Source organism: Acartia tonsa, chromosome 14 (assembly GCF_053477335.1).
Source record: "Acartia tonsa isolate MP-2025a chromosome 14, ASM5347733v1, whole genome shotgun sequence".
In the NCBI taxonomy this organism is placed as follows: domain Eukaryota; kingdom Metazoa; phylum Arthropoda; class Copepoda; order Calanoida; family Acartiidae; genus Acartia; species Acartia tonsa.
This window is the reverse complement of record NC_137273.1, coordinates 21,881,855-22,026,033: the sequence shown is the minus strand read 5'-3', so window position 1 is coordinate 22,026,033 and position 144,179 is coordinate 21,881,855. Positions and strand designations below refer to the sequence as shown.

The 144,179-nt window shown below is 32.9% G+C and overlaps 3 protein-coding genes across 10 annotated transcripts; 2 read left to right on the top strand and 1 right to left on the bottom strand.

Moving 5' to 3' along the window:
• Positions 1 to 34,339: 34,339 nt before the first annotated feature.
• Positions 34,340 to 112,074, top strand: RhoGAPp190 (Rho GTPase-activating protein 190). Of its 8 annotated transcripts, none has more exons than XM_080148204.1 (59): positions 34,340 to 34,445; positions 34,894 to 34,975; positions 35,942 to 36,089; positions 36,754 to 36,811; positions 37,181 to 37,276; positions 37,793 to 37,858; positions 38,319 to 38,397; positions 39,258 to 39,334; positions 40,127 to 40,207; positions 40,607 to 40,691; positions 41,110 to 41,184; positions 41,500 to 41,611; positions 45,289 to 45,371; positions 45,526 to 45,622; positions 46,098 to 46,163; positions 46,595 to 46,667; positions 50,093 to 50,145; positions 53,560 to 53,649; positions 54,610 to 54,679; positions 55,044 to 55,141; positions 55,379 to 55,438; positions 56,418 to 56,489; positions 59,162 to 59,302; positions 59,939 to 60,000; positions 60,592 to 60,691; positions 61,055 to 61,119; positions 65,308 to 65,444; positions 65,946 to 66,021; positions 66,449 to 66,555; positions 69,292 to 69,392; positions 71,228 to 71,306; positions 71,822 to 71,889; positions 72,581 to 72,649; positions 72,792 to 72,894; positions 75,740 to 75,829; positions 76,376 to 76,529; positions 76,919 to 77,075; positions 77,508 to 77,569; positions 77,885 to 78,040; positions 78,615 to 78,710; positions 80,017 to 80,089; positions 80,581 to 80,660; positions 82,685 to 82,926; positions 83,343 to 83,444; positions 84,260 to 84,413; positions 84,613 to 84,728; positions 85,084 to 85,264; positions 86,059 to 86,397; positions 86,954 to 86,995; positions 87,105 to 87,539; positions 101,997 to 102,288; positions 104,161 to 104,224; positions 104,667 to 104,750; positions 105,283 to 105,417; positions 105,585 to 105,682; positions 106,327 to 106,426; positions 106,949 to 107,007; positions 107,302 to 107,464; positions 108,899 to 112,074. In XM_080148204.1, the coding sequence occupies exons 1-58, from the start codon at positions 34,437 to 34,439 to the stop codon at positions 107,336 to 107,338; spliced, it is 6,186 nt and encodes a 2,061-aa protein (XP_080004330.1). In that variant the 5' UTR covers positions 34,340 to 34,436; the 3' UTR covers positions 107,339 to 107,464; positions 108,899 to 112,074. The 8 variants fall into 8 exon arrangements, with proteins under 8 accessions (XP_080004330.1, XP_080004331.1, XP_080004327.1 ...); XM_080148205.1 differs by having other exon boundaries at positions 54,595 to 54,679; positions 65,338 to 65,444; XM_080148201.1 differs by having other exon boundaries at positions 54,595 to 54,679.
• Positions 112,075 to 124,499: 12,425 nt separating this feature from the next.
• On the bottom strand, positions 124,500 to 127,963 carry LOC145306198 (uncharacterized). Its single transcript, XM_080148211.1, has 10 exons — positions 127,883 to 127,963; positions 127,448 to 127,486; positions 126,198 to 126,284; positions 125,949 to 126,020; positions 125,778 to 125,867; positions 125,586 to 125,672; positions 125,344 to 125,473; positions 124,973 to 125,026; positions 124,796 to 124,904; positions 124,500 to 124,598 (listed from the first exon to the last, which is right to left on the bottom strand). The coding sequence occupies exons 1-9, from the start codon at positions 127,904 to 127,906 to the stop codon at positions 124,816 to 124,818; spliced, it is 672 nt and encodes a 223-aa protein (XP_080004337.1). The 5' UTR covers positions 127,907 to 127,963; the 3' UTR covers positions 124,500 to 124,598; positions 124,796 to 124,815.
• A 7,016-nt stretch (positions 127,964 to 134,979) lies between these two features.
• On the top strand, positions 134,980 to 142,387 carry LOC145305536 (uncharacterized). Its single transcript, XM_080147177.1, has 3 exons — positions 134,980 to 135,093; positions 138,793 to 139,179; positions 139,625 to 142,387. Exons 2-3 carry the CDS (start codon positions 138,840 to 138,842, stop codon positions 140,101 to 140,103), a joined length of 819 nt encoding a protein of 272 aa, XP_080003303.1. The 5' UTR covers positions 134,980 to 135,093; positions 138,793 to 138,839; the 3' UTR covers positions 140,104 to 142,387.
• The last annotated feature ends 1,792 nt before the right edge of the window (positions 142,388 to 144,179 follow it).

The following is a 144,179-nucleotide window of genomic DNA, read 5'->3' as shown; positions in this document are numbered from 1 at the left end:
TCCTAAAGCATTAACAGCCGTTAATAAGTTGAAAAGGTGGAATACCACTCTGTTAACTCTAATACCAAAGCTAACAATGTCTTTCTTGAGAGGAGAAGACAATTTGGCAGATTTCTTAACAAGGGCATATAAGGCTACTTTACCAAGCCTTAAAAAAGTAGCCCTACCTAAATTTGTTAAATCTGGGTTTGAAGATAACTTACCCCAATATAAAGTTTGGACTATTGAAGAATGGACACAGTTCATTATTGATAACCCCGACTATTTGGGTTATGATGAACAACCCCCACAGCCAAAACAACAAAAACCCAAAATCACCATAAATTCACTTGCCGCAGAACATAGAGTTATAGGCAAAGTACTAAGACCTTTGGAAATCCTAAAAGAAAGGATCAGCATAGAAAATATAATTGCAAACCAAAAAGAGGAATACTCTGATATTTACACACGTTGTCTAACCTCTAAATCAAATACCTACACTTATAAAAGACAGAACTACGAACTTAAAGACACGATTCTGTTTACAAAAATAAAAGGAGATTTAAAAGTTTATCTCCCAACCAAACTACTACCAGTATTAGTATGCTATACTCATCTTTTGTTAGTACATAGTGGAGAAATTAAAATGCTTTTGAATATGCAAAATTTCTTCCACCCTAATCTTAAGAAATATGTTAGAAATTACACTAGATCTTGTTTAAATTGTCAACTTCAAAATTCATCTACAAAACTAGAACAAGTAGGAACTTATAGTACAATTTCAAGACCTTTTGAATGTGTAAGTATTGACTACATACAATCCTTACCCCCTTATCGTAGTTATAATCATATCCTCACTATAGTCTGCCAACTAACAGGAATGATTCTTGCATATCCCATGAAATCACTCACATCCCGTGAATTTATAGACAAATTCATGTTTTATTTCTATCCTAATTTCTCCCCCAGACAAATATTGTGTGACAATGCAAAATCATTTTTAGAAAAGCAAAATTTGATATTCTTTGCTTCTATTGGCATCCGAGTTTTGTATTCTACTGCGTACTTTTCACCCTCTAAAGGATTGGTGGAAGCTAGCAACAAAGTAATAAAATGGCCAATCATTAAAATTCTAGCGCAAGACTCAACGACCTCATGGTTATATCTACTACCGTTAATAGTCCGACAATATAATTGCACTAAAATACCAAAAACTGGATTTTCACCCATGGAATTATTATTCGGGACACGTAGCTCCCTGTCTAAATTGTTCTTTGGAGCAATAAAACCGGATGAATATCACCCTGAAATAACACGCACAGAAGCTTATGTGCAAGACCTCTCAGACGGTATACAAGAAAACCTGGACATTTCAGCAAAAGCTATTGAAAAGGGAAGAGAGGCAAGACTAAAGTATATTAACAAAACCCGCATACACAAACAATTTGATATAGGAGATCTTGTCTTGGTTAGAAATAACACTATTACACCTGGTGTTAACCCCAATCTTAGACCTATCTATCATATTTCACCCTATAGAGTTTTAGATGTAAGCCCTAACAGTTGCACGCTTGAAAGAATTTCTGACAAGAAGACTGAAATATTTAAATACTCTTTCAACGAAATCAAAAAGTTCAAGCCAATTGACGAACATTTTAACACCCTCCCAGAGGAAATAAGGGATATTATCACAAAGCCTTATAATAAACTCACAAATCAAGAGATAGCCACATTAGTTAAAAATGACACACTTCCGCTTATATTTCCGGTTAATTCAAAAGATCCACAACCAGGAATACGCGCACACTCACCCTTAGAAACACGAAAAGAAGCGTCACAAAATAAGAAACCATTAGATTCTGATTCGGACATAGAGGACTCAAGTGCTGACGAGGACATGACACTCGATTCCGTATTTATTACCGGAGGTCGACGACTTAGGAAAATAAATGATAGACATGTCAGATTTCGGAATGGCACAAGTTCACAACCATAATTTACATTTCCATTTACCCTGTAAACTTGTGAACAATATGATAATATGTTATTCTAATCTGATAACTAAGTTATCATATTCATGTAAATTTTCCCACTCAAGGTTATATATTCAGTGGTAAAATATACATCTTTTCTCTTCAGCGGGGAGACCAACTATATGCAATATACGTCGACTAAAGAGTCGATCCCTTCAAAAACACTTACATAAAAAAAAAATTTGCATATAGAGAGTTTTGAATCTGTATAGGCAAACAGAGTCAAACGATTGATACAGATTGTACAAAAATGCGAATGTTACAAATGTTAAATACGCACCCTAAAATATACACAAAAACTATTTAAAACCATTTAATACAAATTGTACAAAGTGTACAAACATAGCAGTACTAATAGGCAACCTATATATATACGCCTTGAATTATGATGAGTTGATTAGTTATTAGAAACTATAACCACTCTACATACAAAAAAATATGTCAAAAACTTTAATTATAACTTCGGACAGGAAACGCCCACTCAGAATTTTAGTAGTAGTAAACAATAACGATAACTTAAATTTTACCCTGAAATTGAGTCAGTTTACTATAACATATCCACAAGTGAGGAAATCACCAACCTTGTGAAGTACTACAGTTATCACATAACACGTAAGTCTTAACAGAATATCTTACAAAAGTTATAAAATGCAAACTAGATTCCGAAAGCCTATGCCTAGATCACAACGAATTCTACATGAGACCTTCGCAAACCTAGTAGAATATTGTTATAACTTGCTTACGATGATTAAAGAAATGTTAGCGTTTAAAATTAGTTGTGGAATCAGCCAACCTAGTCGTATTGTACGATACTTGCATTGTCGTATACTTAGAAACACTTATAGAGACGCATACAACCGTTTGGTTATACGGTATAGACAGCAAGAGTATAGAAACCGACAGACTATAACAGACGAATTACGGGCAGTAGCACGCCAAATAGAGAATCTGAGAGACACAGTCCTTCTTATTTCTGGACATTGTACTCTCCCCACTATCCACGAAGAGTAAACTAGATCACAACTGATTCTTATAATCTGATTTCTAAACAAAGACGTACGGACGTATCCTAACGATATAAAAGTTTTGCATATGATAAAACCTCTTGTACATATGTGTATTGATGTAAAATACTTATATTCTCATATATCTCTATGTAATTATTGAAAACGATAGGAAATTAATCGCATAAATCATAGTAGAGATATCAAAAAGAACATAACAAGAAAGTTTGTTATTAATACAAGTTATCATAAACCAAGTGAATGTAAGCTAAACTAAGCACCTTGCAAAAATAAACTTTAATTATGTATCTAACTAAATTAAGGAACAGACAATAATACTTATAGAGTAGCTACGTAAACGGGAGTTGTACACAACAAATACTAAATCAGTAAATAACAGTGTATATGCTACTTAAAATTGCTATATTTATTTAAACAAAAGTAAATAATCTTTAGAAAGGTATAAAAATTTTTGACAAATATTTTTCTTTGGTGAAAACTTAAATTTAAATCAATTTTGAAAACAGAACATAAATTTTTATTTTTACAGTATTGGAAAAACATTATGATAGTAAGAAGTTTTCTGACAATTTAACATCTTAATTAATATAATTTGGTCATAAGCTGTATATTGGCACATAATAAAACTTCGAGATTGCTAATACGATTAATCAAACGTTAAATGTTGAATTTGCGCATATAAAAAGCACATAGCCTAACAGCAAGCCAACGTGAGCCAAAAATTTAGCTCTACTTGTTGGAATTAAGACTTAGTTTTAAATCTAAAGGGACATAAGAACATTTTACCTTGAGACTTTAAACTTTATGACTATTGTATTGAAATTTAAAAGGGAAACGCCTTTTATTCTAATCCTTACTAATTAAATAAAACTTCCTTAATGAGATCATCCAATCAATGATATTACTTTAATTACTTGAGTTACAAACAGTCTTTACATGAGTTTTCTTAAAAATACTTGAATAAGCGTATGTAAATGATTTTGTCTAAACGTCAGTCTTTCGGTCTACTTAGATATTGGTTACAAGAAAAAAAAAATATATATGCTATTTACAAGTCCTCTCTATATCACAGCACAATTTAAATTCACGATTAATGCACAGGGATGGATATAAATGAAATTTAGAGAAAAGGTACTGAGTTGCGAGTTCGATTAAATATCTATATATACATGACCCTTACAAGCTAACAAGAATGAATAAACTGCGACATAAGGCTGTAATTACAGTTGTTAATATACTATTGAGAAAGAAAAAGGATTAGTCCGCTTACGAAGAAAGTAATTAAGAATTGAATGAAGTTTTAAATTATGGGCATAAAGAAAATACAACCTTATAATCATTTCCTTACATACTAAATATCCTTACAGACTAAACATATATATACATAATATAATGGCAGAAGTGTAAATTAATGTTTGGCTTTGTACAGTATAAAAAAGTCATAACGTCTAATAACAAAAGTCTTTACTTCATAGTGATTACTATTTTGACTAGTTACATAAGAATAGAAAATCTGTAAATTTAGTCACATGTTGTCTAAAACTGGTCATTGTCTTAAAATTTGTATGTCATATTTTCAACCAAGCTAACAGCGCCACTTTACGGCGTACGTTTAGGGAACATGGGACCCCGACGTCGAGGGACTCCCTCGACGCCGGAATCCTCTGTCCTGTTGTTATCTGAGGAATGCGTAGCTGAATTGAAGCTACTCTCCGCTGATGTTATCTCTTCCAAGATAGCAGGCGTTGGAGTACGCATGGAGCGGCGCAAACGTTCTAAACTGAGGACCCGCAGTGGAGTGGGGTACTCGATCTCATCAGTCACCGCATTAAATCTAATTGGCGGGAGATCGGGGTCCTCGATATCGTCAACCAGTGGGACTAAACTGGCCGCATCCTAAAATTAAGAAAAGGGACATTATTAGACAATCATGTTAATAAATGTTCACAAGAAAATTTATCAACGTTAATCCATATATGTTTATGAGTCAATTTTTACTAATACTTTATCTAGAATCTTGCTATTAACTATTAGGAAGAAATTACACCATAGTTAAAGTAAAGTTATTGTCTAAAAGCATAGCTATCTGAGCTAAACAGCCTAGTCTAAGTTACGTAATTTTTGCAACGAAGAAATATTATAAGAGCTTATCAAACTTACCACAGACAAATCAGCTGCAGAAGGAGATTCAATGCGACTTAAGCACATAATAGAGCTCAAGGAAGAGCTGTCGCTGGATCCCTCAGCTGTCCTCTCAGAGCTGACTCGATTACACCTCCCCATATTGGTGTAAAACTGTGCCAGGGGGATGGAGTTGGTCGCCTAAAATATAATAGATCTTATTAGTTTAATCGCAACGCCAACAACGAGTCTAGGAAAATCAGGAAATGAGAATGCCTAAAATCCTGTAAAGCTATATGATTAGGTAGCAATTCAACCCACTTTATACTAGAATCAAAATCTTAGATCGGTTCAAAAATGCTTATGCAACCATACATTTTAAGATTAATATTCTACCAATAAAAGAATTTTAGTTGCAAATACCTCTAGATACGTGTACAAATATACAGCCTCTTTCTGAAAATTAATAGAAAACTAAAGCATGGATACTTACATGTAAACGCTCTGTTTGATCAACAATCAACGGACGGAAGCCAGGACTTCCCGTCGAGGCTTCCAAGCCCACAGGCACATTTCTTCCAGTAATCCGATCCTCAGTGGCAGACAAACAGTGTACGGCAAACAGGCCAATTCTGGACCTTACTTCTGCTGGAGTCGATGGACTAGCAGAGGGAGCCTAAAACAAAAGGAAAACATTAAAGTCTTGATCTAACATTTAAACCCCCAATGAGAAACGTACGGCACGAGCAAACTCTTAACCTTCCCAGAGGGATATAATATTAGGTTGCTACTTAAGATTTTAGTAAATGTTAACTGGTATCTCAACTTAATTGCGGTAACCGAGCAGATTTCTCTGGCGACATAAAACGACGACAAACGGTGAGCGATATATATGGAAGAGCCGAAAGTCAACGTTGAGGAAGTGAGAATAGGACAGAACAACCCTGCAACAACATGATGCTTTATTAGACAAAACGGGTGGCTAGAAAAAAAAATTATACAAAAAAAAAGAATATACAACAGAAGACAACTCACCTGTGTATCCGACAGAATATCATCAATCTCAGAGGACGCGGCTTCATACATGGTGTCCGACGGCTCCGCAGTTGGCGACATAGCCCCAGATCTAGTCCTGTTGGTCCTGTTACCGCAGTGAAGAAGCTCAATGGTCCTGACGCCTATGTTTCGGAGGCGCGTACATACATCTCTTATCCAGCGAGCCAGCGACCTGTCTGAGGTGTTGTCAATACGTGTAAGAGTCTCAAGCCCTACAGCGCCGAAGAAGACCACTATAAGAGCACATGAAAACAAGCCTAAACCCAACAACATGTTAATTAAGCCATCCATGTTGAATGTGTCCAGACTCGTCTTCTGGTCTCTCCCCAACTCGGCAGACCCAGAATCACCTCCGGCAACATCGTCACCAATGTCACCGCAGGAGTTCTGCATCACCGAATTGAGGAGAGACCAGATGATTTGTATCGTTCTACTAAGCATCAGTGAGAGATGCTCGTTGCCGAACATCTCCCCTTGATCCCTTTCGGACTCTACAGTACTTGTACTCCCATAGTCATCGACATCAGCAAGGCTTGGCATCCCAGACTGGTCGCTGTACACTGAACTCGAGTCGTCTAAGGAGTTTTCAAGAAACGAGGAATTGGCAAGAGTGGCCGCAGCCGCCCTCATTGATTCCTCGAATCTTTCCTTAATATTCTGATGCGCGTCCAGGCTGTCAGGCACATACATTATGAGCAAATGTAAATTTAAAAATAGAGGACTAGTGATTCTGAAAGGCAATATAGTAACGTTAATTTTATGAAAAAGACTGTACACACGAATGTTTTTTTTGTATTTTAAGCAACTATGGTTGAACCTCCTAACCATTAAAACTTTGATTTATCATCTAAAAGTAAAATTCTTTAAGTTAAAGAATATGTAATTAATCTTACATGATTCAACGCTTAAAAATAGCTATCGTTAAGCTATTTAAACATTAAAACTTTGTTTTATTAGATTCAATTAAGTTAAAGAATATGTAATTAATTTTACATGATTCAATGCTTAAAAATAGCTATCGCTGAGCTATCAAAAACATATTCATTATGATGTATTGAGCAATAAAAAAAAACTTATATACTAGCTAAATCTGAGTATCTTCACTGATGTTTTAAAAAACACTTTCGATAAAGCTAGCTAAATATAATTTTTGTAAGCGACCATTTTTTTTATAATATGGTTGAGTTACTCGTAACGTAAATAATCTATCAATTAGCGTCATTATAATTGAATTAAGTAAAAAGAAAATCTTATTTTAAAACCTATAGTAAAATTGTTTTAGAAGATTTGAATCAGGACTCAATAAGTTTTGATTATAAAAAGGGAACGCTGTAATCAAAAGTTAAAACGAATAGAATGATGGAACATATCTGTGTCAATATAAGTTTTGTTTACGATGAACGAATTTAACTTTTGCAGACGGAAAACGTAAACAAAACAAGGTACGTCAATTTACCTGATGACTCAGATATGTCCTATCAAAACTACAAATATTATATAGAATAAAATTGTCATATATTGAAGATGTACCCATATTGCTTCTAACCCACTTTCGTTTAAAAACACAGTGATAAAGGCCTTATCGACGAAGAAAAAAAAAAAAAAGATTCTTGAGTCTTAAATAGCGGCTAACGAATGCAATAATGGGCATATCAACAATCTATAACCTAAAAACATTCATATAAAACAAACGGGTTACTATATTTTATCACTTTTATATAAATTCTCTTGGAATTTAGCGGTAAAATTAAACACTCGAACGCAAGCTCCGCTCGCAAAGACAATTATTATATAAATGAGCATAATTACTGGGCCGCCAGCTTTTTATAACCTCGCTCAAATCCAACCCCTATCACTTTTGACCGCCCAAACATAAACAAAGGGTTGACAACTTATTGTTACGTAAAATTTAATTACGGACGTCGAACGATATATTTTATAGATATTAAGTCAAAAAGGTACACTTGATAGCGACGTAATGTAAGATATTAGTCTTTAAAATGTTTAAAATTTATTCATGTTAAAAATAACATAAATACAGCTAATACCAACAATGGTATAAACCATATGTACATATACAAAATATACAAACAAAGGGTTACCAACTATTGTTAGTAAAATCTTATATTTTTACATACATACGAGTAATGTAACCAAAGAAAATAATACGATATGTAAATACTAATTGTACTTATACATTTTTATATAAAATATTGTTTATATTCAGGAAACAGTTATATTTAACAGAAATAAAGATAACTAACCAATCCATTATAGGTCTATCTGTAACGAAAGAACTTCTAGAATATCCCAGGGATAAAAGGATTAATAAAAGATTATTAAAACTTCTTTTGTTTAGATTACCATAGCCAGGATACCCCAAGGAACCGGTTGGAGCACGCGCACTAACTCTTTTTAGGATCTACCATGGACCAGCCTGGAGATAACCTAGATGATCATGGAGTATTGGAGCCCTACCACCACCCTACCTTGGACGGATTGCGGTTGTGTTCCTGTCAACACCTTGACACTATAGACGAGAACAACAACATCATCACCACACCAGAGTACGATGGATTCTCAGAGAACCTATCCATCACCATCAGGAATTTCTTGTTAAATACAGCCCTGACTACCAGAGAAGATAGTAGAGTGGAGACCGATAGTGACACTAGCTCCAGCAGCACACTGTCCCTCTCTACCAATGACCTCAACCAACTCTACTATGACCTGGAAAATCACTCAATCACCTTGGACGAGAATGGAAACGAGGTAGCACAAGTGGACGCCCTTGGCTACATATCTACCTCACCCCCAACCTCAACCTACACTTCGAACGAGAGCACTTCACCACCTAGTTCATCATCAGAAGAAGCTGAACTATCCAGAACAACCAACGCAAAAACATTTATTGATGTGACAATGTTAGATAAAACTAAACCCCTCAAGAAAAGAATGTATTCTATTTGGGAGGTTTGTCATCTTGTATACCCAGCTATGAAAATACGCAAATCATACTTTCTTAATGGAAAGCGTATTTAACTTAGCTTGGAATACATTTATAGTTTATTATATATGCCTATATACTGGGACTACTAAACTTTTTCTTTTTCTCTTTTTTCTTTTTTAACAACTTACCCCCATTGGAGATGCGATCCTCAATTTTCAAATTCTTTGAACGTACATATGAGACTTTTACAGAAATGCTTCGCATCCACAACTATCTATCTATGCTTGATATAGAATCAACACTTTATAGATCATATTATGAACCTTTGATTGACACGTGCCCTGCAATTAACTAGTAGCACTCAGGGGCAAGACACAATTACTTTAGCTAGGCCCAAGGCATTATTTGTATCAATTTATGCATTCATAGGCCTGTCTCTACCTATATGACACCAAATACGGGTAACGACAGCCTATTCATGGTAATCTGTATGTGATTTGCTAATAGTATATGTTTATTAAAGATATTATGTTTATAGTTAATGTAATCATATAAACAACCAGTACATATATGTATGCCTACAACCATGCCTGATTTACGTCACATATTAACACACAGATATTTAATTGCACAGACAAACACTAAAATCCTGGTCCAGAGCTAATGTTATAGCATGTACCTCTTGAATTTATTCAGTTATTTACTAACTCTCCTACCATCAACTTCTCTTTCTGGCTTTAAAAGGTAATGACTTAGTTGTTTGGCATGCATTGTAGTTTAAATTTAGGCCCCTTAGTACTTAGCATGAATTGAGCTCAGGCCTTATGTTAGAACTCTAACACTTAGCACAATTCACTGCTTGGGACTTAGGGCACATTTCTGTCCTACTCTACTTATAATTTTAACACTTACCCTGTAAATATTTCCATACTTAACTTATGCACTTGTGATATAAATACACTTTATAAAAACATTTTCCTTCCTTAATACTTAATATACTTATATGATTCTGATCGAATATCAAAACCAACCATTTATTCTTAGGTTAAAGCAACATAATACTTCGCGTGGGTCTTTTGTTGAGCTTCCACCAGCTCAACCAAATTCGTATTATACTTGTGGGAATAGAGGGTTAAGCATTCTAAACAAGCGAACCGACGATGAGAATGTCTATGTGTATTGCATTAAAATTAGGTTTTAGTAGTACTCATAGAAGAGCGGTCTCCATACCTAATTATGGACAAACGCCCTATTCGCACACACAAGCTTAACCATAATAAGGCTGTCAGAATCTATCATTAATTTTAGGCATAGGGAGGGGGTCGGCAGACCCCTTCCCCAGGACTCGGGGGAGGGCCCTCGGCCCTTCCCCGAACCCAGGTCAGGGTTGCCATAGGCATGGCTCACGGTTGCCGAATACCACATTAGGACTATCAGACAATGATTGAGCAATAAAAGGATTAATATGAGGAGACCATGCTTCACAGTACAAGAGCTACTAAGTTGATACAATTTATAAACAATGTGCTTATCCCCGTATCCCTGCTAATTATGAATTGTTTATTTTGGTGCACTACGCGCGCGCGCGTAATTCTGTATTAGACCGCAGCTACTCTTCATTTATGTAATTAAAGATATCCTATTTAACCCGCGACTGTAGCAAAACAAAGAGCACATCCGCTAGTTTTTGTTGTTGTTGAGGTGATGGGTTGGGATCTAAACAAAAACCATGCCGTAATTAAAGACGGTAATAATTATACTGCTGTCAGATGTACGACAATATTAGTAATAGTAGGGGGGAATGCTTTGGTCAGAAACAAGCGTAGCTCATAACCACTACACTCACAATTAGAACTTTCAGACAAAGCTCATGCAATCAAAGTTTTGGTTGTCTTCAATAGTTGGGCTGTTTCGGTCTACTCACGCTTTTCCTCAACAGTTTAGCGGATTTAAAACCAACACGCATCAAGCGGTCAATGGATCCTATAAATATACACATTTGCTGAATCAAAACTGGTTTTACCTAAAATGTATCTGCTCCTTCTTCGTGTCTATAGTATTTTAAAGATTTTTAATTAAAATATGTGATTATTTGACTTTAAAATAACCTTTAATCAAAAATCATCTTATAGTTTAAAGATTGTAAATATAATTTTGTCATATTTGTTGAGGCTTTAAAAAAATATTTTTATAGACAATTCAACACTGCATATTTAGGATGTATAACAGTGGTTATTTTATGCATTATTAGTGATATAAAAAGTCATGTAAAAGCACTAATCCTATATGATTAGATACTTAGCCGTTTATTACACAAAAGTCTATCTTTTCTGTTCTAAACCATTTTAAATTTTATATGGATAAAATTTTGATATAATGAAACAGTAAGTGGGATAATATATGACACGAAAGGTTCATTTAAAAACATTACTTTAAAAGATATACTTGAATACACTTCATTTACCATTTTATTACTTTATAGTTACTAGGTAAAGTAAATGTTTTTTAATTTTAATTGCATTAAAGTTGACAAAAATTTGATAATGATCATCTGATATGTTTTGTAAGTAAACAGTATGTATTTTATCTGTAGCTTAAGATTTCGATAGCTGATTTAGTTCTACACGCTAGGAAAGCTTCGCGTACATAGGATCCAGGATGGGTTTAGGCTATTTGATTTTTAGATTTAAGTCTTAAGTCTGTTATGCCTTACGCCAGAAAACAGACCAACTAGATGCTAGGGGCACAATCGCTATTTTTTTATATAGAGATATATATAGTATATTTTAATTTAACATCAAATTAATGTCTGGTGTATTAAAGATTATTTAGCAATTGAAAACAATTTTTATTTAATTTTGTATCTTATTTAAGACATGGCAAAACCTTTTTTTAAATTTGATCATAATCTACATAGGTCAAAGATTTTGGTCGTTGTGAATCTATAATTGTAATTTAAAAAAACAAGACTTTTTCTGATGTTTGATTTTAATAGTAAAGCTTTTCTTTGTTAAGGGTTGGTCTGTCTGTCCGCAACGGATAGCTCTTATCATTAATTTAGGCCTTTTATAATTATCCTATTGATTTCATACTTGGTTGGTTATTCCTTTGGTAGTAAGGTACGATTTAGAAAGCATAGCAATTCGACAAAAAGTTTTAAACCTTTTTGTAATAAATACTACAACAAGGTACAACGTTATAAATAAGGCACATATATAATAAAGTCCTAAAAATGTAGGAATGTCCTTAAACAGTATGTTGTATTTTGCAACAAATTTACTTAATAGTAAAACTATTTAATGAATAATGAACTATTCAGTTTTTAACTAATTAGACTATACTTATTAATAACTTTCCTTTGATATAATAAATTAAATGCCTAATTTCTTCAACAATCTAATGTTTATGTGTTTGATAACTTATACTATTGTGTCTTTCTTACAAAATTCGAGTGTTAAATTGCTTATTGTTTAAAAACTGTTTAAATACAAGTTAATGTTTAAGGACATAATTACATTTTTAGGACTTAATAAAGAGATGCGTCGCTTATAACATTGTACTTTGTTGTCCTAGGAATCAGTATCCCAAAATTCAGTTCAATTGGATAATTTTATCACATAAAAATATGTTGTTTTAAAATTTTTAAAAATGAACAGTTTAAATTTGGCGTTCGGAAATTCTGGTAACGATTTTAGAGTAACTACACTTTCTAAGTTGTACCTAAATACTACAGGAATAACCTTGCAAAGTTTGAAATCGATAGGTAAATTCTAAATTAACGGAAAAAAGCTAACCGTTCCACTAAAAAAGCTAACATTTCCACCTTCAAATCTAACTTTTACTGACGGACAGACAGACGTACCGACCCTAATTATAGAAAAGCTTCGCTTTTAATAACAGTAAATATGTTGTAAATCAATACTGTCAGTATTTTTAAAAGCGAAGCTTTTCTATAATTAGGGTCGGTCCGTCCGTACGTCCTTCACAAACGGATAGCTTTTTTCGTTAATTTAGGCATGTTAGATATGTCATATCGATTTCAAACTTTTCATGGTGATTCCTTTAGTAATTAGGTACGATTTAGAAAGCATAGCAACTCTATAATCATTACAAGAATGTCCGTACATCCATTTTAAACATATTGATTTTTTACTTTTTCAACAACAAAGTTTTATGTGATCTAATCATCCGATTGATCTGATTTTTGGTATGCTGATTCCTGGGACAACAAAGTATAATGTTAAAAGCGAAGCAACTCTATAATAAAGTTCTAAAAATGTAAGCATGTCCATAAACATTATCCTGAATCAAGCAGTTTTCAACAAATTTACTTACAATTTTGCTTCGACTCTTATACATTTATATTCTGATTATTTAGTTCTGACACTATATAAGTGTTAATGTCCGTTTGTCCTACCGTTTCAGCGCTTCGCTTTTATGGATGTTGTCATAATTGTAATAATATGTTGATTTTTCATTACTGTTTTTACTTTCTAAGTTTAAGATTCCAAGGTAAATTGAAGAAAAAAAGCATTAATTAAAACCAGAAGGTACCCCCGTCGACAATTTCATGAGTTATAATCAATGATGTGTCTACTAGATATTTAAAATATTAACTATTCTAAACCCTAAACGTATCATATTTCGAGAAAATTTGGAAGGGAATTTAGAGATATGAAAATATTGAAATTGGGGAATATTAATTTACGTGTGCAAGAATTCTATTTCAAAAATAGGATATTTATTCCCCTCTCCCTTCGTTCAAAAATACATCCCTATTTCTATTTTTCTAAATATTCAAATTTCTTAATATTTATTTACGAAGTACTTCGTAAATAAATAGAAGATTTTGAAAAATAATAAATTTTTACGTTTTATATTTCTATTTCGAAATAAATCACGCAATCTTAAATTAAGTATGTTCGTTAAACAATTCCGAAATAAAATTTACTAAATATGACTTTTAGGTTCTTTTTAGATAGATAGATAAACCCATAGATAGATAGAATCGAATAAAAAGAAATAGCCTGAAACCTGTCCATACAACAATACTTAGCTTCCCTAACAATTTAATATTGAGTAGTTAAGCAATTAAGAGAGAGAGAGAGAAAGAGAGAATATGAGAGAGAACGAGAGAGAGAGAGAGAAAGAGAGAGTCAGAGAAAGAGAGAAAGAGAGAGAATGAGAGAAAGAGAGAGAAAGAAAGAGAGAGAGAGAGAGAAAGAGAGAGAGAGAGAGAGAGAGAGAGAGAGAGAGAGAGAGAATAACATAAAGAGAGAAAGAGAGAGAGAGAGAGAGAGAGAGAGAGAATAAGAGAAAGATAGATTCAGAGAGAGAGAGAGTAAGAGAGAGAGTAAGAGAGAGAGAGAGAAAGAGACAGACAGAGAGAGATAGAGAGAGAGTCAGAGAGAAAGAGACAGACAGAGAGAGAGAGAGATAATAAGAGAAAGAGAGAGTCAGAGAGAGAGAGAGAGAGATAGAGAGAGAGAGTTAGCATAACTTTTGACGGAGAAACTCACTCACACTAAACTATATTAACCAATAGAAAATTTCAGCGGTAAACAAATTAACCAATGAGAGATGAGCATTCATATAGGCGCTAAATAAAACTTTGGGGACTTTCAAAGAATAATGATTGGTTAGTTCAATAAGTGTCCTAACGTTTCAACTACTAATTGTAATCTATAGAAGGGGTAATTTTGTGTATCATCTTTGGGGTTGTACATCAATATATCTGCCATTATCTTATCCCTTTAGAGCCCTCGTTAAATTATAACAATTTGTTATGAAAAAATCTTTAAATATCATTTAATGTTATATTTTTTTTAGCAAAGCTACTCTAGAAATAACTTAGTGCGTCTGTCCATCTGTATGGCTAAGGGGAAACATAAATTTCCTGACTACTATTTAAAATGGAAAGCTAAAATTTTTGGTGAAAACTTGTAAGACCTATGCACATCAAGGCTACATACATCTTCCCTTATTATATTATACCAGGGAGGGAGACGACATTGGGCTGTTTATTACACTTGTCCACAAAGTTTTTTTGTCGAACAACTTTGGGGACTTTTGAAGAATAATGGTTGGTTAGTTCAATAAGTGTCTTAACGTTTCAACCACCAATTGTAATCTACAGAAGGGGTAATTTTGTGTATCATCTTTGGGGTTGTACATCAATATATCTGCCATTGTCATATCCCTTTAGATCTCATACATGCTCCATTATTACATTATACTGTTTAAATTTCTTTCTTGAAAACCTTTTTTTAGACAAGATTTTTTTCTAATTCTGTCTGCACGGTCATCAGTTTGTAATTTGGATGGGTTAGAATTGTTCTATTGTTTTCAAACTTTGCATGATGATTCCAATAACAGTTAGGTACGATTTAGAAAGCATAGCAACTCTATGAAAATCCGAATGTCCATTTAAAATAGGGTGATTTTTAACGTTTTTTTTGCAACATTTTTTTGTGTGATATTCATCTGAATTTTGGAATATTGATTCCTATGACAACAATGTTCAAAATCTCTATTAAAATAATTATGTATTATATAAATCCTGGGCAGGCTTTTAACCTCTCCTGGTTTGATTGTAGAGAGGGGGGGGGAGGGTAGTTTAACCCCAATTTTTAAAAATCAAGTACAGATTAACTCATAACCATTAAATAAAAATAAATGGGCGGAGACAATAGTCTATGACCGTATTCTAATAGAGATTAATACCTGACCGTTTCGTTTTTTAGGAAATAAATGGGCGGAGATTAATGTCCGTTTTAATATGGGGCGGGGATTAACACACATTCCAATGACCGTTAAGATACACTCATGACCGTTTTAACCACGGCAATTTCAAATAAATATTTGGCAGGGAGGAAGTGGACATTGGGCTGTTTATTACACTAGTCTCTAGGGTTTTAAATTTCTTATTCGTTGGCTTAACAACTTTGGGAATTTTGATTGGTTCATTTAGTTGTGTCAAAACGTTTCAACCACTAACTGTGATCTACATTAGGGATGTGTGTTAATTTAAAGGCCATCGTCATATTCCTTCTGATCCCTGATTTATATAAATAGATTTATCACTGAAAGTGTATTAATGATAAACCCCCATGTCTGTTTGTTAATTTCTTTAGGTCCTTATTCATATTTATAGAAATGATAAGTAAAGGAGGATGGGGGGGTGTATTTGTGCTTAACAGGTACTTTGTGTGAAAGCACCCATCAATTTCCCTAACTAAGAAACATCATTTTAAAGATATTTCAGTTATTAATTTATAGTCCCAGACTTTTATACTTTTAGGTTAGGAAGGGATCTAAAAGGATAAGACAATGGCTGTTAAATTCATGTACATCCCAACCAATTAAAATTCAGGAAAAGTCCCCAAAGTTGTTAAGCCAACAAATAAGAAAATGCTTTTTATAAAACTTTGGGGACATGTGATATAAATAGCCCATTGTTCCCTTTCTCTAATATTTACTTTCAATTTTAGGATTTGATTATAATACTTTACCTTGTTGTACTAAGAATCATTATTTAAAAAATCAGATGAATAAGATAATTATGTCATACAAAATTGTTTTGTCAAAGTGTCAAGAAAATCAGCATGTTTTAAATGGATATACGGACTTTCTGGTAACGATTATAGTGTTGCTATGCTTTCTAAATTGTACCTAACTGTCATAGGAATCATCATGCACAGTTTGAAATCATTAGGACAATTCTAACATGCCTAAATTAACGAAAAGAACCAACAAAAGAGAAAGAGAGAGAAAGAAAGAGAAAAAGAGATAAAATGAATATAAAAGATAAAGAAAGAAAACACTTGATTATACAGATGCTTCGCTTATAATATTGAACATTGTTTGAATTTTTGAAAAGGAACCAGCATGTTTTTAAATGGATGTGATTCTGGTAATGATTATAGAGTTGCTACACTTCATAAATTATACCTAACTATTATTGGAATCATCATGTAAAGTTTAAAATCGATAGTATAATTGTAACATGTCTATTTTAGTTATCATTTCACAAATAAAAAATTTGGCAAAAAGTAAAATCATCATGTTCTATAGGAAGAATTATTAGGGGGGGGGGGGGGATGTATGAAGTGAGAGAGAGTGAGTGTTTATTTAACTCCTCCCCCCCCCCCCCCAAGAAATGCTAAGATTGCATTCCTAAGATACAGGGATAGAGCAATAATTCAGACCAGAAAATTGTAGACTGATCATTAATGATATTGTCTTCCTATTGAAAACTTCGGATCATGTAACTTGTAGATGCAGCGCTGCACTTACAAGTAACATGTTGTTAAGCCATCAAATAAGAAAATATTATAAAACTTTTGGGATTAGTGTAATAAACATCCCATTGTCCCCTATCTCTTTGAACTTTGAAAAGTATATTTGATGAAAATCTTCGTAAAAAAATCCGACATAAATCTTTAATAGTAACCTTTTTATAGACGAATGTTAGGAGTTATACATTATAGAATTGTAGAATAGCTTTGCTATTAAAAAGTTAAGTAGTATGTAGTTGAAATATTGAGAAGATAAATAATATCAATGGTCAGGTTTTAAGCTAGTTTCTCTATAAAATATAAGATATCCCTAGGAACATGGGACGAAGCTACTAGTAAGTTAGAAAGTTTCCCCTCCTTCCCCTAACAAATTTTAGTTACAAGAAACTGCTGCTCTATAACTAGGTTAGGTCAGTCTAAAAGTCAAAATATCTTGCAATCAATATTAAGAAAAATCAGGGTTCTTAAGAGATAAGACAATGGCCAATAAATTGATGTATATCCTCAACAATGATACACAAAATTACCTTCTATGAATATGTCACTCTCTAGATTAAATAACTTAAACTACAATACACAAATAATCTTGTTGTATGTATTTCTATCAATGATTTTGGATCTAGTCAACCTTGTTTTTATTATTGCATGAAAGGATGGGGGAGGGGAGGGGAGGTCATGTTATAATTATCAAATTACAATATGACGTCTATTTGGGGGGGGGGGGGGAATGACATGTATACACGGGTCATTTAATGTGATTTAGATGTACACATGTACATTTAAATTATGCTTATTTTGATATTCCGACCATAAACACCAAAAATAGAAAGACAGAAGGACATTTCAAAATATAGAGTAGCTTCGAAAGTTTGGAAAGTCAACTCCTAAGTCTAACCCAGAAGAATGAAGGGATAATAAATAAAAGTAAAAGTTTTCCTCCCCCACAATCTACAATACAAAGTAGAATGATGTCTGTCTGTCTGTCCCTTAAGATCTTTGTAACTGCTGGATTCTACTCTTCAGGGAATATACCTACTGGTCCTGTGGTGGTTATAGGCTATTTGTATTGTGTGGGGGGGGGGGGGGGGACACCATCAACAACCCCCAAAACCTATGTGATATTTTGTTAGCAGAACTAATCAGGGCAAGTTCCAACCTTCTCCCAATCACACCTAACACATGTTTTTGTAGTTTTACAATATACATATACTAGCGGTTACGCCCCTAGAAGCCTCTAGGGGTACTTAAGGTAGAAGGGGAAAAAGTCGACCTCATCCCATTTTAATATTAAGTTTTGAAAGAGTAAAAAAATAATATTTTGGGGGGGAAGTTTAAAACCTTCCCAGGACCTGTAAGAAGCTTTACTGTAAAAGAGAACAATACCGGTTCAGCGGTTAGCGAGATCCTTCGGGACAGACAAAAACGCTTACTACTTTATATAATAGGATAATTAAAAATACTGCTCCCCCCCCCCTCCAATTATTTATCATTACTTTTTACACTATCTACTTTGAGAAAATTACAAGGATAACAACATCCATAAAAGCGAAGCTCTAAAATGGAATGACTGATATTAACTTTTGTAGAGTGTCAGAACAAATTAAGCATAATATTTTTGGATTATTTTTGACAAAATTATACGTTATTTTTTTTGTAAAACTGTTAAATACAGAATAATGTTAAAAGGACAGACCTACCGACCCTAAGTATAGAAAAGCCCTGCTTTATAAAAAGTAAGGTTGGACCCCTTGCTCATATCAAAACCTCAACTTCCTGTTGTTGTATTAGTAAAGAAATATGGGAGGGATATTAAATTAATCTAATGATTTTATAAGTTTAAATTTTTAAAAGCGAAGCTTTTCTATAATTAGGGTTGAACCGTACGTCCGTCCGTCCGTACGTCTGAGATGGATAGCTTTTTTCATTAATCAAAATCAGAAATCAAAATACCAAAAATCAGATCAATCAGATGATTAGATCACATAAAAATTTGTTGTTAAAAAAGTAAAAAAAATCAACATGGTTAAAATGGACGTACGGACATTTTGGTAATGATTATAGAGTTGCTACGCTTTCTAAATCGTACCTAACTACTAAAGTTATCACCATGATTATTTTTCCATGCTTCTTAGTTAGTTTAATATAATTTCTTGTATTCATTCGAATCCGGTGGATAGGAACCGGTTCTCATCCATACGAAAAAACTATGTCTAGCATCGTATTATATCCAGTTTTCTACGAATATAGAAATGTACAATCATAAGATTAAAACTAGCCCCGAGTTTTAATCTTATAATTGTACATTCTATAACCGCGGAAAGCCGTTTATAATACGATACGAGAAATAACTATTATTGTTCATTTTCTTTAAAGACAAAATTATTTTCATATAATTTAATATAATGTTAAACATCAGTTGATTTTTAAAAGCGAAGCTTTTCTATAATTAGAATCGGTCCATTTGTCCGAGACAGATAGCTTTTTCCGTTAATTTAGGCATGTTAGAATTGTCCTATATATTTCTTGCATGGTGATTTCTGTAGTAGTTAGTTAAGATTGAGAAACTCTATAATCATTACCAGAATGTAAGTACGTCCATTTCAAACATGTTAATTCTTCTACTTTTTAACAACAAATGTGATTTAATTATACGATTGATCTGATTTTTGGTATAATGATTCCTGGGACAACAAAGTACAATATTATAAGAGAAACAACACTATAATGAGGTCCTCCTAAAAATCTGAGTATGTCTATAAACATTATCCTGTATCAAACAGTTTTTCAACAAATTTAATTACAATTTTGCTTTTACTCTTATACATTTATACTCTGATTATTCAGTTCTGACACTATATCAGTGTTAATGTCCGTTTGTCCTACACTTTCAGTGCTTCGCTTTTGTGGATGTTGTCATCCTTGTTTCTATATATAATTTTGTTTGTCCATAAAGCCCATAACAGATTAATTTTTAGGGTGATAGACACGTCCTTCTTGTTTCAAGCCTTTTATAATGACTCATATAACATTTCAGCTTTTTAATTTGAATTTAGGTTGCAATTACGCAGCAGTCTAAGTAATGATTTCTCCCTTCCCCTTCCCTTCCCTACCCCATCCCCTCCCCTCCTAATGAATTATCGAACTAACCACCAAGGGAGTTCACTGTTAGCAATCTAAATAGACCACTATTTCTCCCTTGTCATAATATCCACGTATATATCCTTTTCTACAATAGGCAAATGTAGATTACAATTGGTGTTTAAAACATTTTGACACTAAATTAAATGAATCAACCAATCAAAATTCAATTTATTGTTTAGGTCTTGGGATGTTTTGAAGCAATTTTCTGATTTCCCTAGCTTCAAAATACAAATGAGAAAGATTTCTAGTTTCTACAATAAGAAGAGGCGCTAACATTTAGAAAAATTAGAACTAATACAAGAATGACAACATATATCAAAGCGAACCTCTGTAATGGTAGGACAAATAAACTTTATAATTACTTGTAAGTTGTAGAGTGTTAGAACTGAGGGCAGAATATAAATAGATATAAGGACATATAAGATTTTTAGGACTTGATTAGGGAGATGCTTCGCTTATAACATTACTAATATTATGCATGGTTAAAAACTTAAACATTTTAATAGATATTGAAAACAGAAATATACTTTTAATTTTTCATGACTCTATACATGTTTTTTTTATTATCTTTGTCTTAAGATGTATTATGTGTTAAACTTATAATTATTAAACTTTAAAAATTGTAATTTACAGAAGGGGTTGTGTATGATCATTGGGGATGTGAATCAATTTATCTGCCATTGTCTTATCCCTTTAGATCTCATATAAAGAATACAGGACTACAGCCCCTCCAACCCCTTCCCCCCCCATCTAAGGTAATATGATATGAGTTGTCCATCTGAAGTCTATTATTAGGTTTGTTTGTTTTTTTTTTGGGGGGGGGGAGGGGGGAGGCTTATGTTCATCATAGCTTAGACATTTTAAAGGCGAGGCTTTTCTATAATTAGGGTTGGTCCTTCCATCCGTCACAAATGGATAGCTTTTTTTGTTAATTTAGGCATGTTTGAGATATCAAGCAGTTTTTTAACAAATTGACTTACAATTTTGCTTCGACTCTTCTGACACTATACAAGTGTTAATATCCGTTTGTCCTACTGTATCAGTGCTTCGCTTTTATGGATCTTGTAATCCTTTCTAAAATTTTCCATGACTGAGTATATACATGTCATACATTTCCCCCCCCCCCCCCCCATAAAATGGGATTATCATCATCATAAATAATTAATGGGGGGTGGGGGGAAAGAAAGGAAGGGGTTGAACATAGGAATAGTGTGATCAACAGCTCATTGTCCCCTCCCTCCCTGGATATTAATTTTTCCGCCTCCCTTTTTATGTTTTAGGTTATGTCAGTCTAAAAGTCAAAATATCTTGCAATAAAAATTAAAAGTAAGAAAAATCAGGGATCTTAAGAGATAAGACAATAGCCAATAAATTGATGTACATCCCCAACAATGATACAAAATATGGTTCTGATATCACAAAAACCAATCAACCAATATTATTTTTTTTATAATTCATTCTATAAAAATAAAAAACTCATCAATATTTAATTTTTAAAAAAAAATTGTATAAAAAGTAAAAAAAAACACTGAGAAAATATTAGGTGTAGAGGTTTCGTGTTCTTTCTAGACAGCCATATTGGCTATTTTTCCAAATTTTGACGGAACGAAAAAATTTATTGGAAAATATCAGTAAATATTAACTTTCAGGATCGTAAAAATTTAGAAAAGATTTTAATATTTATGTTTCATGTCCAAATTCAACCCTTTCCCTAATTATTATAAACGACTTTGGACAGTTCGAAAATAGGGGGAATATTTGAGAAATATTGACATGTGAGTTTCAAATTTCCATCGTCAAAGATATATTGAATAGATTTCAAGTAGACATATGTCTGGTTATAATTAATCTACAAAAAAAGTTTTAAAACAACTACTGCTTTCATGTGTTAGAGATAATATACATTTTACATCAAAGGCTATTTTAAAGTCAAATTAGCACACATTTTAAGTCTAATTCTTAAAAATTCTATAATCCGGAAGAAGGAGCAGATACAATTTAGCTAAAACCAGTTTTGATTTTGCAAATATGTCTATTTATAGGATCCATTGACCGCTTGTTGCGTGTTGGTCAAAAATCCGCTAAACTGTTGAGGAAAAGTGTGTACTATAAAAGGTCACGAGATGTATTAATCAGTATGTTTTAATTCTCAACGGAAAAATCGGGAATAGTCCTTTTCGGAACATCGCCTCATAAGGGGCGATTCGTCGTATTTTTAAAATGGCTTTTATAGGTTATTTTAGGTTAGGTTAGGTTATATTGGGTTAGGTGATTGCCCCACAGGGTTAGGTAATTGGACCCGCAGGGTTAGAGCCCCCCACAGGGGCTAGAAATAGGAGAAAAGCTACTGTGAAAAATACGAAGAATCAACCCATAAGGTACGATGTTACGAAAGAGACTATATCCAAAAAATCTTTTAAAAAAACAGTTTTCATATTTGGCTGTACATGTTCTTGTTTCATACAAATAAAACAGATACACAACAATGGATTTATTTTTACTTGGATCTTAAACCAAACTATTATGTACTCTAATAAAGTAAAACTTGTAGCTGGCTAAAATAAATTCCCCCCTTCCACCCCCTTTACTCCATCCCCTCCACTCCTACTGGATCAACGAACTGACCAATATAATATGTCTGTGTTAGCAACCTAAATTTTTCCCCTGTCATAATATCCACGTATATTTTTCTACATCCATTTACATAGCTAGACAATTGTAGGAGCTTAAAACAACGTCCAACAAGGATGACCATCTTCAGATTAGCGAAGAACAAATGTTGACAAATTATAAAAATTTTCATTGTATTAATACAAGTTGTAACAAAAAATGCCGTCAACTTTTTGCCGGTAATATTAAATCATTATTTGTTACCCACAATCATGGTGAAATGGTTATCTTTTAAACTATCCTTTTAAAATAGAAAGTTTTTTTTTGTCTGAAGTTATAGATATCGGAAAATACTGGTTCAAATGAAAGTACTTTTTCGTCATTCACCGAAGCAGTAAATTTATGCTAGATTTAAAACAGTAAAAAACCACAAAATAAAAGCTCCTAAAAGCAGTTCAGTATTACTGCTATTGTTATAAAATAATTACATATGCTATCACTATGTTTATCTTTAACAACAGCTGAGAAAATCTATAAAAAATTGGATCTACTGCAGTTCACGGTAAAATATTGCTGGTAAGCAATATTTCCAAAAATCTATGAATTTTCAAGGCTGCTAGCTGCCAAACGGCTGAACGTACAGATCATGCCCGCACACTGTTTTAAGCGGCATAAGAAGGCCTACAAATAATCTGGAATAGCCATAAATCAATAATGCATAATTATCTCGCAGTGCAGAGAAATGCGCGAAAAAGACCTATTTTACGCGGTTTTTTCTTCAGTGAAGCTTTCCCTGTGTATAATTGGATCTTGGCTATTCCAGATTATTTGTAGGCCTTCTTTTGCCGCTTAAAATGGTGTGCCGGGTATGATCTGTACGTTCAGCCGTTTGGCAGCTAGCAGCCTTTAAAATTCATAGATTTTCGGAAATATTGCTTACCTGCAATATTTTACCATGAACTGCAGTAGATTAAAAAAATCTAATCATACACGCACGGATTATTTAACTATACAGTAGCTACGATTCTAAAACAATAACAAAGAAAATAAACATATAATTATTTATCTTTATGGGAAATATTTTGGTTTATTCGTTACAAACAAAAATAGAAAAAAAAGGCAGATATCTTAATCTAGGGATAAGACAATGGACGACAAATTCATACCAAATATAGATCCTAAATGATAATAAACAAAATTTCACCTTGTGTGGAATAAAAATTGGATAAAAGTATCCAAAGGTTTTGAGAAAACAAATAAAAAATAATGTGTTTAAAAATGTTTTGGGTACCAGTGGAACACAGTAATAGTGTCTGACTGATTATGACGTAACAAAAAAAATTAGCCAATGAGAGGCTGTTATTGACCAATGGTAAAATTTATAGTGGTCTCTCATTGGCTAATTTTTTTTTGTTACGTCATAATCAGTCAGACACTATTACTGTGTTCGTACCAGTGCAATTTTACAGCCTAATGTCCTCTCCTTCTTTTCTATTATTAGGGTCGGTCCGTACGTCCGTCCGTCCGTCCGTCGCAGACAGATAGCTCTTTTCGTTAATTTAAATAGGTTTTTTTTGCATAATGTTTCCTGTAGTAGTTAGTTACGATTTAGAAAGCGTAGCAACTCTATAACCGTTACCAGAATGTCCGTACGTCCATTTTAAACTTGTTGATTTTTTAAACTTTTTTAACAACAAATTTTTATGTGATCTAATCATCCGATTGATCTGATTTTTTGGTATATTGATTCCTGGGATAATAAAGTATGATGTTATAAGCGAAGCAACTCTATAATCAAGTCATAAAAATGTAAGTATGTCCGTAAATATTATCCTGTATCAAGCAGTTTTTCAACAAATTTTCTTACAATTTTGCTTCGACTCTTATACATTTACATTCTGATTATCAGTTCTGACACTATACAATTGTTATATCTGTTTGTCCTACCGTTTCATTGCTTCGCTTTTATGGATGTTGTCATCCTTGTTTATTAATAAATGCCAAGGTTTTGCAGCTATTGTCAATAAATCGCATAACAAGACCTTTTTGTTGAAGCTTTCTTTAGTAGCAAATCTTTCTATAATTCACTTTGTCTGTCAGTCCATCTCCCCGTACGCTATATGTGGAAATGAGATTTACTCAGCTGCTATTAAAGCTAGATGTTTCTTGTCAACATTCCCGTCATTATGGGACATATATCTATAACATACAATCAGTCCGACTGCTTTAAAGCAGCTTTTTAGCCATTTTATATTTTACTGGTCCAATTTTCAACATTTTCATGGGTAAAAAAAGATAAAAATGAAATATTCCGTCGTTCTAGACATTTAGTATCATATAGTGGATTTGCTACAAAAAGAGCAATATTATTATTATATTAAAAGCGGAGCTTCTCTATAAGTAAGGTTGGTTTGATCATCTGTAAAAGATATCTCTTATCGTTAATTTGGGAATGTTAGAATTGTCCTACTGATTCAAAACTTGGCATAATGATTTCTGTAACAGTTGGGTACAATTTAAAAAGCGTAGCAATTCTGCAATTATTATCCGTCTAAAAATTTATTTAAAACATCGATTTTTTAAAACTTTTTATCACAATTTTTTATGATTTAAGTATCCATATTATCTGATCTATGGAATAATGATTTCCAGGATTAAGTTTTATGTTAACAGCAGAGCATCTCTATGCCTATGATAGTTTTTCTGTCTGATTTGTTGGCTTTGCTTTTATGGATGCTGTCATCCTTGTTTTATATATAAGTTAAATGCCATTATAATTGACTTGTCAAGTGGAGTTAATATCTCTAAATTTCTCAGAAACTTTTTATTGGCCTTTTAATAACAATAGCTATATACCTACAGAAATAAATTTTGAATATTTTATTGGAATATTTATATTTAGTAAGTTAACAACTGTGGTTTAAATATCAATAAAATATTATCTTAAGATAAAATGCTAAAAAAAGCTTTTATCTCGATTATGGTGACTTTAGCAATCATAAAGGATTGTAATATATTGCCAAAATATTTGAATATATTTCTTCATTTTTTGGTGGGTACCGTGGCATTTGCTTCAGATGTTCTTGTCTATAAGTTCTACGGCCATTTGCCAGATTTCAAGAAAAGCGTGTTGACCTACACAGTAAGGCTGTTGGTTGTTGCCAGTGGTATTGCGGTGATCTGGTATAACCTGGCAGCCATCATCCTGCAATTTTCAACATACCTAAGCAAGTGGATGGCTGAGTATCCAAACATATTCTGTACTCTGCTGAGGGCTGAAACAGTGTGTGAGGTTATAATTGTGGCAACAATAATGATCCAGCTGTGCAAAGCTTGCATTGTATTCAACTCCATGTACTTCCTCAGCATGGATCATGAAAGAGTGTTTAAAGTTATTCTCATCCTTGTTCTGATCATTTTTGTAACCCACAATTCTTTGGCCCTTATCCTTGCTGGAACTTTATGCCCTGCACCTAAACTGAGCAGAATCCTGAACCTGAATAAAATTGAGGTTGATGAAGAAATGAAAAAGGCAGCTCCGCCCCTCTTCTTTGTCTACTTGTTTGTCGCCTTTTTGGCTACAATGATACTCAAACTTGTGAAGAAGTTTAGAAATAGGAAAGAGAGAAAATACCCTATTGTTCCTAAGAACTTGACAACTGTTTCTGGAATACCTAGGAATAACACTATCCATCCCCTGAACACCAATCCAACAGCTAGGGCTGCTGAAAGGAGTGGGCAAAGTCAACCTGGTTCCAATGCTGAGAGAGAAACTGCTGCTACTGAACAGAATATTTCAACAACACAGAATACAGGTGACATTTTGCATCCAAAATGTTGGTATTACTCCCCAAACCCCAAACTCCTAAAATAGGGGGCATGATTTTACCCTTTGAGGTGAATTCCCCCCCCCCCCCTCATATCTAGATTTTTCAGTTTGGCTTCAAAACTGATTAATATAGCATTGTAATACAGATAATTTTCAGGAATATAAAAATAAAAGTTAAGAAATTTATATCAGTTTTGATAGCTCAGTCTTTCATTTTTAATTTTAAAATCCGCGGAAAGCTGTCTATACTACAATACGATAACTATTATTAATTTCAGGAAACAGAAATGAAAACATCAAAATGAACCTGACAGTGCTTGCTTTCTTGTTGATAACAGTTGCATCCATCTTCTTCATGCAGTCTGATGATGCAACTCTTCTTCTATTTACAGGGCTGTATATTCTGCATGGGATCCCCTTGTGCGGGGGGGGGGGGTATGAAAAATATGTGGTATAGTCCCTTTCGTGACATCACCTCTTAAGGGACGTTTCGTCGTATCTACAAAGTATCTTTTCTCCTATTCTAGCCACTGATGGGGGGCTCTAACCCTGCAAGAGAATCATTCAACCTATCCTTACCTAAAATAACCTTTTAAAAGCTACTGTGAAAATAAGACACCCCTTAAGAGGCGATGCCACAAAAGGAACTATATCCAAAATATGTGTGTGGGGTAAGGGAAAAATAAAGAAATGGGGAAATATTTGAAAAATCTGCAACAAGCTACTTGATCCCTCCCATCTACATACGCAAAAATACCTTAGAATGATGGAAAATTTTATTTTAACTAGGGGGAAAGAATGATAATATTTTTTGTAGCAGGGAAAAAATGAATCTTGTGCAGAATATACACCGTTGTCTCTTTTTAGTGGAGTCATCTGTATCTCTAGCCATTCATATCTTGCCAATAACAAGGCTCCTAAGACTGGACGACACTGTGCATTATGCTAAAAGAAAGCTTATTCAACTCTTTAGGCAATATTAAAATGTATTTGGTAAGAGCCAAGAAGGAAGGTATTATCGGACCGTAAATTACAATGGTACTCAAAGTTTTATAAGCCCATTAGCTTATTATACCAATTAGTGAACAAACTTTTCAACTATAAATTTAATCTACAGAAGGGATGATTTTGTTTATCGCCAGTAGAGATGTACATCAATTTATTGTCCATTGTCTTACCCCTTACAATTCCTGAGTAAAAGCTACACAGAAATGTCTCCAATAAAAAAGTAATTGTTAACTTGTTAAGTGTATAGTATTTTTAGTACTAGCGACTTCGCCCCTAGCCTCTAGGGACTTTGCCCCAAGAGGTGATAAAAAAAAATTTGGGCAAAATACGTAAAGGACCAAGGAAATCCCCTACAAAAAAATTGGGGGGAGGGATTTTTTGTTTTTTGGGGGGTTAGGTGTGTCCCACCCCCCAAGAAAATAGCCTAAAACCAACACAGGACCAGTGGGGATATTCCCTGAAGAGTAGAATCCGATTGGTTCAGTGGTTACTGAGATCTTAAGGGACAGACGGACGGACAGACAGACAGACAGACATCGTTCTACTTTGTATTATAGATTACAATGTTATAAACCAAAAATTGTCACAATAGATGTAATTTCCATCTTTTATCTGTTGTTTTTGAAGCGAATCTACTCTACGTCTTTAATACTATGACAAAAGTGTTATTTAAGATAGACTAAATGTATGTATTTGCTAATTTATGGTGAAGAAAGAAACCCCTTACCAAAGTTCTAGTATACAACATACTTGATACGTCAGTCTGTCGGTCAACCAACAAAATTTTTATTAAATTATATATAAGGTTTCGTGATTTTTGATATTATTAATTTCTTTTCTATCTCACCCCCCCCCCTACCCTCACTCTTTTCTTATGATCACTGAACATCTGCACTGTTTATGTTCGTTTATCCATCCATTATTTATTGTGATTGGCTATAATTACTTATGGATGTTGTCATCTATATATACATATATAGTTCTGAAATCTATTATGATTATAAGTTACAAAATTCTTGAAGTAAAAAATTATACCATTATCAGTATGTAATATGTAATATAGTGTAAAGTATAGCCGTGTATTTTGTAATTTGTCTAATTAATATTTGACATTTGTATAATAAATGTTTTAAAAATATATTTACAGTAAAACTTCAGTCGCCAATGCAGTTTTTTTCTGTGCATAATATAATAATGTTCTATAGATTTAAAGAGTAGCTAGCTACGCTCTTAAAAAATGATTTTTAAACAAGAACACAAACGTTCATGCATAAGGAAGCCAGCAATATAAACGCAGGTCATATACACGGTTTTTATTGGGTCCAATATTAAGACGAAAGAAAGAGGGGTGTCGGGAGTGTTTAACTCTCCCTTCCCCCCATAAAAAAAAAATCATCTCGAAGGTACCCCGTCAGGGGGGGTATTAGTCCCCCTCCCACAATCTATGAATAATTATGATGTTTATAAAGTATTTGTTGAACCCAAAAATGTATTTTATAAAAGTAAAGAGAAGCTGACGCAAAAGTTAAACAAATAAAGAAAGAGTCAACTTTTATTGACTTTATAATAAAATAATCTCACACACTTGCTTGGGGGGGGGGGAGGGGGGAATTCCCCCACCTCCCAAAATTCAAATTATCCCCTTCCCCCCATTAGATGTAATAAAGTTGCGAACTTTTCCCTTTTATGGTAGTATACCCGCGTCTCCTTTCTCCAATTTTCGCGGATTTCGTCGACTCACTCCTTTCTCACACCCTTTCTCCTCACACGCCAGAGAGGAGTTTTTAAATAGCTTAAAATAAGAATACACGGCCCCCCCAAAAAAAGAGTATGGGGGGCCCCCATACTCTCTTTCATTCCCTACTCCCCCACCTCTCTTTATAAAGGCAGACGATAGGGAAATGGAAGAGAGAGGTGGGGACAAGGAGAAAAGGATATGAACAGGGAGAAAAGAGAAGGCAGGCGCGCTGTTTCATTGAATAGTTGCCAACTAAAAATGAAAATAAGTAGGCATTTTTCTAATATTTTTTTTAAAATCTACTTTCTAATTCTTCTGGCTTTCTTTTTCTATTATATTTTACAAGTAATATTTTTATACCACATTCTTTTACATTATTGGAAAAATATACTTTTTTTACTCTTAGTTGGCAACTGTTGTATGCTTTCCCCTTTTCTCCCTGTTCATTTCCTTTGCTCCTTTTCCCCACGTCCCTCCTCGATTTCCCTATCGTCTGCCTTTAAAAAGAGAGGTGGGAGAGAGAGGGAGTGAAAAGGAGTATGGGGGAGGGGGCGTGTATTCTCGAAATAAACTATTTAAAAACTCCTCTCAGAGAGGAGTTTTTAAATAGCTTAAAATGATAATACACTGCCCCCCCAAAAAAAGAGTATGGGGCCCCCCATACTCTTTTTTACTCCCCTCAACCCCCCATCTCTTTTTAGAGGCAGAGAATAGGGAAACGGAGAAGGGAGGTGGAGACAAGGAGCAAGGGATTTGAACAGCGAGAAAAGGGATAGTCAAACATGCCGTCTTATATTCTTGCCAAGCAGGCAGGCGTGTCGGGCCAGTTTCTTGCGACGGGCAGGCAAGCGTGCTGGGACACATTATATGTTGATTGGGAAAGAGAAAAGGGAGATGAACGCAAGGAGCAAGCGATATACACAGGGAGAAAAGGGGAAGGTGTCATTAATACAAGTAATGGTTGCCAACTAAAAATAAAAATAAGATTTCTAATATTTTTTATAATCCTTCTAGTTTCTTTTACTATTATATCTTACGAGTAATATTTTAATACCACATCCTTTTACATTATTAGAAAAATGTAATTTCTAGTTGGCAACTAATGAATGCTTACCCCTTTTCTCCCTATTCATATCCCTTGCTCCTTGTTCACACCTCCCTCTTCGATTTCCCTGTCGTCTGCCTTTAAAAGAGAGGTGGGGGAGTGGGGAGTAAAAAAGAGTATGGGGGGGCCCCCATACTCTTTTTTGAGGGAGGCCGTGTATTCTCATTTTAAGCTATTTAAAAACTCCTCTCTGGACTTTCCCTCTTTTCCCACCTGCTAAAATTTCCCCAACCACAGTAAAATATTTTTTTTAATATTAGAGATTTAAATATTTTGTTCATTAACTAATTTATATATGTAAGATTTATTTTTTAAACTATGCTTATATATGAAATATATATTTCAAAAATATATATATTGTTATAAAATCTCTTATATTTTTCAACTGTGACTCCCCGTATGTATAGATTTCTTCACCCCCATGCCCACAAATTTCTTTCTGTATTCCCCTTTCTATTTGATAGAGTTTAACTTAAAGTCAAGAAAATAAAACATTATGATAACCTGTTTTACCCCATCCCTTATCCTCTACCCCACTTTTGCTTTCATTACAAAATTCTTCCATCCTAACTTAACAACGCTACTCAATACTGTGGCTCACCAAATTTACACATAAGGTGACGTTAACATGGGAAATACATATAATTAATTATGAAAATAATATATCCAAGTGCGTCTGTCGATAAAAAGAGAAAGACACAATAAATCATTTAGCTCTTTATTTTTAATTTTTTAAGTTTAAAAATATTGTACTCGGCTATTCCTTGGCCGATTTAGGCTTTTAATCATATCCTGGCCGAGACAAATTTAGACCGTTGACTAATCAAAAATCGGTTCAGTTAGAGGGATACCCAACGTCTCAATTTATTGCTACCAAAAGTCTTATAACTACGTTGCAATTATATAAAAACCCGTAAATTGAGTTTAATCAAAGGAGTATACTACATATTTCAATCACGCCCTCATCCCGTGATACAGCGTGGAATTAATTTGTCATCGACCTTCTATTTGATTTACCCCACTACTTATTTTCTTCCTTCCCTTTTCACCCCTTTCCCCAGCCCAGCAGTGGCGAACAGCTGATCACATTAGTTCAACGGTGCCAGATGTACACATTTTGTGCGTAATGTACACATTTTTGACCTGATTTTTGACAAATGTACACATTGGGCAAAACCGATGAGGATGTACGCATTTTCAACATTTTTTTAAAAATGTACACGTGTACACACAAAAATTGAAATTTTCCTTCCAAAAATGGACTTTTTACCCCCAAAAATTGGCTTCCTTTCTCGATTTTCTGGTTATAAACATTGAAGTTTAACTGAATATTTATATTTTTTGTAGTAACTTATAAAATTACAACTAAAAGTGTGAGGTTGACCCCCCTTCTCCCTTAAGAGCTCCTAGATGCCACTAGTGTAATTCCTATTAGGATAGTATAGCAAATCCCCCTCGTACCCCATCCCCTTCTGCCCATTCCCCCCTCCCTTTTCCCCCTTCCCCCCCCAAAATGTACACATTGGAGGTCCAATGTACACCTTATTTGTACACTTTGATCTGAAAAATATCTGGCAACTATGCATTAGTTCGAGGATTTTTACACAACAAAAATAATATAATCCAAACAATTCATTATTTATTTTCGCGGATTTTTATTATTACAGTGAATTATAATGCAAAAATAGGACATTTTTTATGAATGAATTTATTGCTTTTCCATACAATATAATTATCTTATATATTTAAGTTATTTCAATTGGACAAAATTTGTGATTTAAGATTATTTGATGACAATATTGTGAAGTGACGCACCCTTTCAATTTTTTAAAGCGCAGCTTCATGATTTGTTTATATAGTGAAAATTTACATTTTATTATTAAAATCGTTACTTTTATTACTTTTATATGAACATATCTACAATTTAGAAAATATTGAAACGAAAAATTAGATTTATTAATTTAAACCTCAAATTTTTTCTGCATAATGGTCAGAACTTTAATTGTATTGCATATTTTATAGATTTAAAGTTAATATGACCAACTTAAAATATCATAGTCTTGGGTACTGCTTTCGGCTGCAAAAAATCTTTTGCGATGTCAGATAACGCTTTAATAGAATATTATCTTGCACATTATGAAAGAATTCTTTCTAAGAAGAAATAATTTTAACAAATGTAGTTTCTCTTTATTTTTAAGTTTTATAAAAATTGAGTTAACTTTATAAGGATTATTTAAAGTAGGTAAATTCTTTAAAAATATTAACGTATACACATAGTGTACCTCTTTGAATGGATTCTCAACCCAAATATTGCAGATCGACAACCAACTCTTAGATTGCATATCTTGTCTTGAAGTCCTAACTGTGCGTGCGCGCATGGTATATATTTTTAATAAGTTGCACCATTTCTTGGGCCAAGGCATTAATATATACCCCGACTTAATGTTGTACTTCTGCATGACATATCAGCAGTAGGTATATGTTTTGACGTCTTTGGGTATGTTAGGCAACCTACAGTCGTGTGTTTCAATAAACCTTAACCCTTAACAGTCGGGCCCCTTGCCGCACCTTAATCAGTCGGGGGGAGGGGGGCGTTCAACGCCCCCCCTCATTATCTCAGTTCCTATTAGAGCTAGAGGGCTAAAATTTTTTGTGCAAGTCCCCTGTGTTATGGTGAATTTCCGACCTTAAGTAAGTCAAGGTCAATTTCCGCTTCCTTCACCCTTTTATTTAACAACCTTTGTTTTTAGGTCCTTTTTTACTTAAAAATTTTAAACGGCTGTAATTTTTTTATTTTTAAAGCTAGAAGAAAATTTTTTTTTGCAGAAAATGTTTATTTTATTTAAATTTTATATTTGAAATATCAAAACATAAGTTTCAGCGGCCGCAGCTGTACTTGGCAGCTGCCAGCCGCCGCAGTCGGCGGTCGGCGGGAAAACGGCGGCGAATCTTTAGGAAATTTTAATACATTATGTAGACATGTAAGAAAAGCTTTAGTTTAAAATTTGAAGATTCTAAGTCAAAAATTGCGGCCACAGGAGCATTTTAAAGATTTCTGGAGACCTGGAGGATCAGGACCTGCAGGATCATACCTGGAACCTGAAATTGACTTGAACACCTGTATTTAGTATGAGGATGTACTACTAGAGGATATTTTAGTATTTTGGTAAGATAAAATGCTTTGTTTAAATCAAAAACAAATTTTTGTTCTTTACCTGGATGACCCTGCCAGGTTTGCTGGCATCCTGTGCCCGCCAGGATGGAGATATTCAAAAAATTCCAACTCTCAGTTATGTGTCATACCCATACTTAAAAAGTCAAGCAGTTTGGGCTCTTTATCTTTTACACACAGAAAATGAGATAGAAAAAACCGGATGGGGGGGCGTTCAACGCCCCCCCCCCCCGACCGTTAAGGGTTAAGTAAGAAAATTTTCATAGCGAAGCTATTCTACATTATTGTTTTGTAGAAAATATGTAGCACCTGAAGAGATCAGAGATATAAATACCTACTTTACTAGGTGAGAAAATGTTCTATTGGCTATAAATGATTAAGGTTGGATTTTTAATTATTTTTTTTTGTTGTAAATATGTTTTGTGTGTTCTTTTAAAGATTGGGGTGAGAGGGTGGGAGGTGAAAATGCCTCTTTTAAATAATTAACGCAAAGATTCCCGTAAAAATGTGACAGAACTGATTTTATATGGAAAAAGTCTGATATCTAATAGGTACAATTTTGAACTGCGAAGACTAAAATATGGAAGCATAAATATTACTGCCGACAAAAACCGAGATCTTTATCTCCATACCTACTTTAAAAAGTGACGGAAAATGGTATTTTTCGGTGGTTTTTTTTTTTTTAATTATGGGGGAGTGGGATTTGTTTCAAGAAAGTCTCAGTTTCATTTTTATTTTACTGATATGGTCCTCCAAACTAATCTACCAATTTTTAAAATGAGAAGATAATATTTTCCTATATTATTCAATACCTATTATTTGTGTATAGGCAATGGATGGGGGAAGGGGCAAACTGGAGTCCTGGAGTTTGACCCTTGGCGCTGGAGGGAGGGGTGTCATCAAGGCCGCAGGTAATTTTTAACCTCTTTCTTTCCTGTGCTACTCTTTGGATTAAAACAAGGATGACAGCATCCATAAGTAGCGAAGCTCAGAAATTATGAATGTATATTATGAATATATTTACCATATACCAGTGTCATCCTATATATTTGATGAAATAGGGAAATGACGAAAACTTCAAATTAACGCAACCTTTGTTTTACGAAAAATTAAAAATCTAGGAATCGATCTAGCACCACAATATATAAACAAATCTTAATGAAACTTTATGGAAATATGTAGACTATTAGCATATTCAATCCCTGATAATTTCAGCCGTAAATTTTGAATAGGAATTGAGAAAACAATAGAAAACCTAAAAATCTAGGAATCGATCTAGCACCCCTATTAATAAAAAAATCGTAATAAAACTTAAGGAAAATATGTAAAATGTAAATTTAAGCAATCCCTGAAAATTTCAGCCCATTATCTTAAAAAGGAGTTGAGAAAATCAGAAAAACATGAAAATGTAGGAATCGATCTAGCACCCCAAATGACAGACGGTTGGACAAAACAATGTATAGATTAGATGGGAATATGTTATAAGAATCTTCACTAAAAATTTCAGCTGTCTATCTTTTATAGGAGCCGAGAAAATCACGTTTCCCCCACTTTGTCTCAGACGGACGGACAGACGGGCGGACATTTCGAATTATAGAGTAGCTTCGCTACTAAAAAAACTTAATGTAGGCCTATTAATGTAAGCCTCTAGAATCCTCTAGTTCACCTAAAGAACGATGAGAGGGAACTACCTTACACTTTCATTTTTAGCATTAGAAAAAAGTAATCTTTTTTTTTGGGGGGGGGGTGTATTTTTCTTTTGGCTATTTTCTTATAAACATTTTGAGAAACTTTGAAGTAAAGAGGAACCATATGACATATCGGTCCAGCGGTGCGGCTAGCAAGATCTTTTAATAAAAAAGGATACCAATTTTTAGGCGGATTGACCCTCCGACGCGGCGGGGAGAATTCCGGAAACGGCGGCCCCGGGGCCGCGAAACTTGTCACCATTTCCGTGGTCGGATTGTCGGGCGGTGAGAAGGAGAAAGGGTCCATGGGCATTGGCAAGTCTTGTCTCTGTAACAGGTACTGTAACAAGTGTAGAAGTTAATTAAGTATCGTTATAATGTTACAGCGGCTTTGCCTCTTTAATCTAGTGGCTCTGCATTGAAAGGGGCAGAGAGATGATAGAAAAAACGCTTAAAAGCATTCCAAGAGTTATATCTGAAAATAAAATAGCCTAAAACCATTATGACACCTATGTGTAGTTACCTAAATGGGAGAACCCAAACGGTTCAGTAGTTATTTAGATCTTAAGCCCCAGACAAAAAAACCTTATTACTTTACGTATATACAACGAGATTTTAAGCTTCTGACGGACATACAGACATCGTTCTACTTTGTGTTATATGGATAATAGGATTTTATATTTCGTTATTTATTAGGTACCTATCTCATATTAACTAGGTACATGAATTGCTTAAATTTGAAAATTGTGAAATAGGCAGATTGTTTTAAAATGTCTTCTACCTACTACTATTTAAAAAATTAAAAGATATTTTGAAAAAAAATCTCCTTTAATAGTTTGAAAAATCCTCTAATTGTTTTGTGAAAATCATTAGTATTGCGAAAGCATGAAACTTAAGGATAAGTAAAATAAAAATACGTTGCTACCTATACTAGGTATATATAATATGTACTAATAGTGCAGTATTAATCTGTCTATTTATCCATCTATTTATATATCTAGATTTGTATGTCAAGTAGCAGATGATTATAATGTTGACCATATCTCAGTTCTAAGCCAGGTATGATAATAGTTATTTATCGCCTCATATTATAGACAGCTTTCCGCGGATATTAAAATGAAAAATTTCAAAATAAAACCAGTTTCTAACAGCCTCGGTGTGCGAAGGCATCATATTTTTTAGACAGCTTTTCGCGTTTATTAAAATGCAAAATTATATGATTAAAACCAGTTTTGTTAGCCTCGATGATCAAACGTTTTAAACCAATGAATAGAAGAACTTTTTCAAAATGTTTGGGTACCAGTACATTTTGTTATACCTAGTCTATTTGTCCCACCCACTCTTACTGATAATTTTAAGACGTTGGATTCCAAAAATTATTTTTTTAATAAATAAAAACCTTTGCATGAAACTTTCTTTTTTTTTCAGTCCGATTTTTCTGGCCGAGTTGTGAATAACGACCATTTTCTGTATTGGGGTGCTGTCAACAAACAGACTGAAGATGGCATGGAGTTTAATATACAGGTAGGCTGACACATAACAGACAACCCTTTGATTGCGCGATCATATTGCCACTGATTATAAGTTGCGCCTATTCAAAGGCTATTTGTTTACTGTATGCTTATCATCCAATTAGTGTAACTTGTAACTGATTATGAGTAGTACTAGTAGGTATTATTTTAGCATTTGTAAATAGACTTACTGCTGTCCGTCCAGACATGATAACAGCAAGTCGAGACCTACCTACCATTTATATTAAACAATACGGGAAAATTTTGTACTTTTTGTTATCAGCTAGGGGGGGGGGGGATAGTCTATAAACAGATTAAATAGATTTTTTAAGTAGAATGCTAATTAGCTTGGTATACAATGAAAGTGGCTGTTAATTGGCCAAGACATTTCCCTTACAGTTTTTTTATATTTTTGTTTCGATTTAAGTTATGATACAATTTTATCTTCGAATCCATCTCAATAGGACCCTTTTATAGATAGACATACAGACATCCGATTGTTTAGTTGCTAATAATATTATTTGTTAAGGTGGTTGAACAGACCGAGTTTATTGACGACGCTTCTTTTAAACCTTTTGTTGCCAGTGGCAAACAGGTGAGTGGGTGTGTGTGTGTGAGTGTGGCAAACTGGTTAGTTTATATAGAAAGGCTTAAATGTACATTTGTTTGATACGAGTATTTTCGTTTGTTTCTTTATTACTTTGTGTTAGGTTAGGGCATGTAATGCATATTTGGCATTGAAAAGCCCCTCAGGGTTTTGCCCCCCCCCCCCCCCCCGTAGATGAAAGCACCATAGAGTTGGTAAATACGATTCTTATTATAGTAAACCCAGATTTCTCAAAAATTGCTTTCAATCATGTCTATCATAGATTTCGAAAAGACGCCTACCTAGCTTAATCCCCCCCCCCCCTTATAGATGCCTAAAAACTGATTAGGTATATATAGTAGTAGATATATTTTATTACTCTTTAGTAGTGTAGGTAGATACTTACAACTAGGCTAAGGAGTACAAATGTCACGTGACTCAATGACTATATCTTGTTTATTTATTTCAGGAGCCCTATGTACGGAGATGTGCTTCCACAAAACTAGTTTCTGCTGAAAAATTAATGTATATTTGTAAAAATCAATTAGGTATGTTTTGTTATTCTTGTAAGTAAGTGGGGGGGGGGGGGGGGGTTTAATGCAACCATCTCGTAATCAGTGAGCAAATGGCACTTAGAATTCGAATTTTGATCTGGAATTTTGTATCAGTAATCCTTAGTAGGTCTATTTTCCCTAAATTGAACAAAAAGTTGGAAAAGTTACAGCTAACGGCTGGCGGCTCAGCACTTTAGCCACTTTTAAAACTATTTTCAAGGGAAATCATCACGGAACCTATCCCTACATAATACTCTATGCTGCTCCAAAACGTTTTCAAACGGTTCTAGCCGCTAGTTGCTGGTACTAGAAATCTAAAAATGTTTTTTTTGTATCATTGATTTCACATGATTTAAAGCAAAAATATGTTTCAAAAAATTGATTCCTACATAATTTATGGCAGATTTGCCCTAAAAATAGCCAAAAAATGGCTAAACGGCTGAGCCGTTAGCCGTTACTTTTTCTACTTTTTGTTCGATTTAGGGAAAATAGACCTACCAAGGATTACTCATGCAAAATTTCAGATCGAAATTCGAATTGTAAGTGCCATTTGCTCACTGATTACGAGATGGTTGCATTAAACCCCCCCCCCCCCCTTATTTAGGTTTAAATGAAGTGATTTTTAAACATCCTAGAGAGTAGCCTAAAACTATCCCAAGATTTGAATATAATAACAAATTACCTCAAAAGCAGCACAAAATCTATGTAAAGGTTACCTAAACTAGAGAACCCAATCGGTTCAAAATTAACTTATTGAGATCTTAAGCTAAATGATGTGTTGGCGAATTTGTAATTTCAACAAAAAAAATCCATTTATGAAGCTGCTCTTAAATTATCATTTTCTGTATATTTAGGTCTAGAACAAGAATTTACAGAACAGCTGATGCCAGAAGGAAGAGTCAGCATTGACGCTTTTATTTGCGTATTTGATGTAAGTTTAGCTTTGACGCTTTTATTTGCGTATTTGATGTTACTTTTACATTGACGCTTTTATTTGCGTATTTGATGTTAGTGTATCCTATATCCTTTCATAAACCAATGAACCAATATGGCTCTCCTTTACTTTTAAGCTTCAAATAGGTCCTGGAAAGGTTTTTAACTATTTTTAAGAATGGTAAAAGGGCACCTATAATCAAAAAGACGAAATTGCCCCTAGAAAAATTTACATCTAAAGATTATTTCTACAATATTCTACTCAATAATTCTATCTCTCTAGCTACATCAATTCATCTAAAGGTATCTATTATCTATGTTCCTAACAAAACACTTGAGAAACAAGTAAAAACTATAACAGTATTCTACTCTATCTATCTATCTATACATATTAAGATATATAAGTTTTCCGGAATTTTAATGTTAGGGGGAGATTTGAAATCTGCATCAAATTTTAAGGATTTTTTATAAAATTCGTTTTTTGTATAATTCTTTATCTAAAAGCGGAAATGCATTTTAAGTTAATTAATTTTGACCAATAGGATAGGTGGATTTTAAACTACCTGTGCTCTAATTGGTTGAATGATGTACGCCATCCAATCAGAGCGCAGATTTTTTAAATCCACCAATCACAGATGCCAAAATTAATTAACTTAAATTGCATTTCCGCTTTTAGATAAAGAATTATAGAAAAAACGAATTTTATAAAAAAAAAATCCTCAATTTGATGCAGATTTCAAAATTCCAGAAAACTTATATATCTTAATACATATTATCTATCTATGTATAGGTAAGCTTGGTTCCTAACAGAACACTGGAGAAACAAGTAGAAACTACAGCTCAGATACTTAATTGTCTTATCAAAACCAAGGAACACATTACACTTTGAAAATTCACTAATTCTAGTTTTAAGCCTTTTTTGAGAAAGGTTCACTTCTTCCATCAAATTTTTTTTTATGTTTTCTCGTCAGTTCTTTGGCCTTGAGGACTTCTGAAATGATAGTTTCAAAAAAAGCTTGTCTGTTCGTAAGGTTTTAATAACACTAATGTTTTCTATCTACAAATTAGCCTAGGTCAATTGCAATCCCTTAGTTTTTGGGGAAGGGATCAAATGTACAATGGTTAGTTATACAGGTTAAATATAGATGTCTTGAAATAGACACATTTTTACAATACATTCATTTCAAAAGGAGCATAGCTGCTCATACTATATGTCTGTCCGCTACAGTACGTCATCTAGATTATAATAAAATGTGTAAACTTGAATTAGAAACCTGTTGTTCTCGTCACAACGAAAAACGAAGAGGCCAATGAAATATTTGTCAGGGAGGCAGAAAGACTGGTCAATAGAAAAGGTAATTTTGGAAGAATATTTGGAACCATATGAAGATAAACTAGTTTCTTCAATTATATTTTATTTGCAACATACCTATGTTTGCAACTAAGCATCGGTTTTAATTATAATTCACTGTTATAATTCAAAAATATCCCAAAACCCATCCTAGGTCTTAAAGATAAAAGTAGCCTAAAACAACCCAGGGACTTACGTAAAGATTCACTTAAATAAGGAACAGAAAAGGTTCAGTATTTAAATTGAAATCTTAAGTCAGACAAAAAAAATTTATTACTTAGAGTGTAATAATTTGGACTTTCTCAAATTCCTTACATGAACAACCTTAAAATTAACTTTGATAGGCACCTAAATATTTCTGATCATGCGTTTTGAAACATTTTTAGATTTTTTGTCTACCTAAATATTATTTTTATCTTCAGAATTCCGTGGGATGATACCCATAGTAGAGACCTCTTCACATGAGAATATCAATGTGGAAAATGCTTTTTTTCTAGGTAATTTATATTCAGCATTTTAATAGACAGCTATAGATTTAAAATAGGGTTAAAATCTTTTTTTGTGTTAACGCCCGGCAGTATTGATGCCTAAACCCTGCGGGGCCAATACCTAACCTAACCTGACCTAAAGTAAAGCACAATTACACAAAAACTATCCTTCTCTCCTATTTTCAATTTAAAAAGGGGGGGGTGCGGTTTTCTCTGCTCGACTAGGCACTTTGGAGAAAACCTCTATTTTTCTGTTTCTAACATAATTCAACCATATACCTACATACATATTTTGTAATTAATATAATATTTGAATTATTTTAGCGAGCACTCTGATTGACCGGAATCGAGCTGGCCGGATCCGGGTGATGTCCTACCAGGACGCCAGCAGGATGCGCCGGGAGGTCCTGGAGTCGACACAGGAACAGTTTGCCAGGTATATTCAGGGAGGGAGGAAATATTGGGCTGCTACACTAGTTTCCAAAGTATTATAATAACGTTTTCTTATTCGTTGGCTCAATAACTTTGCGGATTATTGTTGTATTTTGATTGGTTTGTTCATTAAGTTGAGTGTCCAAACGTTTTAACCACTAATTTTAATCTACAGAAGGAGAATTATTGTGTATTATCAATGGGATATAAATCAATTTAGTAGCTATTGTCTTATCCCTTTCAGGGTTGTCATTTTGGGCGGGCGCTTTTGGGCGGGCAGTTTTGGGCGGGCGGTTTTAGGCCGCCCAATATAAGGTCCTTTTGGGCAGTTTGGGGCACCCCCCATTTAGGGGGAGAGAAAAAGGGGAGGGGGTTAAAAAAGAGGGGGGGCGGGCCTATTTTTTGGGTGATATCCTTATACTAAAGTAACAGGATGTGTGTCTGTTTGTTTGTTTGTGTGTGTGTTTGTACCGAAGAATCTCGCTAACCGCTGAACCGATCGGGTTCTCCTTAACAGGGTAGCTTCTTATAGGTTCTGGGAAGGTTTATAACTATTTTGGGGGAGGGTACCACCACCCTCCTAAGAGAAATCGCCCCTAGAAAAAAATTACACTCCCCCAAAAACTTTTAAAAATTTTTGTTTAAACTAAAAATAAAAATGGGGGGGAGGAAACCCACCCCCTCCCACCAAAAAAAAAAAAATATTCCCCCCCCCCAATTTTTTTTACTTTTTCTTTTTAAATCTAGTATAATAATTGGATTATCAAATTTGACTCTCCCCTCCTCAAGTGCCCCTAGAGGCCTCTAGGACCGTAGCTGCTAGTCTATAATACAAAGTAGCTTGATGTCTGTCCGTCTGTCTGTCCGTCCGTCCCTTAAGATCTCGGTAACCACTGAACCGATCGGATTCTACTCTTCAGGGAATATACCTACTGGTCCTGTGGTGGTTTTAGGCTATTTTCTTAGGGGGTGGGACACCCCTAACCCCCCCCAAAAATAAAAAAACTCACCCCCCAAAAATTTTTTTTTTTACATTTTTTGTAAAATCTCAGTAACTGCTGATCAAATTGGGCTCTACCCTTCTGGGAATATACCTACTGGTCTTCTGGTGGGTTTGAGCTATTTTCTTGGGGGGTGGGACACCCTAACCTCCCAAAAAATAAAAAAATCCCCACTTCCAAAATTTTAAATTTTTAAAATTTTTGTAAACAAAAACCAGTAATTGGGGTGGGGGAACCCAAATGCAACATGGGGCAAGACATGAATCCCCCCCCCCAAAAAAAAATTTAAATATTTTTTTTTATTTTAATTTTTGTGTATGCGAACAACCTAGGTTTAATTTTTACCAATTGAAATTTTTGTGTATACGGCAAACAACCTGGGTTTAATGTGTACAAATTAAAATTTTTGTGCATAAAACGCACAACCTGGGTTTAATTTTACCACAGAGTAATTTAACAAAGAATAATTTTTTTGAATATTTCTATTTAGGAGGGTTGACTTCCCATTACTTCATAGGGCGAAGCCCCTAGAGGCTAGGGGCGAAGCCGCTAGTTAACTATATAAATTAGTAAGCTTTTTTTGTATCTAGAGAAGGATTTCGCTAACTGCTGAACCGATATGGTTCTACTTTCCAGTGGAGCCTTTATAGGTCCTGAGATGGTTTTAGGCTATTTTATTTCTAATAATAAGTCTAGGTATGGTTTTAGGCTATTTTATATCCTTTTTATATGCTTTTTACGACATTTGCCCAAAAAGGGTGCCCAAAACCACTTTTGGGCGCCCAAAACCCGCCTAAAACCCTTTTGGGCATTTGGGCCGCCCAATATAAAAAAAAGTGCCCAATTCGACAACCCTGATCCCTTTAGATCCCTGTATTGTAGTGCGGTATTCTTAGTTGCCAGCGAAGCTACTCTATAATTAGAAGTGGTGATGGATAAAAATGTGAATCTTTAAACTGCTAAAGATTATGGCTGAAAATTTTGGCAAATATTCCTTGTACCAATGAGCTTCCTTTACACAACTTACTAGTCCGTCGGTTTGACGGTCACACAAAGACATAAAAATATGTATCTTACTAATATTCATAGGTTTCGTGATTTTTGAAAAATATTTTTTATGCTACTGACCAAAACATTAAATTTGTAACTCACTTTGTCTGTTTGTCCATCCTTGTTTTTTTTTGCTTCGCTATTAATTGATGTTGTCATCCTGTTACTTATATAAAGGAAGATAGAATGATAAATTAACTTTATATGCATCCAACACAAACCCATGTTAAATGTTTTGCACTTTAGTAAGATTGCAAATATAGCAAGAAACTTGGATTTATCTATTTTCAATTAAAAATAGTATCCTAAAGTAATTGGAAGTATGTCAGTTAGTGTAATTAATTTAATTTTAAAAGCCATAATATGTTGATAAGGTATTGTGAAAAAAGAGTTATATTAATAATCGAGACTCTTGGTGTTGCTTCATCAGTTTAAAACTGCGTTTTTAGAAGCAAGACTACTTTAAAATTCACTTAATCAATTCGTCAGTCAGTCCGTTAAGCTATAGGAAAAAATGTGATTTTCTCGTCTGCTATTCAAGAGACAGCAAAATTTCCCGTGAAGATTTTTGTGACATCGCATCATCTATTCTATTCATTGCTTTGTTAGTTTATCTATCCCATGATTTTCTTGTGCTTCGCTACTTAAGAATGTTGTCATCCTTGTTTAGAAAAGCTTTTCTTTGGATCATTTATCCTACCCATGCATATAAATCCTGTAATACAGACCAATTTAGCTAGAATCTCTAAACTTTGATTGGATTCGTCAATTATGCAACATACAGGCATCTCATGGATCTAGAAAGTGATAAAAAATTTTAAAAAAAGTCTAGGTCCCCAATACTTATATTAGACCAATAGGATTACACCGTAGGAACAATCTTACTACATTTTTGGTCAAAAAGTGTACACATTTTGGTATGAAAGTTCAGTTTTTTTTATTCATATTTAAAGTCAGCTTTTAATAGTTGAATTTCTTAGGGAAAAGATTTCGTTTAATAAATTCGTCACTTGTTGAAAATTAGGTACCTATGTCACTTAATACAAAAACTTAGAAATTCCTTTTAATTTTGACGGATTTTTTATTCGAAATGTGACATTCCCTTTTCCCTAGAGATTTTTTTTAGAAATGTAAGAATTTTCTATTCTTAGACATTGAGGCTCTATGTTAGTTTACAAGCGAAGCTTTTTTCTATGATTAGGGTTGGTCCCTCCATCATAGGATTAATGGTTAGTTCGGATGTTTAATTTAGATTTGTTAGAATCGTTCATTCAATTTTAAATATTAGACACTTCTAAATCAGAGAGACATCGTTCTATCGATTTCAAATATAGCCATTTCTAAAATGGAAGGACCGTAAGCCCACGTTAATAACATTTGTTGATTTATACCTATACCTAAACTTTTTTTATTTAATAATTTTATTCAATTGAATCTCTCCTATGATGATAAATTAAATTTTCACCTCTGTTGTATTAAATAATCAAAATTTTGTGAATGTACCCAAAGTTTTGAGCCAACAGATGATATGGCATGGTAATAAACTTTGCGTACCAAAATAATTCTTAGTACAAAGGACTCTGGTTATTTTATGCCTGCTTTAAATATAACTTGCATTGTTTTTTTCCAGACTTGTACGTAACGAGGTGACGGACTACGGTGCTTCCTGGACAGTGGTTGTGAAGAAGCTCTCCAGCTGTCCAGAATTCCAGGAATGGATATACAATATGTGGATATTGGGACAGGACAATTTTTGTCGGCAATTTAGGTTGCTGATATAGGCCTACGATATTGGTCAAAACTATCCTATGGTCAGGGGAGGGGAAATTCTCTCAATATCCACTTATTTTATATTCATTATTCCAGGCCTTTGTCGACCATTTTGGCGGGGCGGCCGCGCAGCGGATATTCCGCCGTCACGTCAAGAAACTCAAGGATAATTATCTCAGTGAACGCGTTGCCCGGTAATTTTGTAATTTTTTTATTCTGATTAGGAACCGCTAGGGAGCGGGAGGTAGGTTAAGGGTTGTATTGAGGTATCTTAAAGCTGAAGTCTTTGGAAGTTAAATTGAGTTTTATCCACAGTGAAATGAAAAAGTTTTTGAGCCAATTTTTGCAAATGCCCTTTTTTGCCACTATACTTATAGGTACCTAATAATTTCGGTCATATCACTTAAATTCCCTCGTCGAGCACAGCAACCTCCTTCCTTTTTTTTTGAAATAAATTGAAAATAATGGGGCAGATTTAGTTTTGGATTTGTTTATTACTTTAGGTTAGGTAAGGCTGGGTAACATTAGGTGATGGGTAGGACGCCTTAGGTATTGGCCCCGCAGGGGTTTGGCATAGGTAAAAAATTTACTTTCAAGTTGGAGAAAGCACCAATTTTTTTTGCTAATGTCAAAAATGTATTTTCTGTAATATTTATTCTTTTTCCCCAGATATTTGGACCTTTTACCTGAAGCCTTACAGGAGCTCTTCCCTGACTTGGCTGCACTTCATGACGAGTAAGTATCTTCTTGCTATCTTTCTTGCTATCTTTCTTGCTATCTTTCTTGCTATCTTTCTAGCTATCTTCTTGCTATCTTTCTATCTAAATATCTATCTATATCTTCCCTGACTTGGCTGTTCTTTATGACGAGTAAGCAAACCAATAGATATCTTCTTTTTATCTTTCTATCCGTATAATTTTCTGGATACCTAGATATTGTTCTTTTATACATAAGTTTTGTTTTCATTCTTAATAATATGTAAGCTAAGTTTAAAGTTAATAAACTAAACCATTACTTTCTTAATATTGGGTGGAATTATTTAGGTTATAAGTGTGTTAGCGCACTTGCGTGTGTGTGAGTGGGTGTTTGTTTGAGTGTGTGTTTATGTGTGTTTATTACGTAAAAGTACATTACAGACCACCCAATCAAATACATTTTTGTTACAGGGACTGGATATCAGTGCAGGAGAAAATACGGGAGCACCCGGAATTTGACAGATGGTTCGTCGAATATCCAGAGGTAAAAACTAGTTGTCCTAGCAGATTAAAACTTTACATTATTTGCTTTGGTTTTATAGACAAAATCACAGTTATGATACCAACTAGCGGCTGCGCCAATGGCATCTAGAGAAGGAAGGGTAAAATAGCCTAAATCTATCCCAAGTTTCAAATTAAAAAATAATAAAGCCCAAACAATACCTGGGCCTATATGAGAAACAATAGGTAATAATTGTCTCTATTAAAAAAATTTTTTGTTTGAACATTGTTTTCTTAAATATATTAGAACTGTTAAAAAGTATAGGTATATTTTTATTGAATTACAATTTATTAGTATCTGTTACTGTGTTATTGCTATATAATTTTTTAATAAAAGGATGACAATCTTCATAAAAGCGAAGCTCATAAATTAGACGGTAGGTAGGAACTTGTAAAGTGTCAGAACGTATTAAGAACCTAGAATATAATTGATAATTTTAAACAAAATTTTTTGCAAAATTCTGCTTATGGACACCTACATTTTATCATACCTTGTTGTCATAGTAATCAATGTTCCAATAATCACATAATTAGGATAATTATTTCATACAAAAATAGTTAAAATCAGCATGTTTTACATGGATTCCTTTCTGGTAACGATGATAGAGTTGCTACGATTTATAAATTGTACCCAACTGTTTCAGAAATCAACAAACATGCAAAGTTTGAAATCAATCAGACAATTCGAACATGCCTCAATTAACGATAAGAGCTATCCCTAACGAACAGACAGACTAACTTCAATTATAGAGAAGCTCCGCTTTTAAAAATTGTTATCTTTATTGATAAGAGAATTCAATTGGCATAATGTTGTAATTGGCTCTTATCTTTATAATCAAGTAATTTGATACTTTTTAATACAAGTTAACTTAAGTTTCCAACGCTAGATGTTGTTTATAAAATATGCCTTTCTTAATTCATTTGGTTAGTTTTAGCTAGAATTAGATAGTATTTTAGATTCTTTTTTTGCTGTGATATTTGAGTCTAAATTTAGATACGAACATGATCATTTAATACTAGGTTATTTAAGACAATCTTTATTAAAAAATGATTAATATGTATAAAGTTTATTATGAATTAAGAATTGTAATAGTATCTTGACTACACCTTTGTGTCCATTCTTACTTATTTATTTTACCCATGAAAGGTAGGGTATCTCAATTTAGCAGGGAGGGAGGGTGCATTGAGCTGTTTATTACAATAGTCCCCAAAGTTTTATAATAACGTTTTCTTATTCGTTGGCTTAACAACTTTGGGGACTTTTATTGAATTGTGATCAGTTGGTTCATTAAGTTCAGTATCCAAACGTTTAAACCACTTAAATTGTAATTTACAGAAGTGGTAATTTTGAGTATCATCATTGGGAATGTACATAAATTTATCGGCCATTTTCTTATCCCTTTAGATCCCTGAAATTTAAGAATTCTAGTAAGGAACAAATTTTCTCCTCTGGGATTAGGGGGGAGGGGGCTGAACGTGAAGGGGGTAAAAAAGGGTTATCTCAAAAACCGCTTATCTCAAAAACGCCCATCTCATCCCATTGATTAAGTTTAGAAAAGTATCAGTGTCTATTCTTTTCCACCAATAATTTTAGTGTACATGATGATAGTTTTGTTTCTCACAATTATAAACTAAAACAGTATCATATTGAAAATTTCAGTTATATCACAATACATTTGTTTGTTAAAATTTTAAAATCATCAAAATAAACACATTCATACAGTAAAACTGATAACAACATATTTGTGAAGCGAAGCTCTTCTACGATTATATTCGGTCCTTACGTCCTCCGTAACATATAGCTCATATCGTTGAATTAGGCATGTTAGAATTGTCCCATCGATTTCAATAAACGTAGCTTTTCTATAATTGAGGTCGGTCCGTCCGTCAGTCCGTAAAGGGTAGCTCTTTTCGTTAATTTCGGCATGTTAGAATTGTCCTATTGATTTCAAACTTTGCATGGTGATTTCTGTAATAGTTAGGTAGGATTTAGAAAGCGTAGCAACTCTTTAATCATTACCAGAATGTCTGTACGTCCATATTAAACATGTTGATTTTTTAACTTTTTTATAACAGCAAATTTTTTATTTGATATGATAATTCGATTGATCTGATTTTTGCATACTGATGACTCGGACAACAAAGTACAACGTTATAAGCGGAGCCTCTCTATAGTCAAGTCCTAAAAATGTAAGTATGTACTTAAACATTCCCTGTATTTAAGCAGTTTTTCAACAAAATTACCTAAAATTTTGTTACGAATTTATGCATTTATATTCTGATTATTCAATTCTAACACTCTACAAGTGATATTGTTCGTTTGTTCTACCATTTCAGAGCTTATCTTTTATGGATGTTGTCATCCTTGTTTACTGATCCTTTATAAGATTTTGTTTTATGCTTTGCTTTTATGGATGTTGTCATCCTTCTTTACTGATCATTTATAAGATTTTGTTTTATGCTTTGCTTTTATGGATGTTGTCATCTTGTTTACAACTTAAGTCACAATATAAATGAATTTGTTTATTTAAAGCCACATGAAAAGATAAGAAATCTATAAATAGATAAGCGATTCTCGTCAATTTTAGTTTAAAATTTCTCCGCGACGCGTCTCTCAAAAAAATGGCCTTGAATTCGTAAGGATGTTTGTTAACAAAAATTGCCTTTTGGTTATTTTTACATTGACATATTTTACAGCTAATATATATTAATTTTTTGAAGTTTCCAATTAAGCTACTTTTTGCAATAGAAAGAAATATCTAAAAATAGTAAAATATTTATTTATTTGTGGTTTATGAATAAGTTAGCTCTATCTAGTAGTAGCTGAACTACATTCACAGACCTAACCATATTTTTAGTAGTAAAGCTACGCTATATTTAATTCTTGTCTGTGTGTGCATCTATAAGTCTATCTTCAATCCTTGCATTAGAGGGTGGGGGGGGGGGGGGGGTGATTTTCTGGGCTACTATATTTAAAAGAGACTACTAATTCTTTTTTGTTAAGATACCCCTTACCAAAGATCATCTGAGTGCACATCAATCTTCCTGGGGTTGATTAACACCCCCCCGCCCCCCACTGTACTTGACTGGTTCCTAATGTAAGAACAGCTGTTGAGATTTTCTGGCTATAAATATCTGCAAAATATTAAATACGTAGATATAGTGACATGGGAATTTTTCTCGTCAATTTAGGTTGATAATACAGTCCTCAGACATTGGTCAATACGTTCTTCCATGGTCAGGGGGGGGAAGGGTAAAGTCAAGAGTGGGGGGTGGGTTATGGGTGTTATCTTTATATTAGCCAACTGGGAGAAACCTTTTATCAGGGTATGCGAGAATCCACGTATTCTATAGGTATATCCTTTAGTGGTTTTTGAGTAAAGAGACAAAATTTTATTTTTATTTCAGGACACAACCTGGATGGAGGCAAACCTGTTTGATGGAGACTCTTCTGAAGACAGGTATGATATAACAGATTTTATCACCAAGCTTTTTTCGAATGGGTTAAAGGACGGGTTCAAAGGTTTGAGTTGGGTAATCTAATGTATTTTTTTTATTATTTGAGGGAGGTAACAGGGGTGTATATTCTGCACAAGATTCATTTTTTTTCCCTTTTGCAAATTTTTTTATTTTTTTCCCCTCCTAGTTTTTTCCAGCAAGGAAGGAAATAAAATGGAAAATATTTTCAAAACTCTTTATTTTACTCATATTATCCCCCCTCCCAAATATTTTTTTAGTTTTTTTCAACAAAAAGGTGAGAAAAATGGAGAAAAAAAATGCTTATGCTTTCAGTTCTCCTAATTTTGACATTTTTCCCCCCCAACCACATATTTTTTTTACCCCCCCCCCCCCCCCTCAGCAGGGTCAAATTTGAAAATATACATCCAAGGGAGGTAAAATGAGATTTTTTAAAGTTTGAGAGAGGTAACACCCTTTAACCCCCCGGCCCCCCCCCCCCTATTTTAGACGTATATGGAGCAGATACCTCTTACCCCTTCTGCATACAGAATACAGAAACTAAGCCCCTTACTAAGAGAAGGAACATTGCTCTTTAAATTGTCTAATTACCTACCTAAAGTTTTTAAACATTTTCTCAGAGTCGTTGGGTCAAAAAATGCCTAAAGCACTGATTCATCTTTTTAATTTTGAAAAAAAAGTAGGGAAACGGAGGTTTTTTCTTATGCCTAATTACTAGGCCTTCGGGGACTCTAACCCTGCAGGGCTTAACTTCCGGGGCTACGTATCCAATATAACTTAACATATCACAGGTCTCCTTAGCAAAACCTTAGATTAAAAAAAATCTCCAAAGAAACGGACAACAGGGCCTTCAAATAGGGTACAGTGGTGGTCAGAATCCGTTGGAGATTAAATCTTAGCTGCTCCTTCTTGCCAGATATTGTAATTTGAAGTTTTGTGGTAAAAATGCCTAAAATTACAAGAATTCCAAGGATATATGCATAAGTGAACACCTTAATTCATCAAATAAAAAGGGAGAGTTTAACATTTGAGGAGTTTAGATATCTCTTAATATGTAAACTACAAACTCCATCCCCATTTAGAACAATTTTTACTACTATAAGTGATGTTTTTAACTTCAATAAGAGTAAAAAATAAGGTACTATAAGCTTAAGAGGTTTGTCCAATTTACAACTTTATCCTAAAGGCTGTTACCCTAAAACTAGTAGAAAAAACTGCTCCCCCCCCCCCCATACTCTCACAACCTACAAACTTTAGGGTGAAGGGGGGGGGGTAGCATAGTAATATTATTATGTGTTTCTCAAAAACTAATTGAAGTATAGTGGGAAAAATTTTTATGTAAGGATTTGTTGAAATTATGTTGACCACTTTCTCTAACCCTTCCCCTCGTCCAAACCTAATTTGGGGGGGGGGTGACAGAAGATCATTCCAATGTGTTTAAAAAACTATTAAAGATATATATAGGCTTTTGGATTTATATTGTAGTAGGACCCAAAGCACTTTTACATATATTTCTGACCTCTTCCCCTCCCCTCATAAATCAAAAACATAACATTTTGTAAAGAGAGAAAGGTGGGGGATGGGTTGCCGTTGAAAGGGTACTGCTATATTGTGTTATTAAGAAACCACTAGAATTATAGCAGCAAAGCAAACCTTTAAGATATGCTTTGGTAGGTCAAAGTAACTTTTACAAGTTTTGCTGAAACTTCCATCCAGGCCCCCTTTCCCTCCCTATTGCTTTAAAATCTCCCCTCCCCCTTTCTCCAAATAAGTAATAGAAGGGAGTATAGCAATACCCTTGTGATTTACTTTGAGATTACTCAAGATATAGAGGGCTTTTGGATTTAAACTTTAGTAGGTCCATTATTACTTCATACTCGAACAAATATTGCTGACTTTACCCCAACCTCAACCAACCCCATCCAGAAAAATTAAATTGCTGCACAATTTCCTCCACCCCCATAAAAAATATTGGAATATTGCTTGCCCTCTCCCTCTCTCTCCAGCTACCCTCCAAACAACCTTACCACCTGTGTTTTACTCAGAACCACTATAGCAATAAGGAGCAAACTTTGGAATAAAGCTTTTAGATTTCCAATTTGCTTTGGGGAAGTAGAAATGGGTTGACAATATTTCTTTTATAAGTCCAATAGGTTGAAGGAGATTATGCAGCAAAATAATTGTACTAGATTGGGAGGGTTGTAGTTGGAATAGATGTTTATAAAAGTAAATACAGGCCTATGTAAGTTAAAATATTAACCCTGAATATCTCCAGAGGTTTCTAGTCATACAATATTATTTACCTTTGCTACTAGCCACTATTTTCAGCAGATGGAGGAGGGGGGGGGGGGGGTATTCAGCAATATTTGTAAAAGTAACTAATATCCTAAAAAAGCTTGAATCCAAAGTTAGCTTAATGTAATTCAGTGATTTCAAAGTAACACAAGAGTATTTTCCACATCCACTGCCCCCCCTCCTAATAATTTGTGGTCTAAGAAGGGGGGAGGGGGTTTGTTGCAGCAATATTTGTAAGATATTTTGATGCCTACTAAAGTTTAAATACTAAAGCTTATGTATTTCTTTAGTGATATCTAAAGAACTCTTCTGCCCCTTCACCCCCTTCCAATTAGATTTTATTAGGAGGGGGGGGGGGGGAATCATCAATATTTCCAGAAACTTTGGGCCTAAGAATCATACATGTAATTTTTTCTCACAATACTTCAAGTAGTTGAGTAAAACATAATACTATTACTTTGCCCAACCCCTCCCCCCTAAAATTTATGGGTTGCAAGGGGGGGTTGAAGGAAGGGGGGGGGGGTGAGAGTATTTTAAAAATTAACTTTAGCTATATGTAAACTTAAACTGAGGTTTTCTCTAATGGTTATAAGGTAACAGCTTCTAGCTTAAAGTTGTAAACTGGACAATGTACTTTTTTCATTGAATAATTTCTTTAAAGTATTAAAATTTTCTAAATGGAGAGGGACTGTGTAGTTTACATATGCAGAGACATATAAACTCCTCAAATGTTAAACTCATCCTTTTTATTTGATGAATTAAGGTGTTCACTTATGCATATATCCTTGGAATTCTTGTAATTTTACCACAAAACTTCAAATTGCAATATCTGGCAAGAAGGAGCAGCTAAGATTTAATCTCCAACGGATTCTGACCACCACTGTACCCTATTTGAAGGCCCTGTTGTCCGTTTCTTTGGAGATTTTTTTTAATCTAAGGTTTTGTTAAGGAGACCTGTGATATCTGAGTTAGACTACAAACACATGAAAAACTAACCACCCAATCATATTTTCAATTCATTACTGTGCTCGATTAGGCACTATGATGTTAACCGCCGAGTCAAAAGGTCCTTTCTTATAAGAGATGTAATTTTTATTTTTAAGGATACCTTTCGACGTGCTTGATTCCACGGAAGCAGAAACTGTGTATAAAAATCTCCTAAACCAATTACACCACAACCAAAAAAGACTCAGGTGACTTTTAATTGCAAAATAAATAAAAATAGCCTAAAACCGCCCCAAGAGAACTGGAGAACTCTATAGATACATTGACATGCGAGATCTTATGGAACAAACCAAAGCCGTTACTACTTTATATAATAGGATTCCATACGATTTTTGTTTGCTCGTTAAAATCTATAAACAAATATTATGGAAGCTTAGCATTGCTCCTGGGATGGTATTAGGATATTTCTTTTCTGGATCAGCCTTGTGTATAGTAAAATGCCTTGTCCTAAATACTAGGGGCGAAGTCATTTTTGTTAAAACAAAAGTGGGATTTACAGCATAAAGTCCTAAATTTAATGAAATGTGTTTATTATTCATAAATAAAAGTCTAAAGCATTATTTAAAATTTTGTTGACACTACCAATTAAGCTGTTCTATTATATTCTTAATTAATACCTAAATGCTTTTATATTTATTTTAGCATGCCAAAGAGGTAAGTTCACTTTATTATTATTTGCAATGCATGTATCAAATTCAAATAGCAGGGTGGTAGGGGATATTAAACTATAAATTACTCTGCACTGGTACCCAAAGTTTTAGTGGGCTTAAAAAGCTTTGGGATTATTTATTGAATTTGATTGTTTTTCCCCACAAACTAGTAGTGTCAAAACTTTAAAACCAATAATTTTAATCTACAAGGGGTAATTTGTTTTTTCATTATTTGGGAAGTATATCAATTTATTTTCCATTGTCTTATCCCTTAAGAACCCTGATTAAATGTTAAATTCATCAATGTTAAACAAGGCACTCTGCGCCGGCGGGCGTAAATCAATTTCAATTGTGAGTACCTTATTGTATGTTCTTTAGCTTAGAAGATTCACTGTAAGGGGAGATACTATCGGTCAAGCGGTTAGCGAGGTCTTAAGCTACAAAAGACACACATCCTGTTACTTTTACAAGTTGTTCATTTAGGAATGTTTATTGCAGATTGCGTCAAGATTTTAAGAAGTTATTAGAGGATACTGGCTGTGTTACTCCGGGCAAAGCATTAGATGAGGTATAAAATATTAAAATGCATCTAATAATTTTTCATTTTATTATCCGCGGAATGATGTCTATAAAAAAACGAGGTTTTCTTTATAATTCAGTAGATAGACATGAAATAGAAATATTGTTGGGAATAGTCATGGCAAGGGTCATGTACACTGCATAGGGGAAACTTTGTTTATTTTAATAAAAAGGATGATTTTTAAAATTCAGGTATAGTAGGTATATGTTTATTTGCCTTCAACCTCGCAGCAATATAAAATTTTTCCCTATTGGGGTTTTAAAATCACTTAAATTATACATATTTAATTGTCATATCCTGAAAAATTAAAAGAATAGAGGGGGCACCCGTTTCATGTTCAATTTGTGTTTAGGTTCGAGTATTATTTCTTGGGCGAGAATGCTTTGAGGCTTTGTCAGAGGAAGAAATTCAAAATGTTTATGACATCCATCAGAAGCATTTAATTCAAAGGTACAATTTTTGACATGCCACGCGTGTTCTAATAAAGCGTTGTTTCCCTCTGTCTGTCTCTTGGTTGTAACGCAGGATTTTAAATTCAGCACTAAACTATACATTACACAACCCCAATTTTGTACCTTTACATTAAAGGTTTGAAATGAAGCAAAAATCATAAGATCACGTTTTATGTTTTTCCTTCAGGTTTGTCAATATAAACAAATGTAATATCTAATTTTCTATTTGTTTTAGGTCAAAAAGAAATTTCCAAGAGCTTTTACTGGAGAAAGCAGATATTTTTTATCAATTCAGGTAAAAATTTGAAAATTTGCCATTAAGAATTTAACATATTAAAAAAAGGGGTATGTAAAAGATTTAGTAGATGGGGTGGAGTGGGGGGGGGGGGGCGGGTTATTCTAGAACCTATAGACGTATTTTTATATTTAAGATTTAATAGTTATTTGTTAAATATGTTAATCCTGAGGATATTAACTAATCATAATCTTTACCTACATTTTTATATCTGGTCTTTCTATCTATCTATTTCATTTAGATTTAGTCCTTTATGACGGTTGGCCTGTTCATATTCATACCTATCTTCCTTTCACATTTTCTATCTTCTTAAGTAACTACCTACCTAAGTATTCTCACTATATATTACCTATTTCTATTTTTCTATCTAACCTATGCTTCTTTCTGTCTTACTACTTTTTTTCTATCAATCTATCTTTTATCTAGCCCTGCAAATCTAAATTTCCATTCCCATATAAACAACCCCTTAAATAGTGGATGTAAATATTCATTTATTTCCCGGAGGTAACCATTTATTTCCCCGAGGTAGTCATTTTTAGAAGATTTTCAAATTCTTTTGGAAGATTTTTGAATTTTTATTAATTATTAAAAGAAACTTGATATCAGGGATAAAAATGATCATAGCCGGGAAATAAATGAAAATTAAAAACCAAAATTAAACCACATTTTAGCATAAAAAAATGAGTTTTTTGTTTAAATGAGAATGATATTCCTGTCCAGTTTTTTGTTTAGGAATATATATTTCTCGTGAATAAATGATGACCTATCGGTCCATCATTTATTCCCTCGGGTAAGAAATATTCATATTCATTCCTAAACAAAAAACTGGACAGGAATACCCCATTTACAATAATGTCTTTCTATCTAACTATCTATCTATTTTATATTTAATTCTTCAGGAAGGTTACACCTATTGATGTATCTATCTATCTATCTTACTATCTATCTATCTATCTTAGTATCTATCTATCTATTTTAGATCTAGTCCTGCAGGAACAGTTACTCATGATGATATTTTGGACATCACAGAAGCTTTATCTGAAGATGGAAGGTAAAAAATTAAGAATATTTATTTATCGCTTCGTATTATGGTAGACAGTTTTCCGCGGATATTAAATTGAAAAATAAATTCGGGACTAGAAAAACTGCCATTTATTTTATGATTTTCATTTTAACATTCGTAGAAAATTGTCTGTAATACGATGCTATACATGATAATTCAGTATGTCTGAGAACTGATTCTAATCCAGCGGATATTAAACTGTTTTTAACCTATTTTTAAAACGTATATAAAAAATATACTATGACACCAGTAGAATGAGACTGCAGAGCCTAAATTTGAATTAAGTCCCCAATAAACTTTTTTGGGGGGATTTAAATATTAATTTTTACTGTTGCCGTGATCATTTTGACTGAAGCAAAAGGTCTTTTTTTATTTGGGTAAAATTCGTAGCTTTTAGAGTGTTTTGCTTCATAAATATTGTATTCTGGTATAGAGTAAAATTAGGCCTTATGATTTTACTATAAAAATTCACTATAAAGTTAATTCTTTATAATATATCAACGAATTAACATTAACATGTTTGTGTTCTCTCACTTATTTTAAAAACATAAAAAAATGGCTGTAAAGGGTTAAATGACAACAAATGTTTATGCAATACAACAAATTTATTTTTGTCACATATACAAATGTGTTATAAAATAAGATTATTCAAACTTATCTTTTAAAATAATTTTAAAAAGTATGTATCTTTTATGTGTATGGTTTTCATTCTTTTCATTTTAATTAAATAAAAAATATTTAGGGTCAAGCGGGGCATTAACCGGTAAGGGGCATTACCGGTAATTTTTTACCCACCTTCAGAAAATGACATTTATCTCCATGTTCTAATCGACTGACAGAAAAAAACATAAAACCAAATTTGTTCCTTATTAAATTGCCTACAAAAAAGTATAAAATGAAATTTTTGTGAGGTGAATTTTAAGGGTACTTTTTGGGTCTCAAAGTTGGACGAAAATTTTTTTTTTCCAAAATTTTTTTCACCTAGGTGTATAAAGATCGACCTAAACAAAAATTGGTAAGACCTAGAACTGATCCGTAAAAACCTTTTGAACTAAGAATTGCCCGCTCTTTCCAAATCCGTTGAGAGCTTAAATGTAGAGTTGATATTTTTTTCAAAAATGACCAAAGTTCGCGCGGGGTATTTTTCGGTAACGTCGAAAAAAAATTCAAATTCAATTTTTAAGATCAATTTTCAGGTTTTCTTTGGTAAAATCTAAAATTCAATATGGGCTTTTTAAGAATTAGGCCAAAAAGTGAATAGAACAGGTTTTTTTATATAAAAAAATTTAAATTTTTTTTTTTAAGAAAATTTTTGTGGAAAAAAAATCGAAATTTCTCGTCTTTTAAAAAAAATAATTTTTGACATAGAAGGAATAGTCCGATCTTTATGAAAATTTTTGTGGATAATCCCTATAACCTATACTAATTATGATTATTTATGTTTGACTGGCCGTTTGGCCGTTTTTCATCGATTTTTTTTAGGTTAAAAAGACGTTACCCACAATGCCCCACCGTGGGGCATTTATCGGTAATTTCTTTGAGTCCAATTATGACAAACTTCTAAAAGTCCTAGGATAACGTCCTATTAGGACCTGATAGTCCTTTCCGTAAGCTTTCTAATGGTCTTGGTCCCATTTAAAAATATTAATATTTACCCCATTTTTTTTCAAAAAACCGAAAAAATTACCGGTAATGCCCCGCTTCACCCTAACTACATTGGAAATAAGTCACTTTGTGAAAACACTCTTTTTTTGAATTGTAAAGAATTATATAAAACAAGGCTTCTTATTAGTTAGATTTCAGAATTATTTGTTTTATTGTAAATGTTAGATTTTTCAATGAAATCAATTGTTTTGGAAAAAAAAATATTTCCAATGAACAGAGTAATGTTTTTTTTATTGTATCAATATAAAGTGAATATTATATAAAAATGTTCTGTAAGCCACAATATTACCCGAAGTAAAAAAAGAGCTTTTGCTCCGGTCAAAATGATTACAGCAACACTAAAAATTAATTTTTAAATCCCCCAAAAAAAGTTTATTGGGGGCTTAATTCAAATTTGGGCTCTGCAGTCTGATTCTATAGGTGTCCTAGTATATTTTTGACCCCCCATTCAAAAATAGGTTAAAAACAGTTTAAACGGTTTTGGAGCCTTACTAGAAACATCTTTTTTACACAAAGCTTTTATATGTTTTCACAAATCAGAAATTTGTAATTACCACTTCCTTTACCCACGTCACCCATCTTAGTTTTTGGGATTATATATTTTCGTTTAAACAAATAAAACAATTGGTTGACTATTTAGCGGAACATAGGCAGGTAGACCAAACCGCACAGTCAAGAGTCTGATAAGATTGGTGAACAAATATAGATCCAACATATTATAACGCTTATATAGATAATTCTTTACTTTTATATAGACACAAAAGGGTTTAGTTTTTAAGTATAAAATGAATAGGTACCTAGGTAACTTAGATAACTATTTGTTTACGTTTCCTAATTTTTGTCGGATTTATGCTGTTTTGCCTATCATTTTAATTAGTTCCTCTTTTCCAATTGCACTGCATAACCTCTCAAAATTAGACTTTACATTAGGTATGTTATTATCTGGCCATGGCACACTGATGGAATTTTCTTGTAAACAGTTTTATATTTTTCAGGTATAAAGCCTTGGACAGACTGGAGGCCGACAGGAAACTGTTGCTGTTCCAACATCTTGGCTTTATCCACTGTCCTCTCAGGGAACATTGTCCTGCTTATCCTGACTGTACTGATAGTATGGTAGAACATCTAGTATCTAGGTAGGGTTTAATTGGTGTAACACCTGCCATAGAAGTAATATTTGGTAAATGAAAATAAACATTGAATATATACCATTGTAACAACACTGATTGTATAGTAAAACATCTAGAAACTAAGCAGGTAATGTGTGTAGATCCTGCCTTACACATATTGTAAGGTAGAACATCTAGTTTCTATGTAGGTTTAATTGGTGTAACACCTGCCGTAAATATAAATAAAACTCTCCCGTACATAGAAAATTTTTAGCAATACTGGTAATATGATAGAACATTTAGTATCTAGGTAGGGTTATTAGTTTAACACCTGCCATAAGGTATAAATAAACAACTTCCTTAAGAAAATATACCTTTATAACAACTCTGATAGTATTGTCGAATATCTAGTTATTAGGTAGGTTGAATTGGTGTAACACCTGCTATGATACTTATTTATCGTATTTTCGTAATACTAATCACTAATGATTATAAAATATATTGATCACATGGCAAAATGTTAAAATTTCTCTTTCCCCTTCGGAGACGATTAAGGTAGAAAATTAATTACAATATTTTCATGTGACCATTTTATTGACAAAATAATTTGGAAATCTATTCCCGCATGTGAAAATGTGACTTAAAATTTAGTCTTTTTTTTAGACGTGCCAGAAATTCAGCCTGGGGAGAAGGAGATTCAAACAAATTAAATATTATTTTATTGGGTAAGAGTTTTATCTTCTTTATAATGCTAGAACAATTTACCTAGATAGTTTCTTATGACTGATTTCAAGAAATTCTCCTAAAAAAATAGAATTTAACGACTAGGTATGACATTTTCAACAGTACGTTCTTTTTACCTTTTTGATCAGATTATTATTTGGTATACTTGTCCTATTTTTATTACTTGATTTTTAAATATTGATTACTGATTATTTGGCTTACGAAATTTTCGTTCAAACTTCTAACAAATGTTCATTATTAGATGCATTTTTAATCTAAAATTGTTAATGCTCGTAAAATTTCTGACCATCTGCTTGTTAAGCTTCTGTTTAAATGGATGTTGTCATCCTTGTTATAATGAGTAATCAAGGAATTGTATGTAGAATATACCTGGATATTATGACAGGGGAAAAATTGTCATCAATTTAGATTGCTATTTCCCCTGTCATTTATAGATCAGTTGAGGGGATGAGGTAAAGAGGTTTGAAGGGAGGCATAGTAATTAAATTTAATTTAGCCTGTTGCGTGTTTCACTTTACTAGAACATGTAAATCTAGTGTTAGATCTAAGTAATAATATAACCATTATCTAAGGATGTGAAGATCTTTCTGGAATATTGTCGACACAATTGTACACCATCCTTCCCAGCAGTCAACTACAGCATCAAGGACAATTGTTTAACATGGAATTCAGGAAAGAGTTGACACATGTTTTAGATAATTTTTTTTGTGATTTCTCTCAGTGCCTAGCGATCACAGATACCTCCTTTTTTTCATGAAAGATTTGGTAGGGGGGGGGGGGGATATTGTCAGTGTTTAAAAATTTATTTGAGGGAAAGTACCTGTTAAATGGAAATTAGTTTCAATAAGAAAATGGATGATAATTTTTGATAAATTGATGTATATACCCAATGCCGATAAACATTATAACTATGACTGAAACTTGATAAAAGGGTACTAACTCAAAAAGGCAGAAGTTTTTATGAAAACTTATCTTGCTAATTGGAATATTTGATGATGTAAATTTAATTCATATTTATCAACTCTAAATTACCAGAAGAATATCTGGAGATGTAGCACAGCCTGGCAATGCATTTAAAACACAAAATTTTAATCCACAAGGTAACTGCATTTTTTATCAATAACACTATCAATTTATATATCAGGAGCGGCTATGCCCTTAGAGGGTGTGAGAAGACCCTTCCACACTTTCAATGTTAGTTTTCAAACGAAAAAGTTTTACAAAGAATTCGGGTTCATTATTTTTTGAGTCGATAACTCTTGGGAGGGGGCTTGTAACCTCCCTAAAATTAGTTATAAGCCTTCTTAGGACTTTCTTAAGAAAAGCTATACTATATGAAATGAAAACCATATCTCTTGAACGGTTAGTGGGATCCTTCGTTACACAAAGAAAAACAGACATACACATAGAAATGTTTTCAGCATAAAACGCATAAGGGGGGGGGGCACATCTGACACTTTTGCGTAAACAGGGATTATAGGCTTTGTCTTAGGAGTTATAGGATAGGTTATTTGGGGAAAAAGTTTAGTTTTTGGGTGTATTTTCCTTATATTTAAAAAAAATTTTGATAGGTCTCCAGGTTCAGGTGCTGCAGGCTGGAAGGTCACTTCTGGACAGGTATAAATGAAAAAAAAATTTTGTTTGAAGAGTTAGAGATCAACTTATTAAACCAAATATGCATCTTTTGGGATGTTATGAGCATATATGAAGAAAAAATAAAAATCAGCCTCCAGGTTCAGGTCCTGCAGGCCTCCAGGTGAATTCTGGACAGGTAAAAACTGAAAATTTTAAATTTTATAGTTAGAACAAAACTTATTTTACAAAAGTTGCTACTTTATGGATGGTATGAACTAATTTGAAGAAAAATTTGGAATCGGGCTCCAGGTACAGGTACTGCAGGCCTCCAGGTAAATTCTGGACAGGTAAAAACTGAAATTTTTTACTTTTGAAGTTAGAACAAAACTTATTTAACAAAAGTTGCTACTTTATGGATGGTATTAACATATTTGAAGAAAAATTTGAAATCGGGCTCCAGGATCATGTACTGCAAGCTTCCAGGTAAATTCTGGACAGGTAGAAATTGAAAAATTTTAATTTTATAGTTAGAACAAAACTTATTTTACAAAAGTTGCTACTTTATGGATGGTATTAACATATTTCAAGAAAAATTTGAAATCGGGCTCCAGGATCATGTACTGCAGGCCTCCAGGTAAGTTCTGGACAGGTAAAAATTGAAAAATTTTAATTTTATAGTTTGAACAAAACTTATTTTACAAAAGTTGCTACTTTATGGATGGTATGAACTAATTTGAAGAAAAATTTGCAATCGGGCTCCAGGTACAGGTACTGCAGGCCTCCAGGTAAATTCTGGACAGGTAAAAACTGAAATTTTTTACTTTTGAAGTTAGAACAAAACTTATTTAACAAAAGTTGCTACTTTATGGATGGTATTAACATATTTGAAGAAAAATTTGAAATCGGGCTCCAGGATCAGGTACTGCAGGCCTCCAGGTGGATCCTGGACAGGTAAAAACTAAAAATTTTTACTTTTATAGTTGGAACAAAACTTATTTAGCAAAAGTTGCTACTTTATGGATAGTATTAACTCATTTGAAGATAAATTTGAAATCGGGCTCCAGGTTCAGGTACTGCAGGCCTCCAGGTGGATCCTGGACAGGTAAAAACTAAAAATTTTTACTTTTATAGTTGGAACAAAACTTATTTAGCAAAAGTTGCTACTTTATGGATAGTATTAACTCATTTGAAGATAAATTTGAAATCGGGCTCCAGGTTCAGGTACTGCAGGCCTCCAGGTGGATCCTGGACAGGTAAAAACTAAAAATTTTTACTTTTTAAGTTAGAGCATAACTTCTTTAGCAAAAGTTGCTACATTATGGATAGTATTAACTCATTTAAAGAAAAATCTGAAATCGGGCTCCAGCTTCAGGTGCTGCAGGCCTCCAGGTGGATCCTGGATAGGTAAAAACTAAAAATTTTCACTTTTAAAGTTAGAGCATAACTTATTTAACAAAAGTTGCTACTTTTTGGATAGTATTGACCAATTTGAAGATAAATTTGAAATTGGGCTCCAGGATCAGGTACTGCAGGTCTCCAGGGGAATTCTGAACATGTAAAAATTAAAATATTTAACTAAAGAGTTAGAACTATATCTATTTAACTAATACAAAGAAAAATTTGAAATCGGGCTCAAGGTTCAAGTCAAATCCAACCATTTTGTCACATTTTGAATTATATCTGCAAAAAAATATTAAGCATTGACTAGAATATTTATAAAAAACGTACTGTCAACAGGTCAGTCACTAAAGGAAGCCTGCAGGAAATACACTGCTCTAACTGCGGTAAAATCCAACCAAAATCCAACACAATACCCTCAATTTGATACAAAAAAGTTATTGAAGCTGCAGGCTTCAAATTTGGGGTATTAAGCCTTATTGTGGCAGTCTTTTAGCAATTAGAGCGGCATATTTCATGCAGGCTTTCTTCAACTATAAAGTATAAAAAAAGAGATATGAAAGAAGAGAGTTAAAAAAGTGTATTCCAAACTAAAATCTTTATTTGATGCCATAGAAGCTTAAGAATCTTTACTATATAATTTTAAACAAGCTTGTTAAAAAAATTTTTGTTTTAACCTGTCCACCTGGAGGCCTGCAGGACCTGAACCTGGAGCCCGATTTCAAATATGTTAATACCATCCATAAAGAAGCAACTTTTGTTCAATAAGTTTTGTTCTAACTTCAAAAGTAAAAAATTTTACCTGTCCAGAATTTACCTGGAGGCCTGCAGTACCTGAACCTGGAGCCCGATTTCAAATTTTTCTTCAAATTGGTTAATACAATCCAAAAAAGTAGCAACTTTTGTTCAATAAGTTTTGTTCTAACTTCAATAGTAAAAATTTCAGTTTTTACCTGTCCAGAATTTACCTGGAGGCCTGCAGTACCTGTTCCTGGAGCCCGATTTCAAATTTATCTTAAAATTGGTTAATACTATCCAAAAAGTAGCAACTTTTGTTAAATAAGTTATGCTCTAACTTTAAAAGTGAAAATTTTTAGTTTTTACCTGTCCAGGATCCACCTGGAGGCCTGCAGTACCTGTACCTGGAGCCCGATTTCAAATTTTTTCTTCAAATTAGTTCATACCATCCATAAAGTAGCAACTTTTGTAAAATAAGTTTTGTTCTAACTATAAAATTAAAATTTTCAGTTTTTACCTGTCCAGAATTTACCTGGAGGCCTGCAGTACCTGAACCTGGAGCCCGATTTCAAATTTTTCTTCAAATTGGTTAATACAATCCAAAAAGTAGCAACTTTTGTTCAATAAGTTTTGTTCTAACTTCAATAGTAAAAATTTCAGTTTTTACCTGTCCAGAATTTACCTGGAGGCCTGCAGTACCTGTACCTGGAGCCCGATTTCAAATTTTTCTTCAAATTGGTTAATACCATCTATAAAGAAGCAACTTTTGTTCAATAAGTTTTGTTCTAACTTTTAAAGTGAAAATTTTTAGTTTTTACCTGTCCAGGATCCACCTGGAGGCCTGCAGTACCTGTACCTGGAGCCCGATTTCAAATTTTTCTTCAAATTAGTTCATACCATCCATAAAGTAGCAACTTTTGTAAAATAAGTTTTGTTCTAACTATAAAATTAAAATTTTTCAGTTTTTACCTGTCCAGAATTTACCTGGAGGCCTGCAGTACCTGTACCTGGAGCCCGATTGCAAATTTTTCTTCAAATTAGTTCATACCATCCATAAAGTAGCAACTTTTGTAAAATAAGTTTTGTTCTAACTATAAAATTTAAAATTTTCAGTTTTTACCTGTCCAGAATTCACCTGGAGGCCTGCAGGACCTGAACCTGGAGGCTGATTTTTATTTTTTCTTCATATATGCTCATAACATCCCAAAAGATGCATATTTGGTTTAATAAGTTGATCTCTAACTCTTCAAACAAAATTTTTTTTTCATTTATACCTGTCCAGAAGTGACCTTCCAGCCTGCAGCACCTGAACCTGGAGACCTATCAAAATTTTTTTTAAATATAAGGAAAATACACCCAAAAACTAAACTTTTTCCCCAAATAACCTATCCTATAACTCCTAAGACAAAGCCTATAATCCCTGTTTACGCAAAAGTGTCAGATGTGCCCCCTTGTTCTCTTCTGTTTTTTTTTGTTTTTTTTTAGCCTAATGGTATATATCTAGTCATTATTACATACCTAGTCATCCTTGTTGTATTGCTTTCATTTTGTTTGGTATTTAATAATATTTTTTGCAGGTAAAAGTGATCTTGAACCCACTTTTTCAGGGTGCATCTGTATTTACTCAGACAGCAGTTCTCTTGAGTATATTAGATCTAGTCTGGAAAAAGCATTGTTGTCCAACTTGGAACAGGAGGACAGGCTTCCCTTCCAGGTACAGACAGTTTTTGCTGGTTTCCCTGAAAGTGCTTAGAGTCGAGGAAAAAACCTTCTTTCCCCCCCAATTATTTTAAAAGAAATGAAAATTAAGTGAGTAGTTTTTCGTGTGGTTGTCAGGTTAGGTTATAAGGTAGCCTCGTATGGTTAGGGCAACCCACAGTTGCTAAACAATAGATACAGTAGAAAAAACTACCCAGCACTCCTCTTTATTTTCAATTTATTTAAAAATAATGAGGGGGCATTCTGTGCTAGCAAGGCACTTTAGAGGGAATGCACCAGTTTTGACATTATTACGTTGACTTAGTGTTCGCATGTATAAGAAAGATAAACAACTATTTTTTTGACTTTATTAATTTAACGACTCTATACAAAGGTATTTTAAAGGAATTGCAAAGAAATACCCTATGTAAAATTCCTATTATATGTTATGTCAATTCCTATTATAACAGTTATTCTTAGGATATTCCAAAGTTAACAAAACACTTATTTATTTTAGGGTTTGCCAATGTTGATATTGTTCCAAGTTCCATACAACATTCCCACACAGGAGCTTCATATGCTGCAGGCTGAAGGTGAATATTATATCTGTCTATTTAGTATTTAAGTATTTACTAGCAGCTGAAGGTTGATAGGAGAATCTCATATATGGAGAGAAAGATTGGTTTTTATAGCCCCCAATATGGACTTTAAGAAATTTAAATTTGTAAATGAACTTTTTTGTGTAGTATTTTATTGAAATATGAATGGAGAGGGCGTATTTTTACCCAGGGATCTCAAGGGATAAGACAATTAATGATTATCTAATAAACATCCCAAATGATGATAAACATTATACCATATTCAATAGAAATTATTGGGTGGAAAGTTTGGACATTGGCACTAACTTATTAATTAGGATTTTTTAAGTATCTAAAAAGTAGGCGTGTAAACAGTTATCTCTCTATCCACTTACTGAACATCTATCTATCTATATATTTAAAAAACTATCTTTCTATTAAGGTCAAAACCTGTCGGCGACCCTGCACTGTCCGTACCTGGAATATGGTGGACAGGATCACCACGCCATCCTGGATGGTCTCACTTCTCTAGTCGACTCTATACAACAGGAAAGTGGTGGATATATAAAATCAGGGTGGGCATACAAAAAACCCACCCAAAAAAAACCCACCCAGGGTTTTTTTAAAAACCCATTTGTCTTAACCTCTTTTCGAGGAAGCTTTGTGTTTATCAAGATCGAAATTAATTCCTTATCATTATCCCAAATTAAGCGCAAATGTCGTCTTGTTTGACTTTCCTTCAGTAATAGACGCGGCATGGATTGTTTATATTTTGATGCGCCCACGTTCGTTACTTTTGAATGATATGTGAGTGTGTGAAGATTTCGGAGAACAAAATTGGGCCTATCATTGGTCTCATAGTGCGTGAACAACCCTAGTATACCAGGGGTTTGAAACCATAAGAACTTCAGGTAGAATTTGTTAATTTTATTAAGTGGAATGGTGTATAGGACGATTATATTTAGTTTAAAAGGCTTTAGCCAGCTAAACATGAAACTTTATTATGAGTAATTATTATGTTTTAGTAATTTTTATGTGCCTTTATTTTTGCATTTAACAATGATTTATTAAACCAAATAATTTTCCTTTAAAGCCAAAGTTTCCAAAGATTCTTAACCGTAGAGAAAAATGATTTTAAAAAGCAATTAAGATTACGTGGTTATAAAAAACTGGAATTATGAATTAATTGATTTTGTAATTTCAGGACTTTGAAATAGTTGCCTCAATAAATCTATAATCAAACCTGCTGTTGAAACTTGATGGTTCCTGGTATTGGGGGTTTGTCTGTAAGTCAACAAGATCTCGAGAACTTCCCGCTAATTCGGAAGTCACACTCAACCAAAGTGTCATGGTTGAGACACCATTGAAAAAAAACCCAAGGTTTTTTGGGTTTTTGAAAAAACATTGAAATTTCACGTTAAAATTTACAAATTAAACCTCTATTTACTCAAAGACTAGGATCTAATAACATTTTAAAGCAAATTTTACCTAAAAAACGTAAAAAAATATGAAGTAAGGGGGGGGTGGGGGGTTAATGCAACCATCTCGTAATCAATGATTAAATGGCCCTTAGAATTCGAATTTTGATCTGAAATTTTGCATGAATAATCCTAGGTAAGTCTATTTTCCCTAAATCGAACAAAAAGTTGGAAAAGTAATGCCTAACGTCTGGCAGCTCAGATGTTTTGCCATTTTTCGGCTATCTTAAGAGCAAATTAGTCACAAAACCTATCTCCACATAATGCTTTTTGTCGCTCAAAAACCTTATCAAACGGTTCTAGCCGGTTGCTGTAGGTACTAGAAATTCTAAAAATGGTTATTTAACATGAATTAAACCAAAATATGTTTTAAAAAGTTGATTCCTACGTAATTAATGATGAATTTGCCCTCAAAATAGGCAAAAAACGGCTAAACGGCTGAGCCGCCAGCCGTTACTTTTTCCAACTTTTTGTTCGATTTAGGGAAAATAGACCTACCAAGGATTACTCATGAAAAATTTCAGATCGAAATTCGAATTCTAAGTGCTATTTAATCATTGATTACGAGATGGTTGCATTAACCCCCCCCCCCCCCCTTATAAAAAAGATGCACATATTGTTCAAATGTTTATGAAAGTACTTTCTTTCAAAACTTAATTTTAGAAAACGCTTTGCTACTAAATTGGTGATGTTTAAATTGTGTAAATTACATAATCATAATTGATTTTTAAACTAAAACATAACAATTTATGAAAGGAAATAGTTACAGTGGCGTGGTTTTAATAAGAGGATGTAAAAAGTGGAATACCTTAATAATTTCTGGGAGGGGGGGGGGGGGGTGTTGACAGCTTAGGAATAGAGGAGGAGGTTCCATGTTTTGAAGCTTTTAACCTCCCCTCCCCCTTAATAGAATATTTTGTGCACCGTTGCTAATAAGGGTTTATAATTGATCGAAATGCCAGTTTTTTTCATTATCTATCTTGTTTATTGTGAAATCTTGCTTACCTTTTACCTTCAACAACATAAACATTAATACTTCATCAATATATCAAATGTATTCGACTCCTAAATGAAAAAACCCAATAAAACCCGAAAAAACCCAATAAAACCCAGGGTTTTAAGGGTTTTTATGGGTTGGGTTGGGCTTTTTTAAAAAACCCTGGGTTTTTCCCCACCCTGTATAAAATGGATGTATATTTGCAAGGATCTCTGAAGGGATGAGACAATGGCCGATATATTGATATAAATCCCTAATGATGATATACAAAATTACCCCATCTGTATATAACAATCAGTGGTTAAAAGATTTGGACACTCAACTTAAAAAAACAAAATCTATTATTATATGTCTCCAGGGTTATTGAGCCAACAAATAAGAAAACGTTATTATAAAACTTTGGGAACTAGTTTAATGAACAGCCCAATGTCATCTACCTCCCTGTTTTTATTTGATTCGAAAAAAGCTGGTGTAGAATTGGCAAAAAATATTTTGTGTCAACATTTGATGTATTTTGCCGCTATGAGTATGGATTTATGATAATTTTTTTTTCTGAGAGTCATACATTCTTGGTTCTAAACGGTATAAAGTTAAAAGTTTACATCTTTTTACTGCAACGTATTTTAGTCAGTTGTCTACGGAAAGGAAAATGAAAATTGATCAAGATTGATTCCTGTATTTTAAGCAATATTTTACTTTGGAAAATTCAAAATCACAAAAACTTGAGAAAAAAGGTATTGTAGGTTAAGTTAAGCTAAAACTTATGAGCCCAACATGGATTTTATTTAAACCACCATTTTGTGTGAGCAGAGAACAACGAAGCTGTCAGTGGCCCCTATGTTGGACCAGAAGGCTGCCCCCACCCCGGATATCAGGGTCATTGTCTGCCTCCTCTGCGGGGACCCTTTCAAGTAAGTCTTACATACTAAAGAATATAGGCGGACAATGGATTTAGTATTTGTAGATAAATTGACAGGGGAAAATTTATGGTCAATTTAGGTTGCTAATTTGGATCTTATTTATTAGTCAGATCGTTCATCCAGTAGGTTGGGAGTAGATGATGGTATCTTTAAGCCAGTTGTGAGTATCCACTACATGAAAATGTGTTGCATCATCCAAGCAAATTATATATCGATTGTATGGACTGACCTAACATAAATGCAGGAACGCCTTGCCTTAAAAATGTGATATTATCAGGGATATTAAGGGATAGGACATAGACGATACATTGATATAAATCCACTATCATGGTAAACAAAACTAACCCTTATTGAATGAAAAGTTTGAACTCTAATAATTTTGATACATCTAATTAAAATTAATAGAATTTACCCCAAGAATTAAGCCAACGAATAAGATAACGGGGATATAAAACATTGGGTACCAACCAGTATTAATATTCTCTATCTAGTTTGGAAAATATTCTTAGTCCTCTATTGGGTAGCAGTACATGTACTCAAACTTTGGGTACCAACCAGTATTAATATTCTCTTTATCTAGTTTGGAAAATATTCTTGGTCCTCTATTGGGAAGTAGTACGCGTACTCAAACTTTGGGAACCAACCAGTATTAATATTTTCTTTATCTAGTTTGGAAAATATTCTTGGTCCTCTATTGGGTAGCAGTACGTGTACTCAAACTTTGGGTACCAACCAGTATTAATATTTTCTTTATCTAGTTTGGAAAATATTCTTGGTCCTCTATTGGGTAGCAGTACGTGTACTCAAACTTTGGGTACCAACCAGTATTAATATTTTCTTAATTTAGTTTGGAAAATATTCTTGGACCCCTATTGGGAAGCAGTACGTGTACTCAAACTTTGGGTACCAACCAGTATTAATATTATCTTTATCTAGTTTGGAAAATATTCTTGGTCCTCTATTGGGAAGTAGTACGCGTACTCAAACTTTGGGTACCAACCAGTATTAATATTATCTTTATCTAGTTTGGAAAATATTCTTGGTCCTCTATTGGGAAGTAGTACGTGTACTCAAACTTTGGGTACCTACTAGTATTAATATTTTCTTAATTTAGTTTGGAAAATATTCTTGGTCCTCTATTGGGAAGTAGTACGTGTACTCAAACTTTGGGTACCAACCAGTATTAATATTATCTTTATCTAGTTTGGAAAATATTCTTGGTCCTCTATTGGGAAGTAGTACGTGTACTCAAACTTTGGGTACCTACTAGTATTAATATTTTCTTAATTTAGTTTGGAAAATATTCTTGGTCCTCTATTGGGAAGTAGTACGTGTACTCAAACTTTGGGTACCAACCAGTATTAATATTATCTTTATCTAGTTTGGAAAATATTCTTGGTCCTCTATTGGGAAGTAGTACGTGTACTCAAACTTTGGGTACCTACTAGTATTAATATTTTCTTAATTTAGTTTGGAAAATATTCTTGGTCCTCTATTGGGAAGTAGTACGTGTACTCAAACTTTGGGTACCAACCAGTATTAATATTATCTTTATCTAGTTTGGAAAATATTCTTGGTCCTCTATTGGGAAGTAGTACGTGTACTCAAACTTTGGGTACCAACCAGTATTAATATTATCTTTATCTAGTTTGGAAAATATTCTTGGTCCTCTATTGGGAAGTAGTACGTGTACTCAAACTTTGGGAACCTACCAGTATTAATATTATCTTTATCTAGTTTGGAAAATATTCTTGGTCCCCTGTTGGGAAGTAGTACGTGTACTCAAACTTTGGGTACCAACCAGTATTAATATTATCTTTATCTAGTTTGGAAAATATTCTTGGTCCTCTATTGGGAAGCAGTACGTGTACTCAAACTGGTGTCAGATCTGTTCTAGTCAATCAGGTAAGCTTCATTTTGGCACATTAGCAAATTTTATAGGTATAGCAAGAATATTATTTGTAGTTTATCTAAAAAAATTGTAATTCATCTTGTAATCATTAATGTTGTTTAACGAGAGAACAATTTTAGCGGTTTTGTTTACTACCTAGTGTATAAGGTGGATACTTACCCACATATCTCTTGTTGAAGATTTAAACCCTATCAAAATCTTTCATACTAGCGGCTACGCTTCTAGAGGCCTCTTTCGATTTTAGTTTTGAAAAGGGGGTCAGTTTTTTCTAGGGGTGATTTCTCTAGGGAGGGTGATGTTACCATCACCCAAAATAAATAGTTAAAAACCTTCCCAGGACTTAAGAGGAGCTACAATGAAATACGAATCATAACGGTTAAGCGGCAAGCAAGATCTTTCGGTACACTCAGAAAGAAAGACATCCTATTTCTTTTATATAAGGATTTCGCACTCTTTCTATACAGATTTTGTATAGAAAATATGGGATCCCATATTTTTATATTTGTAGGAGGTGCAAGGTGTAGAAAGATCAGTGGAAGCTATTCTTTCCTCATATCATTCAGCCTCAGATTTCAGGTCAGTTTTTAAAACAAATTTAATAACAGAAAGAAGTAATTAGGCATGTTAAAATCGTCCAATTTTACGAGGATTCATTTAGTATTTGGAAATTACCTTAAAAGCATAGCTATCAAATGATTCCGAGTCCTCTTTACTTGATTTGTTGAACGGTGATTCCTAGGATAATTAGGATAATTCTTTAACAGATGGTTTCAAATAAACAAGGATGACAACATCAATAAAAGCGAAGCACTGAAACGGTAGGACAAACGGACATTATCACTTGTATGGTGTAAGAACTGAATAATCAGAATATAAATGAATAAGAGTCGAGGCAAATTTGTAAGTAAATTTGTTGGAAAACTGAATAATGTTTATGAACATACTTACATTTTTAGGACTTGATTTTAGAGTTGCTTCGCCTATAATATTGTACTTTGTTGTCCCAGGAATCAGATCAATAGGATAATTAGTTCACATAAAAATTAGTTGTTAAAAAAGTAAAAAAAACAAACAACAATTTTAAATTAACGAAAAAAGCTATCCGTTACGGACGGACGTACGGACGGACCGACCCTAATTATAGAAAAGCTTCGCTTTTAAAAAGGTTCTGTTCCTCAAAATATATTCCTTAAATATCATAGACGTCTTATTTATATATGCCTATGTAATAGTATGTCTAATTACTAAAATTTGCTTATTTTTGCAGGGATGAATTGGTGCATGGTTTTATCTTGGTGTACTCAGCTAAAAGAAAAGCTTCTCTGTCTACTCTAAGGTAACATTCCTCTTAGCCATTAAACCAGTTTTTTAGCTAGTGCGGAACTAAAAAAACTGGTTTTAATCTTATAATTGTACATTTTTTATCCGAGGAAAGGTGTTCATAATACGATGCGAGACATAACTATTTTATTATTTAGGGCGTTCTCAATGTATATTCCTGAGTTGCCCATCCAAGTGGTGGCCGTTGCAGACTCTACCAAGCAAGACTCTACAGAATTAATGCAAGCACTTAGTATACAGGTATACCTACTCCAGTATGTATTCGAAACCGATCAATATCCGCTGGATAAGAACCGGTTCACAGCCAAAACACTAAATCATGTATTGTATTGTATTACAGACAATTTCCACAAATATCAAGATAAAAATCACAAAAGTTGATAACATTTTTGTTAGACCAGGCATTAGGCCCCTGGGGTCTTACCAGTATGGTTTTTATAATTTTTCACTTTACTACCCGCGGAAAGCTGTCTATAATATGATAAATATCTATTACTAGACTTTTACAGCCAGAAGGCTAACAATCCTATTCTTTCTAAGATAGTTACTATCGACTGCGTCCCTAGAATCTAGTCTAAAAGGAAGAGGGAATAGCCTAAAACCATCCTATGTCAAGCTTCTTTAAATTGAAGAACCCAATTGGATCAATAGTTATCAAATTTAACTGACAAAAAAAGTGGGCTATAGTCCCTTTCGTTGCAACGCCTCTTAAAGGCGTTTCGTTGTATTTTCACAGTAGCGTTTCTCCTATTTCTATTCCCTGCGGGGGGCTTTAACCCACAGGGAAATCACCTAACCTAACATAAAATAACTTATCAAAAGCTACTGTGGAAATACAACGAAACGCCCCTTACGGAATGGACTATACCCAAAAAGTGCAATTATTTCGTCTTAATTTTTCTTATTGCTTATACTTAGTTTATTGTAGGTATACATTGTCAATTTCTTTATCAAACAAAAAACTTCCTTTTTATTTAAAAGTTTAATGTATAATTGACGTTTGCTTACATTTTTGTATTGTATCAGTTTTAAGCTTACTTTAGAAGCATACGTTAATATTATATAGATTGGTATAGTGATATTAAATTATTGTTTGGATACGGCTACGACCCCTGAAAGCCTCTAGTGGCACTTGGCTCTTGGAAGGGTTGAGGTATCCTTCCCCAAAATAGTTATAAATCTTCCCAGGACCAATGTGAATCTTTACTGTAAAGAAGAACCATATCGGTTAGCGAGATTCCTCGGTACAAACATAACTTACATCCTGTTACTTTTTAAAAATGGTAAAAAAATTGTTAGTACTTCTCTATGTACTGTGAATTAAGATTGGTAAAAGTTTTATAAAATTAGGCCAAATGAAAATATCTTAGTTAGGTGGTTGAATCACAATGAAGCAAAATATTGAAATGACACTTATTTTTTCAGTTCGTTTATTCATCTGGAAGAAGGGGGATGTAGTAAAGGGGGTGGATGAAGTTAGTGTAAATTAATTTTGATGAATTTAAAAATATTTTTAGAAGATTTTTTGATGTTTTTTTGTGTGAATGCTAAATGAAATAGAATGGTGCATATCCTAGGCACAGAAAGTTTTAAATGAAAATATAGACCATCACATCATATCCAGAAACTATCTAAGTGCACAGGGAGGGATTTCTCACTGCCAGATAAAGTATTTTACACTCATATCACCCCTCCCCTCTCAAAACTTACAAGTTACAACAAGCATATTTTAAAGTGATCTGAAGGCAGCGTTTCGAAGCCTGAGCCGGGAGCAGCAACATTTTTGGTGGAGCTGGAGCCGTATTTTTCGTTGAAAACGGCTCCGGTTCCAGATTAGCTAAAAATGATTTTTTAAGTAATATTATAATTTGGCAACGGTCTATTTCCATATAATGAAAGGAAAACTTAACAAATAGACACACATCCTTCTACTTTTATATAGCTTTAATTAAATAAAAGCAAAATATTTTATATTATGTATTTTATTTGATCAAATTAAAAAATGAACAAAAATTGATATATTAATTTTAGGGTAGGAGCCGGAGCTGGAGCTGGAGCTGATGCCGTATTTCCAGATACGGCTCCGCGGAGCCGGAGCCGCATCAAAATTAAACGGCTCCGAAACGCTGTCTGAAGGGATAAGATAATCGCCGATAAATCTATGTACTGTATACCCCTATTGATGATACACAAAATTACGCTTTCTGTAAATTACAATTAGTGGCTCAAACGTTAGAAGACTCATTTTAATGAACCAACCTATCAGAATTTATTAAAAGTCCCAAAGTTGTTGAGCCAATGAATAAGAAAACGTTTTAATAAAACTTTGGGGACTAGTGTAATAAAAAGCTCATTGTCCCCTCCCTGCATATTTCACAGTTCTATCCCCGTATCCCTGTTTCATACCTGTCCTAAAGATTATCTAACTTTTCATTAGAAATCATTGACATGGAAATTAATTTGTCACCTATATAGAAATTAGGAAAGGAGGGAATATTGGATTGGAAATTTACTGGTGAAAAACTTTGGGTACTTTTATTTAATTGTAACTGATTATTTCTGTTTGACCAATCATTTTATTTACATAAGAGTTAGTTTTGCTTATTATCATATTCATTAGGAATGAGCATTAACTTATCAGCCATTGTCCCATAAGATTCCTGTAAGAAATACTATTCCTAGTTGATAACAAACAGCATACCTTACCAATGATTTAACTGAGAATCACTTAGAATTGTCTCAAATATGATAATTCCTGATTGGAAGAAAAGCTGTTTCAAAAATAGATGCAGAGATAATAGGACGGAATGCAGGGAGAGGGGGACATTGGGCTGTTTATTATACTATACTAGTCCTCAAAGTTTTATAATATTGATTTCTTATTCGTTGGCTCAACAACCTTGGGGAAAGTATTGAATTTTTAATGGTTGGTTCATTTAGTTTTGTGTCCAAACGTTTCTACCACTAATTGTAATCTACATAAGGGACAATTTTGTGCATCATCATCGGCTATTGTACTATCCCTATAATCCTTGACTTTATGTTTAAAAAAACATCGTAAATAACAATTTGTTTAATTTTTCAGGGAAGCCTAATAGCTGGCCAGTTGAATGCACACTTTGTATGTTTCAACTTGAACCAGCCTCAGAAAGGTCTCTACCAGAACTTTTTCCAGGTTAGCTATGTTCATTTTGTAGCAGTGAAGCTTTGTCTGTTTGTCCGTCAGTAAGTAACACTATGGAGGAAATATGATTTTCTCGGCTGCATTTGAAGATAGACACCTGAAATTTAAAGTGGAGATTCCTATGGCAAATGCGCATTTATTCTATTCGATGTTTTGCCAGTTTTTATGTCCATAAACCTTAGGTACTATTTAAAGGTTTCCGGATTTTCTTTTATGTTTTTTTTTTGCATATTCTCTCTCATTTCTTTTCTTAGTTATGTCAACTGAACATCCGCTTTAAAATTCTATTTGTCTGTTTTTTTTGTGCTTCTATACTAATGGATGTTGTCATTTATGTCTAACCCCTGTGGTAGACCCTAATCCTGTGGGTTTTACCTGCGGTGCCATAATCCTCAATCACTCCTCCAAAATAGGGGATGGGGTTGTCTGTGCTTCACTATATAAATAAACTACCTACATTTCTTTTGAACAAAAAATTTGGAAATCTTTTTAGATTGGAAGTATTTAAATATACTTAACCATAATTTTAAATTTTAGGAGGTTCTGGAAAAGAAGGGTGAGATAGAGAAGGCTTTTGCCCTTGATGACCGTATGTCAGGACGGCTGGATGATAGTGGGGAAGGAACTCTGGAACGACCCACCAGGAGAAATCCACTACCGCCTCCTAGAATAGATAGCTACAATAGAAAAGGTAGAATCAAATTCGTATTTTATGAAAATTAATAAAATAATTGAGCAAATCGGATCTTAAACAATATTTTTTCTCCCTATTGCGAATTTTTTACAATATTTTTCTCTAAGGAATAAAATCTGTTTAAATTTCATATACACATTCCTTTTGCAAGCTTCTAGATTTTTTATTTCATTCAACATAGTTTTATTTACCATATGGTTCTCCTTCACAATCGAGATTCTCATAGTTCCTAGGAAGGTTTATAACTATTTTAAATGGGTAGGCTACCATGCATCGCCCTCCCAAGAGAAATCGCTTATGACCTCCCATCCCATTGCCTATGGGGTGAAACCACTAGTTGTGTGTGCACTTTTGCTTTCCACCTGGATTTCACATGGATAATTTAGGAGCCAGCAGTTTGAACAGTAGATCTGGTTCCGGCCGTTCTGGATCTGGGTCGGAAATTTATGAGAAGTTGCCAGATTCTGGGGATATGCTTAGCCATTCAGATGACAGTGATGTCTATAGTCAGCTGGATAGCCATGATAGCCATAATATATCCAGGTATGCAGTTAAAGATAGATAGAAGGTCATCCAATTCCAGATAGGGAAAAATTTTTAATGTCCAATTTTGACAAACTTCCTAAGGTCCTAGGATAACGTCCTATAAAGACCTGATAGGCTTTTCTGTGATCTCTACTGGGCTTGGTTTCATTTAGAAATGATAATTAATTTCTCCCCTTTTTTCAAAAATAACGCAAATACCGACATCACCACCCTGCCTTACTTTATAATCTTTTTTTATGGCTACTTAGTGAGATTCCACGTTCATCGATTAAAGAATAGCTGCCTTTTCACCATTTTGCTAAAGATAGAATGATAATAATTTCTCCATTATGGCTTCGAAACCGATTAATATCCTCTAGATAACTACCGGTTCTCAGCAATACTTAAAAATCTTATTTTTGACAATGCTTACTGTTTGTGTGTTTTCAGAGGAAGTAACAAGTTCAGTGACAGAGAGGGAAAACAGTCGTCCAGAAGTAGAAGAAAGCCAGGTATATAACTCACATATATCAGTGCTTTCACTCAAAAGACTTTGTTGAGCACTGATAACTCCCTACCTATCCTCTTATTTTTTAATAATAAATTGAAAATGGGGGGGGGGGGGCGTAGTTATTTTTCTCTCATATCCATCGCATGCGAAGGGCCTTACCTGCTTGGTCCCAACTGGGCGGGGCTGATAATTACCCATTATAACATAACTTATCTAACCTAACCTAAAGTAAACTACTCCTTACCCTTATTTTAAGAATCCCAGAGAGACAAACATAAGATTTTACTAACACACAAATTTAAAGTTATTTATTTAGGTTCCTTGCCATCAGACACATCGCCACTGCCATCTAGCGGTGGTGCTCAGAACTACTCTCCCTCTCTGAGTGGGGGTGGCAGATACCCGCCCACAGGATCCTCGGGAGGATCATCCACCAGAACACATTCAACATTCACACCTAGATCTGTGTCAGGTATACCATAGTTTTACTTGATGTCATATTCATCGTTCACTAACTGATAAATTCTTATTAAGCTTTTTATAGTGCCTATAAAAAATGACGACATACAGGCCTACCATTGGTCAATTAAAATGTATACTGGCCTGTCATTGGTAATATAGTCTGTGTTGTGGCCTTTTATGGTCATTTTTATTGTATGGCGTCATTATAAACCACTTCTAGTCTTATGAATAGGGATAAGATACCTATTATCATAGAATTCCAAGATCGTTTTGAGGTTTAGAAGAGCCTAGTTCATTACAAAAATCACCCCCACTTCCTTTCATTTTGAATTTAATTGAAAATGATAAATGGGAGAGTTTGTCATTTGTTATTTACTTTAGTACAGATTAGGTTAGATTATATCGGGTACTGTGTACTGGACACTGGTAGCAAACCGCAAGGTTTAGACATAGGAAAAAATATCCCCCTTCTTTTCAAATTCTTTAAAAATTAAGAGGAGTTGGGAGCCTGTTTCTATGCACTTTTTTGGATGGGGATGTTCCTTTTTTTCTACGCTTTTTTACCTGGTGAATTATTTTTTTAGGAAATGTAAATGTGAAAGGTTCTCAGGGAATTGTGAAGGCGGACTCTCTAAATTTTGATGCCAAAGATTCCGTGGAAAGGAGCACTTTCTTTCCAGGTAAGCCTGGAACCTGTCTGTAACCTGCAGGATGTCAATTTTTATGCAATAGAATCACCTTTAACTCTACATTTTAATTTGTTAAGAAGTTTCTGGGTTAGATAAGGTTCTGAAAAGATTTGATCTCCCGAGCTGATACTAGTATTTTAAAATATAACGTTGATTTTTGCCGTATGTTCTTACCAAAACATTATTGTTATTTTTATAGCTATTTGAAAGGACTTAATTATGAAATAGTACTTTATTTTAACTAGACTAATAGATTTTTTACCAATATTTCTTTCAACGTCTAAACCAACTTAAGTCTAACTAAGAGACAGATCATAATTGAATTTTTTGCACAAAATTATTGTTTTGATGTGGTCTGTTGGTCTGCTATTGTTCCCCTAACCTTGTGTTGTTTGGTGATCCCAATTAATTTCACTGGTCGCCAAAGGTGTCTTTCAGATTTAGCAAAACATATTTTTTTCAGGTTTTCGTTTAGATTAGGCTAGTACTGTGTATTGGCATGTCAGAATGGTAAAAAAAATGAAATCCAAACCGTTCTTTCTTGGGAGAAAATGCTGGAATAAATCTGGGCGAAGGAAAAGTGAAATAATTTTTGTTAAATCTGAAATATACCTTTGGCGACCAGTGATTTCTTACTAACATGCATGATCTATCTTTCTGTGGTTTGTAATGGTTTACAAAAAGTTTGGCTCATATTTAGTATGGTTTTATATTCGTCTGAAAAAGTCTTCATACAAAGGGGGTCATTTGTTTACCGTATTTTCCATAAAGTTGTGTGTAGCCGTTTATTCTAATGCACTTATGGTCATGTTTAAGTAAAGTTTGACTTATTAAGCGCATTTGACTAAACGGTTACACATAAATTTACAGAAAAATTACCCCGTTTTTTTCACTCAAACTTTTGTAAACTTTTACAACCCATAACGTTCCTTCTTTCAAATCTATTAACTCTAGTGTAAGCAAGGTTAAGGTTAAAAGCAGCCATTGGAAGTAAGCTTTGACTTAATAATAACAAAAGAAGTTTCCTGGTTTCAATTTTCGTATGAATCACATTTTGTTGGAAGCCTCATCAGTCATCATACTATAGATGTTAAATTTAGTACATTGCTGATATTAATCATTAAAACAAAATTCTAGGCTCATGGCTTATTTAGTAATTCAAGATAATTAAAGGTTTTGCTGTCTAAATCATATGTTAGTGCTTGATGCCGAGTGTTGTTCACCATCAGAGCTAGATAAAATTTTAGTGCTTGAAGCACTGAGTGTTGTTCACCATCAGAACTAAATAAAATTTTAGTGCTTGATGCTGAGTGTTGTTCACCACCAGAGCCAGCTCCCATGGATCCACAACTTAACAAACAAAGCCAGGGGTGCAATCCCACTAATGTGGTCGTTGGGTCTTAAATTTGAAAATAAACATTAAATATTCATGGGTATAAAAATGATGATGAAAATGTGTTTTGTCAGTTGTTAAGGTTTATTTTTCCAGACAGTAAAGTAATATTGCCAATTATATACTTAATAGTAAATGATAGGATACAAAATTACCCCTTTTTCAAAGTTAGGACAGTTTATCTTCAGGGATAAGGCAATTGACAATTCAGATTATTGTTTGAATAGTTGTAACGCTAGGTACTAATAACAATTTAATAATATTTCCCAAAGTTTTGATCCAACTAATAGATAAAGTGTTTTTAAAACTTATAGCAGCTTATTTAAAAGTGCCAAAATTTGTTTAGAAATTGAAAATTAAGCTCTATCACTTTTTTAAAAAGTTCTTGATATTAACATTCTAAAAATGTTTGACCATAAAAATCTACGAAAGAACACATTAGGATTGTAACCCCCGACTGGATCAGGGCTCCCTATCCGGGCCTGACTTAATCCGACCCCGCTCCTCACCCCAAGATAAATCACCTTGTCCTTGTTCTCAAGCTAAAGGTGCCATAGAAAATATGAAGTAGTTTCAACAATAATTGTGTTTATTCTAAGATAGCCTAGATCTAGTGTGCGATAGAATCTTTTCATTGCATGTCTGCATGTGCATGTCAATTTTTTTTATAAAAAAAAACTTTGCGTGATTTTCGCTAAAGTGATGGTTTCTTTTAGCTTTTATTTTTGTTTAAATTCTTAGAATACACAATTTATGGAAAATTTTATATAAAAAGATGAATGTAGTTTAAACATTTGATATTAATTCGAATAAACACAATTAATGTTGAATAGTTATTAGAAATTAGAATAAAGTAAAATACTCACATCTTAGACACTCTGGATAAGTGTTTAGATCACCCTTTACTATACCAGAAAATAGTATTTACAAACAATCAAGTATCTTCAATATAAAGAGTGGGGTAGGTTTCTGGTAAAATCCGTAAAGGTTATGTGTTATAAGTAAAAAACAGAAGTACAAAGATAATAATTTATGTTAACTTTAAAAAAAAATTGTCTATACCTAGTTCTTTTCAATAATAAAAAACACATATTTAGTGAATATTATCGTTCTACTACTATTTTTAAGCCTTAAAACACACACCTTTACGGATTCTACCAGAAACCTACCCCTCTCTTTATATTTATAAATCTATTTATTTGGTATAATATACTATTGGCTTCGCCCAAAGAGGCATCTAAGGGGCACTAGTGGGAAGTGAGAGGATGCAAATCATCCGGGTAGGGTATTTCAATGCATCTCAACCTCGACAAAAAAAGTTATTTTAGAAGAACCATATAGGTTCAGCGGTTTGTGAGATCCTTCGTTATATCCTGTTACTTTAAAATATGGATACTATTTAATTTTGCTGGTGTAACTTACTATAAATGAATGAAACCTGATAAAAAGGGTAATTTTTTCGCGCAATTCCGTAAAGTTGGGTGTTGGGTTGTAGTCAAATGCAGTATGTTTGTACTAGCGGCTACGCCCCTAGAGGCCTCTAGTGGCACTTCAAATGTTTTTTAATAAAATAATACGATACCTTGCAATGTTACGTAGGAATCTCTATTCGAGAGAAAAAAAATCGATTTATTGTAATTACTCTTGGGAGTGTGGTGGTACCCTCCCCCAAAATAGTTATCAAGATTCTACGATACTGTGCAATGTTACGTAGGAGTCTATTCGAGAAAAAAAATTTCTATTTATTGTGATTTCTCTTGGGAGGGTGGTGGTACCCTCCCCCAAAATAGTAATAAACCTTCCCGGGACCTATGAAAATCTACCCTGTTAAGGAGAACCCGATTGGTTCAGCAGTTAGCGAGAACCTTCGGTACAAACACACAGACAGACAAACAGACATCCTGTTACTTTAGTATAAGGATTAACTCAAACTGTTATTAATTATAACCAAATATGTGAAATAGTCCACAATTAAGAACAATTTGACTTAACAAGAGCATTTGACTACAACCCTACACTGAACTTTAGGGAATTAAGCGAAAAAAGACCTTATTTTGTCCTTTCCCCTGCTTTTGTTGCATGCTAATGAATGATAAAATTATATGTGCATTATTAGTATCATTTACGGGTATATTGCAGTTTTTTTTCAAGTATATGTTTCAGCTTTAATATTATATTAATATTAAAATTCTTATTTCTTTGGGAGATGCCATAAACACTAGGTAGTCTTTTGGTATTATTTGGATTTTGTTGACATTGAATATAGAGATAAAAAATTTATTGTAGAATTTTCATTATTGCCATTTTAACATAATAAGTAGCTTACAAACTACAAATTCATTTCATAGTTAAAAATTAGTATTTATTTTATTACCCTTTACATAGTTTTATGTGTTATTTTAGGTAATGAAAACTAAAAATAATAGCTTTATCAATGTATCATCATCATATGCTTTTATCAAAATATAGTTGTATGTTTGTTATTTTGTATAATATTTAGATTCAGTTTGAAATTTATGTGTCAATAAATAAAAGAGTTAATTTTGAGTAACACCCATTTTTCTTTGTCTAGGATGGGTTGACGACTCTTTGTTAGCCAGCCAACGTGTCAGTTCCACTGACGACACTTGGGGTCCAGGAACGGGCGGAGCCGCCGGAAGTGGCGGTGGATCTCCAGCATTCCGCGGCGGAGCATTTACAACGGGACGGCGTGGCGCAACTGGCCGCCGGACCGGTCCGTTGCCGCCCTTCCCCAGCAGCAAGTCGGCAGTCAAGGATTTGCACAATCTACAGTCTGGAATGGCCAGGATGAAGGTTGGTCATATTTAATTTTGATATATTTATTTTATTATTTATCCTCATTTGACATAAAGTAGTAGGCTGTTTTTGTCTGTAGCGAAGTATCTCGCTAAACACCGAACTGATGTGTTTCTCGTTGCTAGTGAAGCTGCTTATCGGTCCAGGAAATGTTTATAACTATTTGGGGGATTTTATCTCCACACTTCCAACAGAAATTGCCCCTAGAAAGAATCTCCCCTTTTTAGCCTCGCAAGGTTAAAGTTCTCCGCAGGAGTAAGGATTAGGTAAAAAACCACCTCCCCTTATTTTCTAATTTATATCAGGGAAATTATCGATATCTTTTCATATTCTACCTAACATTTATAAATTATTAATGGCCTAGAATTAGCCAGAAAGTACTGAATCAACTTTTAATTTCTTTTAATTTGAAGGTGTCTGGGCCTGGCAGGTTGAGCCAGCCTGGATTAGATTCAAGAGAAATGGAGAACACATATGCTGTTCCTAGGGATAGCATTGATAATAACAGAAAACAGGTACAATGTACATCGATAATAGTTAGATAAATTGATTGCTCAATAGAAAAATAGATTGATTATTTCATTGATCTGTTTGAATATTTATGTTTTGTTTTGTTATTACCTACTGAACTTATTTATTTTATTTAATACTTTTATCAAATGTCTATGGTACATTGAAACTTTTATGACACTTTGAAAAAAAAGTCATCAAGTGTTCGGTTCTTCCATCAATTCTAAAACAAATGTCAAAGCTCTCACGTTTTTTCCTTCACCCATGCGCAGGGTTGTCATATCGGGCATTTTTTTCGAAAACGGGTCGCCCGATTACACAAAAGGGTTTTGGGCACCCTTTTGGGCAAATGTCGTAAAAAGGTTATAAAATAGCCTAAAACCATCTCAGGACCTATAAAAGCTCCATTGGAAAGGAGAACCATATCGGTTTAGCGGTTTGCGAAATCCTTCTCTAAATACAAAAAAGCTTACTAATTTATATAATAGTTAATATCACCCAAAAAATAGGCCCGCCCTCTTTTTTCACCCCCTCCCCTTTTTTTCGCCTGCAAAAACGGGGGGTGCCCAAATCCGGCCAAAAGGACCGATAAAGGGCGGCCCAAAACTGCCCGCCCGATTTGACAACCCTGCCCATGCGGGGTACCAAACCCTGCAGGGCTACCCATTACTCAATATAACCAAATCTAACCAGAACTAAAGTAAAAAAAAAACGATGAATCTAAAAGCTCCTCATTTTTCAGTTTTGTTTTAAAATAACTGTTGGGAGGGTGTATTGTTGCTGAACAAGACACGCCAAAACTTTATATTTCTTTTCCTAGACAAACGAGTACGCGCAACCAAACATAGATGGGCAACAGCACCCCCACAGACATCATCACGAGCATGAGTTGCGGGGCCCACATGATCATGAACTACGAGGGGGCCCGCAACACCTACATGAACATCAACATCAGCATAGAGTTCATCCCCAAGGAATTGGTTCAAATTCATTAAAAAATTTATTAGTAGCGAAGCTACTCTATAACTCCCTTTGTATGTCCGTCTGTCTGAAACTTCCAAGGTCCTCCGGTCTGTCAGCCATGCTACAAAAAATTTATAAATTGATTTTTTAAGGTTTAGTGATTTTATTATTATAAATATCTTCATAAAATTGACCAAATAACCCTTGTAGAGCTTATAGCCCAGCTGCGAGGTGCTCAGTCTATGGACGCGGGTGTAGGGGGTATTCATCAACATCACGGGGGCCGTGGGGGTCCCCCACCCCTCCCTGGACAACATCCTTTGGAGGTATTATACCAAATTTATGAATTAACTTGCAACAAAAAAAAAATTTGCCTTCAATTTATTTTAATTAACAGCTCATGTTATTATGCTAAAAATTATTTTCAATCCATTTTAATCTGATTAATTTATTGGATTTGTTTCCCTCAAAGAACAGAAACATATTTTAAAAAGAATTCAAGATATGGAAATGATAGAGGGGGGGTATCTTTTAGTTTGTTTGTTTATTGCTTTAGGTTAGATTATTTTAAATACGCAGCAATAGGCTAGCGCAATAAGAGAGAGGAGGAGTTAAGTTTCGTTAGGCACTTTGAGGCAAAACACGTTAAAAAATTACTGTTCTCACTATTTACTTTTTTAGATACAACACAGTCGGGGTCAAAGCTTTGATGGGGGTGTCCACTCCCACCACCAACACAGAGGGGGACCTATCCACCCTATCGATGGTACAAGACACCCCATAGAGGGAGGGGGAGGTCATGGCCGACCCCCGAAACCTAGGTCTAGAAATAGGGAAAGAAGAGAACGTCAAGCTAATAGAGGTAATTTATTGATTTGAACGAAATGAATCAGAAAATTTTTAAAAGCGAAGCTTTTCTATAATTAGGGTCGGTCCGTCCGTCCGTCCGTACGTCCGTCCGTCCGTCCGTACGTCCGTCCGTCCGAGATAGATAGCTTTTATTCGTTAATTTAGGCATGTTAGAATTGTCCTATCGATTTCAAACTTTGCATGATGATTCCTGTAGTAGTTAGGTACGATTTAGAAAGCGTAGCAACTCTATAATCATTACCAGAATGTCCGTACGTCCATTTTAAACATGATGATTTTTTTACTTTTTTAAGAACAAATTTTTATGTTATCTAATCATCCGATTCACCTGATTTTTGGTATATTGATTCCTGGGACATCAAAGTATAATGCTATAAGCGCAGCAACTCTATAATCAAGTCCTAAAAATGTAAGTATGTCCATAAACATTATTCTGTATTAAGCAGTTTTTCAACAATTTTACTTACAACTTTGCTTCGACTCTTGTACATTTATATTCTGATTATTCAGTTCTTACACTATAAGAGTATTAATGTCCGTTTGTCCTACCGTTTCAGTGCTTCGCTTTTATGGATGTTGTCATCCTTGTTGAAATAAAATTTGTGCCCGTTTCCTTTTTTTACGGATCTTTTTCTGATACACTTTAATTTTCCTCCACATAAAAGATCACTGAAAAGCTATAAAAAATCACATATTTCAAAAAAATACTTACCTTCTAAACCAAACATTTTAAATATTTTCCCCCATAATTACCTATGGTCTTTTGATATTTTACTTTACATTTAGATTTATCCGAATCTGAGACAGACTCCAGCAGTGATGACTACAACCACCCGCATCACCATCACCACCGCCACGGCCCGCCGTCAAAGCGGCCACCAGCCGCTGGCGGCGCCAAACGGCCACGCCGCCGTAGAGCTGGCGCAGCTAGCGGCAGCGGAGGCAACCAACCACCCGCGCCAGCGCCTGGTGGAGGTGCTGCACCAGTCACGCCGACAGGAAGAAGTTTAGCGATTCCTGTTGCAACGCCACAGTTACCACCCGGGGCTAGTAATCTGAAAGCGGCTGTGGCAGCTGCCGCAAATGCTGCAACTGCGGCAAACTCAAGTCAGCAGTCTAATGCAGGTAAATATGTTTTTGTCTACTTTGTTTAAAACTTACAGCGTGTTATATAAAGCTTTGATTTCCTCAATAATTAAACTTAATGTATATGCTATCTGTGGGTAATAAATTTTCTATGCATGTCAGTCGATTAGAACATGGAAAAAAATGTCATTTAATGAAAGTGTGTCGAAAATTACCGGATTCGCCCCGATACAGAGATCACCCGCTTTACCCTAGTCTTTTTTTCATTAAAAAAGGCATCAGTTTTCATAAAAACTAGTCTTGTTTAATTTGAAAATCTATATGGGACATTTTAAGCAGGGAGAGGGAGAGGACATTGAACTGCATATTATACTAGTTCCCAAAGATTTATGTAATTCACAATCTCTGACTCCTTTGCTTGAAAACTTAGGTTTTTTTTACTAAAATATTTCTTTATATTGTAAAAACTCGACCAATGATTTATACTACACTAAGGGCAATTTTATCATCATTATCCCTTAAAAGCCCTACATTTGGTTCAAATTAGTTTAGGCTTTTAACTTACTGGTTGTTTAATTTATATAAAATATTTTAGATATTGGATCAGTTAGAGCAGCCATTGAAGAGATTGAAAAAGGTAGGACAATTATTTCATCTGTAATGATATATTCAATTTTGATTAAACTTTTTTCATGTGAAATTATATTTTTTTGTATGTAATTAAATGTTAATGCTGTTTTCTATAGGTTTAATAGGTTCAAATTCGCCGCGCCCAGTATTACAATTCCCGCCACCCCCGGCCACACCCCCTCCCGCCTCATCGCCCTTTAATATAATCCCCCCACCGCCATCTTCCTCGCCCCTACTTCTCTCCACCCCCACCCCGCTATCCTCTCCTCATCCCTCCTCGTATGGCGGTAACCTAACCCCGTCGCCGTTTCTGATGAATGTTTGGGTGTGCGGCGGTAGTGGTAACTATAGTGCCGTGGACACTTTAGCAACGGCGGATCAACGGCTGTTGGCCATGAATTATCATCAGCAATATTCAACAACAACTAGCAACGTTTCAACATCAACGCCAACCTCAGTTGATTCTCCGCCCTCACCACCAGTGGCGGGGTATTCGCGGAGTGCCGCCAACGCCTCTAGACTCACTAGCAGCTGTGTGCTGTCCACAATGAGTAAGTGGATGCATGGCAAGTGCACGGCGGCGGCGGCGGTAGGAAAATCCGTCTCACCACCATTACATAATACATTAGCTGTAGTAGTTCGGCCTGATGCACATGCTTTTAAACAACAAGCCAGCGGCGGTGAAAAAAATGTTCTTTCTTCTGGTGGCGGTTTAGCTGTTAGCGGCGGGAATAGCGGCCAAACAACTGCGGCGGTTAACTGCTGCTTCTCCTGTATTCACGCAAATGTAATTTTGTGCTTTTTGCTGTGTTCTTTTCATTGGCTAACATTAGTTATTTACGGCTGGTTAATACCGGTATTAAGGCTGTGAGATAAATTTTTAGTTGCTCTGACATAACACTTAGTTGCTTTGGGGTGCTGTTTTGCTAACAATTTTGGAGGAGGTATGTGACAATTGAATAAAAACTATTAGCCTCCATAATTTTGTACCTATAAAAAAGCTTAAAAATAATACCTATGTTGTATGCATCTTCTTTTTCATTTTTTTTTTTTTTTTTCATGCAAAATTGGCAGTTAACATCAATTTATCACCTATTGTCTTATACTTTACTGATTTATTAATTGAGGCAAATAGTTTTTCTTCAAGGTGCCATATATATCTGTCTGTCCAAAATCATATAAACTATCATATAGGGAAGCACAGGATAGAAAATATGACATAAGGTCCTCTGTTTTTCGCTATTTAACAAGTTTATTCTGTTAATTAACTCACAATTTCTTTCAGTTACTAATATTTAATAAGTGCATTTAATGAGTTACATTTAGTATTCATTCTTAGAATTATCTTATAAGAATAAGGGAATTGATATAGAATACGTAGATGTTGTGAGAGTTTGTCGCATACCCTGATAAAATGTTTCTTTCAGTTTTTTCAATAGCATCAATACCCCCCATATGAGTTTGCCCCCTCCCCTGACCTGTCCACTGAGGAGGGTATTGACTAATATCTGAGGACTTTTATAGCAACCTAAATTAACGACAAACATTTCCCTGTCACAATATCCACTTATTCAATATCCATTATTAAGGGTAATTAATTCAAACACAATTTTTGTAAAAATAAAACAGAATAAAAAGTTGCATTTATTAAAAGAGTATGAGTTTTAAGTATCTATCTAAAACTACATCCAAGAAATTTAAGATAATATATGAAAAAAGGGACTAATATCAATAATTTACAAATTGAATGCACTTTGTGAAACTTCTCCCCTTTGCCAAAAAGCCCTGTTTATATTAACCTAACCTAGGCTACTTAGGTGAAACACATTTTAATTATATTAATATTAGTTTTGGTTGAGGATTTTAGTTGCCTAGCCCTGTACACAATACTAACAGGTTTAGGTTAAAAAAAATACTAATATAATTAAATTTAGGTTTCATTTAGTTATGAATATTTGTTTGTTCAATTATTACAGTTTACTAATATTAACATTTAATATCAGCAAAGCTCCACTATTATTATGGAAAGACTGTCCGAAAAACTTTTCTCTATCTCTCTTTCTAGTGGCCAAAAGGCTTTGTGTACAGTCTCATTATTACAATCGTTACATACTTCTAGGATTTTGGATCACGCGACTTGAGAAAGTTGACTTCAATAGGGGTGCTGCAATTTCCAAAAGTACTATCACTGTGTTTTTAACAAAAAGTGGGCACATATTTTTTTCTTTTTCACTAGTAGGTGTATAAATGGCAATATTTTTACTTACACCTTTATTACTACGGACATCAACACAGTTCCATTTTATTTTTGCAGTCATGTATTTCAATTAGACTAATTCTTAATACTTCTTTATCTGATCAGCTATAATATATGATTTTTGGTGTTTCTAAATTTACTCGTTACTTTTAAATAGGGGATTTCTTCATTAATCCTGTCTCTTTTTATAGAATAAAAAAAATAGCCTAAAACTATTCCAATATTTAAAACTGCAAATAAAATAGTCTACAAACTATCTCAGGACATATCATTATGTAAAGCTTCCCTGAAAAATAAAACTCAATCGGTTCAGTAAATATTGAAGTCTTAAGCTTTATACAATAGGATACAATACTTTGTAAACTCAATCCTTGTTATTTGTATCACATAAGCTATAGCAAAATATTACTGAGAAATCTATTTGTCCAGAAAAGACATTACTGTAGTAATCACAAATATTTTATGGCCATAGAAGATATTTATTTCCTGTTCCATACATTCCGCTATTTGTCATTTTTTCAGGATCGCAAAGACTGAGAGTAAATTGATTTTCATAAATTCGTCTTAAATTCTTTAAGTTTTTTAAGAACACTTTTAGAACTCTCATAATTTTATTTTTAGGAAGCTATTTGACAGGGATCTAAAGGGATAAGACAATGGCTGATATATTGATGTACATCCCCAATTATGATACACAAAATTACTCCTACTATAGATTAAAATTAGTGGTTGAAACGTTTGAACACTTAATTTAATGAACCAACCAATCAAAATTCACTAAATTCCCCAAAGTTGTAAAGCCAACTAATGAGAAAACGTTATTATAGTACTTTGGGGACCAGTGTAATAAACTCTCCGATGTTTGATTAGGAAATTTTAGGGGATTTGATTGTCCACCCTTTATACGGGTGTGCACAATGAAAAGTTATGTCCTTAGATAATTGAAAGTGCATCCAGAGTATCTAAAATTGAACAAGGATGACAACATCCATAAAAGCGAAGCTCAGAAATGATATGACAGACGAACATTAACTTTTGTTGAGTGTCAGAACTGAATATACAAAATATGAAAATATAAGGTCTGACAAAATTATACGTAAATTTGTCGCAAAACTTCTTAAATACAGAATTCTGTTTAAGGACAAACTGACATTTTTAATTATAGAGATGCTTCGCTCATAATATTGTACCTTATTGTAATAGGAATCAGTAATAAAAAAAAACAGATAAATCGGATGATTTTATCACCTAAAAAATTGTTAATAAAAAAGTAAAAAATCAACATGTTTAAAATGGACGTACGGACATTCTGGTAACGATTATAGTGTTGCTACGCTTTCTAAATCGTACCTAACTACTACAGGAATCACCATGCAAAGTTTGAAATCGATAGGACAATTCTAACATGCCTAAATTAACGAATAAAAGCTAACTATCTCGGACGGACCGACCCTAATTTTAGAAAAGCTTCGCTTTTAAAAATAAGAACAGGAATGCCCCACAACAAATAAAAACATTTTTTGGGCGGTTTTCCTCTCACAAACTTTTAGGGGCGTCGAATATGCTCAAACCTAAATCAAAGTCTTTCTCCTCACCCCACTTTATTATGCAGTAAAAGTGTCCTTATTTTTAATTTCTTACGTTCTTGATTTTATTGAGGGACAGCGTGGTCTAAAGGTGTATGGCCATTCCAGCAGGGATCTAAAGACAATGATCGTAAATTGATGTACATTCCCAATGATGATACACAAAATTACCCCTTCTGTAGATTACAATTAATAAACCAACCAATCAAGATTCAATAAAAGTCCCCAAAGTTGGTAAGCCATCGAATTATAAAACTTTGTGGACTAGTGTAATAAAAATCCCTATGTCCCCTCCCACCTTCCATTTAATTTAATGTGTTCTAAGCAATTTCCTATCAAAAGCTTTTCATAGGTTCTATTATTAAAATATAACAATTCTTGTACTACAATATTTTGCATTCTTTAGTCTTTTAACTATAATCTAAGGCATTTTCTTTATAAGCTGGAATAGTTATTTATCGCATCGTATAACTTTCCGAGGTATTAAAATGAAAAATTATAAGATTAATCTTATGATTTAAAAAAAATATTTAGAAATTCGTAATATGATGCTATACATCTAATCTAGTGGATATTAATCTGTTTCTAAGCCATACTGGAAATTACATTACAGTTATAGGGTACTAATGTATGTATGTATTCTGTATTATTAGTTTAACCTGTTTACATAATGCAGTAAGGTACTGGAATTGGTTTGGGTCTCATAGAGTCTATTATATCCTGTAAGGTTTTATTGCTTGGCTGTTAAGATCCTCCTAACCATTGAACCAATTTGGCTCTCAATTTTATGTAAGCTTCGCATAGTTCCTGTAATTGTTTTACACTATTTTGATTTGAATTTAAGTATTGGGGGGGTTTTAAGCTATTTTAGGACCCTACCTCCTCTTTAGAATACATATCTGCTAGAGAATCAAAAAATCAATCTAAATTTGGTGAAAATACAGGGCTAGTTTTCTAAATGAACCCCCTCTAAATATGACCTGAAGGTATTCATGTTATTGGTTTTTGCATATGTCAGATAAGTTAAAGTGTAACCAACTCAAGTCCCTGACTATTACATGTTAAATAACAATATATTCCTTGTACTAATATTAATATCTGTTCGGTTCACTAGATGACCACAGGATTGCGTCCTGTTTGAGCTTAGAAACCTGACCTTAAAGAATACACATTTTAGAGCCCTTATCTTGAGTTCTAATAAACAAAGTATTGTTGAAAACCTAATACAAGCCTAAAAGAGTTTTTTTTATTATTATTTAACATTATATTTCACGATCATGAAGGAGATCCATATTTAAAGGAACTTAGGAAGAGTTAGAAAATAGCATAGAACCAGCATATGTTTTTAATTTAGACATAAGTAGGATTAAGCTCTCCTACTTAAGTAGACAAACAGGAAAACCTTACTTCTTTATATGTAAATTAGTTGCTTCGCTCCTACCCTTTAGCGGAGGGCGGGTCAGGAAAATGGCCTTGAACCACACCTAGTTTTTTGTAAATCTTCGCTGAAAAGTACAATAAATTTGGACCTGTATTTTCCGAGGTCTTTAGCTTCAAATAAAAGCCTAACTACTTAAAATAATTTTTTATTGTATAGTCATGTTTCCATACACTAATACGACCCAATGCTAAGGTCCCCCAAGTGCACATCACAACATCACAAGTAAAGGAAACCAATATTTTAGTCTCCATCCAAAATTGCCAGATATTCTTGTCTTAAATTTAAGTAAACAAGAATGACAACATACATAAATGCGAAGCTCTGAAAACAGACAGAAGAACAAACTAACTTAAACACTTGTTAATTGTCAAAACTTAAACAGAATAATTGCCTAAATACAGGATGCAGGACATTTCTACATTTTTTAATAATTGATATATTTTGTTAAAATATTGTACCTTGTTCTCCTATGAAGCATTGTACCAAAATCAGATAAATATGATAATTTTATCATAGCAGATAAAATATTAAAATACTGCTATCAACTGTTTTACTTAAGTTAAAACTACATTAATTAACCAATAAAATCTCGTCTGTGTTTTTTTATTTTATCCTAGCAATACATAACATATGAACTATAATTTGAATTAGATTCCAGGAAGGAAGGACACAATGGGCTGTTTAATACTCTAGTCCCCAAAGTTTTCTTATTTGTTGGCTTATATTGAAATGTGTTTGTCTGGTTTATAAAGTTGAGTGTCCAAACGTTTATACCACCAATTTTGATCTACAGAAATTAGAAATTTTGTGTATCATCATTGAAGATACACATCAATTGTCTTATCCCATTATATCCCCAATTTGATTCACTAATTTTCAACAAAAAAAAACTTCATAAATTTAAAATTTATTTTTCTCATATTCATTCGAATCCGGTGGAGAGGAACCGGTTCTCATCCATACGAAAAAACTATGTCTATCATCGTATTATATCCAGCTTTCTACGAATATAAAAATGTACAATTATAAGAATTAAACCAGTTTTTTTACCCCGTGCCTTCGGCACCTCGGGGCTAAAAAAACTGGTTTTAATCTTTTAATTGTACATTTTATATCCGCGGAAAGCAGTTTATAATACGATGCGAGAAATAACTATTAAAGCATTTGAACAATTTTTCCTCGTTTGTTTTTCTCTAAAAAAACTCCGAAGTACAAAGAAATATTTTTTTTCATACAATAACGATATACAAAAAGTTTTCTAATCTTCTAGTTTGCCTTTTGTTTGCAAGACATTATTTTCATATTTTTTTTGTAGCACAGCTACTCTACAATTGTTAGTAGGTATGTAACCTACCAAATACTTTTACTCAAAAGTTGTAATAATTCTTACTTACTCATTAATGTTTAACTCGTGTAACAATAGTACTGCTTAAATTGTATAAAATTGGAGGAAAAATCAGAGAAAGAGGAGACATTGGGCTGTTAATTTTGCTAGTCTACAAATTTTTATAATAATGTTTTCTTATTCGTTTGCTTAACAACTTTTGGAATTATATTGAATTTTGATTGTTTTTTTTTCATTAAGTTGAGTGTTAAAACGTTTCAACCACTTATTGTAATCTACAAAATGGATTATTTTGTGTATTATCATTTGGGATGTACATCAATTTATCAGCCATTGTCTTATCCCTGTAGATCCCTTGGAGTAAAATATATTTTTCCTTGCAGTGCTACAGCTTTGTTTGCTATTGAACTTAATGTTCCTTGTTTTATTATGCCTGTTTGATTTAAAAGGCATACAGTTTTTACCTTTTTCAGAAATTAAATTTCTTACAATGTTTTTTTCGTCCTTTCCTGTAGGACATCTAAAACAACTGTTTACAAATTGTCCGTCTGTCTTCGCCTTTTAAAAAGTACATTACTCCTTTGCATTACTAGCAGATTTTCATTGGATTAATATTTTTGACCAAAGCATTGCTCTTTGAATTTTGAAAAATGCATAAGTTTTTCTGAATACTAATCTTGTTTTAGTAAGTTGTGGAGACTTGTATTGTATATGCAAGAATGCATTCATACATACATTGTCTGGGCGAAAAACAAGGATGACAACCAAAATTAACAGCGTAGCATAAGGAATCAAAGGAGCAATAAACTTTTGATTTTATACGACCTACTAACCTGTAGAATCAGTTATAATAGTTATTTCTCGCATCGTATTATAAATGGCTTTTCGCGGATATGGAATTTACAAATATAAGATTAAAACTAGTTTTTTTTAGCCTCGAGGTGCCGAAGGCACCGGCTAAAAAAACTGGTTTTAATCTTATGATTGTACATTTTTATATTCGTAGAAAGCTGAATATAATACGATGCTAGTCATAGTTTTTTCGTATGGATGAGAACCGGTTCCTATCCACCGGATTCGAATGAATACGAGAAATGAGCTTATAATATTGCATTAATCTTTTGAATGACAATAAGCTTTTGAATAACATATTCAAGATTTTTAAAAATGAACCTTAATGTACCGAGTGTTTTATAGATTTAAATTGCTAAATTTTAGTTTAAATATTATAACTTACAAGTGGCTATGCATTTAGGGGCTCTGTATTTGAAAGGGCTTGGCAGGGGAGAAGAAAAAATGCCTTACACAACAAAAGACTTAAATTTAGAAATTAAATAGCCTGAAAACCAACTACCATGTTCTTCAATTCGCCAATTAAAAAACTTCGGTTACTTTTATTTTAATAGCTTTATTTTGTTCAAAATAGCACTGTCAATATTTTTCAACTTATAATTTCTTATCTACAGAAACTCTGGGGCTGGATGTAAAGCGTGGCTTTTGTTATAGGTCTTAAGGTTCTAACATCCCAACTATTAAAACCTAAACCTTTGATTTAATGACTATTGTTAGGAAGTCAAAACTTTCACTGTTTGTATGCCAAGGCATTTTACGTAATTTGAACTAATACTGTCGTTATCTGACATAGCAGCAGTAGGAAGAATTTCTGATAAATTTCATTTTTAAACAGTTTTGGCCTAGATTCGAACTAATCACCTCCTAGACGAAGAACTAACTCACTTCATTTTCCGCAATAGTAACCGGCTTGTATATCGCTCCATCCGCCCCCCATCCAAAAAAGAAAAAAAATATACATAGAAATTTAAACTCTAAAAATGTAATATCTTGTTTCCTATTGGTAAAAGATATTAGTATGATAAAAGATAATATTATATTTCTGGCAAGGAAGATACAATCTTCTTAATTGCTTACACAGGGTGTGCAAACTTTACAGCATAAATGAGTGTTCATAAATTATAGCAAATTTTTACTTCAGAAATATATAATTTTTTTGTTTGCTTACATAGGGTATGTACTTAATCTTCTTGTTTATTTATGAACTTCATTTCAATTAAAGGGATAGTTGCATGGGGTACATTTAAAAAGTTTCATTACAAGCACAAGCTACAAGAATGCCATCATATAGGTATATATTACAATAAATAGCCATCAATTAAGCACAATCAAAATAGTCATTATGCTGTTATTGTGAAAACAGGATACCCATTTAAGTTGCATATATCAAAGAAAACATGATTTTCAAGTCTTGATATTTTTAAAACTACCTGGTGGAAGATTTGAATTCTTTCAAATATATGTCCTATTGATGTAGTTTTAACTATTGAACAGAAAAAATACGCAGTTCACTAAATTCAAGTTTAAATGCACTTCGTGCAACTACACCTTTTTATTATTAATGATCCAACACCATATAGGATTTTACTCCTCAGTAGCTCTGTTTACTAATACCTTATAAAGGGTCTTACGGGATACGACAATGCAGGATAATTTGATATACATTTCCAATGATGATAAACAAAATTACTCCTTATGTAGTTTATAATTATTGGTTGAAAAGTTTTATCACTACTAGTTTGAAACAAACCATTAAATATTCAATCCAAAATAAGATAATGTGGTTATGAAACTTTGGGTATCATTGTAATTTACTGGCCAATGTTCCCTCCCTTCTTGTCTTTTACAAAGAATTTGTATTATACCTTTAAGTTTTCTTTTTATACCAACAATAGATTTTGTCAAGGGTTTATTTCTTGTTGTAAGATAATTATTAAAGCTTAAAAGTATGATCACTGGCAAGTTAATAAGGCTTAAAGGGATAGTTTCACGAAATGCATTTATACTTAATTTAGTGAACCGCATACTTTTTGCTAGTTAATGGGTTTAACTATATTTATATGGCATATATTTGAAAGGATTTCAATTTTCTACCACGTAGTTTTGAAAATATCAAGACTTGAAAATCGTCTTTATGTGATATATGCAATTCAAAAAGACGATTTTCAAGTCCTGATATTTTAAAAACTACGTGGTAGAAAATTAAAATTCTTTCAAATATATGCCATATAAATGTAGTTAAACCAATTAACCAGGAAAAAATATGCGGTTCACTAAATTAAGTTTAAATGCCTTTTGTGAAACTACCTCTTTAATAAACAAAATTAATGTTTTTGGGGTTAGGCAAGGCTAGGCTAAGTAAGAACTATTGCCCCTCGAGATTAGAGTAAGTTTCAAATCAATGGATCAGTTCTAACATGACTAAATTAAAAATCATATATCTCTTCACACGAACAGTTAGACCATAAATGCAGAAAAGCTTGGCTTTAATTAAAGTTAAACTTTAGAATATCTTAATTACTTACAGGATTACTTTACATTGTTCAGGATAAGTTGTTGCAAGTTTAATGATAATGATATTGTTCTCTGCTAATATCTATTCAAGTACCGAATAATATCCGCTGGATTAGAAGTGGTTCACAGCCATACTGAAAACTAATGTATAGTATGGTAATACATACAATTTTAAAAATCTGATGATTAATGCCAGTTTGTTCAGCCCGGGCCTTCAGCCCGTCGGGAATAACAAAACTGAAATTAGTATTATATTAAATAATAAGGAAAATTTCCTCCCTAATAGCCCACCTTCAGCAATTTACCAGAGAAAAGTAGACTGTAATACAGTTTGAAAAGTAGATTCTTGTGATATATTAACTAAATGAATTTTTATTAATGATGATAAAGTAAAGGATACAAATAACTAGAATTTTGACACTAAATAAATGGTCTAAGAAATGGAGCCTAACCAAGAATAATATTGCTCTCCACTTGTTTACCAGCTAAATGATTATTATTATCATTATTTTTGTATCTGGTTTGTATTAACTACAGTAATTGCTATCAAAAAAGAAATAATTTGGCGAGTTTTTTTTTTCATTTTTTAAAGAGTTTTTAACCTTAAGATTGAACGGACATAGACATTGAACCTGGCTTATGGAGCAGTTTTTGCTAATGAGTTATATCCTATTTTAATCAGGGAAGAAGTGTATTATTATTATAAGATTATTTGAACCTAATTCTATCTCTAATTAATGTTTACAATCTACTATAGGTATAATTACTATCATATGGAAGATATTTTACTGTTCAAAATCAAATCTTTGTGTTTTCATATCTAGTGCATTAAAGACCCAGGGATCTTAAAGGATAAGACAATCCATGATAAAATTATGCTTACCTCCCATGGTTAAGGACGTGTAAAATTTTCAGTCCAATGTCTCCTCCCTCCCTGATATGACCTGGCTCAATTCCAATTCCTTTTCAATTTGAAATCATCAAGTTTATACCTAATTTAATTTACTCAGGAATTTAAAGAGATAAAACAATAAAACTGTCAATGATAATACACAAAATTATCCATTCTGTAGATTAAAATTATTGGTTGAAAAGTTTGGAAACTACTTTTTTTTGAACCATCTAATCTAAATTTAATAAAGGTACCCAAAGTTTTTGCGCGAACAAATATAAGTTGAAAAGTTGTTATACAACTTTGGATGTCAGTGAATATACAGTTCCATGCCTCCTCCTCCACCCCTGAGTTTACTTAGCATAATTCAGGATTAAAGGGAGAGGAAAATAAATGTTTTTTTTTTTATTCTTTCTTTCTCACTCTTTCTTTGTCATTTCAAATAGCTGAGCCACTATTGAACGTTATTGTCTTTGATCCTATCACTTTAAAACTTGAGATTTGTTCTTTTTAGCTGGTGAAAATTAAAGCAAAATTATCTTATTAGCTACTCTATATTTCCCTTTATCTGTCAGTCTATCAGTAATATTATCTGATTATAGACGTCCAAGGGGGGGGGGTAATGGGGCGATTACCCCCCCCAAACAAATTTGGGGGTGCCGTAGGCACCCCCAAATTTTTTTTCATTTTACCCCCCCTACCCCCATTTAAAATTTACCCCTGCACCCCCAATTATTTAGGAGGGGGTATTTACCCCCCCCCCCAAACAATTTTGGGGGGGTAAATACCCCCCCCAAAATAGAAAATCTATAACAATACTAAATTTTTGATAAAATTTAAATTACCCCCCCAAAAAAATTTACCCCGGGGGTAAACACATTTTACCCCTGCCAACAGATTTCAGGGGGGGGTAATTACCCCCCCAAGCAAATTTTACCCCCAGGGTAAAAATTTTGGGGGGGGGTAAAAAAAATTTGCGGCGCGATTCGCGCGCCATTTTACCCCCCCCCCAAAAAAAAACCGAATTACCCCCCCCTTAAAAAAATTTTACCCCCCCAAAAATAAAAAGCTTGGACGCCCCTGCCTATGATCATCAAGTATACATTTTACTTAGTCCGTCGGTCTGTTTGTCATTTGCAGCTTTAAAAGACATAAAACTTATAAAGGTTTCATTGTATATTTTTCTAGAAAATTATCTGTTTGGTTTTCTTTCTTTGTTAACTGAATATCTGCCTTAAAATACACTTTGTTCGTTTGTCCAATCATGATTTTCTTTGTGCTTTGATACCTATTTTCGGATGTTTCATCCTTGTTATTAAATAAGTGACTAAAATCCTCTTAGGTCAAAGGCCTTGGAGTCGTAGGCGTACATTTTGGCGGGGTAAGATTAATGCTTAACCTTTGTTAAGTCGCTTTCTTGTTCTTTTGCTTTGAGATCTGTAGCATCTCTATGAGAAAAGGTCTTTTCTATTATTTTAGGTTAGACAATTTAAGATTGCTTTAATAAAGCATCATATAATATGTTCTATACATTAATTTAAGAAAAGATACAAAATATGTTTCTGTTTGATTATATATGTATACATTTATATTGTTTGTCTTATATCAACACAAACTTTGCTACAAGTATTAAGTATTGATTAAGGTGAGACATATGTACAAAACAAACTGAAAACAATAACCTTGTGACTTTACCAGTTATTGATTAATGAAAAGTTGAGTTTTATATTATGGAAGAACTTGAACTGCCCCAAACATTAAGAGAGATAATAGATATTTATTGCATTCATTTATAAACAGCTTTCCGCAGATATTAAAATTAAGTTTTGTAAGATAATGATATAAAACTGACAAAACTGATGATAATTTTTTGACTTTTTTATTCTTGGAAAATTGTCTGTAATTTGATGCTATACATAATTTTTCAGTATTAATCTGCTTAAGAAAAACTAAATGTATTAATGTGAAGGCATAGTTTTGGCTTTTTGTGTTTTAAATAGTTTTGTCTAAAAACTAAGTTAATACTTTTATATCTAAAATTCTTTAAGCAGAATTGAATGTATTTCTCTTTTGATATTTAGGGCATTTTCTGTCCTTACCAGTTTTTCCACCCTTCCACCCAATTCCACATTAAAGCAGCTGTGTAGTTCTTACCTAACCTAAACACCAAAACTAAAACAAATTGTTTTCAAAGTTAACATGGAGTGCTTTGATCCTGATATTATAATGTGAATTATGTATTCATTATATTTATAATGGAAATTATGCATGTAGATGTAATTGCTATGGATAAAGCATCAAAAAATGCTTAGCCCCCCCTCCCTAAAAAAAATGGAGAGAGACTTTTCAATAAAAGAAATGAGAAGTCAATCGATATTAATACAATTATCGCTATCAAAGGAGTGGGGACAAAACACCTAATTTAAAAATACCTAATTTAAAAATGCCTAATTTTATAAATGTCTAATGTGACAAAACACCTAATTTATAAATACCTAATTTAAAAATGTCTAATTTAAAAATACCTAATTTTAAAAATGCCTAATGTGACAAAACACCTAACTTTAAAAATGCCTAATTTTATAAACACCTAACTATAAATACCTAAGTTTAAAAATACCTAATTTTAAAATACCTAATCTAAAAAAACCTAATTTTAAGTATATCTTAAAACTGTTGTTAAATTTATTAAACCGGCGGCTACGCCCCCTAGAGGCCTCTAGGGGCGATTGCAGTGCGGAGGCGAATTCAATTACATCTTTTGGGGGAGGGGGGGGGATTGAGGGTTCATGAACCCCCCCTCCCCCTCCAGAATTTCAAAGGTTGAATTTTAATTTTTTTGGTTTCTTCCCTAACCTAAGTAGCCGTAACATCCCTTTTTTTTCTTGGGGGGTGATAGTTAATCATCCCCCATTTTTGTTCTAGTTTGATAAAGAAAGATTGAAGAAATATTAAAAAACGGAGGGGGGGGGGGGATTTTTTCAAAGGGTGATTTCTCATTGGAAGGTGTTGGTAACCTCCCAAAACCTTCCCATGACATACGGGAAGCTTCATTGTGAAAATGCAGGGGCGTCCAAGCTTTTTTTGGAGGGGGGATAAAATTTTTTTAAGGGGGGAGGTAATTTGTTTTTTTTTTGGGTGGGGGGTAAAATGGCGCGCGAAGCGTGCCGCAAATATTTGATATTTTAGAATTAGGCATTTCTAAATTAGGCGTTTAGATAGTTTAAAATTAGGTATTTTTAAATTAGGCATTTTTAAAATTAGACTTTTTTAAAATTAGGTATTTTTAGTTAGGCATTTTTAGTTAGGCGTTTTTAAATTAGGCATTTATAGATTAGGTGTTTTTAAATTAGGTGTTTTTAACGTAGGTGTTTTTAACATTAGGTATTTTTAAACTTAGGTGTTTTTATATAGGCATTTTTAGTTAGGCATTTTTAAATTAGGTGTTTTGTCCCCACTCCCTATCAAACACTATTCTTTATTCAAAAATGCAATGAGAAAACCTTTTATTATCAAAACTTGATCTAGAAGCACTCTTGAAAATTAATTCTGAATAGAGCAACTTGACAGGTTTTTATAAAGGCTGTGCTTGATAGATTTCGAAGTGGTTTTATCCATGCAAATTACATCCAACATGCATACATAATTTTATTCAAAGAGAGCTTTGAATGGATGCTTTTATAGAAATAGTTTTTCTAAAGCTTAATTAAAAAGTGCACTTTTTGCTCTGTTGAAGCTTATGAAATGTCCCACGGTCTTCTAGCTTAATTCATGATTTAACTTATTTTGGCTTTGTTAAATAAAATATAAGAAATGCTTAAGTTTTATTGGACTAGTTTTCATTTGAACTACTAATTCAAGCTTATTGGAACATAAACTTGGTCTCTTTGCAACATTACACTTGATTGAATAAATATATGGGACTATACTCTTAGGATCTTTTTATTAATTTTTTACAATTATTAAATAGTCTCTTTGTAAAATATTGAAAACAAGGCCTTTCTGAATCAAAGAACCATTGGAGACAAATTATTTTAGAATAAGGCTCAATTCACTAATAGTCAATTCACTTTGTATAATTCAAATAATTTTAGTCTCTTTGTAATATTTGTTATTTTTAGGAGGAGGGCCACCAGGTGGAGGGGAGGGTAAGGACCTGTGCTCCCCTATGGGGGATGCGGGGGCAGGGGGTGAGCAGTCAGAGAAGCAAAGGCGGAAACTAGAGAAGGAGGAGAAGCTGAGACAAAAGGAGCAGGCCAAGCTTGATAAAAGAGAGAGGGAGAGAGAAAGGAAGGAGGAGAAAGAAAAGGCAAAGGAGGAGAAGAGAAAAGAGAAGGCAGAGAAGAAAATAGCGGCCAGGGCTGGAATTAAAGCCAACAGTGTCCAGGGAAATGCCTGCCTTGAGGATTTCAGGTATGATTAGGAACACTTTGATCAAATCTCTTCTAAATTAAGTGTAAGTCCGTTTGTCCATCTGTTAATGGTACCATTGATTGTTAGAATCGTGCTTCTTATTTCAAACCTAGGTTGAGGATTCTTGTAACAGAAAAATTTTCTTCTTGATATGATATTTCACATGGGGAATCCTAAGACGATAAAGCATCATAAGCGTCTCAAGATAGACGTATTTCTACATGGAGTATCATGCATTTTCTTTTTATCAGTATCTAATGTTTACATACTCTAGAATTGTTTATGTTCGTTTGTCCGTTTGTTTTCTTAACCTTCGCTGTACTGAATGTTGTCATTCTTGTTTTGATTAATTTTTTATTCAATGTTGAATGAATGCAAATAGAAAGTTGAATAATTTTCTCCATAAACATAAATAAAAAGTTTGTCGTGGCATTTACTATAAATTTTCAATAGACTTGTGTAAGTTGAATTATTATTCAGGGAGGGAGAGGGCATTGGGCTGTTTATTACACTAGTCTTCAAAGTTTTATAATAACTTTTTTGTATTCGTTGGCTTTACAACTGTTGGGACTTCCATTGAATCTTGATTGGTTGGTTCATTAATTTAAGTTTCCAAACATTTTAACCACTAATTTAAATCTAAAGAAGGGATAATTTTGTGCATCATCATAGGGGATGTACATCAATTTGTATACCATTGTCTTGTCCCTTTAGATCCCTGATTATTATTGCTAGGTAAATAGTTAATAAAAACATCAAAAGGACTGGATTTTCAACCACAAAAAGATTATAAACAAATAAAATTTTTGGGCCTGTTGAAGTTCACAGTAAATTGATGATCAAATTTTCCACACAAAAAAAAAACAAGAACTTTAAAGTGGCCAAACGGATGAGCGTACAATGCACGTTATGTTTGCAAATCATTTGTAATTGGTGCTTAAGTAGGCCTGCAAATAATATAAAAGTGCAATACTCCATTATTGCACATGGAGCGCATGGCTAAAGAAAATGCGCAAAATATGTATTTTTCGTAAATTTCTGTGCACTGCGAGAAAAGATATGAGTAGCTTCACTACCAAAATTTCTCGCCAAAGGGGGTATTTGACAAAACTGCTAAAGTAAACCAACCAAATTAAAATCATTAATTTTAACATGCAGGCTAGAACATAAATAAGTAAACATTCCTAAAATAGTTTTGGAAATTGTTTTGTAACAAATACAATAGACTATAATTCTAAATAAAAACTGATTTTGGAACACTGTCATATTTCTTGAAGTTTCATATTCTCAAACATAGCGTAACTGAAAATCTTTATTCGTCTACTATAGGTAAAATTTAAAGTTTAGACGTAAATTGAATTACTATATATTAGATCTTATGGCTTGTTTTAAATTTTTAAATATTTTTCGCTCTAATATCAATCTTTCCCGAAATCTATCTTTATCCTAAGAAATTCAACTATTAGTATACAATTTTGTCATACGCTTCATTGTTTCATATTATACGATATAATGTAACCAAGTAAAGCTTTATCCTAAGAAAGTATCGCTGACTCGAAAATAAACCGCTTCTGACAAAAATCTGTACACTATATAACCAATAATATGGCCAGGTTGTTTCTCTGCTGTTTTCCTGTTGGCTGATTTATAGATTGTTGCACTAGATTATATCTATAGTATATTCAGGGTTTCAGATACGAAACCTCTCTAACTATCTACCAATATTCAGAGCTAATGATACAATCCATCTCTAACTATCCATCTATCCATATCAAGAGCAAATATTGCTGAAATATTTCTGGATCCTAAGATTATTACAAGGTTTCTTAAATTAGCATTACAAGAAATATTCTATTTATAATTAATATTCAGAGCTAGTGATACCAACCCAGTTCCAGTATTTCTCAGTAAAACAATCTCATTCATTGAGTCACAGGTAAATATTCTACATTTTTTAGTAATGCTACTCTATAATTTACTTTGTCTATCTGTCCGTCCGTCAGTCAGTCCGTAACCCTATGGGGTAAATATGAATTTTAGATATACTGCTAATTTATGTGTGAAGATTCTCTATAATCTTCAAACTAGTACCTTTATAAGTTATCTTGGTTCGTTTGTCTATCATCTAGCTATCTAATTTATATTTGATATTTACATGTTGGTTTATCCTGGATTTCTATTATCTATCTAAATATATATCTCTAACTATAATATATTCTGAATATCTATTATCTATCCAACTATCTATCTGAATATATAATCTAACCTTGATATCTATTGTGGAAGGTTTGTTCAGGGCACATATCTGTCTATCCTGGATATCTATTATCCATCTAACTATCTATCCTGGATATTTATTATCTATCTATCTAATTTAGGGACTAGATGCCGAAGGTTTGTACCGAGTTCCTGGAAATCGAGCACACGTAGATCTCATATTTAAAGAATATGATGAAAATAAGGTAATTCGTGCTTTCCCTCAAAGTGCTATAGATACAACAAACCCCTCCTTTTTCGTCACGGTATAGAAATGAAAATAAGGCAGGGGCGGTTATTTAAAACCCGACACGTGTGGAGGACCTTACCCTGTGGGGCTACCTTTTACCTTACCTGAGGTAAATATACAACCCCCCCCCCCCCTTATGATGTTAAATAATGGAGGGGTTGGTGTCTGTGTTCGGTTGTAATTTTTAGGGAAATAGCCAGTTTTTTTTTATATAAATATTATTTTCTTCAAAATTATATGTAAGGAGGGAAGGGTCTTTGGAGTGTATAGTAAATTGGTCTCCAAAATGTTATAAACGTCATCTTTGTTTGGCTAACAAACTTTTAGACTTGGTTGAAATCCTGATTGGGTTGTAGCAACTAGCAGGGTCCAAATGTTTGCACCAATAATTATAATCTTAATCTAAAAGGTGTATATTTGCTCTTAATTTGGGTGTACATCAATTTATCGCCCTCCATAAAGATATTTACATATTATTATTTATTTAGGATTTCTCACTGGAAGATTTAGATATAGCCGTAAACGCAGTTGCCACAGCCGTTAAAGACTTCTTCTTCAAACGGCTGCCCCCACTTCTGTCGCCCGAGCATATGGATAGCCTAGAAACTGTTGCAGTCATCCAGGTAATAATTAGCTGCTGTTTTATGTATAGAAGTGTTCGGTAAATGTTTACTGTTTAATAATCATTTATTATTTTGTTTTTTTATGACCACTGAACATCTGTTTAACAATTTAGTTTATTAATACAAACTTACATCAAGGTATTACCTAATCTGTTTAATTATTTTAGGACAAGCAGACAAGATTGACAGAGTTGAAGAAGCTAATTGACTGTCTGCCCAAGAGTAATTATGCTGTTCTCAAATTTATCTTCACTCATTTTGTCAGGTAAAGAGGAATTTTGGTTCTGAATTGGTACTCTACAGTACACTGTTCTCTATTCGGTACTCTTTCCTGTATAAGTATTCTGTAAACTGTTCTCTACTCGGTACTCTTTCACGTATTAATATTAGCCTGCTTATGGATTGTCTACTCCAACTTATTTTCACTCATTTTGTCAGGTATGGATGACTTTATGTGCATGGATAGAAAATGTTAGATTAATTAGAGTACACTAAAGCTATACACATGCTTTACCAAGGAAGTGATTATAAGTAAGATAAGATAAGATGTCCTTTTATAAGAAATATTCTTTTGATAGCAGAACGAACAGCTCAAACTAAAAAGTATGCTATTTATAACCTATGGTTGTATTAAAGGAGGCGGGTGATATTGTTAATTACACTAAACCCAAAATTTATAATAACGTTTCTTAGGTATTCGTTGGCTTTTGAAACTTTTATTGAATTTTGATTGTTTTGTTCAATAAGTTGAGTGTCCAAGCATTTTAACCACTAACTGTTGTCTATAGAATGTGTATCATCATTAGGGATCGATTAATTGGCCATTTTATTATCCCTGTAATCCCTTGGTTGTACCTTATTCTCATCCCTATATACATGGATTCATTAAATATTCTAATATTTTTTTAGGGTGACAGAAAAGAGTAAAGAAAACTGTATGGACAGTAAAAATTTGGCTATTTGTTGGTGGCCTACTTTACTACAGTATGAATTTGGCGATTTAAACAAGGTAAGGCACTTCTTTGTTTTGTTTTTTATTCTAAACTACTACAAGTTTATGTTTGTCATTCAGTTCTCTGTGACGTATCCAACTCGGTTTTTTGCAAAAACTTTGTTTTCTATATGGTACTCATTGTTATATATTGTAAACTGTTATCTATTTCGGTACTCTTTCATGTATTCTATAAACTATTCTATGTTCATTACTCTCACCCGTATTCTGTAAACTTTTCTCTATACAGTACTCTTTCCTTTATTCTATAAACTGTCCTCTATTTAGTACTCTTTCCCTTATTTTGTAAACAGTTCTCTATTCGGTAGTCTTTCTAGCATTTTTTAAACTGCTCTCTATTCAGTACACTTTCGCCATTTCTGTCCTTTTCTCTCTTCAAATAGCTTTGCTAATTGTAAAAATAATTGTCTTTATTCTCAATTCAACTCTGATTTTTTGAAAAATGTTAGGAAACATTATTATGATGATTTTATCTGTTAGAATCAGCAGTTTCCTGGATCTTGATATTCATTTATTTAGTTTGAAACTATGCGGCCGCATCTTGAAGACGTTGTGCAGACTTTAATTGATCAATACAGGTAAAAAAATTCAGAATTTTGAAGATTTTTAACCGAATTTTTTAAAAACAAATTACAACTACAATTAGCCTCTAGGGGCACTTTAAGTGTGAGAGGAGTCCACCTTACTTTTAATTAAGGGTGTTTGTACTCTCCCCCAAAACAAATCTACACCTTCACTGGTAAAAGAGAACCATATCGGTTCAGCAATTAGCGAAGTCCATCGGGACAGACCGTCAGAGATCATGTTACTTTTATGTAAGGATTACAACTAAAATTTAGTCTTTCTTCTATTTATTTCTTTTTTTGTTTTAGGCATATATTCTGTGGGGATGAGGCAATGGCTATTTAAATTTCTCCCAAGCTATTCTTCTTCATTTACATCACAAGGAAGTGTGTATCTACCATAAATCAGAACATTTTCTGTTCAGACAAAGCCAAACTTGCTTATTTCAAATCAGATTACTGTGACATTTAGGTTTATGCTATTTTTCTTATTTTTACATAACAAAAATTTCTCTAATTGATGTTTAATTTTGAGTTCAAATGCCAATGCAATTTTAAGATGTAAAATAATTTATCAGTAAGAGTATATAATAATAATAATTTTTTTTTTTTCAATTATACTTATGAAAGCAGGGATAATTGGTTATTAATACTGCATAAAATAATTTAGCAAACATGAGGAGATTTTATTTTGTTAATGTTGTAATCAACAAAAGGGGTAATTTTGCGCATCATCATAGGGGATGTACATCAATTTATCGGCTATTGTCTTATCCCTTTAGTTCCCTGTGCTTTATTGTGAGGTGCCAACAGAACTCTCTTTATTTTAAACTCTATCCAAACTCTTAATTAATAAACCCGACAGGGATACACGGATGGGATAATGGAAGAAAAATTAAGTTTCTCCTCTTTCCCCCTAAAATTATTTATATACATGATAAAGTGTTCCATGTTCATCAAATATTGAGAAAATAAGCTAAATTTTTCCAGTATGGCTTCAAAACCGATTGACACCCTTTGAATTAGAACCGTTACTCAGCCATACAGAAAAATCATGTATAGCATCGTATTGCAGATAATTTTCTATGAAATGAATATTAAAATAAAAATCATGAAATTAAAACCAGTTTTGTTAGCTCAGGCCATCGGCCCCTCGGGGCTAGCAAACTAGCTTTAATCTTATAATTTTTTCCTTTAATATCCGCGGAAAGCTGTCTATAATACGATGCGATGGATAACTATTATTGAACTGGGAGAAACAATAATTTTATCTTCTATTGCTCTATCCTCGTATACCTGTAAGTTTGCTCTCTGAAAATTAATGCACACGCATTCTCAACTTTTATTTGTTGCCATTTTGTACAAAAATTATTATTAAACATGGTTCCTTGTAAAATTACAGATTTAAGAAAATATCTTTTTCTATCTTATTTTCAATAAATTGAATTCCTATTTTGACTCAATAATATCTAGGATTCGAGGAGGGAGGTTGTATTAGGTAAATCCCCCCCCCCCAAAAAAAAAAAAAATTTGGACGTCTTTTGCATGTTTGGCATCTTTATATAATCCAATTATACCCTACGGGGCCTTAGTTTTAATTAACCTAACTTAACCTAGCCTAAAAAAAGAATCATAAATGACACAATTTTCTTGGGAGGGGGGTAAATTAATAGATTTTCCAACTTATTTACCTAAAATCAAATTTCTCTTGAATCTAATTGTAATTTTGTGTACATAATGGCTACAAATAAAAATTATGCTATTTTATTTTGACACTTGATGTAAAATCTAACTTAAAGATCCTCAGAGAAATACAATCAAAGTTTGTTTAAAAATAAAACAAGAACTAAACTTAAATGGAAATATTTTCATTTATATATTAATAAGAATAATAATATACAAATAGGCTAACTAAAAGTAAAGTTAAATTGAAAAATATCATAATAGAATAGAATATATAAAATGTAAGTAAAGAGGCATATGTAATTTTTTTATTTTATGGGATGTTTATTTATTTTTGTTTGGCGGTTTTTTTCTTGTAAAAATTGGAAGATTTTTGAAAATTTATTTTAAGAATTTTCCTCTGATTAAGTTAGTTGGGTAAAGATAATAGGAGCTTATGATTAAAGCCATTTGTCAAAATTTTCAGGTTTTTGGGGATAGACGATATTTAAAAAAAACTTAAATAATTTTTTTTCTAAATAGCTCAACCAACATGAATTAATTCAATGGATATAGAATACGTGGATATTGTGAGAGGGGAAATTCTAAATTACTTCTATAGACCTCAGTTAATGGTCAATATGTTCCTATATGGTCAAGAGAGGGGATTTGGTAACGTTATAGTGGAGGGTTATCGATATATTAGCCAGCTGGGAGAGACATTTATCTGGGTATGCTAGATTCTCTTACAATATCCACGTATTCTATATCCATTTATTTTGTTGTATTTATTGCCAAATGTCCTATCCCCTAATTCCTGAATTCCTAAATGAACTGATTTATTTTGCAATTTGTGTCGGGAAATTAGAATGAAATTATTCTACAGAATATAAATGTTACATAAAGAAAAACTTTTATGCTTCTAATTTTCCGCCATCATTTTGGCATACTGCAAATAACAGCATTTTTTTGATAAAAGGTGCTTGCTCTTAAATAATCATTAAAGAAAAAAATATTTAGTCTTCAATTAAAACTTACTCTTGCCTAAGTTAACTCATATATTTCTCAGAGAGGGGGGAGCCATTGGACTTTAAATTACACTTGTCCCCAAAGTTTTATAACCTCAAAAACTTTTGGTACTGAATTTTGATTGGTTGGTTCCAAACTAGGAATGGCTAAATTTTTGAACTAATCATTTCTATCTATAGAAGGGGTAAAATTATTTATCCTCATTGGGATTTACATAAAGTTATCGTTCATTGTCCCTTAAGATTCCTGCATATTGCAATCTCTCAAATATATTGAATAGGAGGAAAAATCTCAAATTTTGTTTCACTGAAAAATATTCAAATTAGGTAAATAAAACTTGTTTCAAGTATTTTTATTAGATCTGTTTAGAAATCTCTTAAACCAAAATGTAAGATCTGCAATTATTAACAATTAATTGATTAGGTGTTCTGATATTAAAAACCTGCGTTTCGGATTGTCCTTTCTTAAAACTATTTCTAAGATGAATATATATGGAATTCGTGGATATTATGATAGGTGATTTTTTGTCATTTATTTAGGTTACTAATATAGTCCTCAGATATTGGTCAATACGTTCCTCCATGGGTAGGGAAGGGGATAGTATTAGTCAGCTTGGAGAAACATTTTATAAGAGTTGTAATCTCTCATCTCTCACAATATCCACTTATTCTATATGCATTACAAAATGGTATTTGATTAAAAGGGGTATTTTTAATGGAGGGGAGGACAATGGAATATAAATCTCCTCGATTTTAGTAGTAAAATAGATGTGAAATAAAATAAATCGTTAAGCTTAACCTACATTTTGGTAATTATTATTGCATAGTATTATAGATAGGTTTCCTCGGATAATAAAATTAAATTTTTGTTAGCCCCGAGGAGCCGAAGGCCTGGGCTAACAAAACTGGTATTAATTTTATGATTTTTATTGTAATATTCGTGGGATTTTATCTGTTATACGATGCTAAACATGATTTTTAGTATAGCTGAGAACCGGTTCAAATCCAGTGGATATTTATCGGTTTTAAATCCAAACTGGAAATCATATTACTAAGCTTAAATTTATTATCTTTATGTTTCTGTGCGCTGTACTAGTCAACTCTGAGCTTTTTAAAGCCAAAGATTAAAAAAACTTTTTTTCTCTCTCTTTATCATAAGAATAAAGTTCATTTATTTTTTTTTGTGATTTGTTTGCTTAAAAAATTGTATACAAATAAGGTCTTTTTGAATTAAATCAAAATCTGAAACTGGTAGATTTAAAATCATATGTGCAATCATATTAAAAAATATTACTTAATAATTTTTATTTAGTTATTTAAATAGTGTTAATCAATAATTAATGAAATCACAATACTTTTACAAATAGTAATAATAGTATATTTAAAACACAATAAAAATTATTCAGATAAGGTGCAGTTCACGGTAAAATATTTCTGGTAACGAATATCCCAAAAAATATCCTTAAAGGGCTGCTAACGGCCAAACGGTGGAACGTATAGGTTATGCTGGCGACAAAAGAAGGCCTACAATTAATCTGGAATAGCCATTACTCAATAATGTACAGTTAATTTGGAGTGCACATAAAAGAGCATTTTTTCTTCAGTAAAGCTTTCCCTGTGCATTATTGGATATTGTCTATTCCAGATTATTTATAGGAATTCATAAATCGCTTAACATGGTGTGCGGACATGCCGTTTGGTAGCTAGCAGCCTTTAAAGTTCATAGATTTTTTTAGATAATCGTTATACCATGAACTGCACTAGATCCAAACTTTTATTTGAATAAATTTTACAGTGAATTATTTTATAATTTACAAATTAAATTTTGCTCATTTCATCACGGGTTTTGTTACCTTCTATTATTTCATTGTATAGTTATTTTTTAATTTTGTGAATAGTTAATCGTTTTCTGTACATATTTTAACGTCTCATACTGTTTTGTTTTTGTTTATTTTTGTATTAATTCATGTCTAAAACTCATTATTTTCTGCATTTATTGACATTAATACAAATAAAAAGAAGATATTAAATTATTTTATTATGTTTTTCTAATAAATTTAAAGTACTAGGTATACTTGTAAACATATTTTTTTCTGCCAAAATGACAACTTAAGCTTTTTTGGGCTTTTCCCTTTTAACAACAGCCAATTACTTTTCAGTTTTCATTTTGGTAGATTTTATAATTGTTTCTTTAACATATGCCTCTATAAAATGACCTCGTAATTAATATATATACTAAAACAACTGAGGTAAAAATGTGAATTACTTGTGTAAAATTAAACTGTATAATTGTATCCTCTGTAAAAAAAATGACAAAATTGTAACATGTGTTAAAGATTAATTATTCCAGTGAGGCAATGTAAAATAATCAAATATACTAATTCAATAATAATGTTGTTTTTTTATTTTCAAAGAACTTTTACATTCAATGGTAGCGAAATTATTTTTATAGAAATAGGCTTATCAAATGGATAAGGCAATGGCCGATTAATTGATGTATATCCCATTGATGATGCACAAAATTGCACCTTCTATAGATTACAATTAGTGGTCGAAATGTTTGGGCACTCAACTTAGTAAACCAACCAATCAAAATTAAACAAGTTGAAGAAAAAATAAAACCTTATTACAAAACTTTGAGAACTAGTGTAATAAACAGCCTTATGTCCCTTCCCATTCCTAGTGCAATAGTATGAAGTTATTTTTATATAGACACGCTGAGAGTTGGAATATCTCTCTAACTGACAGTGGCGAAACAACTGCCAAATAAAATTTGGTCTTTTAAAAAGCTGATTTAATAACCCGGGAGTGTAACAATGAAATTCAGAGCTCAGCAACCACGCCCAGTCGCCTGTAATCCTGAGGGGAAAACACCTTTACAGTTTTTTAAACCAGCTGGAAGTCGAAACTAGACACAAATATCCCCCTAGAGGGTATGTTTCCTATTACGTTTGTCGGAGTATAAGACTTGATATATGATATCTAGATATTGGTCCTGACCCCCAAATTCGTCAACCTTAGTCCTTAAACAGTGATTTCATACCAGACTTACTCCTTTGTCTGTTATTTATAGCGGAATCTTTATGCTAACGAAATACAAAAATTATGCCCATTCCCACCAAAATCTGTACACAATTTCAACCATGCAATGTCAGGTCTGGAATGTACCTCCACTGTTCTCCTATTGGCTGATATAGAAAGCATGCCTCTAGTTTATCTCTATTGTCTATTGCGATAATTCAGGAAGTATGAGGGGACATTAAACTACAAGACATACTAATACCCAAATCTTAAAACACGTTATCTCATTCGACGTCTTAAATTTTTGGCGCATTTCCATAAATTCTTGATTGGTTGTTTCAAATGAGCAGTGTCTGAACTATTCAACCAATAATTTTGATCTAAAGAAGGTTGTTTTATTTATCATCATAAAGGATGTACATTGATTTATCTTCAATTTTCTTATCCCTTAAATCCCTGCAGCTATAATTGCAATGTAGGTAGATGTGAGAAGTACTATCTACTAGGTATTTACTAATTTAACATCAAAAGGCCTCTAAAACTTGAACCAATTAATTTCAGGAAATAAAGAGATATTCAGTAGTATCAGAATAATTTTAGGTTTACCTATCTGTTAATGTATGTTAGATTTTTTTATGCTTACAACTTTATACCTAGAAATGTTCATAGAAATCCATCCTCCTATTATATAAAGTACTAAGCTTTTTTGTTTGTATCGAAGGATAACCATAACCTCTATACCGATATGATTCTCCTTTACAGGGAAGCTTCCTATAGATCCAGAGAAGGTTGTCCCCACCCTCCCAATAAAAAATGACCCCCGCCCCCAAAAAAATATTTTTATTTATTTTAAAACTCAAATTGAAAAGGGGGGAGTCGACTTTTTCCCATCCCGCCTAAAGTGTCCCTAGAGGCTTCTAGGGCCGTATCCGCTAGTATTATAAAAAATTAAATAGGGATATTTATTGTCGGTTTTGTGACATCACCTCTTAAGGGGCGATAGCCGTATATAGTATGATAATCTTTTTTTGAAATATTGTGTTTTAAAAAAGCCAAAAATAATCATAACCTATCTAAAAATAATCATAGATTTGCCTCACTTTCTAAATTATAACTACTTGATACAGAAATTATTGTGTTAAATTTGAAAACAATAGGTCAATCATAACATTAATAAATAAACGATATAAGCTATCAGTTATGGATCTATACTAATCATATAAAAGCTTTGCTTTAAATTAACGCTGTTTTAGACATGTTATTAGATGAAACTAACCATTGCATTGGACACAGAGATTTCTCAGAGGCTTTATGAGCATTAAAGATAGAGGTTTGATTTTTCAGTGAATAAGTTGTCAGCCATGTCACTTTTTGTAACTGCTTTTCAGACGCTTCTTTTAGTTTGCTTTAAAAGTTTTGTAATGCAATGCTTCATATGCCTGTATAGATGTAGAAACTGAGCTTTGATTGGTACCTCTCATTTACACAAAGGGAGACTTCCCAATTGCCAGGATCCCGTAAAGTTATGTGTACCAATACTTTAAAACATGGTTCGAACGCTGAAGTTAGGTATGGTAGATGCTTTAATGAGGTACAATGTGGATTCGAAACTGTCACTGCCGCCGAAAACTGTTATCCCTTCCCTTTTTTCTATTCTAAGTTAAATAATTTTTTAATTATTTCAGAAATAATTATTTTTTCCTTGAAAATTTCCATTGATACTGTTAATACTCGACAAAAATGTCAAGTTAAAATAAACCGTCTTTTTGAGCTCTTTATAGGGTCCTAGGACAAACGCAGGAGTCCCAAACGTCGGAGTTGATACTTAACCTAACCTAATCTATTTTAAACCACCTTATAGGTTTTTTAATACCTAACCCCTGCGGGGGGCTTATTTGTACATTCATATTTTAACATAACCTAATCTGTATAGAAATTAAATTAGTGTTTTAACACTCCTGCGTTTGTCCACTCCGACGTTTCTGCGTCTGTCCTAGAACCATTTATAGTGCCTATAAAAAATGACATCATATTAGAATAGTAGTGCCTTAAAGTTAGTGCCTATAAAAAAGAGGATAAATTATAAAAACTTTTGGAAATAATCCTGTTTTAAAGTCTTAATGCACATAACCTTACGTGATCTTTGCAATTGACCAGCCTCCCTGTGCATTCATAGTTTACATGTCAGAGCAGACCAAAATTTTGGCAAAATACCGGTAATTTTTTTTACATCTAGCAGGTACATAATCAGGTTATTAGCAAATATTTTTTTCGGGGAAAGCTCTAGGGGGGAACTAACCCTCCAAATCTCTTTTACCTTCACTTAACCTAATCAAAAGCAAGCATCAAAATGTGCTTTTTTTCTTCATAATGTATTAATTCTGAGGAAACTCGATTTGCATGCAGTAGTCTTTGATAACACTTTTTTTATTCTTAATTTAAACCTAAAACCGGATCGATTTAAAATTTAAAAAGAATGTTTGAATAAAATGTGGGTTGCTTCGTTAAAAAAAAAAAAAATACATATATAGATTTCCATTAAAGTGCCCAACTAACACACCCTCGGGCCTCCCCCCTTTACTTCTAAAATAAATTGGGTATAAAGGGGGAAAGTAGTATCAATCTTTATTCCTATTCTTTAGGTGATCCTTAACCCTGCGGGACCAATACCTGAGGTGCCCTAATCCTAAGTGGCTAACCTATATGAGTTCCCAATAAAACCTAACCTACCCTGCCCAAGAATAGAAAAGCTACTGTGAGAATACGAAGAATCGCTCCATAAGGAGCGTTGCCACGAAAGGGACTAAAAAGGGACCCGAAAAAAGCATAATAAACTTGCCCTACCCCTTATTTCCAATTTATTTAAAAGCACTTTGAAGGAAACCGCCGATAAAAATTGTGTGAATATACTCATTTTCACAATAAAGTTGAGAAATTCTAATTAAAGTTTCACGTTTTGACTTTGATTTGTTGGAGTAATTAAATTGTGGGACAAACTTTTCTCAAAATTGCATGTGCACTTGCTTGTATGAAGCAGCTCTACAATTATGCATTCTCTATGTCAATACATCCAAAAACCCTAAAATACTAAACATGCAGTAAACTAAAGTAATAAAAAAACAAACAAAAGCTACCCCTTTAAAAATATGTATTAATGTCTAACTTTTAGCGGAACTTTTAGAAACATCAAACCTTACTTTAAAGTCAAGAATACATTAATTGTAACCCCCCCCCCAAAAAAAAAAAATAAAAATGAAAAATTCCCAACCTCCCCCCCCCAAAAAAAAAAAATTATGCCTGTAACAGTTAGTTACGATTAAGAAAGCGTAGCAACCATCGTTACCTTACGTCAATTTAAGACATGCTAATTTTTGTCTTTTTAACAAAATCTTCCTCTTAATTAAATTCATTCAATAATTCCTAGCTAGCAAGGGAAGAGGAATGACCCCCCCCCCCCCCCCGTTGAACTCCTTGACTGCTTTTGCTGAGAGCCCGAGCTTTAAGATATAATTTGATGACGTAAATAAAAGAAGACATGAATAAGTATACAAAAAAAGTTTTGGAATATGACACTATAAATTTTAAAACAGATAAAAACATAGATTTTAAAAGGTTGGCTTAAAATTTAACAATTGGAGGAGTTACTATTAACTTCATTTAATACCAAAATTGTTATTTTCTATTAAAAAATTTGATTGAAACCCAAAGACGTTAAATTTGACATTGGTGGGCGTAGTTATCCTGTGTCTGTGTCGTCTGTACCGAAGGATCTCTGTAACCGATGAACCGATATGGTTCTCTCTTTTAGTGTAGCATCTCATGGTTCTTGGAAAGGTTTATAACTACTTTTGGGGAGGGAGTCGATTCCTCCCCCTACCTTAAACGCACCTAGAGGTCTCTAGGGGCGTAGCCGCTTGCTACATTGATAACAGAACAACCCACTAGTGTGAACATTTTGAACTTCAGTACAAAGGTCGTGCAATTAAAGGTTTGTTCATATATTAGAATAAATAGAGCCAGTGCAGTCTCCTAAATAGATTTATAAAAGATTCAAAATACTCAATGATTCCAGCTTATACCAACAATGAAATTAATTCGGAAAAAAAATCACGAAACCTATACATGTTTTTCAGCTGTCGTTGGGGGGCAACACATCGTAAAATTGATGACCTCTCCATTTGTCCTCCAAATATTATTTTAGATTTATTTCGCTTGTTGGTTATACCTTCTACCTGCAATGATTCTCCTATCTGGATTGGAATAATGGATTTAGAATATACGTGAATATTTTGACAGGAGAAAAATTGTTGTCAATTTAGGTTGCAATATCCTCTTGCTTTTATTGGTCGGGCCATTTATCCATTAGGAGGGGAGGGAATGGGGTAAAGGAGGGGGATGGGGGAGATCGTTCTTTTTGCCCGCTACAGAGTTCACTTTATTATGGAACATGAAAATCTGGTGTAAGATCCAAGTAATAATAAATCCATTATTGGAATACGGCCGGAACACAATTCCATTAAGAACAGGAAATGTGAAACATTTAGGCGCAGAAATATAGAAATCGGCGATTTGTTTTAAAATACCTTTTTGTAAAAGTGCTGCAAAAACAGAATAATACAGAAATAAGGCAACCTCAACCATTTAGGAGGGTGTATTTACCCCCCCCCCTTCCCCAAACATTTTGGTGAGTGTAAATCAACCCCCACCCCCAAAAAATTTTGGTCCCTTATTTTAGATTATTTCTAAAAAAAATTGGAGGAGGATTCAGTGTTAAAGAGGCACTTTGATAGGAGCGACGTATCTCTTTCTGATTATTTTCAACTAGCAGTTGAGCCCCTAGCATATAAGGGTTCTATTATATTGAAAAAAGAAATAAGAGTCTGAAAAATATACTAAAACCATTCCAAAGCTTTAATATAAAAATGAAACAGCTTGTAACCACCCGGGACCTGAGTGAAGATTTCTTAAAAATGGAGAAATCAATCAGTTCAGTGTTTTTATTTTATTTTTAGCTTCAAACACAAAAAAAACTTTACTACTTTATATAATAGGATAGATGTGGGTATAAATAGAAAAAATACTTAAGATGTTGAACAAAAATAAATCTATGTGTCTAAGTTAGCCCTTTTCTTATAGTTGATATTTGACCGCTGAACTGACCAGACGTAAATTTCTACATATCCTGTATGACTTATAAATAGAAATTATTGGTGTTAGGGTGTCCAACAATTTTCTATTTTTAAAATGGCGACTAATAACAGTGAAATTCAAAGTGATAAAAATATTGAGAATTTATCAAAGATTCTCACTGAGCATAATGTGACAGCAGAAAAACTCATTGAACTTATATGCCAAGCTAAAGATAGTGAAAAAAAAGCTCCACCTAATGTTTCTAAGCTAGAGCTATATTGCAATAGCAACGAACAGTATGCAAGAAATTGGGCAGTCAGGATACATGGGCTATCTGTGCCTTCTGATCTAGTCAAAAAAGCTGGAGCTGATGAAGCTTGTATGACAACAGCTTATAATGCTGTCATAGAACCTGTGTTGAGAAAGCTTACCCCTAAGCCTGAAGTCCTTGATGTGAACACTAAATGGGGTCCTGAAAAGCTTGACTGCGTTCCCAAATGCTTTGACCTTCTCTCAAATGGTCACTTTGTTGGTAGGAAACAGAATAATCAACCTAGAACCATAATTATAAGATTTGTTTCCAGGTATATGAGAAATCTTTTCCTTAGATATAAGAGGCAATATATGCCGAATCCAACTGCTGCTGAGGCCACTATGGGGGTAAAATATTACTCTGCCTATCCTGACCTAACTGCTAGAAATCACAAGTATCTCTTATCTTTGAAAGAAGACGCTAGAGTCAAGGCTGCTTGGGCTTTTGATGGTAACATTAGGTTCTCCCTGGCTGATAGCAAAGGACAGGCAGCCTCTAGAGATGGCACTACTGAAGCTGAGCACTCTGAGGTATTTTTTGTAGATGATATAAGGATTGAGCCATCAGCTGTTGTTGATAAGGCTGTAGCTGCACTTCATGATCCAGCAGCTAGTAGAAAAAGCCGAGCAGATCTTCCCTCTAACAATCGCCAATTGAGATCAAAAGGTCCAGGCAGAGAAGGTAGAGAATCTGGAGGGCGTGGCAGTCAGATTGATGGACGTGGGGGGCAGCCTGGTGGACGTGGGGGGCAGCCTGTTGGACGTGGGGGGCAGCCTGGTGGACGTGGGGGGCAGCCTGGTGGACGTGGTGGTCAGCCTGCTGGGAGAGGTCGTGGAGCCCATGGGAGTCAGAAGTCTTCAGATTGTCCTGGAGCTGCCAGCATCAATTCTCTAAATGAAAATCAGGGCTGGCAAGATGTGATTAATGGAGCTCCTAAAGGTGAAGTTGTGAAAACTACAGGTTTATTGCCAAATGATAATGATCTTGCTCGTTCTCGTTTTAATGCTGATTCATAGAAAGAATTAATTTCATTTTAATCTTAAAATTCCACCTCATGTAGTTTTTAATTTTACTTTTTTTTCATGTAACAATTTAATTCCTCTACATTCTTCAATTAAAGTAAATCTGATTTGATAACTTAACCTTATCACTTATTTTTAAAAATTGTCGGACACCCTAAACTTCTATAATTTCTTAGCCGTAAATGATAAATTCAACCCTTTTTTTTCTCACATGTATATATTATTTCCTTCCTCCCTCCTTCTCCCGCCCCTTTTCCCTTTTGATTACTCTTTCCCCCTTCATTTTACCTGTATACTTTACCACGTATGTGTGTGTGTGGGATTATTATTCTCTCCTACTATTAGATCTAATATAAATGAATGAAACATTCCATAGGCTTGGAACAGACAATTTAAGTAACAACAATTTTCATAGATTGTTATATGATGACAACGAAGATTTTGATATTTATAAAGAAATTGACTTAGATAGTTCATATTATTCTCCTGATCAATTTTGTGAAAAATTTAATAACTCTAAAAACATTTCTATTTTAAGTATAAATTTACAATCCATAAATGCTAAATTTTCTAGCCTTTCTGATTTAATTTATTTTTGGAAAGAAAAAGGGGTTATTTTTGACATCATTTGTATACAAGAATGTTACTCCATTGTCATTCCATCCATTTTTGAAATATCTTTGTATCATCCGATTGTATTTAAAACAAGATCAACTTTCGTTGGTGGAGGGGTAGCATATTATATTAACAAATCTTTAAATTTCTCTGTTCTAAATGAGTACTCCATTTTTCATGAAAAAATTATTGAAAGCTTATTTATTGAATTAGAATTTAACAACAAGAAAAAACTTGTTATTGGTAATTTTTACAGATCTCCTAGCACTGGTGTAAACAATCTCACACCTAATATGCAAATTGAGCTTTTTTTGGAACATTTTCAAGGTATTTTAGATTCTATTAATGAGAGAAAATGTAAAGCTATTCTCTGTGGAGATTTTAATCTAGATTTATTATCTTACAATGTACATAACTATACAGCTGATTTTGTCAGCATGCTCTTCAGCGCTGGCTTCCTGCAGCTGATCTCTAATCCTACTAGAGTGTCAGCCCATAATAATACAGCTACACTTATTGACCACATATGGACAAATGATATTAAGGATCAAATGGTTGCTGGAATAATAACCACTTATTTGAGTGATCACTTTTCAACTTTTCATTTTATTAGCACTAATAAACACAAGCCAAGCCCAAAAGTAATTTCCACCAGAGTCTTTTCTGACAATAATATTGAAAGCTTTAAAGATGACTTAAGTAATTTGTCTTTTAATGAAGTCTTTGAAAAAAATAACCCTACAGAAAGCTATGCTATTTTCCAAAACTTATTTCAATCTTCTTTTGAGAAAAACTTTCCTGTTAAAGAAATCAGATTTAATAAAAATTACCACTTCATTCAAAAATGGATGACCAACGGTATATTAAGGTCTAGGAATAAGAAATTTGAATTACAATCTAGATTAGCAAAAGTTCCAACAACTGAGAATAAGGAATTGTATACTAAATATAAAAATATTTATAACAAAGTTTTAAAAACTGCAAAAAAGTTATATTACAGTAATCTTCTTGTCTCCAACCAAAACAATCTTAAAAAGAGTTGGCAAATTATTAAAGATGCAGCTGGTTTGAACTCAAAAAGAAAATTTACAACTGATAAAATTATTGTTGAAGGTAATGACATTCTTGGTGAAAAGAACATAGGACAGGCATTTAATAGGCATTTCTCTAGTATTGCTCTTAATATTCGACAGACTATACCACCTACTGACAGACCACCTGATTCTTATCTTGAAGAATCTGGCAATCTTTTTAATATTCCCCCAATCACACCTGCAAATATAACCGAAATTGTTAATAACTTTGAGATAAAAAAATCTTGTGACAACCTTGGAATCTCATCATTCTTATTAAAAAAAGTTGTCCATTATATTTTAGATCCTTTATGCCATATTTTCAATAAATCAATTGAACTTGGTTCGGTACCTGACCAATTTAAAATTGCAAAAGTAACTGCTGTCTTCAAAAAGGGCGGAGACCCTTTTAATCTTAATGATTACAGGCCAATTTCTCTACTTCTTATATTTTCAAAAATTCTAGAAAAGTTTATTGCTATTAACTTGCAAGCATATCTTTCTGAAAATAATCTTATTGATGAACTACAATTTGGATTCCAGCCAAACAACTCAACATTTCATCCCATGATTCACCTACTTAATCACGTTAGTAAAGCTATGAATAACAAGGAGTATACAATTGGAATCTTTTGTGACATTCGTAAAGCCTTTGACTGTGTTCCCAAAAATACTCTTCTGATGAAGTTACGTAAATTTGGCATCCATGGCAATATGCTCAATTGGTTTGAATCATATTTAACAGGTAGAAATCAATTTGTTAAATTTGGCCTTTTTGATTCTGATCCATTAGAGATAGATAGTGGAGTGCCCCAAGGTAGCATATTAGGTCCTATTTTGTTTCTTATATTTTTTAATGACTTGCCTAAAACAACACTTTTAAAAGTCCTTCTCTTCTGTGATGACACCACTATATTAGCATCTAGTAAAAACCTGAATGAGCTTGTTGAATTTGTTAATGCAGAACTCAAAAATATTTCCCAGTGGTTTAGGGCTAATCAAATGTCATTACATCCCAACAAAACAAAATTCACTATATTTTATCCTACCCCCTCTCTTATTCCTTGGAATGAAATCAATCTCTATTTTGATGATAATGAACCAAATACCCTTTACCCTAACCCTTTACTTAGACATAGAATTGACTTTGTCAACCATGAAAGTGATATTCCAGCTATAAAATTTTTAGGTATTTTTCTGGACCCAGCCTTGAATTTCAAAGTTCATATAAATGAGTTGAACAAAAAACTCTCTAAATCATTATTTTGTCTACGAAAATGCCAAAGTCTACTTACTGAAAAAGCCCTCAAGGCTCTGTATTTCTCTATTTTTCATTGTCATTTGGTTTATGGAATCCTTATTTATTCGTGTGCATCACATTCAAATCTTACTGGTATCATAACAAAACAAAAAATGGCTGTAAGATGTATTAAGCAAGCAACTTATTATAGTCATTCTCGACCTTTATTTAAAGAGCTCAATATTTTACCCTTTGAATCTTTATCACTTTATTTTAAATTAAAATTTATTTATGAGTACATAAATAACTTGTTGCCCAGGTCTTTTAATAATATGTGGCCAAGAAGGGGGGAATTAAATGGTAACTATAATTTGAGGAACAATAATAATCTCACTGTTCCTTTTTCCAGAATCAACTTAGTAGAGAGGCTTCCTCTTTGTTCTCTACCTAATACATGGAATAGTTTTAATGACCGTGACAATATAAAAAATGCCTTAAACCTAAATCAATTTAAGAAGCAGCTTAAAAAATGTATTCTCTCAAGAATAGATATAACATGTAATAGACTACTTTGTCGTTCTTGCCACCTAAGAATGTAAAACCTGATCTATGTTGTCTGTTTTACAAGCCTTAGATTAATCAATTCTCCATTCTTTACTTAATTATAAGTATTTTAATCATTAATATGAACTCACACACACTCACACAATCATCCTACCATTTCCGTCTGCAAATCCTTTCTCTATTCATATCCCTGTAATATACCCTTATAAAATGTTTACTTTCTCGTTTTAATAAAAAGATTCACACTACCTTTTAGCTTATTTTTCTATGATATTTGCAAAGGCTATCTAATATCACCTCGAGAGAGATTATTTAGTCCTTTGACACGTATATTAACTTTTTTGTCTTATGTGGATATTATTAACCTTGTTATTATACTGTAATTAATTAATCATGATCAATTTTACTGCTTGTTTGTGATTATTTATGTCATGTATATATGTATGCCTATTTTACTATGTGTCATAAAATAAATATTTCATTTCATTTCATTTTCATTTCATTTCATTTCATTTCATTTCTTGTTCATGATCAATATTACGAAAATTAACTTTTCAAGAAATATAGCATTTTAAGTAAATATATAAGCCTGACTTTTACACTGACTTTTACAAATATTCTATATGTTGTTATTATTGATATATATACAAAAGGTACATATATACAATTTTAAGAAAGGCTTATATATATATATATTTACTTAAAATGCTATATTTCGTGAAAAGTTAATATTCATAATATTGATCATGTTGGAATGGGCAATATGTCATTTTTTTTAAGTAAAGGGGAAAAATTGTCTTTTGGTTGGAGTCATTTTTTTCTAGGGGGATTGTTCTTGGAAGGGTTGTGAGCTCTTAAGCTTTAGACGGACGGATCGACAGACATGAAGCTACTTTGTACGTACAGGGTCTTTCAAAAAATGTTTTTTTTTAATAATTATGCATAGAAAAAAAACAATTATCAGATACTGTGATTTATTTACTTCTTAATAAAATTTGCATTAGATATATTATTATTTTCAGATGGAGGAAGTAAAAGTTTGATCACATGGCAAAACTTGAAATTATGAAAAATGTGGTGTAAAATTGCAGAATAATAACAAAATTCTAGTTAGTTTTAATCATATTTGTTCAGATTTATAATTCATGCATGATATGGTTAAATATAACATGTAGAGGATGGGATATTATTTTAGTGTATCTTTAAACCAAATCATGTTTTTAAAGTGAATAATTATAGCCAAACATCCTTCAGACAAACAACCCTTTGATTACAAGACCTTTATCTAGAAATTCGTGTATAGTCCTTTTCGTGGCAACGCTCCTTCAGGGGCGATTCTTCGTTTTTTTTCACGGTAGCTTTTCTCCTGTTTCTAGCCCATGCGGGCGGCTCTTACCCTGCGGGGCCAATTGCCTAACTCTGTGGGGCAATCTCCTAACTAAATATAACCTAAAATAACCTATCAAAAGCCATTTTAAAAATACGACGAATCACCCCTTAAGGGGCGTTGCCACAAAAGGGACTATTCCCAGAAATTCTAATTGTGTATAGTACTGACTTGCACATTTTAGGGCTAGGGCATTCCTTCTTCTCTAACTCTAAGTGTATCATGATGCAATGATCTTATCACCCTCTTGACAACGAGCAGATGCACTACAATATAATAGTTATTTCTCGCATCGTATTATAAACAACTTTCCATGGATATAAAATGTACAATTATACTATTAAGACCATTTTTTCACCACGAGATGCCGAAGGTACGCGCTCATATTTTAATATTAATAATTTAAAAATTGCATAAATTTTTTAGCTTAAAGGAAATAGTGTATAACAACATAATTTTCATTGAAGTTTATTTCATTAAAATAAAAAAATTATTTTTTAAAGCAACAATTTATTCTATCATTTTGTTCTGATACATCTTGTGGATTCTTTCTAAAATAAAATAATAGATAAAAGAATAAAATAATGTTCAAAAATTTTAAAGTCATAAAAAAATTATTAAAAAATTGGAAATAACTATCTATAATACAAAGTAAAACGATGTCTGTCTGTCTTTCCGTCGGTCTGTCTAAAGATTAATTTCTCAGTAACCACTGAACAGATTAAGCTTTACTCTTCCGGGAATATACCTACTGCTTCTGTAATGGTCTTAAGCTATTTTCTTGGGGGGTGGGACACCTGATGAGGGATCTTCTATCCATTCTTCATTAGCACTTGATACCTTGCTTGCATCACTACCTAGAACATATTCTTATTTATTAAATTTTTTGTTGTTGTTATTCTAATAACTTTAAAAAATAACTTACAAGTATTAATATCAGTTCCATATTGAACCACTTGTTTTTTGCATGCTCGTTTATCTACAAGAAATAGTATAATCAAAGAAAAGATTACTTAGTTTTGATTAACTCAGTTTATAAAAATGTATATTCTGTCTAGATACAACAGGTATAGTCCCTTTCGTGACAACGCCTCTTCAGGGGCGTTTTGTCTTATTTTCACAGTAGCTTTACCCTTTTTCTAGCTCCTGCAGGGGACTCTAACCCTTAGGGGCCAATAGCCTAACCACGCGGGACAATCATCTAACCTAATCACCTAACCTACTGTGAAAATACGATGAAGCTCCTTAAGAGGCGTTGCCACGAAAGGTACTAAACCCAATATAACTATGCCTTACCTGATGCCATGCAGTAGCAATCATTAGATTCTCTGTAATAATGGATATAAGTAGCTCTTTCTATTCTACAAAGCAGTTGACAGGTATCAAATGGTATACCAGGATGCCTTTCCATTATTAAACCTTGAAACTAAAAAGTTTATAAATTAGACTATTGAAAATTTACCATTTGAAAATTTTTATAAATAATTATACATAATTTTAAATGAAAAGATGCTGAAAGCATTCATAAAAACAATAACCTCACAGTCCATTTGCATGTAGCCACCGCAAGTACCAGTTCCACAGGCTGTACAGGTAGGACATAAATTGGTTACTGTACATTCATCCTAAAAATTTCATAATAATACAAATTAAGTTTACTATATATTATTTATCATATTGATAGTAATTTTCTCTTTGAAGAGTTAGGTATTTGAATTGAAAAAACTTACATCATAGAAAATACATTCATCATGCACTGGTAATCCAACCTCGTTGCAAGCGGCTTGAAAGTCTGGTATGGATGTTTGCATATCATAGATCTATGACAAGGAATCATTATTAACAAACTTATATAATATTTATTGGTGTTTTAGTAAAAATATAAAACTAAAATGAAATACCTTACAATTTTCACCAATTCCGTCATTTGCTTCAAATGAATACATAGAACAACTTCCTGTTGCAGCATATACCTATAATCAAAACGATACCATCTAATAAGAAAAATATAATACTTGTGAGGAATTAAATCAATTGAATAATACTTAACATTAACACTGAGCTGACTTGGAAAATTAATCGTTCAACAGTTTCAATTTTTAGATAGATTAATAAGTTACCCTAATAATCTACATTAGTAATACACTTACACTACATATAGCTGCACATGCAGCAATATCATTTTCATTGACAGCAGTATAAGGTTCTGGAAGTACACAGGCATTAAAAACTGCATTCTAAAATTATAATAGTTATATCTTGCATCATATGATAAACAGCTTCCTGCCGGTATAAAATATACAATTACTAGTGGCTTTTTTTAAAGACGAAATTTGTGAAAGGACCAAGGAAATCTTAAGCAAATTCTTAAAAAACAAAAACAATGGAAGGGGGGGGGATTTTTGTTTTTTGGGGATTGGGGGTGTCCCACCCCCCAAGAAAATAGCCTAAAACCACCACAGGACCAGTAGGTATATTTCCTGAAGAGTAGAATCTGATCTGTTTAGTGGTTACTGAGATCTTAAGGGACGGACGGACGGACGGACGGACGGACGGACAGACAAACAGACAGACGGACATACATTCTACTTTGTATTATAGATAAGATAAAAAAAAACCAGTTTTTTAGCCCCGAGGATTATGATTGTACATTTTTATATAGTTTTAGAAAACTATATTTAATACATTATTTTTTTTGTAAGGATGAGAACCGGTTCTAATACAACAGACATTAGTCGGTTTTGAATGAATACGAGAATAGTTATTTCTCGCATCGTATTATAAACGGCTTTCCGCGGATATAGAATGTACAATTATGAGATTAAAACTAGTTTTAATCTTATGATTGTACATTCCCATATAAACAACCCCTTAAATAGTGGATGTAAATATTCATTTATTTCCCTGGTATCTCATTTATATCCCTGGTATGATTTTAGAAGATTTTTAATTTTTTTTGGAAGATTTTATAATTTTTATTAATTACTAAAAGAAAGAAAAATTATACCATGGAAATAAATGAAATTTAAAAACCAAAATTAAACCACATTTTACTAGCATAAAAATGAGTTTTTTGTTTAAATGAGAATGATATTCCTGTCCAGTTTTTTGTTTAGGAATGAATATTTCTTACCCTCGTGAATAAATGATGACCTATCGGTCCATCATTTATTCCCTCGGGTAAGAAATATTCATTCCTAAACAAAAAACTGGACAGGAATACCCCATTTCTATATTCGTAGAAAGCTGGATATAATACGATGCTAGACATAGTTTTTTTTTGTATGGATGAGAACCGGTTCCTATCCACCGGATTCGAATGAATACGAGAAATGATTTTATACACAATTGATATTTCTATTTCACTGTCTGTAACAAAATGAGATTTCTAACTAGTTACCTTGCATTCTTGCTGTCCAGTCACAACTGTTAACCCAACCTTTATATAGAATACATAATAATAAGCAAATAAAATAAGGTTTATAACTATAAAATATTACTAGAAGGATTATGACTAAAAAGGATCTGTCAAGAGATAAAGGAAAAAAAAATAAAAACTAATTAGAACCAAAATAATGTAACTCAGATTAGAGTTATCCAGGACATGTTTTATTTGTTTTAGAAAAGCAATGACATAAGGGTAAGAAAGTAGCAAAAGTAAAAGATTTTTATATCCAAAAAAGGAATTTCTTTCAGATTCAGAACAACTTTAATATTTGGTAAGTCATCTGATTTGCTTATTATTATCTTAATTCTTATAAAATAAGTTATGTTAATTTATAGTTTTTTATAGAACAAATCAATTTATTTAAATATTGAATTGAACTAAACTCACTATAAAAATAAAAGCCCACTGCATGATGTTGATACTTTAAAGTGTCTTGATTTATTAACCCATGATATGATAATTGTATTTATTAAATAACAATATTTATCTCGCAAAAAGACATTGTTTATTTGTTTAATTTGGAAGTTTAAAAACAAAAAACACAGTTTTGCAATAATGTTTACATTGCGAGATTTATTAAACTTCATAAAAATATTGATATGATATGTAATATACACATTAATTTCATTTTTTTGGGGGTTCAAAGAAAATCACTTGTGCTCTGTCTAGTTCTGATTTAAAGAAAGGGTAATAACAATTCATACCTTATGTATGGGTACCTTGGAGTGTACCTATATTATTTTATTCAAAAAGAAAAAGAAGACCCCTTTGCATGACCCTTGGATTAAACCAAATATGCACTTCGACGTTAGGGCGCAAATTACTAGTTGATCACCGCATAAAAGATGTCATTAAATACCACAAATAAGATGGCTTCTGAAGATGCAATTATTCGAGCTAATTCGCAAAGAAAATGGCATGACCACTAGGTGGTATATGAACTGAAAAAGCAAAGGTTAATTTGTGGAAAGATTAAGCTCATCATTTTAACTTATTTTGACAGGGAACAAGGTTAACATCATCTATAAGTAATAATTTTATGCAAGTCTTTGCATAAAATATTTTTTTTGTATATACAACTTAAAAAAAACTTATTTTCCTAAAGGAATATCCATCTATAACACATCATGTCACAACATTCCAAGTGACTTTTAGATGGGCATTGGTAAGTAAAATCTTACACAAAACAAATAAAAGAAAATTGTCAAAAAATGAAACAAAACTAATTTTCCCTATAGAAGTTTGATGCCTCCTATTGCATTACAAACCTAAAAAGAAAGTGAGTTATAAACTAAATTTTGATAGGTCTGCAGCATATTCATAAAAGTGAGTCTATCTCAAACAGTTGCTGAGTAATTTACACCCCCTTTAGGATGAAACAGTAGACATTATGGATTATAGAGTAATTTTGCTACTGAATAAGTAGAATTGCTCAAATAAGGGGTGATTTTATGTCATTAAATATTTTCAAATAGCAGGGTTATAGGGATAAGATTAATTTTAGAATAAATGATGGGTAGATGAATCAATCATTATCTGACCCATTCATAAATCTCTGAAATATTAGTTAACTGGCGAATATTCTTTAGATTTAAGACTTTAAAAATCGTGATATTTTTAATGTTCAGATGATTGTATGAAGTATTTGCACTGAGAAAATTCTAATATTTAGACTTAAAAATAATAGATCTATTTACAAAATTAACAAACATTTTATTAAACCAATTACAGATTTACAGACAGATGTTGTGAGGGATCATAAGCTTTTTAGAATATGCCTGTTTGTTTACAAAAAAATATCAACGTAAATGTATTTCAAAATATTTATTTAGCATTTTGTTATTTTAGTAGAAAATCTACTTTATAATTCCAAATGTCTTTCTGTTAGTAAATTTAGGGGTAAAGGTAATTTTCTCTGTGACTATTGAAGATAGGAGGCTTAATTTTTGAGTAAAGATTCTCCTGAACAATGTGTAATGTATGTATTGCCTATTAACTGGCAGGGTTAGGTCCTCTTTAGATTTTAAGTGATTGTCCAAGGACCCAAGGGAATTCTACATTTTAACTGAAATCTTAAATTATGGAACAGAAAACCAACCTGATGATTTCACGACCTTCGTTTGTAGTCCAAATTGGGCATGTCAATGAGTTAACCTTTTTTGTGTTAATGACGATCATTATTCAAAGTCACGCCGGACATAGCAGCAGTAGTACCATCTAAGCTTGTGCTGTGAATAGAACATCTGGACGTCACCGAAACTGTCCCAATTTTGTATAACTTTTGCGGAACAAGTTCCAATTACGTCATATTTTTCTTTCCCGAAAAATAGAAGGGGGAAAGAAAAAAAAGGGAAGGGGGGAAGAAAAAAGAGATGGGAGAAAAGGGGGTTTTCCCCATCTCTTTTGAAGAGATTTTCTTCCCCCCCTCCCTTTTTCGGGAAAGAAAAATATGACGTAATTGGAACTTGTTCCGCAAAAGTTATACAAAATTGGGACAGTTTCGGTGACGTCGAACATCTGCTGTAAAGCTTACTTTGGTCGTTGTTTCCGATGGGAATGTGTTTCTGATATTAAACATAGAAGCCTAATTTGTCCGTGAAATTTTTCTGATCAATGTACCCATACTCTATAAATTCATTTGACTCTCTTTCGTCTAGCAATGCTCTGGAATACCTACTTTTAAAAGCAAAGCTTTTTATGATTAGGGTCGGGCTGTCTGTCTGTTACAGTTGGCTTTTTTTGTTAATTTAAACAGGTTAGAATTGTCCTATCAATTTAAAACTAACATCTCCATAATTGTTACCAGAAAGTCTGTATGTTCATTTAAAACATGCTGATTTTTTACTTTTTTGACAACAAATTTTTGTAAGTTATAATATCATCTGACTTTTGGAATTCTTATTCCTATTTTAACAACAACAATGATATAAGCAAATCATCTCTATGATCAAGTCCTAAAAGTGTAAATATGTCCTTAAACAGTATCCTGTATTTTAAAAGTTTTTTATGGAACATTAATTAAAAGCTTTTATTTGATCCTTTACTGTCCTTTACCTTCCTGATTAAAGTAAATGTCATGTTTAAAGTAAATATTTGTTAATTACATAAATCTTACCGTCAATTAACGTGATATTTTGTAAAATCCTGGCAAATTCTTATCTTTTGTTATTTTTTGCTTTAACAAGGATGACAACATCCATAAAAGCGAAGCTCTGAAACGATAGGACAAACGAACATTAACACTTGTAGAACTGGAATATTAGAATATTGTATAAAAATCAAAATAAAAAAAGAAGGAAATTTGTTGAAAAACTACTTAAGTACAGGGTGTTTAAGGACATGCTTACTTTTTTAACTCGATTATAGAGATGCTTATCACATTGTACTTTGTTATCCTAGGAATTAGTATTCCAAAAATCAGATTAATTGCATAATTTTATCGTATAAAAAATTCTAGTAACGATTTTGCTATGCTTCCTAAATCGTACCTAACTACTACTAGAATCACCATATAAAATTTGGAATCAATAGGACAATTCTAACATGCCTAAATTAACGAAAAAAGTTGTCTGTTACAGACGGCTAATTATAGAAAAGCTTCGCCTTTAACAAGCATTTGCAAAAATAAACACAAACATAAAGTTTAATTCACAGGCGAGCAAAAGGCGGGATGTACAGGAGTTTATCCTCCACACTTGGCAAAATTGAGGGGAGATGATAAAAATTAGATTGAAGTTGGTGTGAGAATTAAATTTTTCTACGTAATATTACCAGTTAAAGTAAGCTTTCGGTACTTTTTAGAATACAAGCGACTATTAATTCACAGAGGGTTGGAGGAAGCAGAAAAATAGCTTAAAACCAAATGTAATCCAAATACTGAAGAATGATGACGATACATGATCAACATCTAAACAACAGGTACATGAGTAGCTCCGCCCCTTACCAAGGTTGGGGTGGTGTTACAGTTCCCCTTAGCCCAACCACTCACACTGATAGGGTGGGTTAAGCAGGCTTAAACATGCGGATTCCTTCCGGTTAGTATTTCAGAAAGGAATTCTATCTAAACAAAAAAGTAAAGAATAAAAATAATACATTGCAAAGCAGCGCAACTAGCCTAAATCCTGTCACTACACAATAAATTTTAATTCTAAAAATCTTAAATTGAAAGTGGGTATGTTTGACTCTCCCCCCCCTTCCCCCAACCTCAACTGTTTCAAAAGTCATTTAGGTGAGTAGCCGCAAGTTGCTTAAAAAAGAACATATTACTGATAATGTATAAAAAAGAGAAGACTGTAAAAAAAATATCTGTCTAGAGTGACATTTATTGATGGATATAAATGACACATTAATAGCTTACATATAAAGATGGATAAGATATATATTTTATTAGAGTATTATACATTATATATATGATCAGGGAGGAAAGGGACATTGGGCTGTTTATTACACTAGTCCCAAAAGTTTTATGATAACGTTTTCTTATTGACTTAACAACTTTGGGCACTTTTTAAAATTTTGATTGGTTGGTTTATGAAGTTAAGTGTCCAAACGTTTTAACCACTAATTTTAATCTACAGAATGGTCAATTTTGTGTTTCATTATTGGGGATGTACATTGTACATCAATTAATCGACCATTGTCTTATCCCTTTAGATCCCTGATATATGATAGAGAGATAAATCAAGAGACACCTTCCAGACTACTATATATTCAACTAGCAGCTACGCCCCTAGAGGCTTCTAGGGGGACCTGAAATAAGAGGGGGAGGGGGACTAAGCTTTGTTTTGATCAATTAAAATCTTCATTCACTTCTCAAGAAAAAGGTTTGATTGAAGCCTTAAGCTTCTAATATATAGAATAGAAATGAAGAATATTTCAGAGTTACATAAGGTTTCAAGGTGGTTTCCCTTTGTCGAGAACAGAATCCAGCCCCCACCCAATTTCTCTTATTTTTAAATAAATTGAAAAATAAGATAGGGGGATAGTTTTTATGTGTGTTTGTGTTTTACTTTAGATTAAATTATGTAAGGAATCCGGTATAAAGATAATAATTACCCCTTGTTTTTATTTTTTTTCAAAACTAATGCGAACGGGATTTCTTTGCTCGTTAAGCATTTGAGGGAAAGCATATCAAGTAACCAATGCCTACTTTCATTAAAATGGTTTAAAGGCCAGGTAAAATTTTTGGTTGTTTTTCCTCTTCTAAAACCTTTTTTTTTTAAATCTATAGAATTATTGTTATCAATGGGTTTCTTACTTTACTGATAATAACTTTTAGATGTCAAGTGGATAGAGGTGGGGGCTTAATTGCATTAACGTTTTAAGGGAATTTGCTATTTTTCCCATATTTTTTACTTGATTCGATATGATGTGATGCAAGCAACCACCAGAAAATTGTTTTGAAAGTTTTCAAATCATATTGGCTAAAGAACCTTTTTTTTGAGAGAATAATCATTTTGTAAAAAACAACCAAAATCACTAAATGCAATGTAGAATATACTTATGTGGATATATCAGGGGAAAAATTGTTGTCAGTTTAGGTTGCTAAAATGGAACTCGTTTATTGGTTAGTTCATTCATACAGTATGAAGGGGAGATGAAGGGGTAAAGGGTGTGTATGTGGATATCATTATTTTAGCCCGCTGCATGTTTCACTTTATTACAGAACATGAAAACCTGTTGTAATATCCAAGTTATAATATATCTATATCAGGTGGAACATTTTTCAATAAGAAACACTAAATCTCTATATTTATTTGATTGTTGTCGAAATACTCGAAAATTCTAGTGGATTCACCTCTACATTAAAAATATTTTTTATGTTGTTTATTTCTCATATTCCTTAGGATTAAATAATAGAAAGGTTTTGCTATAAAAAAAAATACGCGTATTTGATAAAACACCTTATTCGAATTCACATTTGAAGTTCACTTGCATAAACCTGGAAAAAAAAGAATATGTGTAAAGTTCTTTTTGTTAAAAAAAATGTAAATCAGCAGTAAATCTTCCAATTCGTTGGGGTGGTTCTAGGATATTTTATGCAGTTCAGAAATCCTTTGGCTGAAGCTCAATATTTTATTCGCATATTTTGTAGTTGGAATGGATAAACGGACAAAGTTAGTTATAAAGCAGATTTTCAGTTGTTACAACAAAGAAACTAAGAGAGATAATATACAAAAACTCACAAAAACTTTAAAAAGTAAGATTTATGTCTTTAAAGCAGGACCGACAGACAATCGTACAAAACAATGTGTAGACAAGATGTGTTGTGCAGAGGTCACAGGAGCTTCTCTGGAAATTTCAGCTGTATATCTACAATGACTGCTGAGAAAATTACATTTTCCACATAGCGGTACGGACTGACTTACTGATGCTATGGACTGACAAAGTGAATTATTGAGCATATTCGCTATCATAAGTTTGAGGTTAAGGATAAATAAGTAGAAAAATAAAGCTTAGATCTGTTACATACAATTACTCATGCACTTTTGAGAAAAGTTTGTCCTACAAATTAATTACTGCAACAAATCAGAGCCCGAAACTTAAACCTTAACTAGAATTTGAATAAGAGCGAGAATTACAAAATCCTTATAATAAAGTGACAGGATGTGTGTTTCTCTGTCTGTTTGTACCAAAGGATCTCACTGACCGCTGAACCGATCAGGTTCTCCTAAACAGGGTAGCTTCCCGAGAAGGTTTATAACACCCCCTTCCCCCAAATGATTTTTTCCTTTTTCTTTTAAAATCTAAAACAATAAATTGGGCGTTAAAATTCGACTCTCCCATCCTCAAGTGCCCCTAGAGGCCTCTAGGGGGCGTGGCCGCTAGTAAGGAATAAGACAATGGTCGATAAATTGATATAAATCCCCAATGATGATACAAATAATTAACCCTTCTGTAGATTACAATTTGTGGTTGAAACGATTGAATACTCAAATAAATAAAACAACCAATCAATATTCAAAAAAGTTTCCAAATTTTTGTTAAGCCAACGAATAAAAAAACGTTATCATAAGACTAGCGTAATACAGCACAATTTTTCCATTCCCTCATGACCAACACGCACATAAACATATAATGGATAATGACAAACAATTTTTTTTATCTTTTTAAAAAACTAAAATAAAACAGGGGTAGGGGGTCAACTCTCCCCAAATTTTTTTTTTCTTTTGGGCTCTAAAAAATTAATTTTAAAATTCAATTAGTTAGTCGCTAGTTATATAAATGTAGTTGTGCTACGATTCTATATTTTCTCAACCCAAAACGCAACGTTTGCCCTGTATAAAGTTAGATAGATAGAACCTGATAAGAAAATCACAGTGGCTTGTTCAGGACAAAACTTCTTTTTGTAAAAAAGTTTGAAGACTAATTATTTTTAAGGGTAATAATAGGTTTTTTTACTTTATTAGTTACTGGGACTTATTTTCTTAATTATGTTATAGCTTTTTTATAAATATTTATTTTTTTGTCAAAGTATGGACTATTTTGGTGAAAAGCAAGTTGTTTGGTGAGTTTTCATTTAAACCAGTGCAAGCACAGTAGTTATATAAACGTAATGTGAGCTGTAAATATCATTAGCTGGAGTTTGATATTTTAAAGTGAGCAAATTTTATTATTGAAAAGTTTTTTAAAAGGATGACAAATCCGTAAAAGCGAAGGTTATAAATCGACACACAGAAAACTGTCCCGAATTTGTATTAATTTTGAGGAACAAGACTCCAGTTACGTCATATTTTTCTTTCCCGAAAAAGGGAAGGGGGAAAGAAAAAAAAAGGAAGGGGGGAAGAAAAAAGAGATTGGAGAAAAGGGGGTTTTCCCCATCTCTTTTGAAGAGATTTTCTTCCCCCCTTCCCTTTTTCGGGAAAGAAAAATATGACGTCACTGGAGTCTTGTTCCTCAAAATTAATACAAATTCGGGACAGTTTTCTGTGTGTCATCCATAAAATCTTAATTTGTAAGTCTAAACAATTAAATTGAATTTGTTGTAAAATTTCTTAGATACAAGATTACATTTTTAAGACTTAGTATTTTTTTCATTAATGTCTTATTTTGTTGTCCTAGGAATCATATTCAAAAATAAACTAAATAAGATAATTATATCACACAAAGATTTTGTTGTAACAATTATAGAGTTGCTACGCTTTTTAAAGAATTATCACGCAAATTATTAACAATTGTGAAAACTTGCCCAATTTAACTATAAGAGCTATCCGTTATTGACTGACGGACGTACGAGCAAATTCTATTTACAGAATTTTTTTAAATGCTTGATATCAGGAATAAGGTATAACCAACAAGCGAATTAATTATTTAAGCCTATTTCACCATAGTTGCTTAAAACCTGTTTTTTTGAAGATGCAATTGTTAGTACTAAAACATTAATATTATGGTAATCGATATATTATTACATGGATATTGCACCAGATTTTTATGTACTTTAATAAAATTATACTCGCAGCTTCCTAAAATGATACCCCCCATCCGCATCCTAAATACCATCTACTCCACTCCTACTGAATGAACGAACTGACCAATATGAGTACCATATAAGAAAGATGAAATTTTATACATAAATGTAGATAATATTCATTCAATTAATTTATTATTGTTGTTCTTTTTATGTTTGAACACCTTAAAATAATATATATCTTATCTACTCTAAAAAAAAATAACCAAAATTGACTATTTTCTCCTGTCAATATATCCACATATACTATATCCATTATGGTGAATAAGGACGTCCAATGGAAAGTGGGAGGGGGGGGGTAAAGGGGTGATCATCCTCCTCCCTTCCCTATGGCACCCAAAATTTGAAGTTTGCATGTTTATCCCCCCCCCAAAAAAAAAAAAGCTTGGACGTCCTTGCTTATATAATACTAGCCTACAGCTCACGTTGTTCACTGTTCTGTAATGTTCTTGAGAATATTAAATATCCGTACTGGAAAGGTAGAAGGCTGATGCAAATATTAAGGTATAAAATCCGATGTATTAAGAATTTGTAGAGGGCCCGATCTTTCAGGGTTAAGACAGAAGGCTTATTTTATGTTTGCTGACCAATGCATGTATACTCTAAGAATAATATTGTCTGTCGGTCTATCAGTAATGCTCTAATAATTTTCCCAGCTTTTATCGAAGATATTTTTTGTGTAAAGATTCAAATACCACTAAGTATCATTACTCAGTATGTCTGTCTTTTGTGCACCCTTTTATTTTTTTAATTCAAGAGCTTCTCTCTTTTTTCTCTATCCCCTCGTTCTCTCTCTCTCTCTCTCCCTCTCTCTCTATCCACCCGTTCTCTCTCTTTCTTTTAAAAATATTAAGTTGGACATAAAGATTACAACTTTAACGTCATATTTTATAATATCTGTTTAACTGCTTTATTCAGTAGTTTTTTGTTTTATCTATATATTTAATGTAACAATACACGATTTAACGTTTTGCTTCATTTTTTTAAACATTTTTTAAAGAATATACTCCTAATATTTTTCATTTCAAATTTTCGTTCTGAAAGGGTTAAAATGTTTAGTTTAATATCAGACCACATTATGGGAGTGTCGCACAAATCAATTTATATTAAAACTAAGTTTTCTTAGATTTACTATATTATAAATTTAAGTTTTCTGTGTTATGAATACAAATCAAATACTTCAATGTTATTCAAATAGCAACATGAATTAAAAAAACTGAATTAATGATGCTAAAAGTAGAATAATGGGTCCTATTGTTCTGGTCAATGAGAATTTAATAGGGATTATTGGAGCACTATGAGTTTTTAACACTCTTTTCTTGGAGAATTCTAGCTCATATATAGACGTTTATTTCCTATATAGATCTGTCATGGATCTTGATGCAATACAGCAGGCCGTTTTGTACATGTTAAAAATTAGAAGATTTCATTAAATAAAAGTAATCGCAAATATACTTAGTAAATAAAGATTACCCCCCTCCCCAAAAAAATTTGAATTTTGAATTCCCCCCCCCCCCCAATAAAAAAGCTTGGACGCCCTTGATGGTGAACTATGATCTGTCAAGTTTTGATTGGTTAATGAAGCGAAGCTTTTATATATTGGATATGTTCTAGATACACAATCTCTACATCAAACAATAGGAAAAAAGTTAAAGGACAATAAGGCTATATTAATAATTAGAAAGTGTACAGATTTTGATACAAAAGACAGTTATTTCTTAAAAATATCATTTAGTGTAAATATTAACATTTATTAGGATAAAGCTTTACTTGTATATATATATCATGTAAATATTTCTTCCCTCGTATAATATGGGACATAGGACATAACTTTTTCCTTGTTTGTATTAATGAAACGAAATCCTATATATGTATAAATAAACAAAAAGGCTTTAAGTTTTGGCAAATTAAAAGGCCAGATTGTCCATCTAGATCTACTATGTCTATACATATTATAATTAGATTTTTTCATTTTTAAAGGTGTGTCCAAATGAATAAAATGGAATTAAAATTTTTTTGACTTTTTTCCTTAAACCAATGTTTTCTGTTTATTTTTAAGCAGATTTTAAATAAGAGCATCGCAATCAAAGTCTTTTGAAAAATTAAACCTCAAATTATTTTCCCACTGGGCACATTTAGCATATTAAGATACAAAATTAGGAAAGAATACTGCAAAGGTCGCAACAAAAGGAGCACAAAGAGTGGGATAATTCCATAGTTAATAGGTCAGAATTTTGTTCATAGTGATTTCAACATAATATCTTCTAGAAAAAATTTTTCCTGCTTGTGGACAGTCCTTTTTTTAATTTTAAAAACTATTGTCTGCAAACTTAAGATTTTTTTGTTTACAAATAAAGCACAATATCTAGTAAATGCCGCAATTTCCCTTGATTTCTTGATGGTGAAATACAAATTTTGCCCCCCAACGACAGCTGAAAAAGGCAATTTAATAAAGGTTGCGTTATTTTGCCCCCCAAATCAATTTTCGAATTGATTTCCTAGTTGGTTATACCTTATTCCTGGCTTGATATAGACCAATCAACATTCTCCATGTAAACGTTGTCCAAAGATTCACTATTAAAAACAAAGATGACAACATCCTTAAAAGTTAAGCTTTCAAACTGTAGAACAAACGAACATTAACACATGTATAGTGTCAAAATTGAATAATTATAATATAATGGATTTTTCTGTAATGTTTTTATCTTTTTTAAAGACTTTTTTTCAATTTCTTTTCAATGGTTGACCTTCAATCTTATAATTTCAAATAGCTTCGCTACTGTTAGACATAATCTTTGTGCAGACCAACTTGAATATTTTTATATTTTAGGTTGCTTGACGAGACGTGAAAATCTGAAAGTGCGGCACAGCTTTGCTATGGAATTAGATTCTCCACCTTCTACATCTACTCTAGAGGTAGCTATGGATACAAATAATCCTTTCCATGAAACAACTGAAATAAGAAAGTCTTCAAAAAAGATTAAACTAAACAAAAATGTAATTTGTAGCTGTAAACACAAATTAGGCGTTTATGCAATAACAACAAGAGATATTATTGATTCTGTAGAATTTGAACAGAAGTTGAAGCTAAAGGATCATGATATATGTTTTCTCAATTCTGCTAATACAAAACAACAAGCTACAATGCAACAGAAAATAAATGAGCTAAAAGAAACATCTGCAAGATATTACTTCAGCAAAAATGAAACTGTCATAGGCAAGGTTATGTAGATGTTTTTAGAATAGATAATACTCTGAAAAATATTAACTAAGTTATGTAGATATGGATTCTAATCAATTGAATTGAAATGTGTTAAATTTTTTTAAGTGGAATTTTTGCACACTCTGTAGGGTCAAAGCAATTTTATTTTAACAATGCACATTGCAATTAAGACCCAAAATTTTAAAGATTATATATTGAATAAGGAACAATATAATGTATGATTACTCAGAAGTAAATATTAGGGTTTACTTTTTTTATAAATCTTATTAGTTGATAGGATAAGACTGGTAACTCAATAGGATCTGCTAATATTTTAAGGTCAAACAATTCTAGGCACATTGTGATTGTCAGCTGATTTTACATAAAGTTAATTATCTAAACATTGTTTTGTATCAAAATCTTTATATTTCAAGAAATATGTACATAACTTTGACAATAGGTATACCTAATCAAGTCTTATTACCCAAAAAGGCTGCAATTTTGGAGGATAATATAAACATGACTAAAAATGAAAGAAATATTTATCTTGATGAATACCTTGAAGACCTACTTCACCAGCAAATTATAAGTGCTCTACGGCCAATGAAAAAGAAAGCTATTGTAATCAAGGGATTTAAGTCTGATAATATCTTTGGTTTCAAAATTGAAGAGGCCAAGAAACTAAGGGAGAATGAGGAGAGTGAATTGAAAAAGAATGCTAGAACCAGAAGTCAGCATGGGAAGAGTGAGACAGCTGACCTAAATGATATTGAAAAAGAACTAATAGCTGTATTAAAAGAGGATGACAAGAATATTGATGATGAAGTAAATAGGTCAATTGAACTTCACAAACAATGGAAACAGGGATCACTTTCGAATCCCAAGAAAACTGGATGTTGGCTTTTTGATAAGGAATGTTTAAAGCAATCAAAATGTTGATAAGATAACATTCACCACAGTTCTAATAATCATACATCATTTCTAAAATATTAAATATAGCATTTAAATTTTTTGATTCCTTCTAAATTAGTTTTTTTCAAATATGAGAATAAAAAAATTGATTGTTGAAAATATTACCCTTTTGTATTGATTATAAATTAATTTTTATCATTCTATAAAAGAAATTAAACATAGATGGATACAGGTACAACAGGAGCATGGTCATAACAAGAAACTTAAAGACAGTCATGAAGATAATCTAAGCAAATTCTACAGTTATCAATTCTACAACTTTTTAGTCAAAAACTCTCTAGCAATGGAATGGGATAGCTTGGTTGTTATACCAGAATTCAAGTTAGTCATAAATGTAGAAGTTAAAAGAGGACCTAGCAGTCAAAAACTAAGAGAAGCATCTATTCAAACAGAGCAACATTTCTTAATTTTTAGGAAAGTTTTTGGGTCATTACTTTCACCTCAATGGGATTTTGTCAAAGCTGCATGTATGCCCAACCTAGAACTAAAAACTGATGACAAAAGTAAACCTTGTGGATACTGTAAGCAATACATATTAAAAGAGTCACATCTCATTGATATCAAACCCTGGATTAAAAAACTACTTAACATTAAAGCCCCTCAAATAGCAACTGATCCTTCCACAGACTATGAAAGCTTAATAGCAGGTTTGATTGGATTTATGTCTGTAAGAAAAGCAAGTGAATTAAGTAAATTAATTGTGGAACCCATTGATCATGGTAAAAGAACTGCTACATTACTAGTTACAGATGAAACTGGTATTTCTGGTGAAAATGACAAAGAAGGAAAAACCAAACAAATACTAGATAAGATAGATCCTGTAGATTCTAAAAATATTATTGAACAACACAAATCTGCTGTTAAGACTGAGAGTAATCTGTGTTATATTTTAAACACTGATCAACTGAATGCTGTTATGTCACCATCAAGATATCTTGTTATTGATGGTGACTATGGAACTGGTAAGACATATGTTCTTAAAGAGAGGGCAAAAAGTTGTTCTGTAAAAAATAAAGAAAAAAGAATAGCCTACATCACTCTAACAAATTGCCCTGTGTCTGGAAAATCACACGAAATTAGTTCAATCAAATCAATTGATTTGATGGACCTAATTGCAGAAAATGACTTTAAAAATTATGGAAATGTAAAAGTCATCAGAAAAGTAGACTTGATAACATATTGTAAATATGATGAACCTGAAATCTTTGATATCAATTTGATGTTGGAAAAATTCCTGAAGGATAATCCTTATGACCATGTTTTTATTGATGAACTAGAAAAATATCAGAGGTTAGAAGATGAAATTCCAGATTTCTTTCAACATTCTTTCACTTTATCTGTTACAATGAAGATAAAAGATAAACAAGATAAACCAGGAAAAGTTTAAATTTGAAATACATCGATCAATAATAGATAAAATTAGACAATGATGATGTTGTAAAACTGATTTCAGTATGGGAACAGGATTAAAGGTAGACTCCTGAAATTGCATGTTCACATTCCCATAATTCTATAGCATATTTAATTATATAATGTCCATGACAGTTAGACTGCTTTTAAGCAGCTTTTATCTGTTACAACTGATTTCCACATATTATTGGAAGATATTGAGATTTCTTAATAATGTCCTAATTCTAATGTCCTTCAATTTTCCTTTTTTATGAACATTGAAAATTTGAACTCCAAAAGTCTTTGGTGAACTGGGCTGCAAAATCAATTCATATTATTACTGGTGATATTTTTTCTACTTTCACTCAACTCATTTAGTATTAAATTCATCTAATGCCAAAATGCTTTTCCTATAAATTCTACAGATTCTTTAGTGATCTATTTAAAAACATTACTTTTGCATTAGGCAAAGATTTGATGTTCAACAATTTCTGATAACAATCAAATATGTTCATTTTAATTTTTTATACTTTGTCTCTACTGAAAAATTTGATCTTTAAATTCATGTTTAGCTATTGATGTCCACTTATTTGTTTATATACTTTTTTCTTCATATTTACCTAATTAAACTGTATTTAATAGAAGTTGTTACTTGGATTGATCAGATAAAGAAAAAGCATGATGTGGAATATATAAAACTGCAATACAACATGAGAAATTCAGAAAATATTGTAAATTCTTCTTTAGTCCTTGGCATATCTAAAGAAGATAAAACTATGAAGAGTAGTTTACCAGAGAAGACTGTGATTGGACCTTGCAACTACTTTTATGACAATTGTATACATCAATTGGAACATGATGTTTTAGCTAGAGCAGTAATAAATAAATATTTTTACAATAAAGACCAGGAACCTATAGTAATACTTCTTGATGATGATATTGAAACAGATGAAATAGAGAAGTTCTATGAAAAAATTAAGTTTTCATTTACAGACAGAAAGGTTGTATTGTTGCCAGATACAGTGATGACATTAACCACAGAATATGACACATATCTTGATGAAGTTGAAGAATTTCTAGAACGACCTGTTGGTATCCTGATTACTAAGTGCACTTCTTTTAATGGTGCACAGGCTAGAAATACAATAATCTTAAGGGAGACAACTGATTATCCACCTACTAGAAATTCAGTTTTAAGAACTTTGTCATTTAGTATTGTTATTTTCAAAGGATTAGAGGCAAGATCAGCACCTGGTATGGTTGAAGATACAGATCTGCATGAACACTTACTTTCAAATACATCTTCTACATCTTACAGCTATGAAAACAAATTGGGTCTTGATCAATGCTCTCTTGTTACTGCTGCTATAAATAAATATGGTTTAATAGATAATTCAAATTTAATCATACTTACATTAGAAGACAATAAATCATTTGAAGATATCATTAAGAGCAATTCTAGAGTAAAAAATATTTTGTTTTGCTCTTTTGATTCAGTTAGAGATAAAAACAGTTCAATAAATCTGACATTATCAAAGAAATCTAGAAAAAAAGAAAGAAAATTGTTACAAAAGATTAAATGTTTAACTGAATCAAGACAAACCTTGAAAATGGTCAATAATGATTTTTTAGTTAAAAAACCTGACAATGAGAGCAGTGGGGAAGGATATGAACAATCTAGTCTTGAAGGCGCATCAGAAGTTGACAAAATGCTTGATGTTAAATTTGAAAGAGAAATTGATTTAAACACAATACATGAAAATGATAAAGATTCTAGTAATGTAGAAATTCAAAAAGAGAATTGTAATAGTAAAATGATTTCTCAATACAAAATAAAAGATGTACCTATGGATTTGCAATTATATAAAGAAGTTAGGAATTTGGGAACACAAGTTGAACAGATATATGAAAAGAATAATAAGGAACTTAAGAAGATAAACAAGCAACTAAGAGAGGTAGAGAATATATCAGACAGTGAGTCAGATAATGAAGAGCAAACCAATAATGAGGAACAAGAAAAGGAAATTATTGACTCAACTTCAAATGTTGAACGTACAAACTCAGAACTATTGATAATGAGAAAAGAATTCATGAAGATACTAGGCATTTCTGAAGAAAACCAGATTGAATATTCTATATATGAGAGCAGTGGAGAGGAGACTGAAGAGGACTCTGAAACGGAAATCAATGATAGTTTAGATGATAAAACTGATGAAATAAATGAGATTGAATCAAAAGACAACACACTTCCTAGTTCAGGTGAAAAAGAGAAAAAAAATTATGATGTAAATAATGATGCTAGTAAAGATGATATTATTGATTGCATCAATCAAGTACTAGCAAAAGAACAAGGATACGTCATAGTTTTCAATATGGAACCCTTCTTTTCATTCAATTATGATGAATTTTCTACTGGTTCTAATAGTATATTGGTTTTCACCAAAAATGATTATGGCTCTACATATGATATTTTCTGTAGAAACTTATTGTTGGATAGTGATAAAAATAAGTTTTTTATGTTGATTCATGAAGGAAGTATGGATAAGTTTGGTCTGTACTTACCTTTTAAACTGGACGAAAGTCTTCATCAATATTTACCAGCAGCTGGTCAATCTTCAGGAAGGCAAATGCAAGAATCAAATCAAAACATTCAG

Bases quoted from the DNA above. Each gene is read 5' to 3' on its own strand.
- LOC145306198 (XM_080148211.1), bottom strand. From the start codon at position 127,906: ATGCAGTGGGCTTTTATTTTTATA. The intron at 127,487-127,882 runs GTGAGTTTAGTT...TTCTATATAAAG, and splicing joins AGTGGGCTTTTATTTTTATA to GTTGGGTTAACAGTTGTGAC. The intron at 125,474-125,585 runs GTTATTGTTTTT...TAAACTTTTTAG, and splicing joins ACATGCAAATGGACTGTGAG to TTTCAAGGTTTAATAATGGA.
- LOC145305536 (XM_080147177.1), top strand. From the start codon at position 138,840: ATGGAATTAGATTCTCCACCTTCTACATCTACTCTAGAGGTAGCTATG. The intron at 139,180-139,624 runs GCAAGGTTATGT...CTTTGACAATAG, and splicing joins CAAAAATGAAACTGTCATAG to GTATACCTAATCAAGTCTTA.
- RhoGAPp190 (XM_080148201.1), top strand. The intron at 39,335-40,126 runs GTAAGTTTAGCT...ATCTATGTATAG, and splicing joins CTTTTATTTGCGTATTTGAT to GTAAGCTTGGTTCCTAACAG. The intron at 77,570-77,884 runs GTATATAACTCA...TTATTTATTTAG, and splicing joins CAGAAGTAGAAGAAAGCCAG to GTTCCTTGCCATCAGACACA.